The sequence below is a fragment of the Erinaceus europaeus genome, chromosome 1 (assembly GCF_950295315.1).
Source record: "Erinaceus europaeus chromosome 1, mEriEur2.1, whole genome shotgun sequence".
In the NCBI taxonomy this organism is placed as follows: Eukaryota; Metazoa; Chordata; class Mammalia; order Eulipotyphla; family Erinaceidae; genus Erinaceus; species Erinaceus europaeus.
In genome coordinates, this window is record NC_080162.1 from 5183826 (window position 1) to 5328004 (window position 144179).

Sequence of the window (144179 nt, forward strand, 5' to 3'; positions counted from 1 at the left end):
GGAGGCATCACTCACTCAACTTCACTGACATGACTGGGGACTGTGTTATCACCCATATCTTTAAACACACAGCATCCTTTTCTTCCTCCTTATCCAGGCTGTCACCAGATCCTTTTATTTCTTGTTCTGCCTTCTCTTAAGTCCTATCACTGTGGTCTTGTCTACCAAACCCCATACCCTGATTACATTTTCTCTCCTTTGTTTTCTATTTCTTGATTAACCTTCTCCAGTTTGCCATTCCACTCCTAAAATCATCTTTTATTCCTGGAATTTCCCCCACGACACTAGAACCATGTTGTTTGTTGTTTTTCATTTTAAATGAAGTGAAAAAAATTGTCTAACAGATACTTTAATGCTCCTAGGAGTCAAGAAACAAATCATACCATCGATCGAGCACTTGCTTCACTTTTAATTGATTTCCCAGGATTTTACAGATGTAGATTTGTGTCTAAAGCTTCATGATATGAATACTACTTGTACTTCTTGATTATCTGCTATGCATTAATAATCACTGTGACTATTTAATAAATGAGAAGACTAAATGCAAATAATTTAACTCCCTGTACTTAACCCCACCTACATGGCCTTGGATTAGCACTCATTTAACTTTTATCTCTACTTTCCTCACTTCTATGCCTAGCAGTGGGATTGATTTATTTGTACCATATCAGATCTACCCAAGTCATTTGACCTGAGATATGTCTTCCTCTGTCTTTCTCTCTCCCTCTGTCCCTTCCTTTCTTCCTGTCCTCCTTTTTATTAAGAGTTAATGCATTACAGTGAATTTGTTGACATATGCATACAATCTCACTATGTACCAGTTTTCTCCTCCTCCCTCCTCTCCCCTCCTCAGAATCCTTTGCTTTGGTGTGATACACCATGTCCAGTTCATGTTTCACTCCGTGCTCTCCCTCCATACCCCTACTTGATTAAGACTCGCTAATAAGTGAGTTCATTTGATATTCTTCTTTCTCTTTCTTTGGCTTATCTCCCTCAAGATGATGCTCTCAACTTACATCCAAAAGGCTTCAAAGGAGACAACTTCATTATTATTAACAGCTGTGTGCTATTCCATCACATATATATATATATATATATATACATATATATGTATATATATATATACACCATGTGTTTACAGTTTATTTTATTAGTAGTATTTATTAGTGATTTAATGATGATTGACAAGATTACAGGATAAGAGGGGTACAATTCCCACCACCAGAGTTCTGTATCCCAACCCCTCCCTTGAGAGTTTCCCTATTCTTTATCCCTCTGGGAGCATGAATCCAGAATGATGGGGTGCAGAAGGTAAAAAGTCTGGCTTCCATAATTGCTTCTCCACTGGACATGGGTGCTGGCAGGTGGATTGATATTCCCAGCCTGTTTCAATTTTTCCCTACTGGGTCAGGGTTCTACCATGATGCCAACTTGACTTCCCTGGGCAGAAGACCTCCCCAATATACCCTGGAATTCCACTTTTCTGAAATTATTCAGAGAGTGGGGCAGTTTCTACATTTCTTGTTCTATTTTGAGGACAATACAAGGGGTCCACAGTGCTGTCCCGGATGGAGATGGCCAGTGATGGTGGAGAGCTGGATCTGTTAGAGGTCTAGTCCCATCCTATCTACGTGGGAATCCCAAGATTCCCTCACTAGGGTCCCAGATGATGGATTGGCCTGGTAGTGATCAAAAGGACCATTACTCAAGTGTGCTGGTCTCTTGTCCTTATCCAGCTTTTATATTATCTGACAGGGTTAGACTTAAAGCAACTGAGGAAAATGAAACAAAAATTAGGTGAGGAGGGTATCTAGATCTAAGTAGAAACTATTTGATTAAATACTTTATGGTGTCCTCTTAGGCCTTTCTACTTGCTTGCTGTATTTACTGGATCACTGCAAATCACTATGCGCTTTTACTTTCAGGTATATATTTTCCCCTAACTTAAGGATGTTAAGCATGGGTGCCCTACCTCATAGGCCCTGGTCTATATCTAGGTTCTGTAACTTTGTTAGAAAGTGTTAGACACTGATTTTATAGGTAACTAAATGTACCTGAACTTTATTTGTTGACTTCATTATCAAAACACTCTTCAGTTTGTTAGACTGGCCGCTTGCTTTATTTTTAATCAGTTCAATAAACAAAGTGTTGGTTTTTCAAGCCATTCAACTTACCTAGATAAGGAGGCCTTTTTAGTGCTTAAATGTCTTAGTAAGTTACTCTTTTCAGTCACGCATAATTGATTATTTTTTTAAGGATAGTCAGTGTCTCACAATTCCCTGTTTACTTGCTGAAATGAAGGTATTTACCAGAGAAGAATCAGCATATTCTGAAAAAAAAATTTTTTTAAATAATTAGTAGTAGACTAATTATGAAAGCCAAAAGAAAAAAAAAGACCCAATTGGATTCCAATAGATTCCCTAAAAAAGAAAAAAAGAAACGGCTAAGGACGATGGCAAAGAAATCCATCCTACGGTTTTGTTAATGTCTCCTTTCTTAAATAAATAAAGAAAGAAAGAAATCCATCATGTATTAAGCTTAACAGAGTTAAATGAAGAGTGTGGTCTGAAGGACTCCTGCTCCAGAGAAGCCAGAAAGTAAAGCCTCCCCTTTTGGATGTGTATGCTGTAGAGGAAGGCCACCCACGACCACCACAGGGGGTTGAACCAGGAGGGTAGAGAGAGCGTCCATGGTGAGAGTTGTGTTTATGCGTCTTCACATCATATCACTTTACTCAGCCTGGATTTCTTTTGCAATCTGAAAATTATAAAAATGTGACACTTGTATTCAGAACTTTATAATTTCATATATCCAAAGAAGCCAACACCCCTGAAAAGTTGTCCTTGTTATTTCCGTTTTATGAGTTAAAAAAGTAGAAATCAGAAGGGTGCTGAGTGGCTGCACACCAGGGTGAGTGCACGTGCTACCATGCTGCTACATACAAGAACCAGAGTTCTTCATGAATGGTGAAGCAGGTCTGCAGGTCTCTCTCTCTCTCTCTCTCTCTCTCTCTCTCCTTCCTTCTTTTTCTCTTGCCTCCTCTTTCTCTTTCTCTCTGTCCCTCCCCTCTTAATTTCTCTTTGTCCTATTTAACAAAACAAAACAAAGCAAAAACCAAAAAGCAAAAAATAAATAAATAAATAAATTAATTAACTAATTTAAAAAAACCACTGGGAGCAACAGATTTGTCTTGCGTGCACCAAATCCCAGCAGTAACCCTGATGGCCATAAATAAAAGTAAATAAATAAAAATAAAATAGAAATGTCATCAGCAAGTTGCCTAAGGTAACTCAATCAGTGTTAAGAGTCAAGAGTCTATTCTAGGTATGGAGAACATCAAGTTTCCTACCTTCTCTTTGTACTATAATAATAGGAACACTAACCTATGCATTTTCTGATGAAAGTATTGGAATCACAAAGATTCTTTAAAATATATAAATTTGTGACCAAAGTAATGGCTCAGTCAGCAAAGCAAAAATTTTGCAAGTCAGCAGGGCAAAGAATTTGCATGCCTGAGGTCTAAGGTTTGATTCTTCACACAACATATCCTGGAGCCTCAATTTGCTCTCTCTAAGCACACACACACACACACACACACACACACACACACACACACACACACTGTGTTTTTTAAGGAGGCTTGTGACCCTAGTCTATTATTATATTGTTTCCCCTTAGAGTAAAAACCCTACTGTTGATAAAGCTAGTGCTGGTATTTCCATTTCAACTACAACACTTTTTTTGTTTGTTTGTTTTGCCTTGAAGGTGTAAGCAGGGCTAAAGAGAGCATAATGGTCCGGCAAAACACTTTCAGGCCTGAGGCTCTAAGGTCCTAGGATCAATCCCCCAGCCCTGACATCCCGCAGAGTTGCATATTGCTTTGATCTTTTTTCTCTCTTGTGTTTTTTTCTCTGCATCGCTCTCAAAAAAATAATAAGAAGAAGAAGAAGAAGAAGAAGAAGTAAATCTATTTAAAAGTGTAAGCAGTGTAGAAAAAGTCTAGCTAGAACTTGGAAGAAATAACACCAATTTTTAAAATTAATTAATTTATTTATCTTTATTGTTACGAGGGTTCCAGCTGAGGCTTTGTGCCTCAGCCCAGTAAAGTCACCTCTCCCCCCCCCTGCAGCATTCTATTCTTACAATATTTTCTTTTTCTTTTTTTTTTTAATATTTATTTTATTTATTCCCTTTTGTTGCCCTTGTTGTTTTATTGTTGTAGTTATTATTGTTGTCATTGTTGTTGTTGGATAGGACAGAGAGAAATGAAGAGAGAAGTGGAAGACAGAGAGGGGGAGAGAGAGATAGACACCTGCAGACCTGCTTCACCGCCTGTGAAGTGACTCCCCTGCAGGTGGGGAGCCAGAGCTTCAACCAGTATCCTTACATTGGTCCTTGTGCTTTGCGCCACCTGCGCTTAACCTGCTGTGCTACAGCCCAACTCCCCAATATTTTCTTTTATTACTTTTTTTTTGATAGAGACAGAGAGAAATTTAGGTAGAGGGAGAGACACCTGCAGCCCTGCTTCACCACACAGGAAGCTTCCTCCCTTGCATGTGGGAACCAGGGAGTGAACCCTGGTGCTTGTGACTGGTCATGTGTGTGCTTTGCAGGTTGGACCACTGCCTGGCCTCCCATTTAATTATTTTTAAGCTTTAAATTATTTATTTGATCTTTAGAATTTTACATAATAAACCTAGGCTTAAAGAAATCAAATATGCACAGAATCAAACAAGTAAGCTCAAAATGTAAGTGAACCTTGATTCTATAAATGCTTTCACACTAACTTCCCAATTTCATGCTGCGTAGTTCTCATCTTGTTGAAGAGACAGCTATGTGAAATAGATCCTTAAAATACAGCCTCTTTTGACCTCCATCTTTTTCCACATATTTAAAGTTAGTTTAACCATCAACTACCATGAATCAAATTTGAGATAAAAGGGTATAACCTTAATCTGATTTTTAAAAATATTTTACTTATTTATTAATGAGAAAGATAGGAGGAGACACAGAAAGGACCAGACATCACTCAAGGACATGTACTGCCAGGGGTAGAACTCAGGACCTCATGCTTGAGAGCCTAATGCTTTACCCACTGCTCCACCTCTTAGACCATCTTAATCTGTTTTTTTATTTTATTTTATTTTTCTTTATAAAAAGGAAACACTGACAGAGGGGTACAACTCCACATAATTCCCATAACTATAACTCCATATCCCATCACCTCCCCTGATAGCTTTCCTATTCTTTAACTTTCTGGGAGTATGGGCCCAGGGTCATTATGGGATGCAGAAGGTGGGAGGTCTGGCTTCAGTCATTGCTTCCCTGCTGAACATGGGTATTGACAGGTGGATCCATACTCCCAGACTGTCTCTCTCTTTCCCTAGTGGGACAAAGATGTGGGGAAGCGGGGCTCCAGGACACATTGGTGGGGTCATGTGAAGACTGGAATAGTTCAGATAATGAGTTGGAGGGTCTCCATCCCATTTAATTCTTAAACCTGCTGAAGGATGAAGTAATTGATTTCTGTCTCAGTAAGTCACATAACCTCAATTTCACTCATCAATGAATACACCTCAGGTCTTATTTCATTCCCTATTTTAAGCTTTAAAATTTTTTATTATTTATTTATTATTGGATAGAGACAGAAAGAAATTGAGAGGAGGGAGAAGATAGAGAGGGAGAGAGAGACAGAAAGACACCCATAGCTCTGCTTCACTGCTCCTGAAGCTTTCCCCCTGCAGGTGGGGGACCAGGGGCTTGAACCTGGGTTGTTGTGCACTGTAATGTGTACAATTAACCACTATCTGGCCCCCTTGTTTCATCCCTTAATGGAAAAAAAAAAGCATAATAAGATATGGACTATGAAAGCAGGCAGGAGGGGACTGATAGTAATATATGTGTGTGTGTGTGTGTGTGTGTGTGTGTGTGTGTGTGTGTTATATTTTATTTATAAAAAAGGAAACATTGGTAAAACCATAGGCTACAACTCCACACAATTCCCACCACCGTATCCCATCCCCTTCCCCTGATAACATTCCTATTCTTTATCCCTCTGGGAGTATGGAGCCAGGGTCATTGTTGGGTGCCGAAGGTAGAAGGTCTGGCTTCTGTAATTGCTTCCCCACTGAACATGGATGTTGACAGGTCGATGCGTACTCCCAGCCTGCCTCTCTCTTTCCCTAGTGGGGTGGGGCTTTGAGGAAGTGGGGCTCCAGGACACACTGGTAGGGTGTATGCCCAGGGAAGTCTGGTAGACATCATGCTAGCATCTGGCACCTGGCAGCTGAAAAGAGAGTTAACGTATAAAGTCAAACTGATAGTATTCTATGTTAGAAAAAGGGGCCAAGTTGTGGTTGGAAAACTGACACCTATTTGGAGAGATGAGACATTGCACACTATGACAACAGTCTGGTAAATCAACTCTGAAATAGATAAAATCCTCAGAATGGGAGATGAGGGACAGCAGCTTTAGCATGACTTTAGTATTACTTCTGTGTTATGGAGGCATATAGGAGGGGAGGGGAGAAAAGATGGAGGAGGAAAGGGAAGGAGGATTAGAGAGAAATCCAGGCCTAAGCAGCCAATCAGCATGGGTTTCGGTAACTAGTGTTCCCTCAAAAACAGTTCTATGTATAAGTAGTTTTGACTAAACTTCCCCATTTATTTATTTATTTATTTATTTATTTATTTATTTATTTATTTATTTATGAATGAAAGGAGACATTAACAAAATCATAGGATGAGAGGGGTACAACTCCACACAGTTCCTGCCACCCAATCTCCATATCCCCACCCCCTCCCCTGATAGCTTTCCCACTCTCTATCCCTCTGGGAGTATGGACCCAGGGTCCTTATAGGTTGTAGAAGGTGGAAGGTCTGGCTTCTGTAATTGCTTCTCCACTGAACATGGGTGTTGACTGGTCGGTCCATACTCCCAGTCTGTCTCTCTCTTTCCCTAGTAGGGTGGGGCTCTGGGGAAGCGGAGCTCCAGGACACATTGGTGGGGTCTTCAGTCCAGGGAAGCCTGGCCGGCATCCTGATGGCATCTGGAACCTGGTGGCTGAAAAGAGAGTTAACATACAAAGCCAAACAAATTGCTGAAGAATCATGGACCCAAAGGATGGAATAGTGGAGATAAAGTGTTGGGGGGATACTCACTGCAAACTCTAGTGTACTACTTCTTTCAGGTATATATTTGCCCTAGTTTATGGATACCTGTGAACATATGCTCTATCTCCTGGAACCTGGTCTATATCTAGGTTTTGTGACTTTGTTAGGAAGTGAACCACCTGGGATGGAGTTAGAGAATACTATGAAAGGAAAGGTCTCACCTGAGTGATGAAGCTGAAGGGTTGTCGTTCCACACCTGAAGTCTCTGGACACAGTCTGAAGTGAAGCATGGTGGGTGGCACTCGTTGCTTTGATTAGGTTGCGATCAGCGGATGCAATATTATTTGATAAGAACTGGGGGAAGTTCAGGCTCTATAGTAGAAATGTGAGGTTCCTGCTGTCTTTGGGTTCAAGAAGACAATGGACAGTTATTGTTAACATCACATTATTTGGTAATTGGGTCAGCTTTGAAAAGTCCCTTTGTTAGACATACAATCAATTTTCCCCCCTCTCATATTAATTAAATAGTGATTTATATGACTACAATTTAATAGGAGTGTACATAAACACCATTCCCACCACCAAAAGACTGTGTCCCATCCCTCCCACCCACCCCCTACCCCCCAGCAGTCCCAGGAAGCTGCATATCCATCCTCCCCCTCACCACAGGGTTTTTACTTTGGTGCCCTACTTTCTTCCCTTTTTTTTTGACATCTGCAGACCTGCTTCACCGCCTGTGAATCGACTCCCCATGCAGGTGGGGAGCCTGGGCTCGAACCAGGATCCTTAGGTTGGTCCTTGCGCTTTGCACTATGTGTGCTACCACCCAACTCCTGACTAAAACTCCCTTTTCAAGGAAATATTTCTGCCTTGTTGAAGAGAAAAAGATAATATTATTCATTTGAAAAACATTTAAATCACCTAGTCAAATTATAATTATTTTTGTTAAAATACTTTAAGCAATATTATTATTTAGTAACATTTGTAAAAATACTTGTCTTTTAGCATATTCAAAATTATTTTTTTCTTGCAAAAGTAATCTATATTGAGTGAAAATAAATCATATGAAAAGGTAATAGCGCAAACCCTCATCCACCTGATGTCTTTGTTCCAGACAGTAATCACTTGGTGTAACTCTAACTCAAGATAATTTTATTTAGAAGGAAGACTAATAGTATAAGGGACACAATGGAACAGTCTAGATACAAACAAGTGAGCTAAATATTTTTTCACGAAGCATAGGATCTTATAAGATTGTAACAATATTTTACACATATATTTTTCCCCTCCTGGGAGAATGAACTACTTTGTCTAATCTTAAAATTCTGGAACCATTTTTGGTTACTCCTCTAATACTCTTCAAGTAGTCATGTATTCTCTCTAATTCTATTTCCTTGCACACTCTTCTGATTAGGGTCTCTCCCTCCCTCCCCCTCTCTGTCTCTCTCTCCTCCACTGCTGTTTTCCTAAGTCAGATATCCAATCCTCTTACTAGGACAATTATCAAGTCGCAAGACCTTTCTCACAGGATTCCACATGCCTGAGTTTCCTCTAATCCTATCAATGTTGTAAACTTAACATCAGATAATTGTTCCTAGGACACAACTCGGCCTTAATTATTTGTTTTCCTATAACCTTTAAAATTTGTTTATTGGGGTTAGTGTTTATGGTTTACATACCATAAAATCAATCTTCTTTAATTGTATAAATCTATTGCTTTTAGTAATTATGGACTTGTGCAATGATCATCAAGGTGTTAGGACATTCCTATCGTCTCTTCAAGCTCCTATTTAAAATGATTGTAGATTCTATGTCCGTGGGTTAGACACTTCATATAAATGGTATTTTATTCAATAAGACCATTTCATTGTGGTTTCTTTTTCTTTCTTTCTTTCTTTCTTTCTTTCTTTCTTTCTTTCTTTCTTTCTTTCTTCCTTTCCTTTCCTTTCCTTTTTTTTTTTTTTCCAAACCAGAGCACCATTCAGCTCTAGTTTAGGATGGTATTGGGATTGAATCTAGGACCTCTGATGTGAGTTTCAGGCATGAAAGTCTGTTGCATAAACCACAGAACTATGATACTTTATCACCTTTTTATCTTTTCTTTATTGGGGGATTAGTGGTTTACAGTAGACAGTAAAATACAGTAGTTGGTACATGTATAACATTTCTCAGTTTTCCACTTAGCTATATACCCACCCACCCCCAACCAGGTCCTCTTCATCCATCCTGTTCCAGGACCTGAATCCTCCCCACCCACCCCAGAGTCCTTTACTTTGGTGCAATACACCAACTCCAGTCTAAATTCTACTTTGTGTTTTCCCTTCTGTTCTTAATTTTAAACTTCTGTCTATGAGTGAGATCATCCCATATTTGTGCCTCTCTTTCTGACTAGTCTCACTTAATATGATTCCTTCAAGCTCCATCCAAATTGAGGTGAAGAAGGTGAAGTCAACATTTTAAATAGATTAGAAGTATTCCACTGGCTATATAGACCCCACAACCTACTCAGGGCAATGTCATATTACTTTAACTGTATACTCATAACTTTTTTTTATTTCAGGTATCTGTTGATGGACAGTTAGGTTGATTCCATATTTTGGCTAGTGTAACAAGTACAACTGTGAACAAAGGAACCCATATATCTTTTTGAATCACGGGAGATTTTTGTCCTTTGAATAAATGTACAGGAGTGGTGGTGTTGGATCATAAGGTATTTCTGCTTTTGTTTAAGAACTCTCCATACTGCTATCCATAGTGGTTGCGTTTCCACCAACAATCTACCACCTTTGCTTTTTCTCAGCTTCCTCATCAACACGGAGGCTTGAATCTGGGTCTTTGTACACTCTAATGTGTGTTCCTCATCTGATGTGCAACCATCTGACCCCTTTAATTTCTTTATAAATTTTTGACATCAGTCTCTTGTCAGACGTGTAATACACAACTGCTAAGTTGCCTTTTCGTCTTTGTGAATGTTTCTTTCAATGTGCAAAACCTTTTGATTTGATGTAGTCCCATGTGGTTAACTTTTCTTTAGTTTCCTTTTGTAATGGCATTGAGTCTCTAAATATATCTGATGTTAAAATCTGGAAGTGTCTCACCAATGTATTTTATAGGTCAGGTCTACTACCCACATCTTTAATCCATTTTGAGTTCATCTTGGTGTATGGTGCTAGGTGATAGTCCAGTTTTACACCGTTTACTAAAGAGCACCCCCCTCCTTGTATTGTTTTAATTCCTTTATTTTATATTAGCTGTATATATGTGTGTTGAACTTTATACATTTAGCCCTAATACATAGGTGTATCCTGTATTTTGAGCTGATTTTTTTGTATGAGTTGAGGTAAGGATTTAAATCCATCTTGGTGAATGTAGATATCCAATTATTCTAGCACTGTTGAAAAAGTTCTCATTTCCCCACTTACTGAAATTGATCAAAAAGCTCTATTATTTCATAAATTATTTTTTTCTGGGTGCTGGAAATAAATCCAAGAGACCTCAACATTCCAAACGTGTGATGGCTCTATATCATCCTTTGAATCAATTGAAAATTTCCAGGCCAACATTAAGGCTTACTCACCCATAACATCAACGTTTACTCATACAAACTGTCATCTTGAACCATCTCCCCAGTGCTCTCTGCTTTAGTCTAAGTTATTTGATTTTTGACATCAGCTGTGTCAAAGGCAGACATTTGCCCAATTCTCTTCTAATGCCATCCTTAGATATTTAAATGCTACTGAGTCTTTCAAAATCCAGCTTCAATGCCCCTGTGTTGGGAAGTCTTTTCTATTACATGTGACTCTTAACTCTCTGTTTACCAGTGACTCTCACTTTATCTCTCTATTAAGATATGTACCACTTTCTAATTTGCACTATGATTCTGAAAATAGCTTTATTCCCATTGTCATGTTAAAAACTCTTTGAAGAGAGAGTTTGACTAAATTGATCCTCAATCCCTACGTATTGAATGAGTGAATCAACAATGTTATAAATGTCCTTAACGTTTAATGGTCAGCAATTTGCTGATTGTCAAAGAGACCAAACTATCTTAATCCAAATCCCAGGAGCTTTGCTAATTCTTCAAGAAGAGAGTTCAGCCACCTTTTATCAAGAGAGAGTTACAGAGTCTGATTAAAAAGTGTTTCCTTTTATCAGAAGGGTAAGACTCTTATCTTCTGTTTTTCAAGAGATTGGTAACTGGTTTTGAACATAAAGATCAAAGAGTTTTACTCCCCCACCTCAAATCAACACAAGATATTTCAGAAACTTCAATGTGACGAAAATTGTATTTGAATGTGAACTGTTTGAATGTGAACCCTGAACACTTTCACAGTTAGTCATTTGACATTTTTAAACAGTATAAGAACAAATGTCTTAGATTTGCAGGTAGTTGTGAAAGTCTCTATTGATCAGTATTTTTTTCCTTTTCATAGTAACATTTGGAAGCTAGGCACATTAACCTACACCTTTAGAATAATAATTTTTAAAAATCTTTGTTTTTCTCCCTAGAAAAATTTCAATGAACTTTCCAAAGAGCTGGACCTGTCAGAGAGCAACATGAGAACTAAACCCATTACATGCTGAATTAAGGAATTCACCAGCACAGGAGGGTGCTTTTCAAACACTAGGTGGAAATTCAGGATGAAACAGAAAAATTTAAAGTAGTGTGATCTGGAGAATGACAAAAAGATCAGAGTGGGTGGGAAGGATTATGGAAGAAAGAAAAGATGAGGTGGAGTGAAGAAGAGGGTAAAATCTTTCCACAGATTTAAATAAGCTTTAGGCAATTATCTCAACTTTCAAGGGAATTATCTAAACCTCACATCTAAATTTGTTGAGGTTCCCCCATTGTAGCTTGTATCTGGTTAAGGTTTGCATGGTAAACTTGCTTTCTTGTGAGATGAGTGTCTTACAAGTCAAAACGATTCAGTGAAATCTTCAAAGTAAATCTGTTTCCACCAAAGCAATTCACAGACCTGTTTACAACTGTTCCATCTGTCTCCTAGACTGTCTCCAAGGATGCAAACTTCAGACATTGCATTTGTTGTTTAACGTGGAGTTCAGATTGTAAAAGGAGCAAGCATACACTCTGGCCCACAATTTTAATGATTTTAGTCTCCTTTCATGATAAAAATTAACTAAGCGACTCTGGACATGTCTGACTTTGATAGTTGAAAATGTCATTTGAAACACACACACACACACACACACACACACACACACATTGCACACAGTCATAATTCTTGGTTTCCAGAAATATCAGTAGAAGCATAATTTAGTTTCAGAATCTTAAAAACACCCAGAGGGGGTAGTAAAAACTGAAGCACACTGCACACCAGTGATAATCAGAATACAAGCTGAAAAAAGTAATGAGGAAGAAGAATTTGACAGAGATGGGAAGATAATGAATGTGGCATATTCATACAAATAATGTGAATTTTCAAGTTCTCTGCCATAGGCTTGTATATATGGACTGTTGGGTTATTAGCCATGACTGTGTGTTAGAACCAAGCAGAAAGACTTTTAGACCCATTTATCATTCTCAAACAGGTCTTTTCATTCCACAGTCAGATATTTCTGAATCCACAAAATAATGGAATTTACTGGGTGGAAAAGACTTTGTAGTTACCTGGTGAAGCAACAGGAATCACACAACTTTCATTGAACTGCTGGGGGCAAAGTGGATTGCTAGCCTTTAATCTTTTATCTCTGCAATGGCCCCCTCCGTAGTGGCTTTGTCAAATCTGACACATTTTGAATTTGCCCTTTTTTTAAATTGCAAATTTCACAGCTATCAGATTTATCTCTTTGCAATTACATTTCCACATTTAGAAAAGACTATTTTCGATGGGTGTATTACTAAATACCTTTTCAAAAGGTGTGTGCTGAGCAGGTGGACATAAACATCTTGACCCAAACACTTTCTATGATGCACTTACAAAGAGTCCTAAATAAAAGATAAGAGGAATCGACAGGGTTCACTTGTGGGATACAGAGATTATTCTGAAAAGAGAAAGGATTGGGGAAAAAAAGAAAGAGAAGCTTATCCAAAATGAATAAATAAAAACAGCCTGGGTTCAAGTATGTTTATGAATGATTCTTCTGATGAAATATCAATTTTCTCAAGTGTTTTGGCTGACGTGTACTTAGATACAAAGCATGTGATTTGTTGTCTACAGAGGGCCTTTCAGCCTTCTTAGCCATATTGTCTCAGGGGTGACTAACTGTAGAATCTCCAGTACTCTCATTTTCACCTTTTTAATTGTTTTATTTCAGAAGATGAATTGCCAGTCTCAATCAGCTTGAAAATCATTTGTTTTTGCAGAAACTAAATTGACTTTCATGTATTGGTCACATTTCCTTCCACAATTACTAATTACTGAAGATGAATGTTTTCAAATAAGGCCTTTTCTCTGTAATCCATTTCCCCTTCCTGCTTCAATCTAGCAGGAAGCCTGCTGAAAGAGGTCATAATCCTTTTGTTTGCATCTGTAATAAAGTGTATCTCAAGGTGTGTGTTCAGTGCATAACAACTGTCATAACAATCTTCCTGAACTAGTAGAAAATACAGATTATGAAAAACACTTTATTTCCTCTGGTGTGGTGGCCTCTTAATGTACTGAGCATCTGCTTTTCAGATAAAATCCATTGACTTGCAGCTGATAAAAAGGAAACACAAAGCCATACAGTCTGACATAAACACTTCCACTGTAGAAGTTTCTTGATTATCCACATACTGTCCTTAAATTACACCAATCGCATTAAATGTAACACAGAACATAATTCTTCCTGGTATTGGCCACCATGGGAATTGTACATGCTTTGTGACATGCAAGTACTGATCCTTTATTTTCTATTCTACTTGTCAGTGTCTATGCTTCTATAGTTTGGGACATCCACCTTTCCTTTGTAACTCCTAATTTTAAGGCAATTTGGAATTTCATCTGAAATTTACTATGGGGATTCATTTTCAGTTGTCTTCGAATTATTTATATAAGCCCTGAATCAACACTTAGACCTTGGTCACTTGTAAATCTAGGACAGTGTGTTCAAATCTTGAGATATCCTATGCATGAGTAATTTACTTAGAAGATATTTGATATTTTACCAAAATCACAGGTTTTTTTTTCTTTCCAGTATACAATTGGAATGAAGAATTATATAAAATGTCTTACTTGCTTTATTAAATAGGACCATTTTATTGACTCTCATGAAGGAGAAAAAAAATCTCTATGTTTGTAGACCTGTGTTTCAGTTATTTCATGTACTTTATTGAGATACAATGACATATAATGTCATATTAATTTCAGGTATACAATGTGTTGGGGTGGGGGCTGGGTCGTGGCGTTCCCAGCTGGGTTCACATAGAACAATGTGATTCAACATATGTACATGTAACAAAAAGACCCCCCATGCTAAGTTTAGATAATATCTATCACCTCAGAGTTAATGACTTTATTCTTGTGGTGAAAACTTTTGTTATGAACTCTATTACCAACCTCCATCTAAACACCACTGAATCTTCTATTTTGGAATTCAAGCAATTGGAATTGTGAAGTCTTGCAGTATAAATGTAATTTACCCCCACAATGTATGGAAGCATTTATCTTTATTTAAATCATGGAAAAACTATAGAAAACTCCTAAAAACAAATATGGATAACCATTTTCAGAAGGGGAATTAAAAAAAAAACTGCAAAAAAAAAAGTTTACTGCTTCTGTTTCTTCTGGCCACTGCAAAAACAATCAACCTCAGGCTTTTTTTTTTTTTTTTTTTTTGTCATTTGTTCCTTATTTCTTTAATTCCTTTTTTAAAGGGGAAGTGAGGTTAAAAGGGGGGGGGGCAGATTTAGGTCCTAGTATATGAATGGAAAAGGACTTACATTGAGGGTAGTGTTTTTCAGACACCTATCATGGTGACATTGTATCCATACCCATATTCCAACAGTTGCATTGTAAAGCATGCCACTCCCTATTAAAAAAAAGTTCCTAGTGTTAAGAGATATTTTTTTAATGCAGAGATTATAAGTTGTTTGCTCTGAGTTGCCTGTGGATTTCATCTTTTCTCTCTGGATATTGCATCTGCCATGGAAGGTGAATGAGCTATATGGAGCTACTCTAAATGCAAGAAGTAATTAGATGTATAGGGTGTGGTTATCATTATTTATCTAAAATTGAAGAACAATACAGAATAGTTGCCGTGGAAAGTAAACAGGTGTTCAGGGAGGTGGCTCAGTTGTAGCATCTACGTGTGAAGTCCCGGACATGATATGTAGCACTGAACTGTATGAAACGAAAACTAACACACATATATCTGAAGGCAAGAAAAAAATGTGACTTATTTGCAAAGAGTGGAAATTGATGAGTTAATATTGATAATTAATATATAGGCAGCTTCCAATATAAATTATAAAGCAGAGGTATGAGTAAGAATGTTAACCTATATTTGTTAAAAGTGCAGCGGAAGGGGAAAGAGAGAGACAGACAGGCTAGGAGTATGGATCGACCTATCAATGTCCATGTTCAGCAGGGAAGCAATTAATTACAGAAGCCAGACCTTCCACCTTCCGCACCTCATAATGACCCTGAGTACATACTCTGAGAGGGATAAAGAATAGGAAACTATCAGGGGAGGGGGCTGGATATGGAGTTCTTGGTATGGGCATTGTATGGAAATGCACCCTCTTATCCTATAGTCTTATCAATATTTCCGTTTTATAAAAAAAGGAAAAAGTGCAGTAGAGGAGGCCGGATGGTGGCTCACCTGGTTAAGCAAACATAGTACTAAGCTCAAGGACCAACACAAGGATCCGGGCTGAGCCCTGGCTCCCCACCTGCAAAAGTGGTGAAGCGGGTCTGCAGGTATCTCTCTGTCTCTATCCCTCTCTGCCTTCCACTCATCTCTAAGTTTCTCTCTGTCTTATCCAATAAAATGGGAAAAAATGACTGCCAGGAGCAGTGGATTGGTAGTGCTGGCATCAAGCCTCAGGGATAATTCTGGAGGCAATAAATAAATAAAGCAATGGATTTGAAATCTTGTCATTTTATATTGAAAAATGCATTGGGTGTTAATAAGAGTCAAGTTATATGCAAGCTGGTAATTTGATTCACAGATTAATGATTAATTATAAAATGGAAAATAGTGTCTGTGCTATAGGAAAACAGAGCAAAACTGAACAGACCCCAATGTAGACAGACCTCACCAAAGGGTCTCTTGGGCCAAGTGTGACTCCAAATGCAGTTTGAGGATACAATATCGTCTATGTACTATTTCTACAAACACATCAACTGGATATTATCATTGAGTGAACTGAAAATGATTGGCTTGCGCCCATCAAAGATGCCTATGAAGTGAACATAAAAAGTAAACACCGCAATAAGAAAGATGCAGAGGACATCCGTACTAAAGGAAGCTGAGGCATCACACAACGGAATGTAGCACATGGACTACATTGCAGGATGAGGAGAAACTTTTTATTCTTTTTTCTTTATTGGGGAAATTAATGGTTTACACTCAACAGTAAAATACAGTAGTTTGAGCGTGTGAAACATTTCTTAGTTTTCCACGTAACAAACGAACCCCCTCTAGGTCCACCTCTGACATCATGTTCCAAGGAGGAGAAGAAACTTTTAAACACATTATTGTAGAGACTGACAAAATTGAAAAATGTAAAGTATACTAGATTTTAAGTTATTCCATCCCTGAAAATTCTTGTATTTAATAATTGTGGGGTTTTTGTTGTTGTCATACAACGGAAAGATAAGTGCATGTCTTAAGAAAATACATACTATAGTATTAAGCTGTGGAGAAGGCAGCCGGGAAGCATGTATGATATTCTAGTTTTGATCTCTGGTACTGTTTGTGCTATAGTGATACTCTGATTCTCACCTTCTTTCTCATTAAATAAACAAATAAATCTTGAAAAAAAAATACCCTGAAGCCAGTGAAATAGCTGACTTGGATAGGGGGGCTATGAACCAGGTTTGAGCCTGGCAGTCATCACGTTGAAGAAAGCTTCAGTGCTGTGGTGTCTCTCTCTCTCTCTCTCTAAATCTCTTTCTCTATCATATAATAAATACCTGATTTTTTTTTTAAAAAGTGAAACAAAGGGTGAGGGATATAGCTCAGTGTAGAAGGTTGTAGGTTTGAGACCTTGGTTGGATCCATGATCTTCACATTCAAAAAGGAGGAGAAATTAATAAAAAGAAAAGGAAAGGCACCGTGCATTCAGTGCATTCTTTCATGAATCAGGAGGGAGAAATGGTTGCATGTGGAAGACAGCATAACATTTATGCAAAAAGACATTTATGCTTAAGACTCCAAAGTCTTGGGTTCAATTCCTCACACCACCATCAGCCAAAGCTGAGCTCTGTTCTCTTCTTTCTCTTTCATTAAAATAAAATAAATACAATTCATATTCACAAAAGAGTAATTGTGTGATATATATATAACATACATGCATTATATAAACATCTCTACATAATGAATGTCTATATAGTTTAGATATATACTGAAAATAATACATTATATAGTAGTGTATAATAATAAAATGTATAATATACTGTATAAATAAAATATAAATTGTATACTATATAACATATAAAATGCACAATGAAACATCCATTCTGTGAAATGCATATGTATATATGTCTGCATAAAGAAAAATATACATGGATAAACATGTTAATCCATTTATTAATAAATTGCACTTGGGAATTCTCTGCATTATTCTAGAAACAATGTAACTTCAGAGTTATTACAAACTAACAGCTTTTAAAATGTGTCACAGCATGGCAGTATTTTGTTTTATTTTATTTATTTATTTATTTATTTATTTGTTTTTAGTAGGAGAGCAAAAAAGGCAAAGAGAGAGTGAAGGACCATGGTACTGAAGCTTCTTTCAAAGAAGTCAAATCTGAACCTGGCTGGTACCCATGGCAATGTAACATGTTACCCAGGTGAGATATTTTTTCCATTCCATGGCAGTTATTCTTGTATTTAACATTTGGAAAACAAATACAGAGTAGTACATGTTTACAAGCATATATTTGTGGCATAATTGAATCCTGGTCTGTGAAATGATTTTCTTTAAATTGATGAGAAACTTTCAGAGGTTTCTCTCTGGCCTACAATAGGTAAGTATGAAATATTCAAATGCTAGGGCCAGGCAGTGGTGGACTTGGTTGGGCACACATTACATTGTACACAAGGACCAGGGTTCAAACCTCAAACCCCACAAGGGAGAAAACTTCATGAGTGGTGGAGCAGAGCTGCACATGTCTCTCTGTCTCTTTTCCTCTCTATCTCCCTTTCCCTTTCAATTTCTTTCTGTCTTTATCCAATATTAAAAATAAAATAAAAAAACCAAAATATTTAAATGTCTGAATGAATTAATTATAAGGTGAGTTTTCCCTTTTTCTTGTGTAATTTTTCTAATTTTTAAGTAGATTTATATTCATTCATTAGTTTTATCTGGTAAGCATTTTGCAGTGTTCTAACCTCTACTAAACTTTAAAACTAATATTGATTAGAACGAGGCCAAGATAGCCAAATAGGGAAGACCTGTGTTTTCCTCCTTCCACAACATTAGCAAAGCCATATCACTATATGTAAAATTTTAAATGTTAATCTCAAGTTTAGACAGCAAGGAATAGAGGGCTAGAATCTAGGAGGTCGAGCAACAGAAAAATGCCTTCCTTCAAGAGAAAAATTCCTCAGTGCAAGAACTACCAGCAGTTGTTAAAAGTTTGCTAAAGCATAGAAGCTTAACCCACTGAGGAGAGGGTGAGGGCAGTTTGTACTGAACTATTTTCACCTCAAACTTATTACAATTCTGTGTTTACAACTGAACAACAGAAAGTGAGAAATGAAAAGCTGTAAACTGGGTGGGAGTTGAGACACACAGTGATTGACCATGGTGGACACAATATTGGAATCCAGTTTCCATAGTACCACTGTGGGGAGAGAATCCAAGAGAAGCATTCTCTTGACACTGCACAAGCCTGCCCAGTTCTATTCCCTGCCAGGTCCAGAGTGTATTCAGTTTTGGTATTACCTGGATTGAGGTCCTAGTCTCCTGTCAGCTTTGAACTCTCTCCACCAGGGCAACCTAGTGGTTCCTGAGCATTTGTCAAACTTCTAATCACTACTGAATTCCAAACATAAAACTTGGCCCACATTCTCACAATGTATCAAACATAATGAGAAAAGAGAGAAAATTCCCTTCACTGATGAACCAAGACAGTGACTGAAGGAAAACACAACCTTCAACAGAACTAGGCAAACTCCCCAAAGAGGATTTCAAAATCAATAATCCTAAGGATTCTCATTGAAATGAAAAGTTCAATGGAAAGATATTTCACTAGAAAAAGGAAAATAATTCTTATTTGAAGAAATGGTAGCTGAGAATTTTCCAAAATGGATGAGGGAGATAGATTCAGGAACTCTAATAGTTCCAAGCAAAATAAAACCAAATAAACATATAATGACTAAATCAATAAAAATCAGAGAGAATTTTAAAAGCAACAACAAAAAACTCAAGAGTTGCCTACAAGGTTATAAGTTCTATAAGATCATCAATTTATGTCCCAACAAGTTATGTCTAAAGACCAGAAAGAACTAACAGGACATTTTTAAAGTTTTTAATGAAACATAACTCCATTCAGAATATTCTATTGGACTATGTTATCACTCAGATTGGAGGAAAGATAAAGAACTTTTCTTTTTTTATTATTAAATATTTATTTTATTTATTTATTCCGTTTTGTTGCCCTTGTTTTTTTATTGTTGTAGTTATTATTGTTGTTGTCATTGTTGGATAAGACAGAGAGAAATGGAGAGAGGAGGGGAACACAGAGAGGTGGAGAGAAAGATAAACACCAGCAGACGTGCTTCATCACCTGTGAAGCGACAACCCTGCTGGTGGGGTGCCGGGGGCTCGAACCTGGATCTTTACTTTGGTCCTTGTGCTTTGCACCATGTGCGCTTAACCCACTGCACTACTGCCCAGCTCCCTATAAAGAACTTTTCAAATGACAGAGGAATTCACTACCACTGAACAAGCTCTACAAGACATATTACATGGACAGAGAACACTAATAGTGGATGCACATAAAACTATATCCAGTAATATTAACAACTTTGTAATCCACTATTAGTCATAAATTTAAAAAAAATTAAAAAGGGATTTATATACAAGAAAATACTGAATGATCTCACAAATTTGTGATAAGAAGAGTAAACAAAGTCAAATGAAAAGAAAACTTGGATGCAGATGGCAGAACAGAGGTTACCAAAGGAGATCAGTGAGTGGGTGGTGGGATTGGGTTCAAACTCTGCAGAATATATGGTCCAGTAGATTTTGGTGCAAGGATATTAGTCCCTTAATGTTGATGTGGTTTGAGAATATATTTTGAAGAGATGTGAAATTGAATATCTAAAACATCTATAGTCTTATAAGTCAAAGATAACTTCAACAACAAACTAATATTACAAAAATCATTATTTATTATGTACGACAAAACTATGTGATTTGAAGACAAGAAAAGAGGATAGGTCTACATTTTGAAGAATACTAAGACTTCAGATAGAAAGGAAAGCAAAAGTCATCGAGGATGGTCAGGATGATCAAAGCAGAATAGCCAAGAGTCCCAGAATTTCTCTCCTGTAAGCTAGCCCGGCAATAAAGATTGAACTGCATCCCACTCAGCCATGAGTCCCTGGTCGTCTCTCTCCCACCTGCGAAGCTAGCCTGGCATCTGGCATTCTGAACTGGGACAAGCAGTACCCAGTAATTTAGAGTTTTCCAAAATGCAGCCTAGGGTAATATGGGGAACACTGGTTTAAAATATAAATTGGGGATCTTACTTTCCCATCAGCTAAATCAAGCATTTTAAGAAAGACCTTGGAAAGTGTGTTTTAAATGAATAAGTCAGATGTGCTTTATCAAATAAATGATGATAGTGAGTGGAAAGGTGGGTGGTCAGGATATGCTGAGTGAGTGTCAGGGGGGCTTAGAGCTAGATCACCAGGTAGGACCTGTGTCACTTGGATATCCTGGGTGCCAATGCAAAGGTATTGAATGCATGGGATGCTTTGGTGCTACATTCAAAGGGGGAGCTCTGGTGCTGTGGTGTCTCTCCCTCTCTTCACCCGGTCTGTCTACTTGAATGAGAAAGTCAACCCTGGAGCAGTGAAATCATGTCTGTGTAAGACTCTGGTTACACACAATAGTAATAATAATAATTAATAATAGTAATAATAATAAATCTTTGAGCAAATTAAATCTGACGAGTCACCCTCAAAAAGAAGAGTAGGAAATGGAAATACAGAAAAGCAGGCTTTTGTGATATTTATGTACATGAATGGAATCTCTGTAAACAAGTGAGAGGTTTGGAATAATGTTTCAGCTAGACTTAAACATTGTGCTTTCTGTTTACAGTGGTATTGCTAGCTATGTCTTTCAGACCTTTGATCTAACTCTGACGTGTTTGTGTGTGTGTGTGTGTGTGTGTGTGTGTGTGTGTGTGTGTGTGTGTGTGTGTTCTGGAGCCTCACTCATGAGCAGCTCCACTGCTCCTAATAGTGATGTGTTTTTTTCATTTATTTTTATTTATTTGTCATTTATTTTTATTGTTTTTGTTACTTGGGTTATCGCTGGGGTTTGGTGGTCCTGCAAGCTAAATTCACTGCTCCTGCCATTCATTTTTTTCCTCCTTTTTTTTCAGTTTGATAGGATAGAGGGAAATTGAGAGGGACAGAGGAGCTAAGAGAAAGAGAAAGTAGAGCAGCAACCCATTGTCATCATTTGTGAAGCTTCTCCTCTGCAGGTGGGGAGCTGCATTTTGAAACCGGGACCCAGGATTTGGTGATGTGTGCACTCAACTGAATGAGCCACTGCTTTGCTTCACCTGATTTCCTTCATCCTTTCAGTTAACGTATAAAGAAAGGAGAGACACCACAGTACTGCTCCACAAGTCATTACTCTTCCATTACCGCACGCAGGGCATAGTGCTCCCATCTACTTCCAGGGCTTGAACCTGGGTCCTTGCGCATGGTAAAAGTTGTGCTCTGTCAAGTAAACTATTTATTGGCATTGGTCTGCTATTTGAGAGCTTGTCTGACACATCTTTTACTTCATGATCCTCTTCAGAGAGTACATACTACATTTGCTCTTAATCTTTTTTATCTTTTAAAAAAATTTTTTTAAAGGAGACATTATCAAAACCACAGGATAAGAAGGGTACAACTCCACACAATTCCCACCACCAGAACTCTATATCCCATCCCCTCCCCTGGTAGCTTTCCTATTCTTTATCCCTCTGGGAGTATGGACCCAGGGTCATTGTGGGATGCAGAAGGTGGAAGGTCTGGCTTCTGTAATTGCTTCCCCACTGAACATGGGTGTTGACTGGTCAATCCATACTCCCAGCCTGCATCTCTCTTTCCCTAATAGGGTGGGGTTCTGGTGTAGCTGAGATCCAGGACACATTGGTGGGGTCGCCTGTCCAGGGATGTCTGGTCAGCATCATACTGGCATCTGGGACCTGGTGGCTGAAAAGAGAGTCAGCATATAAAGCCAAACAAATTGTTGACCAATCATGGACCTAAAGGCTGGAATAGTGCAGATGAAGTGTTGGGGGGTATGCACTGCAGACTCTTGTGTACTTTTGCTTTCAGGTATATATTTGGCCCTAGTTTATGGATACCTGTGAACATATGCTTTATCTCACGGGACCTGGTCTATATCTAGGTTTTGGGACTTTGTTAGGAAGTGAACATCCTGGAATGGAATTAGAGAATCCTATGAAAGGAAAGGTCTCACCCAAGTAATGAAGTTGAAGGGTTGTCATACTCTTTTTGTTTCTAAAGATACTTTCTATTTATTCAGTAAAGACCGAGAGAAATTGAATGAGAAGAGAGAAGAAAGAGAAAGATACCTGCAGCACTGCTTCACTACTTATGAAGCTTCCTCTCCTGCAGGTGGGGACTAGGAGCTTGAGCTGGAATCCTTATGCACTTCCCTACATTTACTCTATACTGTCACATAGCATGCTTATTCTTGGGGGCCAGGCTGTGACACACCTGGTTAAGTACACACATTACAGTGTGCAAGGACCTGGTTTCAAGTCCCTGGTCCTCATCTGCCGGAGGGAAAGCTTCATGAGTGATGATGTAGGGCTGCAGGTGTCTCTATGCCTCTTACCCTCTCTACCACTCCCTCTCTACTTGATTTCTGACTGTCTCTATCCAATAATAGATTTTTTAAAAATGCCTATTCTTGTGTGATGCAGATTAATATAGTGTTTGGCACCTGTAAATTTTAATTGATGAATCATATAAGATGCTTGCTTTGGAGAAAGAAGTACAAGCACTTCAGTAGCTATTATCATATATTCTCTAGAACTTTGGCAAGTATTCTTAGTTGCAATCTCACATCCAACCAGAAATATTTATTGTGCACCCACAAAGACTTATTCGGGAAGGTAAGAATTTGAAGTATTTCATTGTGAGCAGTGTTCAAAGGGAGTTTGCACATTCTGTGGTTTAGTTTTTAATGGATGTTCTCATCCATGGAAATTCTGTGCAGAGAAAATACCTGTAATCAAATCCTAGTTCTACTATGTACCAGCCATGTGAACTCTTCAGATCCTGGGTAATTTTTTTTTTTTTTTGTCTATAATTTGGGAAACATGTCTTCCTCAAGAGATAACTTGAGAATTATGTCACTCACATAGCATACAAAGGGGTCTCCAGTAAAGCTTCCGCCCCACTCTGAAGAAAGAATATAGATGCATGGAGACAATAGTTTAGACTCCTTTCCCTGTTGCCATCTCTGCAGTCAATTTTCTCTTTTCTGGCTCTAAAACATTTCAAGCAAATCTAAAACATTTCAAGAAAATCTTGTGCTTAAACTTCTGGCCACTCCTTTTCAGAGTGCAGGATACCTTTTGAAGTTCACTTCACTTTTGTTTTGGAAAAAAAAAAAAAAAAAGCAGCAGCTGCTAGAAGGGTGGGCTGAGAACTTGAGGCTTCATGTTTCCTGAATTATGAAAACATTTTGTAACTGTGCACAATGCTTTCATGATCATTGTACCTTGCTTCATTTAAGGGAGGTTCTTAATTTTTTTTTTTGGTTAATCCAAGTAAACAGGAACTCCTTAATAAACTCCCATTAGAGGGTGTCATGTAGTTCAAAGGGCTATTACACGCATTTTTATAACACTTTGTCTCTATAAAGTAGTTTATAATTACTTTTATAATTGATTTATAATTCTCAAAGACTTTCTGAGTTAAACTGGTAATGTTATACCCATCTCATAAAGGTGGAAAAAAGGCAATTACCCAGTCATATAACTTTCTCAGCCTTCAAAAAGGAACATCCTCAGTGCTTTCACTTTTCCCAAAACAAATACAATCCCAAATTCTTTGTCCCAAAGAACAAAATAAATAAATAAATAACAGCTTTACAGGATCATTTTTATTGGTATTTATTTGTTAAGGATAACTGTTTTCTATTTGAATTTTGCTTTTTATGATCATGTTTAATGCCTTTGTTTGACTTGTTTGCCTGCATCAGAAACATTTCTCATAAGGTACAAGTGAACTAAGGAAGCTTCTTTCTAAAAACAAACCTTTTCATCATGCATCCCTTTCCTCTCTGCAATTAGTAGTGCGTTCTGTTCCTCCTAAGCAGTGGTTTAAGGGGTGCGGTAAAGAAAGAGGTACTTCCTGTGGAAGTCTAGAAGGCTCCAAATTGGTCTACAAGCTGTAGTCCCCTCCCCCTCCTGTCACAAATTGGGCTTTCTTTCCTGCATCAAAGTGTAATGGCTAAGGACATTTTCTTTTCTTGAAATTCAACTCAATTATCTACAAAGAGGTTCTCTTCTCTTAATTAGCCTCATTCCATCCCTCAAGCTATCTGCTTCTGTTCCCCAGAACTGAAAAGTGCTGTGTACTCAGATAAAGTGAGACTCTTAACAGGCAACCTACGATACAGTGTTTCAAGAAAAAAATAAGTCAATATTTATCAGAAAATAAAACTGCATTTATTTAACCCTTAAGCGATGCTTTGTGGGTGTTTGTATTGAAAGAAGTTCATATTTTTCATTTTAATGTATTTCCAAACTTCATAAATGTAGTTAAAATATATCTACATACACAATAGATAATACAGTTAGAAAATTGATTTAGACATTGTGTTCCTATACTCATTATATATACCTAATATGAAAATATATTGCATGCAGGCACATATCAGACACATGAATAACATGCTATTGTTTTGCATAATAGTATCCAGTGTGCATTTTGTAGGCACATATCACAGGTAACATACAAGCATATTCTATGCGATGCATATGTATACGTAATATTTAATATACACAAATATTCCTATGAAATAAATATTGTTTATATAGATGCACTAGAAATAAATTTGACATAAAAGATAAATGCATTTATTATTGTTATAATTACTTGAAGCCTTCAGGCATGATAATTATTCACTTTAAATACTTCATTTCCAACATGACATCCATCTCTTAAGAATAAGTGTACTTTTCTAAATAATTATTTCACTCCTAAAAAAACACAATAATAATTCCTAATGTGACCTAACATGCAATTCATGTTGCAATTCCAGGAATTGTGGCAACAGTGTCTTTGGTAACTGTTTCTGCTTCCTTTACTTTGAACCAGGAATCAGGGTAGGTTCAGTTATTATAGATGCATTGGATTTATTTTTTCTTTAGATTTTATTTAATTATTAATGAGAAAGATCAGGGGAGAGAAAGGACCAGGCATCAAGAATTGAACTTGTGGCATGCTTGAATACAATGCTTTATCCACTGTGCCATCTACTGGGCCATGATACATTGGATTTCAAAGTTAGTTGACCAACTAATTTTTCACCATCTCTGGATGACATTTCTTAGACTGCTTAGTGGAATATACCTAGGGAGTCACAGGTATAGAATATGGAAACATTTCTGAATATGACAAATACAGCACAAGTTTGGCACAGAATGTGAATTAAATAGTACATTATCGGACTGGGGAAATAGCATAATCATTATGAAAACATGTTCATGCCTTTACCTCTAAGGTCCCAGGTCCAGTTGTCAGCACTGCTGTAAGCAAGAGCTGGTTGGAGATCTGGTTAAAAAAAGGGGAGGGGGGAGGTTGGGTGGTGATGCACTTGGTTGAGTCCACGTATCACCTGTGTAATGCTCTGGGCCCCCCCTGCAGGAGGAAGTTTCATGAGAGTGAAGCAGTACTTCAGTCTGTCTTTTTCCATCTTTATCTAACCCTTTTGTCTGTCTGTCTCTATCCAATAAACAAATGAAAACAATGAAAGTTAAATAAAAAAAATAAGTAACAAATTAACAATATGTTTGAAGAATTGAAACAAAACCAGTCAAAGAATATGATAAAGACATGGTTTATCAGTCAGGCGATAAAGCAATTTTTTTTCTTCTTAGCAAGTTACCTCTATGAATAAGTCGATATATCAAGATAATACTCCCTTACAGACAATTCTGTAGACCCAAACATACCCACTGACACATAGGCACATGCTCACACGCATATAGTGGGCAAAAGAGAAGTAGGAAATAAATAAAGGAAGGAGAAGTGTATAGGCTAATTAACACAGGATTGAACCTAACTTGTCAGAGGGCATTTGGAAAGTAGAGAAAAGAGAAAACATTGAGTAGATGAACTGCCTAATTGTGATTGTTACTTATATTAAGCATGACCTAAACTGAAAGTCGGTTCTGTAGACACTGGAATCATAGCAGGGAGTGGGGGAAGAGAAAAAGGAAAGGAACAGAGGGGGAGAAGAGGGAGGGAAGAGAGAAAGGTGAGGAGAGAGGGAGAAGGAGAAGGAGAAGAAGGGAGAGGGAGAAAGGAAAGGGAGAGGGGTCAGGGGAGAGGGGAGAGAAAAGGGAAAAGGAGAAAGGAGAGGGAGGGAGGTTGAGGGGAGAGGGGAGAAGAAGGGAGAGGAAGAAGGAGAAGGAAGAGGGCAAGGGAGAGGAGGGGAGGGGGAAGGGAAGGGAAGGGAAGGGAAGAGGAGAGAAGGAAAGAGAGGGAGAACTTTACATATTGTATGTTATTCTTTACTCGAAATACCGTTGCTATTCAAGATCTGGACTTCACGTGGTTATAATCTGTCCTTCTTGCCAAATGTGTGTGGCACTTTTGGGGGTGTGGACAAATCTCCACAGGAACTTGGCCCAGACCTGCAGGTCTATTTTTACCTGAAAAGCAAACAGCAAAGACATTACCTTTCTCTGCCATTTAGCACTTAACATTTGAACCACAGCAGACCAGTCTAGTGTGGTCTTTCAATAACTGAAGTTAGAGTTCTGTCATTCGCTTCCTAGGCTTTGGGTTTTCTGATACTTAAAAAGAAGAAAAATCATACCATTTGGATGAAACTCAGGAGATGTAACTCTTTTGTCTAGTAAAGGATAAAAACTAGATTTAAAGAAAAGAGTGAAGGGTGAAAAGTCTGGGAATTAATTAGCTATGAATTTTTGGGCAACCCAAGTTCCTCATCTGAAAATGATAAACTGACTATATAGTAAGTTCCATATTACTTTCACCAATCTATGATTCTGTGAGTCCAGTGAAGTGGAACATTTCAACAGTTTTGGCAGAATACACATTAACTTAGCAAGATGTAGGCTTTCTAGAAGTGATTAAAAGGGAAAAGAGATCTAACATTCAGTCACCCACTTTTTCTGATTTGATGAGCTAAAGATACTATGATGATCTGATGAGCTAAAGATACCGTGACGATCTGATGAGCTAAAGATACTGTGAAAACCAGAATAAAGCCATTGAGTACTGCCAGTACTTGCCTTCACTTCATCTCACCCAACAACCGGAAGGCGAGTGTTTTCTGGTAGTAACATGCTCATCACCTTTACACAAGCACTGAGTTTCCATATGGTCGTAAAGAATAAGAAGGGTCTAAAAATATCTGCATATATTGGAGGTACGTCACTGATAATTATCTGGACTATTAATATTACAATCGCTAGGCTCATAAAAGCAAAGGAGAGAAGGAAAAGAAGAAAGCAAGGACTCACATTTATTTGACTGAATTTATACTGTTTCAGAGGTGTGCGATGGGAGGTGCATTGTTGGGTTTAATAAAGTTGCAGTTTCCAATGATTAAATGATTTCCTTGCCTATAATTATTTAAAAAGAGAAGTTGAGAAACTGAACTAGACTCTGCTACGTATATAAATCCTTGACTTTCTAAATGTATCTTCTTCACAGTCAATGCTAATCTTTTCCTACTTGCTTGGCTAGTCTGGCAGAGGAGGACATTTCTCTTGATTATGCCAGTTGTCCAGGGTTCTCTCCCTTTGTTCATGTCCAGCAGACTATGTGCTCCTCATTTTGCGCTCTCTCTCTCTCTCTCTCTCTCCTTTTTCTCAGAGTCACGGGTATGCACATGGCCGACATGATCACTCCCAGCTATGTTTTTACATATATGCATAGATCTTGGCGCTCCTGATCTGATAAGATTGGGTCTCCTCTCTCTGTGGTTTGCTCTTTTTTTTTTTTATTTTTTATTTAAGAAAGGATTAATGAACAAAAACATAAGGTAGGGGGGGTACAACTCCACACAATTCCCACCACCCAATCTCCATAACCCACCCCCTCCCATGATAGCTTTCCCATTCTCTAGCCCTCTGGGAGCATGGACCTAGGGTCATTGAGGGTTGCAGAAGGTAGAAGGTCTGGTTTCTGTAATTGCTTCCCCGCTGAACATGGACGTTGACTGGTCAGTCCATACTCCCAGTCTGCCGCTCTCTTTCCCTAGTGGGGTGTGTCTCTGGGGAAGCGGAGCTCCAGAACACATTGGTGGGGTCTTCAATCCAGGGAAGCCTAGCCAGCATCCTGGTGGCATCTGGAACCTGGTGATTGAAAAGAGAGTTAACATACAAAGCCAAACAATTTGTTGAGCAATCATGGATCCCAAGCTTGGAATAGTGGAGAGGGTTTGCTCTTCTAAGCCTTGCAAGCCTATCGTTTGTCTCTCGAGAGGGGACCCTTAAATACTTAGAAGAGGGGGTAGCTCTCATGCTTCTGTCACTGAGTATGCTGCACATTCATCTTTGTACTAACATCTAAAACTTAAGGGACATGTGTTCTGTTTGGCATGGATCAGAGAAGGTTTAAATGTAACTATGGAGGTAACAGAGCATAAGAAGGCATGGATGCCAGACACTATATTCAGTACACATTTTACTTTGTGTTTTCCTTTCTGTCTTTGTTTTAAATTTCAGCTATGAGTAGGATCATGTCTCTTTTTGGCCCGTCTCATTTAGCATGACTCCTTAAATAAAGGACTCTGGGAAAGGAGAGAAAAGGAGGAAATGGAAAAGGCCCTGGGTCCTGGTCCATGATGAACCTAAGTCGGGGGTAAACGTGCTTTGCAAACATGCCACAGGGAGATTAGAAATTGTAACTCTGTGTCAACAGTCATACTGCAAAGCAATAAAATGACCTGGGGGGGGCATGCATGTATGAGATTTCAAGTTCAATTCCTAACTTTCCAGTCTTGAGAGTTGATCTTGTTTCTCTTTTTTTCATGAAAAATATATTCATTTTAAAATGAATCTGATTCTTCCTTCTACCATCTGATTTTTTTCTAGAAAAAGACCCAAAATTTCAAAAATAAACGAGAAGTACTATATCTGTAATATTTAAAAACTCTGCTCTAACTGTAAAATTGACCAGTAGAAGGCCCTTATCTTTTGTCTTTTGAAGGCATAAACACCAAATAAAAAGCAAACACGGGCCATACATATTCATCTATTCTAGTCAATGGTTTAAATAGAAACAGTTAATAGATACAGAAGCAAAAAATGAAGAAAAGCATTGATTAGTGAACCTTGGACATCCTGTTCAAGAGATCAAAGGAGCCAACGAGCAAGGATCAAAGTGGGGGAAAATACAGAATGTAGCACCCTTTCGAAGCGATTGTTTCTCACGATGTGGTATGGTTTACTCAGAACCAGTCTGCTCAGCAGCTGCAAAGGAAAGGAAGACAATCTTGAAAATTATTAATTAGGTAAGCTTAGGTAATAAGAGTCACCTTAGCATCTGGTGCCAACTTTCAAGGGAAAGATAATTTGGGAGAAGTTCGACCTGTGTGGCAGGTAGGTTCCTTTTAGAATGTGCATAAAAGTACAAGGTCACAGCAGGCCTAGGACTATACTTACCTGATTCAAGCCTTCAAACTTTCAATAATATGTATAGTGTGTGGGGGTGGGTGGGGGCGTTTATTCACATCACAGTGACCAAGTTCATCTGTGAAACGGAAAAATAAAAAAGAATACTACATCACAGCACTTGAAAGCTGGACAGCGCTATTCACTTTTCAAAACTTATTTCACTTTCTCTCCGTAAATGTTCACAGTGTTATGTGACTTGCCATCAGGCTACGTAGTCGGTAACCAGCAGCAGAAGAACTTCTGTCCTGGTCTATTGATCCTACATGGTACTAAAGTAGAGAATGTCAGAAATAGTTGGCGATGTTTATGAACACAAACAGTAAGAAGCTTGGAAAGAAGTAACACAGGAAAGGAGATAGAATGCTTCAATGCCCGTGTTCAGCAGGGGAAGCAATTACAGAAGCCAGACCTCCCATCCTCTGCAACCCACAAGGACCCTGGATCCATACTCCCAGAGAGACAGAGAATGGGAAAGCTATCAGGGAAGGGGATGAGATATGGATATCGGGTTGTGGGAATTGTGCAGAACTGTACCCCTCTTATTCTATGGTTTTGTTATAATGTCTCCTTTTTTAAATAAAAAAATAAAAATAAAAATAAAAAAATAAAATAAATGCTCCCACCTGAGCAAGAGACTGGGAAGTGTTGAAGACTACATGATGCCTAAAACTAAAAATTGTAGACTTTGTCTGAATGGTCACCTTCTCCTCATAGCTTGAGTTCTGTAGAGTGCATGCAGTGTTGCGGTTGAAGCTTCTGTTAGAGATAAGCATGTTCCAGGTATACTTTTCTGAAGACACTCAAGTGAGCCATTTCCTTTGGAGATTTATAGTATTTCTTCTCTAAAATGACTGTTCTTATTGATTATTACATTGTCTTACTGTTTCTTGAATATCAGTTGGGAGGGCAGGTTGACATTACTGTACTGTCTGTGACAATCATGGTTCAGTGTTCCCACTCAGGAGTATTTATTATAATATGTCTGATTCTGCTTTCTTCCTCCCCCATGTCTGAAGTTAGTTTTTAAAATTGTTTTGTTCAGATACCTCCCTGATTCCTTCCCCAGGGTATTGCATGAAAACCTTCTAAACTCTTGACCATCTCTTTCCTTTTAGAATGCCAGTATACCCAGCGAGCTTGTATTTTTCTTGAAAGACTTTAAAGCTGACTATGTCCATTTTCACTTCCATTCCTGGTTATGTTTTAAATATATATTTTCAAACCCCCATGTATGCGACAGCAGTATGTCACTTTATAAGTTTCCATGCCTTTCTCATAAAAGAAACAGAAACAGGGGTGCAGAGGTCACGTGAGCTTCTAAGATGAATATGGGCCCCAGACCAGATCAAACTGATGAGGTCTACAGCCAACAATATTTATATACTTTTCCCATATTTGGGAGCTACTCTCTCCCCTAATCCAGCTTTCTGGTCCTTTTGCCAGCCATGACATCACCTCCCCAGACAATAATTAGGATCCACCTGCATATCAGATTTCAGGCTCAGGAAAAAACTAGTATAGTAATGGGATCTTTGGAATATAACTAAAATAGTTAAAATAAAATAACTAAAATAACTTGCTATCTACAAAATGGAGCCCCCCCCCCCGCCCAAATCTTCATTTGCAATATTCCAGTCTTTAAGTTTATGATTAGTTAACAATTTGTTTGGCTTTATATGTTAATTTTGTTTTTAGCCACCAGGTTCCAGATGCTACCAGGAAGCCAACCAGACTTCCCTGGGCAGATGATCCCAACAATGTGTCCTGGAGCTCTGCTTCCCCAGAGCCCCACCCCACTAGGGAAAGAGAGAGGCAGGCTGGGAGTATTGATCAACCTGTCAACGCCCATGTTCAGTGGGGAAGCAATTACAGAAGCCAGACCTTCCACCTTCTGCATCCCACAATGACCCTGGATCCATACTCCCAGAGGGATAGAGAATAGGAAAGCTATCAGGGGAGGGAGATAGGATATGGAGATGTGATGGTGGGAATTGTGTGGAGTTGTACTTCTCTTATCCTATGGTTCTTGTCAGTGCTTCCTTTTTATAAATACAAATTAAAAAGAAAAAAGAAGCAGAAACAAAAGAATTTAGAGTACACTGCTTTCAGCCTAATGTCTCAAGTTAGAGTCTACCACTGATATTGGAGCATTCTTTCATACTTCACTGTGGTGAAATACTGTACTTTGTCTTCATGTAGTCAGTTAGTCTTTATTACTTTTATTATATATTTTCTTCCTAGTCAGTGACCCCCAGTATGCTTTAACTTTCCTGGACACAAATTTCTAATTATGTATCTTCATTTTCTCAGGGGTGATAGAGAACAGCGACCTTCTCAAGTCTATGCTGTGGCCATCATGTTGATAATAGTGAGGTTCTACGGTCCTGGCCGGCAAATTCAGTAGAGGAACTCTGAATGATCCTCTGCTGTGCTGTGGCCCGCACAGAATCCTATGTTCCTAGAGCTCTGTGGCAGATGAGAGTCAAGACTCTATGCCCAGATATGAAGGTGCTAGCATAAGGATAACACATGGGTACTTCCTCCTTTGTTCCCTGCCCTAGAAGAATGCACACCAGCTGTCTCAGCTGGAAACTGTTAATCCAGGAAGTTTGACTGTCCCTGCAAATTCCCTATGGACACACATGGCTTGTCTGCAGCTAAGTTCTGCCTTATTTTTCAGCTCAACATCTTCTATGGTAAGACTTATTTTCTTCTGGATGATTGACTATGTCATTACATTTCTTACTTTCCTTGCTTCTCTATAAAATTGAGTGGCAGAATTTCAGTAGTCTTTTTTTATCTTTTCTCAAAGATTCTCACTTATTTTTCAATTTTGAGTACATTTTGAATGTTCTTTTAGTTTTTTTCCCTTTTTTTAAATGCATATTTTATCTATTTTTAATGAAAGATACTGAGAGAGAGAGAGGGCGGGGAGAGAAGGGGGAAAGAGAGAGAGAGGAGAAAGAGAGAGAGAGGAAGAGAGAGAGGGAGAGAGAGGTCAGAGCACTGCTTTGCTCTGGCTTATGATAACTGAACCTGGGATCTTAGAGTCTTAGGTGCAAAAACCTTTTGCCTCACAACCGTTCTGTCTCCTCAGCTGTAGTCTATTTTTCTTTAGCTGACTTACCTGTTTTTATTTTCCATCTATTTCAGTGTTTTATTTTTCTTTAAGGCTTGATTATTTATAAGCTTACTGAGAAGAGAGGAGTTGAGAGAGAGAGAGAGAGAGAGAGAGAGAGAGAGAGTCCGGAGAGATGACAGCACTGTGCTGTAGCACCCTCAGTGCTAAGAACCAAGTCCATGCCTCAGGCACTGTCATCCAGCTCTGTACCAGTTGAGCTGCCTGCCTTCTCAGACCACTGTTTGCATGTCAAATATAACTTGTTCATTTTATTTACAAAATTTTATTTATTTCATGTGAGAATGAGTTTTCCATGCTAGAGACAGAGAAAGAAGCAGGAGTGACACTTAGAAACCCCAAGTATAAAAATCCTGTGCTCTGCCCACTGAGCTGTCTCCACTCCTGAGAGGAATGAATATTTGGTAGTCATCCGTATGTGTGACTTGTATGTGTCTCTTTATTCCTTGTAGAATTTATCGAGGATAAGAGGAGACTGTCTCTTAGCTATTTGGCACAGATATGCCTCTTTATTTTTCTCCCCACATTATCTTTTGCATTATTTTATATAAGTTCTATTATATCCTATAAATGTATAAGTCAGTTTTTCTTAGTCTGCATTATAAACTCAATGTTCTACGTCATTCATTATGCTTTGACACATGGCCTTAGAGTATCATTATCTGTATTTGTTCAGGTTCCTTCCTAGGTTCATCTTATATGCGTTGCTTAATACTGAAAAAGTTTCCTTAGATTTGCTTCCTATGTTCTTGGTGGTATTGTACAATCTCAGCCTAATCAAAAGGAGTGGACAGTGCTCTTTGGCCTCTTACTCCTTGGATGCATGATTCAGGCATCAGTCCATGTCAGCACACTGGTCCCTCAGTCCGTTGGTCCAGTGAATATGTCAGGCATCTTCTCTATATTTCTTCCCAGATAATACAGATGTTCTAGAATTTACAATAAGTGGTTCCTCCTTATAAAAGTAGCTATTTATTCTTTCAACAAAGATTGCTTGAGACACTTGTGTGTATAGATTTAGTAAAAGAGGTTTTTTTTTTCTTTAAGCATCTAGTTTATTTATTTATTTTTAAGTTAATTTTCTTCTACTTTATTTGATAGAATGGAGAGAAATTGAGAGGGGAGGGGGGAGAGAGAAAGACACCTTCAGAACTGCTTCACTATTCATGAAGTATCCTCCCTACAGGTGGGGAGCAGGGGTGGGTTGTGGGGTGAGGAGGGTGAAGCTTTGAATTCCTGTCCTTGCTCATGGTAACTCAACTGTCTGATGCCTGCTTAGTTCTTTATTAAAGTATTTCATAATCTTCAGTAGAAATATTTCTTTGTTTTTTCTTCTGTACAGAGTTGCAATCGAAAAGTGGGCTTTCTCTTTCTCTTCTTATTTTATATTCTGCTTTCCTATTGAACATTCCTTGTAAACTTTCTAAACCTCAACTATGTGATCAGAGCCATAGCTTCCTTCCTGACTGCCTTTCCTAGTTATCATCAGAACCATCAAGAGGCTGAGGCCTTCAAACAGTATGGTCTCATAGTTTGTACTTGCAGCAGAAGGAAGACAAATGTAACACATTCCCTTAAAGTGTTTGGAACTAGGCCTCTTGGCTTCGATATTTTTTTCTTGGTTGGTGTTGAATCTCAAATGGCATTAGCATGCTTTGTAACTTCTCTTGATAGCTCTTTCTTAGATGACCCTTGAAGTGAACAATTCTCACCTATTTGGTTCAGGCTTTGATCTTCTGTAGTTATAAGAGTTTGTTTTATATATAAACCACTCCCTCTGCCTCTCTCCTGAACCGCTTTCCTCTGCAAGGCAATGCACACTTGGTTGGCAACTGCCAGCAAATGACACCAAGTGCCACCAAATTTGGGGCTCTTTTAGAGCCCCACCACATTGCAAGAAAATTACCCACTTTTCCCAACACTTCAACTTCTGCTGCAAAGATAATCTGCATTGGTTCACTGATAGATTCATGAACTTAAAGTTGCAGTCCTTAGAATGGAGATAATTTTAGACTCTGGATGGCTGAGATTGGATAGGCTCGGTATCCTAGAAAAAGAGAGTTATAGGAAAAAGAAAAAGAATGGATATTATCTTACTATTTGCTCATCAAAATTAAATGTTGTGTGGGAATTTTTCAAAACCACATTACTTTCCAATGAAAAGATGATGCCCTTTATTGAAAGACTTTCTATGTCCTGAGCAAAGCTTATTGGTTTGTTTGAATGAATAATCCACATGTAATATTGTTGATTTGTCCACATATTTCAAATTCAAAAAGATTTTTATAAACTACAACTACAACACTCTCATATGACTTCACATAGTTTAACTGCAGATATTGCTAACTAATATACCAGGTATGTCAGTTTAATTAGTTATTATTATTGACAATAGCTGAAACAATAGAATTTTAATTATAATGTTAATTGCTCTTTTTATTTTCTGTGTTGTTAGCATTCATATGGACACTAGTCTTAACAGGAAATTTTATTTCAAACTGTTGTGTCAAATTACTGTGAGTAATCTCAAAGTAAAAGAAAAACAATTTTCCCTGTGACAGTATTTCCTTAATAGCTATTTAGTTATAGGAAGAGCATTTCCTTAAATTTTTATATTTGGGGAGTTAAGGAGTAATCCTAGGGATGACAGAATAACTCACCTGAACTGTGTGCTGTTCTGCCATGTATGAAGCCCGGGTTCGAGACTGGCACATCCTACATTGGAGGACATTTTAGGGCTATGTATTCACCCTCTCCCTCTCCCTCTCCCTCTCCCTCTCTCTCCCTCTCTCCCTCTCTCCCTCTCTCCCTCTCTCCCTCTCTCCCTCTCTCCCTCTCTCTCTCCCTCTCCCTCTCCCCCTCTCTCCCTCTCTCCCTCTCTCCCTCTCTCCCTCTCTCCCTCTCCCTCTCCCTAACCCTCTCCCTCTCCCTCTCCCTCTCCCTCTCCCTCTCCCTCTCCCTCTCCCTCTCTCCCTCTCTCCCTCTCTCCCTCTCCCTCTCCCTCTCCCTCTCCCTCTCCCTCTCCCTCTTCTCTTCTTTTCTTTTATTTTTTTTAAATAAAACTGTCTAAATGGGGGTTGGGCGGTAGTGCAATGGGTTAAGCCACATGGTGCGAAGCACAAAGGACCAGTATAAGGATCCTGGTTCAAACCCCCAGATCCCCACCTGCAGGGGGGTTGCTTCACAGGCAGTGAAGCAGGTCTGCAGGTGTCTATAGTTCTCTCCCCTTCTCTGTCTTCCCTTCCCTTCTCCATATCTCTCTGTCTGACACCAATAACAACAATAATAATAACCACAACAACATATATATATATATATAGATACATAGATAGATAGATACATACATACATATATACATATGTAGATACATATGTAGATACATAGATAGATACATAGATACATAGCTAGCTAGCTAGCTGGCTAGATACATAGATAGATACATGGATAGACAGACAGACAGATAGATAGATAGATAGATAAGATAGATAGATAAGATAGATATATAGATATGCTTAGCTAACTCTCCTGTTAGTACCCTAAAGATAGTTGAAGGGCCAAGTCATCAAGTGGCTTCTATTATTCCTGTCAAGTGAATCCTAATTTCTACTGTTTTACTCATAAAGGACAATTATGTCATTCAAGCTATTTTAACAACTTTACAACGTAGAAAACAGTTAGGAATCCCCTGGCTGGAGTTGTGACACCACTACAGCACACAAGAATGTCATGAGCAGAAGTCGGGATCAAACCAGGAGCTGCGCAGATATTCAGAACCTGCACCTACAAGACACGGTTTCTGATTGAGGGGCATCTGCTCTGTCATGTGACTCATCCTGTCTTAATACAGGAGACTGACTATTTCCCTGAAATCCCACATCTCTATTGCATGCCTTCTTTCTGGGATATATATATATATATTCATCTTTACTTTATGCCACTCACTATGTGAGTTCCCTGCAAGTATAAAAATAAACATTTTTGGGGGGTGGGTCATGTGGCAGTGGAACGGGTTAAGCACACATGGTGCACAGCGCAAGGACCGGCATAAGGAACCTGGTTGGAGCCCCCGGCTTCCCACCTGCAGGGGAGTCGCTTCATAGGTGATGAAGCAGGTCTGCAGGCATCTATCTTTCTCTTCTCCTTTCTGTCTTCCCCTCCTCTCTCCATTTTTTCTTTGTCCTATCCAACAATAGCATCAGTGGCAACAAGGGCAACAAGGGGAAAAAATAGCCTCCAGGAGTAGAGGGTTCGTAGTGCAGGCACCCAGCTCCAGCAATAACCTTAGAGGCAAAAAACAAACAAACAAAAAACATTTTTTTTCTTATACTAATCTGTCTAATGCTAATTTGAGTATCTAACCAATTTGAGAAGAACCTCAAGGGTTGGGGAATTCCTATCCCCCCCTTTTTTCCACATTTTTTTCTTACTACATAGGACACTAACTAATGAATGGTAAATTTAAACAATTTTTAAATCTTTACTTGTTGGATAGAGATTGTCAGATAGATAGATAGAGAAGGAGAGACAGAGAGACACCTGTAGCACTGCTTCACCACTCACAAAGCTTTCCCCCTGCTGGTGCTGGGATAATTGCTAACTTTTGTGCACCAAACTGATACCAGAATTCTATGAACTAATATGGAACAGCTGTGAAGTACGAATCTTTCATAATAATCTACAAGGCAGTGGCAGATATTAGATGACAGATAATACTTGCATAATACAGCAAAATAAATGATCATTAACAAAACAGGCCTGATTTGTAATTCCCTTTGAAGCCTATGTTTTGTTTTTGCTAGATTTAATGCAGGATGGGGAATTAATTCAGAACCCTCAACATGGCTGACACTACTGAACAGCTTCCTGGATCCAACCTTTTTATTTATGTTTATTAGTGATGCAGTGATAATTAGCAAGACCATAAGATTCCTTCACAGCACACCCACCATCACAGTTCTGTACTCACGACAGTTTTCATAGTCTTAGTTAGGTTACTTTTTTCTTGACAAGCTTATGTGTTTAAGTTCTTCATAGAACACATATATGTGACACTGTCCAGTTACTGTCTTTCAGAGAAATACAGGTTATTTTATAACAGATATAAACCATACAATGTGAGTCCTTGAACATAAATAATTGAAGGATCAAATGCCTTGACTTTCCCTCTGTCACTTTCCTCTATATATTTATTCAAATGTTGAGCCAGTGGGTGTTTGAGGGTCCAGGACTTGAGGTTCAACTTCAGGGACCACCATAAACTGGAGCTGGCAAGTGCTCTAGTGAGAAGAAGGAGGAGGAGCGGGAGGAGGAGGGAGAGAGGAGAAAGGAATGAAAATAAATAGTACAAGAAACAAAGGAAGGAAGGAAGGAAGGAAGGAAAGAAAGAAGGAAGGAGGGAAGGGAAGGGAAGGGAAGGGAAGGGAAGGGAAGGGAAGGGAAGGGAAGGGAAGAGAAGGGAAGGGAAGGGGGAAGGAGGGAGGGAGAGAGGATGGAAGGAAGGAAGGAACAAAATTAAAAAAAAAGTGTTATCCATGTCAGCAGAGAAGCAATTACAGAAGCCAAACCTTCCACCTTTTGCACCCCATAATGATCTTGGGTCCATACTCCCAGAGGGATAAAGAATAGGGAAGCTTCCAATGGAGGGGGTGGGATGTAGAACTTTGGTGGTAGGAATTGTGTAGAATTGTACCCCTCTTACCTAAGGTCTTGTTGATCATTATTAACTCAATAAAAGAAGAAGTTAAAGGAGACAGGTGGTAGCGCAGCTGTTAAGCGCAAGTGGCACAAAGTGCAAGGACCTGAGTAAGGATCCCAGTCGGAGCCCCTGGCTCCCCACCTGCAGGGGAATTGCTTCAAAGGTTGTGAAGCAGGTCTGCAGGTGTCTATCTTTCTCTCCTGCTCTGTCTTCCCCTCCTCTCTCCATTTCTCTCTGTCCTATGCAATAACAATATCAACAACAACAAAAACAACAAGGAGAACAAAAGGGAAAATAAATAAATATAATAAAAAATTTTTTAAAAAAGAGTTAAAAGAAAAAAAAAGAAACAAAGCAACAACAAAAATCAGTGTCAGTGTAAACTCAAAAACTCTTGTATGCAAGCACCACTAAGCCAATTCCTGCCCATCCCCTCTTTTTGCAAAGGTGACAAAGGAGGAAAGGGACAGTGCAGACACTAGGGCACTGCTTCACCATGCAGTGCTGCTGGTGCCTTCTTGGGCGTTCCCTGCAGTGCCAGGGCTCAAGCCTAGGTCTTCACATAAGGTAGACTGAATGCTCTACTAGGTAATCTCTCTCTCTCTCTCTCTCTCTCTCTCTCTCTCTCTCTCCCTCTCTCTCTCTCTCTCTCTCTCTCTCTCTCTCACACACACACACACACACACATATCTCAGGTCATTCTAATAGTTTGCCTTAAGAAAAAAAAAGCTGTCTCATTCAATGTAAGTAATACAAAAGTTGAATATATAGACCTCAAGCAAGACAGTATGCCTAAGAGAAATAGCTATCAGCTTCAATATGTACAGAAAACTAAATAGAAAAAATAAAAGTTGTTGTAAGATGGATAGAATATATTGCACAGTATTGAAAAATGAATTTTAACGCATATAGGAAGAAATATAGCAAATAAAAATATGTATGCTAAAGGAACATACAGCTGTCTGGAGGTGGTTACTAGTCAAATGGAAGGGCAGAGGATAGATAGCATATCGGTTATTTAAAGAGACGCTCATGACTGAGGCTCCTAGGCCCCAGGTTCAGTCCCCTATACCTCCATAATCCAGAGCTGAGCAGTGTTCTGGTAAAAAAAAAAAAAAAAAGGAAAAAAAAGATAAATAAGAACTGGCACTGGCAAAGGACTATAATAAAGGACAAAATAATTATAAGGAAGGAGAGAGAGAGAAACAGAGTGAGAAGAGACACACTTGTCCCACTTGCCCTCTGTATCTCGCTTTCTGTGCCCTCTGTGGCATTTCCATGGTCTTGCTCATTGTAAGGAGTTTGGCCTATGAAGTGATCCTCTCCAGGATAGTTCCCCTTATGGATCAGGCATATTTTACTCCCCTACTGAAAATCCAACACACTTTTCTCCCATTTTTTTTTCTAGTGAGTTCCATGAGAAAATAAACCTCTTCTCACTTATAATTTTTAGGGCCTCTGGCCCTAATATTTGCATGCCACATGAGATCAGCTGTACACACCTAGGCTTAGGATATTCCAAACTTATCTTTTTCTATAGTATTTTGGGCCCATTTGCTAGCCCCTGATCTTTTTATGCATTTACTTATTGTCTGTCTATGAGTAGATGCCTCATGATTTCCTCCTGAAACTTAGCTTTTTGTTTTCCAGGCATTTATATTAATAGATAAATACTGTCAAATTTTCAGAATAGATCTATTTTTAAAAACTTTTTTGAATTGTCACCAGGATTGGAGTTCTGTGTCTGCATGGTGAATCCACTGCTGATGGTGTCCATTTCTCCTTTCCTCTGTCTCTTCCTTCCTTCCTTCCTTCCTTCCTTCCTTCCTTTCTTTCTTTCTTTCTTTCTTTCTTTCTTTCTTTCTTTCTTTTTCTCTTTCTTTATTTCTTTCTCTCTTTCTTTTGTTTATAGAGACAGAAAGAAAATTAGATGGATGGGGAAGATAAACAGAGAAAGAGAGAAATACCTGCAGTTCTGCTCATGAAGATTCTCTTTTGCAGGTGGGGTAGTTTCCTGAACCCAGGCACTTAAAACCCCTTTGTAGAGAATTTACTTACATGTTGATAGAAAACCATTATTTTTGCATTGCTACCTGTTTTCTATAAAAATTAGAGCCACTGTAAACTAGTCCTCATACAGAATGCATCTGTTTCCAGTGAAGTATCATGTTTCCTATGATAATTCCATAAATACAGTAATATCTCCATATGTCCATCCTTTGGGGTTTTCTTTCTGGAAGGAATTTCAAAAAAGTTATAGTAAATTTATTAGCAGCCATTCTACCCATTACTAGGTATGTGACTTTTGAAGTCACAGTAACACAAGTGGAAGTAGAAATATTTTAATTCGTATATATGTTTTCATCTCTTGTATTTACTGAATCATTGTTGGATAGAGACAGAGAAACTGATAGGGGAGTACCACAGAGAGAGGGAAAGTGACAGAGAGACACCTGCAGCCCTGCTTCACCCCTTATGAAGCTTTCCCCCTGCAGGCGGGGATCAAGGGCTTGAACCTGTGTCCTTGCACATTGTAATGTGTGTGCTTAACCAAGTGTGCCACCGCCTGGCCATGAAACATTTTGATTTTGAAAGATACTGTTCCATATCATGAGGTTTAATGGAAGAGAGAGGGAGAGGAAAGGAGAGAGGGGGGGGGGAGAGAGAGAGAGAGAGAGAGAGAGAGAGAGAGAGAGACTGAAGCACTGCTCAGCTTTGGAATATGGTTGTACTAGTGATTGAACTTTGAACTTGTGAGGTCTGAGGCTGCTATAACTTTGAGCTTCTTCACTAACCTACATCAAGAGATACTTTTAAGAACTAGAGAAATTTCAATAAGTGAATTAAAAAGTAATTTTATAAAAGGAGTTTTTTTTTTTTTTTTTGAGAGATTTGTTTGGGCACTGAAAATAACAATGAAGAAAAATAGGAAAAATACTTAGTAGAGATTCTCATTAAAATAGAACTACCCAACAATGACAGAGTTGAAATAATAATGGAAATTCCCTTCTGCCAAATGTTTTTGGCTCCTGCAAGTGGGGAATGCCTGCATATTTGTTAAATATTTAAATTCCCTTTGGGCGCTATTTTCTGATAGAATGATATTGTCTGTTCCTTGTGTTTTTCTGTCTATTGGTTTCTTTTCTTTCCATCCCCAAAGGGCATGTCTGTAAGGATCTCGCCTGTTCTCTGAATGAATAACACATTTTTAAACAATGGTTCTTTGTCATTTTACAATAAAGGCATTGACATTGATATGGTAAAATCTGTGAGCTTTCCAGTGATTTTTCAAATGTCTATATAAATACACAATAGAATTTGACCAAGATGGTCTTGGTCAAATGATGATGCTAGTTGAAACTGTCCATGAAATTGTAAAATATTCTTTCATTTACATCTACCCTCAAGAGTTAACTATTCCCAATAAAGGACAAAAAAAAAAGTCAAATATATTTTATCCCTATGGCCAGAGTTTCATACTCCAAATCCTCAAACTTCCATTTTTCCAGCCATTTATCTCTGTTTTATAATTCTACCCCCACACTCTATCAAAATTTGTTGTTCCTACATTTTTTTTCCCTCTTCAGTCAGAATCTCTGGATCTCCATTCTTGGTGAAGTTCAACGTGACCTGCTGCCTTGTGCCCAGTAATGTTAATAACTGTCAGGAAAAAGGTTCTCCCAGAGCAGGGTGCAAAGGCAGCGGGATGGGGTGGTCCTCCATGCCCTCACTGCCCTCCCCCTGGTTTGTTTGTTTGTTTATTATATCTCAGTGAATGACTATGCAGTGAGAAGGAAGAATGACAGAACCAAGAAGACTTTCCAGACCAAACAGGATGGGAACTTCAGGCCAGCAGGCCATCAAGCTCCTGGAACAGATGGGTTTTCTGTGCTTCTTCACCTAAGCCAGAACTTGCACCAGGGTTTTTTTTTTTTTCTTAAAGATTTATTTTATTTATTTTATAAACCAGAGGAAGGAGCAGTCTGGCTTACAGCATCAGAACTCAAGACCTCATACTCCTAAATCCAGAACTTGTGATGCTGCATCAAGGCTCTTCTTCTTCCCTCCCCCTCCCTTCCTTCCCCATCCACCCCCACTTCCCTCCTCTCCTCTCCAACTCCATTTCTCTTCCTTCCCCTCCACTCCACCTCCCCTCCACTCTACCTCCCCTCTCCTCCCCTTTTGTCTTCCTTTTTTCCCCTCCCTCCCTCTCTGTCTCCCTGCCTCCCTCCTACCTTCTTTCCTTCCTTCCTTCCTTCCTTCCTTCCTTCCTTCCTTCCTTCCTTCCTTCCTTTTTTTCTTTTTTCATTTTTTTGTCTTTTTCTTTTGCCTCCTGCCTCCTGCTTTGTTGCTGGCCTTGGTGCCTGCACCACAAATCCACTGTTCCTGGAGGCCATTTTTTTTTCAGCCCATGTCCTTGTTGTTGTTATTATTACTATTGCTCTTGTTTTTGGATAGGACAGAGAGAAATCGAGAAAGAAGGGGGAGACAGAGAAGGGAGAGAAAGATAGACACATGCAGACCTGCTTCACCACGAGTGAAGAGACCCGCCCTGCATGTGGGGAGTCGGGGGCTCAAACTGGGATCCTTAGCCTGTCCATGTGCTTTGAGCCACATGTGCTTAACCGCTGTGCTACCGCCCGACTCCCAAAAGAAATATTTTTAATCATTTATTTATTTATGAGAAAGATAGGCAGAGAGAGAAAGAACCAGACATCACTCTGGTACATGTGCTGCTGGGGATTGAACTCAAGACCTCATGCTTGAGAATCCAGTGCTTTATCCACTGCACCACCTCCTGGACTACAAAGAAATATTATTTCAAATCCTCTCAAGAGCACTATTCTATTCCTATCTGATATCTGATTAGTATCCCCATTTGGCATGTAGGGAATCACTGAAGATATTAAGTAACTCATTGCAAATCAATTAATTAGCAACTGGAAAACTGAGCCTGGACTCCAAGTTGATTTATCAGTGTACTGAGCAGTTCCGCAGACTCCTTATTCTGCCCCTATAGATTTTCTGGTCCCAATTTGGGAATGTTTCCCTCCAAAACACATACGTGTTTCCCAGTTGAGTGCTGCTCTCTGATCCGAGTCCAAATGAATTCCCACTCAGCCTGTTATATACTTTTGAACTCACCTTCACGTGTGCTTGACTTCCCCATGAATGGCTGTGAACACCCCAACATTCTGTGGTGGGTGATGTTACTTGTTCTTGACAAATGCCACTCTGTGCACAACCTTTTTCCCCATGGGGACTTCTGCTCTTTAGATCAGAGAGCAGCATCTTCTTGGAAGCGTGAAGGAGGGCATACCCAAAATAGGCCACCAGCTCCCCTATTACAATAGCTTTTATTTCTTTTTTCTTTTAAATTCTTTATTAGCTTTATTTGTTTATTGGATAGAGACAGCCAGAAATTGAGAGGGAAGGGGGAACTAGAGAGGGAGAGAGACAGAGAAACACCTGCATCACTACTTCACCACTCATGAAGCTCTCCCCCTGCAGGAGGGGACCAGGGGCTTGAACCTGGGTCCTTGTGTACTATAACATGCGTGCTCAACCAGGTAGGCTACCACCAGGCCCCAGCTTCCATTTCTTTACTTGGATGTGACTACGAATAAAGAATACGCTAGCATAAATACACCGTTACACAGTTTTTAAACTCACTGTTTAAAAACTCTCTCTTTTTTATTATCTTTATTTATTTATTGTATAGACACTGCCATAAATTGAAAGGGAAGGGAGAAAGACAGAGAAAGAGACAGATAGACACCTGCAGCACTACTTCATGACTCATGAAGCTTTCCTCCTGCAGGTGGGGACTGAGGGCTTAAACCTGGGTCCTTGCACATTGTAGCATGTGCATTCAGCCAGGTTCACCAGCACCAGGCCCCAAAGCTCTCTTTTTAAAATTCCTTTCTGCTACATAGTACCAGTCACATGAATGGCTGCAAAAACTACTGACCGTTGCATTAACAGAATTATAACAAATAGAATTGTGAAGTTCAGAAATGTGCTAACAGATCAATTCAATCCTGTTCACTGAATATTCACAGTTGTAACTGGTTTTTTGGCATTAAACAACTTGACTGTTAAGTTGTGTGTTGTCAGTATTCTATTCCTATCTGATGGAAGAGAAGCAATATTATCACTAGAATCTTTGACTACAAACAAGTCCTGTGATTATAGATTCTGGGGGACAACTTATCTCTAGCAACTATTCCTGGGGTTTTCATCTCTATGAATCCATTATGGTCACTATGTGAATTTACAGTAGAAGAAGTCAGGCATCTCAAATAGTCTTCTTCTTCTAGCGTTTGCCCTTCTTCCGTAGCCAGTCAACAGCGTCAGGTTGAGCCTGATGTAAAGTTTCGAGACCTCCTTTGAATCTGGAGAGGTGGCAGTCGTTGACTATGTGGGTCATAGTCTGTCTGTAGCCGCAGGGGCAGTTCGGGTTGTCTCTGGCTCCCCAGCGATGGAACACAGTGGCGCACCGGCCATGGCCTGTTCGATAGCGATTGATTGAGGAGGGCCCAATCATAATGTGCTAGGTCAAAGCCGGGTTGACGCTTGCAGGGGTCTGTGATGAGGTGTTTTTTTCTTTACCTCAGCTGACTGCCAACTCTGTTTCCAAGAGTCTCAAATAATATTAACTCCCAAATCTTTCCTTTTACTTTTTCAAAAGAAGCTGTACTTGTTTTTCTAGAATTGGACCTTTTTAAACTTTTCCTCCTAATCAGTTATTTTTTGATCTAATAGGTTTAGTCCCTGCCTACTTAATACTGAAGTCTTCTTTTTTTTTTTTTTTTTTTTGTATAGAAGTCTACATAGATAAATAGTGGAGAAAATAAGCCAAGTTAGTAAAATGTCAGTGATTACAAAGTATTTTACAAGACCTGGATTTCCCCAAAGAACCTTGAAAAGAAAGAACAGAACTGGAGGCTTCACACTCCCAGATCTCAAATTGTATTATAGGCCTACTGTAATCAAAACTGTTCGCTACTGAAACTTAAGTAGACACAGTGGCAAGTGGAAAAGAACTGAGAGCCCAGAAGTAAGCCCCCACACCTATGGACATCTAATCTTTGACAAAGGGGCCCAGACTATTAAATGGAGAAAAGGAATCTCTTCAGCAAACAGTGTTGAGGGAAAAAAAGATTTGAGACATGCAGAAGAATGAAACTGAACCACTGTGTTTCACCAAACACAAAAGTAAATTCCAAGTGGATCAAGGACTTGGATGTTAAACCAGAAACTATCAAATACTTAGAGGAAAATATTGGCAGAACAAAATCATTTTGTACCAAATAAAGGTAGTAAGTATTCTCAGAAACAGTAGCCAAAATACCCCTACCTTACAATGTTGCAGTCTTGACATTTTAGTACTCAGATAAGATGATAGGAATGCTGTGTCTCATAGTTACATCATGAAGCAGTTTTGCCTTAAATTTCATCATATATATATTTTTGTCACAAATAATTACATTATGTAGCTAGATGATTTTGCTATAAACAATGTATATGTATATGTATATGTATATGTATATGTATATGTATATGTATATGTATATGTATATGTATATGTATATGTATATGTATATTATTTCATTTCTCAGATGCCAGGCTAGCTTCACGGGCAGGAGACAGATGACCAGGGACTCATGGCTGAGCTGGGATGCAGTTCAATCTTTATTGATGAGCGGGGATGCAGTGCAATCAATCAAATCTCTCTTCATTAGAAAATCCTGTCCTTTATATCTCCTTAGGAGGAAGTGTCAGGAAGAGGAAGTACGTGGGATAGGGGGTGGGGAGAAGGAAAAAGCACGTGAGCCAGTGGGGATTAAATGGTGGAAAACAGGCTGTGACTAGGAGAGGGGGCGGAGTGGAAAAAGAGTGTGAACCAGTGGGATTAAACCAGTGTGGGTCTCAAACAAAACAATGATTACGTAAATAGACCACAGCGTTAGGCAATGCAAGCAAACCTTGAAGATCAAAACAGAAGGTCTTAGAAGCAGAATTAGAAGCAGACCAACACTCAGTTGCTCTACCTAGCTGAGTTTCAAGTGTCCAAAGCCACACGCCATCAGTAGCTATATTGAACAGCAGAAATATGGAAAAATTCCACCATCTCAAAAAATTCCATTAAGCAATCTTGCTCTAATATTGCCCTAGACTAATACTTCTTTCATTTTAACAGGTGTCCAAATGTTTTTTTTTTGGGGGGGGCGATATTTTAGAATGAACAGTCTTACTCAGTAAGCCTACAGTGTGGCTTGAGAATTTTTATTTATTTATTTATTTATTTTGTAAAATTATATCATGTTCTAATTCATTTAGCTCACCAATAGTAATTTGACTAGCAAACTTCTATACCATATGACTTCATTTTACTCCCAAATTTACCTTCTAGATTTATTATTCTTTATTTTAATTTTTTTACATTTATTTATTTTCCCTTTTGTTGCCCTTGTTGTCTTTTTTATTGTTGTTGTACTTATTATTGTTGTTATTGATGTTGTCATTGTTGGATAGGACAGAGAAATGGAGAGAGGAGGGGAAGACAGAGAGGTGGAGAGAAAGACACCTACAGACCTGCTTCACCACTTGTAAAGCAATACCCTTGCATGTGGGGAGCCAGGGCTCGAACCGGGATCCTTTTGCTGGTCTTTGCTCTTTGTGCCACATGAGCTTATCCCGCTGCACTACCACCCGACTCCCTTATTATTCTTTTTTAAATTGATTCTTCTTCTTTTTTTTTATTTGCCACCAAGTTTGCCATTGGGGCTTTGTCCCAATACTATGAAGCCACTACTTCTGGTGGTCATTTTTCTATTTTTTTCTATTTTATTTGATTGGACAAAGATAAATTGAGAGGAGAGAGGGAGGTAGAAAGGGAGAGATAAAAATAGACACCTGCAGATATACTTCACCTCTCCTGAAGCATCCCCTCTGCAGATAGGGATCTGGGGTTTGAACCCAGGTCCTTGCACTTGCTAAAGTGTGCACTCAGTTTACTAACTGTACTTTCAAAGTCGTACTATATGAACTATCTTTTGAAGGTCATGGAAAGGGAAAATCTCCCCTCTTTGATTACATATGCATAATAAACTACACACATACACATGAGCAAGCATGAGTATGAAGCCATCCTGAGTCTGAGGAGAGCAATATAACTCACTTGAGTAGTGCTCTCAGTTGTGCTACCCAAATAGCCTAGGTTATTTAGATACATAGCTTGCGAGTCTTTATACCCTTAACTGCAGGTCTGAAGCTATGAATAAGTATTCTGACTGATGTCATCCAAGCTGCAGAAACAGAATTGCTCTAATATTGAGTGAAATTGCATCTCAGCTAGACTTCACATTCTCATTCAAAGTCTTCCTATGAGTGACATTCTGCACAGATAAAAATGTAGCTTATGCTAACAAAAATGCTCAACTCCTTCCCCTACGTTTCCACTCATTCATTTGCCAACTTAAGATATTTGATTTCTCTACTGAACTTTGCTGGGAAATTGTGCAGATGCATTCACATCTGCCATGTGTTCCCCTCAGGCTACTAGTTCCCGTGAGAGTTGGGACATTCTCGGAGTGCCTGTTCCGCCATGTTGTGCCCTCAGGACATTGTCTATATCCCCTATATCTGGAGTGCTTCTGCCTCTGTGACCTCAATAACTCTGATGCTCATCTTTCTGCTGGAGACTTTCATTTCAGAGAGAAATGCTTCATTTTCCTAAACCTTTCCTTTCTAAGAGTGAAATTATGCATGTGCAGCATCTCATTCCTACAAAACAGACAAACAAAAGTAAAAGTTTGGGAGTACAGTGGTAGCGCAGCAGGTTAAGCACACATGGCACTAAGTGCAAGGATCTGCATGAGGATCCTGGTTCGAGCCTCTGGCTCCCCACCTGCAGGGGAGTCGCTTCACAAGCGCTGAAGCAGGTCTGCAGGTGTCTGTCTTTCTCTCCCCCTCTCTGTCTTCCCCTCTTCTCTCCATTTCTGTATGTCCTATCCAACAACAACACTACCAATAATAACAATAATAACTACAACAATAATACAACAAGGGCAACAAAAAGGAATAAATATATATTTTAAAAGAATTACAAAAAAAGTAAAAGTTTTAAAAAAAATGTATTGAAGATCTTGTTATTGAAGTCCTGATAGGTAGCTTGTGAGTCCTAGCAGGTGAGCCACCATATGACACCCAGTATTTCAAAGTTAGAACTACTGACACAGACTGTTTATATATCTATATCTATACCTATACCTATACCTAATCTATCTCTATCTCTATCTAATCTATGTCTATCTACATCTACATATATATACATATATATATTTCTTTCAGAGGCTATCCTTTGATCACTGTAAGATACTTAGCATATCCCTAGTCTCTGTCCATTAGTAACTCCACAGTTCTCTCTCTCTCTCTCACACACACACACAAATTTGAACAACCCAGAATAACTCAGGGAAATAGTATTAGGATGCAATATGTCTAGTTTGTTTTTCAGGTACAGTGGTAATTTGCTGATTATTCAATTCATCCATTTTTGATTATTATTTATTTTTTCTTGGTGAAGAAAAATTCATATTTTATCCTTATGAAGTCAGAATGAATTGATGCTGCTTAAGTACTTTCCAGAAAAATAATATATTGAGTGTGATTGGTGGGTTTCAGTAAGGTAAAGTTACTGCACTGATATTTGTCTGACCACTACAAGTAAATGCTTCCATGGTTTCGGTGCTTATAGTTAAAGGTAATAATAGTAACCTACTAGAAAACTTAAACATCTACAGAATTATTGGTTCTTTTTGAAGAAAATAATGGAATAAAGGTGAATGAGAGAAATTTGAATCTGCTAAGAGTTGATAAAGATAGCTAGTGCTAAATGGGTTCTACCAAGTACAGTATTAAGTACTTAATATAATATATAACTTCATATATAAGTAAAATATTATTTCTTCTACTATATAAAATAGGAAAGCTATGTTAGACATTATTAGTACGTAATGGCTTCCATTTTTTAGCCCCAAATAATCTGAGTTATAATTTCCAGAGATGCGTCTACTTAACAGGAGCCCCTTGAAATCAGTGAGGACAATGTCAACTGTTACTGAATATCTGAAAATTTATGATCAGGTACCTGTGGTCAGGTAGCTGGAAAGCCAGGTTGAGGAAAGCTGATGGTGCTTTAGGATTCCTAGAGGTAGTACTGTTCACTTTTTTTTTCCCTTCACATAAAGGAGTGACCAGTGGGTGGTGAATGGCATTCCACCACGGATGATACTCTAACTTTTGCTTTGTCTCTTCAATCACAGATGCCTCTTGTCTTCCAATCAAGATCTTGCCTGAGCATGGTGTCTAGGGAGTATTCTTACTCTTTCTTGTGTTCCCTCCTGAATCATTTCTTACTGTAAAGCACATTACTACTGCCTGCCAACAGCCCTTTTTCTTTTTATATCACACAATCCTGATTTGATCATCACAGTTCTGATACAGTTCACTCCTTCTATTCTTAGCCATGTGGTTTTGGTAGCCTTGCTCTTTTCTCTAACCCCAGGGATGGGTCCTGATTGATATAAACCAATTAGAATACCCAAATTCCTAGTCAAAATGATTGGTTTGGGATTGGACATTCAAGAGAATGATAGTCCAGGGCATGTGAGATTTCACTGGGGATATTCATGAAACAGAATCTCTCTCTTCTTTCCTACATTGTAGGGTAAGAATACGTGAACTGTGGGGAGTTTATAGACATGTCACTATTGTAAAGTATGATCAGGAAGCTCAAAGTAGCCACTAGTGGATATGTTTTAATTACTGGGTGAGATGGAGACTGAAACTAAAGCTGCATTTGAGCTTGATGGTTAAACCATTTAGTACAACTTGTTTTTACCAGTTTGAGTGGGGTTGTTATTTACATTTAAAGATCTTCTGGTGCATCCACATTTTATTTTTATGATGTCTTGATCTTTCATTATAGAACATATACTTACACTGTGGATGTTTATCTATATGCCCATGCCCTGCACTAATCTCAGGGTAATGTTGACCAGAAAGAATAACTTAGACCACTTTATTCTTTCTCTTTCCCTAGAACATGGTGATATTTTTCACACCCACTAAGTTCCCCAGTAAGGATAAATATTGAGTGAACAAATTAACTAGCATGTAACTATAAGAAGACGTGATGGAATTGCCACTTGGAATAATTCTTAAGATTAGCTAGGCAATGTTATTCACAATCTGCTTTTCAACTCACCCAAACTGACACTTTGGTTGATTATTATCTAATTAATTTATTTCCATTAAAAATAACATGAAAACTAAAAGCAGGATTTGACTAAATTTGGAGTAGGGCACCAAAGTAAGACACCTGGGGTGAGGGTAAGGGTGGATGTACGGCTTCACGGGGTGTGGAGGGGATGGAATGGGACACAGTCTTTTGGTGGTGGGAATGGTGTTTATGTACACTCCTATTAATTTGTAGTCATATAAGTCACATTTAATTAATATGAAAGGGGAAAATTGATTGAATGTCTCAAACGTCTTAAAGCACAGACTGAGTCTTTTTCATACATAGGCTTAGTCTTTGATATGTTGACTCTCTTAACTGCCTAGACCAGGGAGAACAGAAGCAACTGGTGGCACAGCTATATACAAATAATGTCAAAGAACATAACTTATGGGGATGTTGTGTATGATTTGCTGTATGCAAACCCTAACAAAGGGATATTTCAAAGTTAACCAAATTGCCAAATAATGTGATTAAAGCAATAACTATCTATTGTCTTCTTAAGCCCTAAGACAGCAGGAACCTCCCATTTCTTCTATAGAGGCTATATTACCCTCAGTCCTGGAACCTCTAGGGTGAGGTTCACTTTCCTGCATGCTTCTCTCAGTTCATACCAAATGATACTGCATCCGCTGATCACAACCTGATCAACACAACAAGTACCACCTCAGCATGCTTCACTTCAGACTGTGTCCAGAACATCAGGCATGGAATGTCAAACCTTCAGCCATTTTACTTGGGTGAGACCTTTCCTTTCATAGGATTGATTCTCTAATTCCATTCTAGGTGGTTCATTCCTAAAAAAAAAAAGTCCCAAAACATAGGTATAGACCAGGTCCCATGAAATAGGGCATATGTTCACATGTATCCATAAATTAGGGAAAAATATATACTAGAAAGCAAAAGTGCACAATAGTCTGCAGTGAGTTAGTATAAAGTTCCTAATGAAATAGTGTCAACTAAGACTTAGATACCCTCCTCACCTACTTCCTATTACTCTTCCCTCGCTCACTCCAAAGCTAAAGTTATCAAAGCAAGGACTGCAAAAGCTGAATAAGGAAGGGCAAGAGACTGGCATACTTTAACGATGACTCTAGTCACTATCAGGTCACCCCATCAGCTGGGGCCCTAGTTGGGGATTCTCGAGATTCCCACACAGACATAATGGGCCTAGACATCAAATAAATCCCTCTCTCCATTATTACCGGTCATCTCTATCAGGAACAACAAAAGAGACCCCTTTGTGGGCTTTCCATAGGACCTTGCCCTCAACTTGGACCAACAATGGTAGAGAATGTTCGATCCTCCAAAGGGAGGAAGGACAGCATACTCTATGCTACACCTGAGGAAGATGGGTTGATATTGGGGCAGCTTGGAATATTCCTACTCATGACCACAGAATGGGAGCTCAGATCTACAGGGATGCAGAGGCCACATGGCCTCCTAAGCTGAAAATGGGTCCCAGACCACATCAAATCGATGGGGTTTATAGTCAACGATATTTATACTCCTTCCCCATATTAGGGAGCTACTGTCTTCCCTGATCCAGCTTTCTGGTACTTTTCCAGCCATGACATAATCTCCCCAGACAATAACTTGGATCCACCTACATATCAGATTTCAGGCTCAGGGGAAAAAGAAATAAACTAGTATGGACACAGTCCTTTTGGAATATAACTAAAATATATCTACTAGATATGGACAAAATGGAGGACCCCCCCCCCTCCCCATCTCTTCATCTGCACTATTCCAGCCTTTAGGTTCATGATTGTTCAACAATTTGTTTGGCATTGTATGTTAACTCTCTTTTCAGCCACCAGGTTCCAGATGCTAGCATGATGCCAACCAGACTTCCCTGGACAGATGACCTCACCAATGTGTCCTGGAGCTCTGCTTCCCCAGAGATGAACCCCACTAGGGAGAGAGAGAGGCTGTCTGGGAGTATGGATCAACCTGTCAACACCCATGTTCAGCTGGGAACCAATTACAGAAGCCAGACCTTCCACCTTCTGCACCCCATAATGACCCTGGATCCATACTCCCAGAAGGTTAAAGAATAGGTAAGTTATAGGGGGATGGGATGGGATGGGATATGGAGTTCTGGTAGTGGGAATTGTGTGGACTTGTATCCCCCCTCCTATCCTATGGTTTTGTCAATCTTTCCTTTTTATAAATCATAAAAAAGTGTCTTGGAGTTTGCCTCCCCAGAGTCCCACTCTACTAGGGAAAGAGAGAGGCAGACTGGGAGTATGGATCAATCTGTCAACGCCCATGTTCAGTGGGGAGGCAATTATAGAAGCCAGACCTTCCACCTTCTGCAACCCACAATGATCTTAGGTCTATACTCTCAGCGGGATAAAGAATAGGAAAGCTATCAGGGGAGGGGATGGGATACAGAGACCTGGTGGTTGGAATAGTGTGGAGTTGTACCCCTCCTATCCTACAGTTTTGTTAATGTTTCCTTTTTTAAATAAATAAATAAATAAATATTTTAAAATGACAGTTAAAGGGGACTCACAAGTATCAGAACTGCTAATTAGATCCAAGGAAACAAAGAGCTTTGTGAACTCAGTGTAGGTAGAAAACAAAAGAGAGAGGCAAGCTGGAAGTGTGGATCCACCAAGCCCATGTTCAGTGGGGAAGCAATTACAGAAGCCAGACCTTCCACCTTCTGCATCCCACAATGACCCTGGGTCCATACTCCCAGAGGGATAAAGAATAGGAAAGCTATCAGGGAAGGGGATGGGATATGGAATTCTGGTGGTGGGAATTGTGTGGAGTTGTACCGCTCTTATCCTATGGTTTAGTCAATGTTTCTTTTTTATAAATGAATTTAAAAAATAAAAATAAAACAAGCGAATGCATCTGCTACTTTTAGCCATTTTTTTTATTTCTAAGAGAATTATATGTGATAAGGTTACATGTGTCAGTGAATGGTGATCCCATCTATAGATATGCTGGTAATGTCATTCATTCATTAATTAACTGACAGCTGATCCTCGTATTTCCTTAAAAAAGGATAGGGAGTCTACACAGCCACAGAACAACAGGCAGATATCTCAAAGGACATGGTGAGCTCTATCTCATCACAGGTATTGCATTCTAGTACTTTTTTTTTTTTACTTCATCTTATTTTTTCATGACAATAGTTCAATGTCTGTATAAAAATCCAGCTTGGTGGGTGTTCGGAACTAGTCAGTGGTGCGCTCTACAAGAGTGCACATGTTATCACATATGACGACCCAAGTTCAAGGCCCTGACTCCCAAGCAGCAAAGCAGTGCTGCAGGTGTCTGTTCTTTCTCCCTTTCTATCAAGTTCCTCTCAATTTCTCTGTCTCTCTCAAAAATAAAAGTTAACATGTTTTTAACAATCTAGGAGAGCTGTGTTGCTAGAACAAAAAAAAAAAAAAAAAACATTGGCTTATTTGTTTTTTCTTAGTGGTTTAATATTGATTAACAAGATTGTATGATAAGAGGGGTACAATTCCATTCACTTCATTCACTTCCCACCTCCAGAGTTCTGTATCACACTGCCTCCACTGGAAGCTTCCCTATTCTTTTTTTTTTTTAGCAATGAAATTTTTATTTTTTTAAATTTTATTTATTTTATTTATTTATTCCCTTTTGTTGCCCTTGTTGTTTTATTGTTGTAGTTATTATTGTTGTTGTCACTGTTGGATAGGACAGAGAGAAATGGAGAGAGGAGGGGAAGACAGAGAGGAGGAGAGAAAGACAGACACCTGCAGACCTGCTTCACCGCCTGTGAAGCAACTCCCCTACAGGTGGGGGGCCGGGATCCTTATGCCGGTCCTTGTGGCTTCCCTATTCTTTATCCTCCTGGGAGTATGGACCATGATTCTTTATGAAGTACAGAAGGTGGAAGGTCTGGCTTCTGTAATTGTTTCTCAGTAAACATGGTCAGTGGCAGGTCAATCCATACCCCTAGCCTGTTTCTATCTTTCCCTAGTGGGTTACGGCTCCTGGCAGGTGACAGTAAGCCCTTTTTAAAAAGATTGAGCTTGATTAATACTTCCTGAAAATGGCTTGTACTCATGTTACCTCATAAGTGATACAAAATGGGTCAGACAACGCCAGGCTTATGTGATAAGGGAAACAGGGAGATAATCCATATGCCGGTGGGGTAGAACCCAAGTACTTCTTCACATATATGTTTTTGGTGGGGCGAGCAGAAGAGTAGAATGATACTGAGCAAAGAATTTTGAGGGTGGGGATAGATAGCATAATGGTTATGCAAAGAAACTCTCACACCTGACGTTCCACAGTTCCAGGTTCAATCACCCACATCACCATAAGGGCTGAGCAGTGCTCTGGAAAAAAGAAAAGAAGGAGGAGGAGGAGGAGAATAAGAATGAAGAAGGAGCAAGAAGAGGAGGAGGAGGAGGAGAAGGAGAATTTTGCAGGATGTTATATGGAGGCTGAGTGTCTCTTCTGGAAATGGAAAGACTGATCAGAACCATTTTCTGTGCAACTGATGTGATTTGTCCAGCACTGAAATGTTAGCTGAGGTCAGCTGCTTTTATGCAAAGGCCAAAGTGAGGTTTCTCATAATATCATAGCTCAGTTCAACTTCCCTTCAGAGTGTCTGGCATATATATAATGTTCTTTATTGGATGCTTACTTAATACTTTCAAATTGATGGACTCAGTTCCCGAATCTATTCTAAGAGGAGAACCTAGCCCCCTAAGAGACTGTACATCCCTTCTAAAGTGTGTACTATAGTCATCATGGAGAGCTATGTCCAGCTGTCTTTAGATACAATGCAGCAGACAGTGGTACCCTCAAGCTGTTTGCCTCTAAATATGGTTTAGACATTTTTGAAATTTTAAGGAAAGTTACTCATTTTCTCCATGTCTTAATCTCTATCTCGTTTTTTCATTTTATTCTATTATTTTCATAGAGGCAGAGAGAAAGAGGAGAGATAGATAGATAGATAGATAGATAGATAAGGACAGACAGAGAGACCAAAACACTAAAGCATTCTCCAAGATAGATAGATAGATGATAGATAGATAGATAGATAGATAGATAGATAGATAGGGACAGACAGAGAGACCAAAACACTAAAGTATTCTCCAAGATAGATAGATGATAGATAGATAGATAGATAGATAGATAGATAGACAGATAGATAGACAGATAGGAAGGTAGATAGGGACAGACAGAGAGACCAAAACACTAAAGTATTCTCCAAGATAGATAGATAGATAGATAGATAGATAGATAGATAGATAGATAGATGGAGAGACAGAGAGACCAAAACACTAAAGTATTCTTCAAGATAGATAGATAGATAGATAGATGATAGATAGATAGATAGATAGATAGACAGATATATAGGTAGATAGGGACAGACAGAGAGACCAAAACACTAAAGCATTCTCCAAGATAGATAGATAGATAGATAGATAGATAGATAGATAAATAGATAGATAGATAAATAGATAGACAGACAGATATATAGGTAGATAGGGACAGACAGAGAGACCAAAACACTAAAGTATTCTCCAAGATAGATATAGATAGATAGATAGATAGATAGGGACAGAGAGACCAAAACACTAAAGTATTCTCCAAGATAGATAGATAGATAGATAGATGATAGATGATAGATAGATAGATAGATAGATAGATAGATAGATAGACAGACAGAGAGACCAAAACACTAAAACATTCTCCAAGATAGATAGATAGATAGATAGATAGATAGATAGATAGATGATAGATAGACAGACAGATAGGTAGATAGGGACAGACAGAGAGACCAAAACACTAAAGCATTCTCCAAGATAGATAGATAGATAGATAGATAAATAGATAGATAGATAAATAGATAGACAGACAGATATATAGGTAGATAGGGACAGACAGAGAGACCAAAACACTAAAGTATTCTCCAAGATAGATATAGATAGATAGATAGATAGATAGATAGATAGATAGATAGATAGGGACAGAGAGACCAAAACACTAAAGTATTCTCCAAGATAGATAGATGATAGATAGATAGATAGATAGATAGATAGATAGATAGATAGACAGATAGACAGATAGGAAGGTAGATAGGGACAGACAGAGAGACCAAAACACTAAAGTATTCTCCAAGATAGATAGATAGATAGATAGATAGATAGATAGATAGATAGACAGATAAATAGATAGACAGACAGATATATAGGTAGATAGGGACAGACAGAGAGACCAAAACACTAAAGTATTCTCCAAGATAGATATAGATAGATAGATAGATAGATAGATAGATAGATAGATAGATAGGGACAGAGAGACCAAAACACTAAAGTATTCTCCAAGATAGATAGATAGATAGATAGATAGATAGATAGATGATAGATAGATAGATAGATAGATAGATAGATAGACAGACAGAGAGACCAAAACACTAAAACATTCTCCAAGATAGATAGATAGATAGATAGATAGATAGATAGATGATAGATAGACAGACAGATAGGTAGATAGGGACAGACAGAGAGACCAAAACACTAAAGCATTCTCCAGTGAGGTGGAGATTGGGTCAGGCCATTGTTGCAAGTTAATGAAGCAGCAGGCTACTCGAGAGCTCTCTTGCTGACTGTTTGCTTTTCCCCACCTGCAAGGGGGGAAGCTTCACAGGTGGTGGAGCTGTGCTGCAGGTATTATGGGTGTCTCTTGTCTTTCTCCCCCTCCCCTTATCTCTATTTGTTTCTGTCTCTCACCCTCTTCAAGTAGAAAGAAAGAGGGGGGGGGGAATGGTCACCAGTCATGGTGGAGTTACATAGTTTCTCAACCCTCAACCCTGGGATAACCCTAAAATGAAAAAAAAAAAAAATAGAAAAAGAAAAAAGAATGGGGGTGTAGGGTAGATAGCATAATGGTTATGAAAAGTGACACTCAGGCCTGGCAGTCCAAAGTCCCAGGTTCAGTTCCCTATACCACCATAATCCAGAGCTGAGCAGTGCTCTCTCTGTTAAAAAAAGAAAAAGAAGTCAAGTGAACGGGCCTAGTGATCCAAGCTGGTAATTTGTTTTCCTTTGTTCTTCATTCTGTAATGGACAGGTCCCTTCCCCTTTAATTATACACGTAACATGCATTGATGTTGAAAAGGAAACTAGACTGTGGGTGAGAATATTTTGCAAAAAACTGAGAAACTTTGTATGTAGAAAGTATCAACAGTTGTATTTACTGTAAACCATTAATCCAAACCCAATTAAAAGAAAAAAAATACTGATCAATTTAATACAAGTAACTTTATTTTAAGAAAAAAACACAAGTAATTTTCTTTCAAAGTAAAAAGGAAATTTTCCGTTTAACTTCAACCTGATACAACTTAGATGAACTATAGAGAATGTACCCTAAGCATATGTGAGAATATATATTTTCTTACATTTATGTCCTAAAACCATCTTTACTTTTTCTATTTTCTCTTTATTACAGAAATTAGAAGCGTATTATTTTTTAAATTTATAATAAAATCAAACCTCTTTATTGTAGCATGCAAAACACTGTACTCTATTCCCTGCTTTTCAAATACATCTTCCACATTATCTTGTATTTTGTAATACATTCATATTGGCCTTACATTTCTTCTTTTAAAATTATTTATAAAATGGAAACACTGACAAAAACCATAAGATAAGAGGGGTGCAATTCCCACCACCAGAACTCCGTATCCCACCCCCTCCCCTGATAGCTTTCCTATTCTTTATCCCTCTGGGAGTATGGACCCAGGGTCATTGTAGGATGCAGAAGGTGGAAGATCTGGCTTCTGTAATTGCTTCCCTGCTGAACGTGGGTGTATGGGTCGATCCATACTCCCAGCCTTTCTCTCTCTTTCCCTATTGGGTTGGGGTTCTGGGGAAGCTGAGCTCCAGGACACATTGAATCACATTCTAAATCAAACTCTATAGACCAGGCAGGTGGTCATGGGGCACAGGTATGATCTGCATGTGGGTGTGTCATCAACGACCTTTAGAAACCAAAAACCAAAGTATGTAATATTAAGAGAAGTAGCAGAAGTGCATTTAAGTGACTGCTTTGAACCTTTCTGCTCAGTCTGTGTTCCTGTGTTGATTAGTCAGACTTGAGGTTACTAGTCTTTTAGGAAATAAGTGAAGAAAGATTAAACAGAAACTTTATTAGCAATTTGATACTTTAAATTCTATTTTATAAGACCCTTGGTCATTGAGGGGTTGGAAATACTAAAATGTTGGTTTACCTCTATAAGTCACTTGGGAAGGACTGAACTTCAGACTTTGGATTATATAGTTCACCTGTACTGGGGCCCATCCACCCACCTACTCACATCCAAGACACATACATTCACAAAATAATAATTATTCCCAAAAGCCTGCAAATGTATACATCAGAACTGAATTTTTAATAAAAATGAAATCTCTATAATAAAACACACAAGTATATAGTTCCTTACTTAATGATCAAAATAGAGTAAAGCATGCTAAAAAATATTTCCTGCTTTATAATTCACATCCTACATACTGAGGAGTGAACTTTGATCAAAAGTTTACCAAATCAATTTCTAATTTCAGCAGGAATCTTTTTTTAATTATTAAAATGTTTATTCCTTTTTGTTGCCCTTGATTTATTGTTGTTGATGTCATCATTGTTGAATAGGACAGAGAGAAATGGAAAGAGGAGGGGAAGACAGAGAGGGAGGAGAGAAAGACAGACACTGCTTCACTGCCTGTGAAGGAACTCTCCTGCAGGTGGGAAGACAGGGGCATGAGCTGGGATTCTTATGTTGGTCCTTGCGCTTGGCACCACGTGCGCTTAACCCACTGCACTACCGCCCGACTCCCATCATTTATTTATTTATTTTATTTATAAAAAGGAAACATTGACAAAACTATAGGACAAGAGGAGTACAACTCTACACTCTTCCCACCACTAGAACTCATATCCCCTCCCCTCCCCTGATAGCTTTCCTATTCTTTATCCCCTGGGAGCATGGACCCAAGGTCTGTATCGGATGCAGAAGGTGGAAGGTCTGGCTTCTTTAACTGCTTCCCAGCTGAACAAGGGCATTGACAGGTAGGTCCATACTCGCAGTCTGCCTTTCTCTTTCCCCAGTGGGAAAGGACTCTGGGGCAGTGGAGCTCCAGGACACACTGGTGGGGTCTTCAGTCCATTTTGTAGATAGCTAGTAGGCATATTTTAATTGTAAATTAAATTTCCAAAGGGCCTGTGGCTATACTTGTTTTTTTTTTTTTTTTTTTCTTTCTGGAGCATGAAACCTGATATCCATGTGGATTCAAGTTATTGTCTGGGGACATGGTTCCATGGCTGGAAAAGTACCAGAAAGCTGGATCAGGGAAGAGAATAGCTCCCTAATATGGGAAAGGGGTATAAATATTACTGTAAAACCCATCAATTTGATGTGGTCTGTGGCCCATATTCAGCTTAGGAGCCTGTGTGACCTCTGCATCCCTGTAGATCTGAGCTCACATTCTGTGGTTATGAGTAGGAACATTCCAAGATGCCCCAGTATCGACCCATCTTCCTCAGGTGTAACATAAAGTATGTTGTCCATCTTCCCTTTGGAGGATGGAACATTCTCTACTGTTGTTGATGTTGAGGGCAAGGTCCTATGGGGGGCCCACAATGGAGTCTATTTTGTTGTAGAGGTGGGAATTGGGAGCGTGTAATCCAAGAATGACAGAATCAGGTCAATGAATTTTACCAGATGGGAACGCTGACATTTCTAGCAAGTAGTGTATCAATCATGTATGCTGTTGCTATGCCAAATGATCAGCTCATATGTTGGCAAGAGTTGACTCCCAGTGGCAAGCATTCCTTTCTTTATTTTACCGTGACCTGACAGTGTAATATCTATTTCTTGTAGATATTCTCACCTGGCTCTTTCTACCATTAAAAAAAAAAAAGGTGTTGATTCCAAGTATGGAATCTAGAAGCGGAGTCAGAAGAGGGCACCCTCAGAGGCAATGACATGAATGTCTGCATTGGCTATTTTCTTTTCAAGAGGTCCCCTCAGGAAAACTAAGCTAAGTCTACACAGCCAGAAAAGAAGGCCATTCTGTAAGTGACCTAGTAGGCATGTCCTTTTCCCTTTTTAAAATTTATTTATTTATTACTAGATAGACACAGAGAGACATTGAGAGGAGAGGGGGATATAGAGGGAAAGAGACAGAGAAACACCTACTGCTCTGCTTTACTACTCTTGAAGTTTCCCTCCTGCTGGTGGGGACCCTCTGCTTTCAACATGGAACCTTCTGTACTGCAATGTGTGTGATTAACCAGAGGCAATACCGCCTGGTCCTTTCCCTAGTGTACACATTTCTAAATTTTACATTTGAACCAAGAGCTAAGTCATATGTTTTGCCTACTGTGGGCTTATACAGTAGAAGGAAAAGAAAAAAAAAATATATGTAAGAAACTGATTTGCCTGTTTCTCTCAGTTATTCCCAGTTTTATATCCATGGGGAGTCAGGACACCTTGCTTGTGAGGTTTACTGCTTTGCCATGTCCAAACAGGACAGATTTGAGCCTGGCTTCAGAGGCACTGGGGGGAACTTTTAGTAGTGTCTTTCCTTTGCCTTTTTCTCTCTGTCTCTTTGTATCTAAACAGTTGGTCATGAGGTGTGAAGTCATGGTGATGACAGAAAAGAATGGAGTTTTACATTTGCTACAAACTGTTACTTTACTATTTATCCTCTTTTAAAAAAAACATATATATTATTGGGTAGATACAGAGAGATATTGAGACGGGAGGGAGAGACACAGAAGGAAAGAGACAGAGAGACATCTGCAGCCCTGCAGCACCACTCATGAGGCTTTCCAACTACTGGTAGGAACCAGGGGCTTGAACCTGGGTCCTTGCATACTGTAAGGAATGCACTTAACCAGGTGCATCACTGCCTGGCCCTCATTTCTCCTCTTTTGAAAAAAATGTGGATATTGACTTTGTATGCATATAGTCGTAATTCTGATAGAGGAATTTGACTAAAAAGTTATCGGTTCACATTATTGTTTTTAATGTATTTATTATAAAATGGAAATACTGACAAGACCATAGGATAAGAAGGGTACAATTCCCACCACCAGAACTCCATATCCCCTCCCCTGATAGCTTCCCTATTCTCTAACTCCCTGGGAGTATGGACCCAAGGTCATTATGGCGATGCAGAAGATGGGAGGTCTGGCTTCTGTAATTGCTTCCCCATTGAACATAGACATTGACAGGTCTATCCATACTCCCAGCCTGTCTCTCTCTTTCCCTAGTGAGGCAGAGATCTGTGGAGGCATCACTCCGGTACACATTGGTGGGGTCATCTGTCCAGGGAAGTTCAGTTGGCATCATGGTAGCATCTGGAACCTGGTGGCTGAAAAGAGTTAATAAATAAAGCCATACAAATTGCCAATTAATCATGAACCTAAAGGCTGGAATATCGCATATGCTACCACCAAAAAGTCACTGGTTCACTTTATTTTTAACCTGCGATAAGAACTCAAATTCGGGGAGTCGGGCTGTAGCACAGCGGGTTAAGTGCAGGTGGCGCAAAGTACAAGGACCGGCATAAGGATCCCGGTTCGAACCCCGGCTCCCCACCTGCAGGGGAGTCGCTTCACAGGCGGTGAAGCAGGTCTGCAGGTGTCTGTCTTTCTCTCCCCCTCTCTGTCTTCCCCTCCTCTCTCCATTTCTCTCTGTCCTATCCAACAACGACAACAACAATAATAACTACAACAATAAAACAAGGGCAACAAAAGGGAATAAATAAATAAATAATAAATAAATAGATAAATTAAAAAAAATAAAATAAAAAAAAGAACTCAAATTCAGGGCAACCCTACCATTCTGACTGTTCTCCGTTATTCTCAGTTGTGAAGCCTCTTGTTGTCCACACCAGTCTTTATCCAGTAGTCAGATGAAGTTCTTCACATTCAGTTCCACTACAAGGCCAGACATCTGATAGAGATCATCAATCTCACACGTCAAGTAAAGTGATAATTTCAGTGGAAAACTTCCACATTTGGAGTTCTACTTGTTGATTTCTGCAATGCAAACCCTGGTCATTGAGGGCCAAATCTCTATCACTGTTTAATCTAGAAAGTTGATTGTCTTACAGCTACTGTGACTTTTAAGAGATACATACTACTGACTCTTGGTGCTTATAAAAGTAAAAAATAACTGTGTGAAACCCAAATGAATATAGAGTAAGTAGTAAAAGAAAACGATATGAAAGTGGTGGAATTCTAATTTTTTTCAAGTTTTGCTTTGTTTTTTTTTTCTACATTAATTTTTTCCGCCATGCTTATGCGTTTGAGTCAATTCTGCCCATGCAGAGTGCCACAGATGATTTCTCTAATTTAAAGGATAAAAAGGATATTGTGAAAATTATTTTCATTTAGGGGATCAAATACAGACTGTCAAGTTAAATTTAAATTTTATATCCTAAGGAGCAACTTTATTTTTAGAGCTTCTAAAAAATGTAGTACTTCTTTATTTCTTTGCCACTAAGATTATCACTGCAATTCAATGCCTGCATGACTCCAACTTTGCCAGTGGGCATTTTTTTTGACAGAGGTTGAGAGACAGAGTTAGAGGGAGAGATAGAGAGAAGAGAAAACACCTGTAATACACCCTCCCCTCTAGAAGCTGCACCTTTTTAAAATTATTATTATTTTTGCAATTTTCTTCTGGCCTTGCTCTTTTTTTCTTAATTTAAAAAAGGAGACATTGACAAAACCATAGGATAAGAGGGGTTCAACTCCACACAATTCCCAACACCAGACAGAACTCTGTATCCCATCCCCTCCCCTGATAGCTTTCCTATTCTTTTTTTAATTAAAATATTTATTTATTTATTCATTCCCTTTTGTTGCCCTTGTTGTTTTATTGTTGTTATTGATGTCTTCATTGTTGGATAGAACAGAGAGAAATGGAGAGAGGAGGGGAAATAGTGAGGGGGAGAGAAAGATAGACACCTGCAGACCTGCTTCACCGCCTGTGAAGCGACTCCCCTGCAGGTGAGGAGCCGGGGACTTGAACTGGGATCCTGCCGCAGCTGGTGCCCTTCCCCCTCTGACTCAGAGTTCATAATCCCCTTACCTCAGGAGATCTTGATGAAGGAGAGGGGTTTAGAGAGCCCTCTCTTGTCATGCACCATCAATTGTGTGTACAGTACCCTGAAAAAAATATACATATATATTTCATGATGTTAATGAGCGAATACTTCACCTAGTTGTTGCATGTATCATCTTGTGTTTAATTTTTATTAGCAGTTTTTAAGCATTTACCTTTACCACAACTATACAATCTCAAAATTTCCATTTTTCCTTAGAAACCATACCTTGCTTTGAAGCTTGCATAGTTTTATGTATTTGCTTTTAATTTTTCCCTTTTTCTTTAAACTTTTTTTATTATCTTTATTTATTTGATAGACAGAAATTGTGAGGAGGGGAAGATAGAGGCAAGATACAGAGAGACATCTGCAACGCTGCCTCACCACGCGTGAAGCTTTCTTCTTGCATTTGGGGACCGGGGGGGCTTGAACCTAGGTCCTTACACATCATGACATGTGTGCTCAACCAGGCACGCCACCACCCGGCCACAGGGTTTGCACTTAGTATGTTATGTCCTTTTTCCTAATAGTAGGTATATTATGAAATGGAGCCCTCTGTTGTTAATAGAAGGGAAGATTATTTACACTCAGTGAGTATATTTAAATCTATCTTTATGTTTCACATTACCATTCTCTAAAAAGTAAGCAACAAGATTCCTTCTAGTCTCAGGTCCCTAACTTATTTTCCATGCTTTGAGGATGGGGGGGGGGGCATGGAAACTTCCACATCCACTTTTGGATGGCTCCTATTTGACAGGAATGCCTAACAGATTATAAAAATGGGTAGTGAGCCTGATTGCATGGTGCATAGAGGTTCTCTAGTAAATTTGCTAAAAAAAAAAAAACTGACCAAGGGGAGTCAAGCGGTAGCACAGCAGGTTAAGCGCACATGGCACAAAGCCCAAGGATGGGCATAAGGATCCCAGTTTGAGCCCTCAGGCTCCCTACCTGCAGGGAGTCATTTCACAGGCAGTGAAGCAGGTCTGCAGGTGTCTATATTTCTCTCCCCCTCTCTGTCTTCCTCTCCTCTCTCCATTTCTCTCTGTCCTATCTAATAATGACAACATCAAGAACAACAGCAATAATAAGGACAACAATAAAAAAAACAAGGGCAACAAAGTGAAAATAAATAAATAGATACAAAATTTTAAAAAAATTGACCAAGGACCTAGATAGAAAAACTCCATTCCCATGATTTAGCAATACAACCTGCTGAATCTAGTATTCCAGGGGTCAAACACACATTCGAACTTAGGACCTTAAGCTCAGGAAATCACTAGAATCACGATCACATTCAATATGACAAGACACTTATCTCCTCAGTGCTGGTCTTCACTTCACCTCCTTCTTAGAAGTTTTCATTTCTACTGTTACTAATCACTCATTATCTACCTTAACAGGAAGCTGGACAATGTCATATGTTCCAGGAACCAAACAACTAGTTTCATGCCCAACTGTGCAGTTGGACTATGTTTGCCTGGGTTACTAGGATAGTTTATTTCAAAATTGTTACCTATATATAATGCATCTGGAAAGGGGAATTTTGAACTTCAACTTTTTAAAGATTTATTTATTCTTTTTAAAGAGGATTTTATTTATTTATTAAGGAGAAAGATAGGAAGAGAGAGAGAAAGTACCAGCTATCACTGGCACATGTGCTTCTGGGGGACTGAACTCAGGACCTCATGTTTGAGAATCCAGTGCTTTATCCTGGACCACAAAGATTTATTTATTTTATGAGCAAGGAAGGAGAACACCACTCAGAACTAGCTCAAGATAGTTCCTGAAATTGAACCTGCAATCTTTGGGACCTTAGGTGTGAAAGCTGTAGACACTAACTTTAATCAACCTTAGTATTTCTTTTTCTCATTTTGTCTCATTAAAAAAATATTTTTCTGTTTTTCTTCTATCTGTGTGTGTATATGTATATGCATATACATATGCATATGTATATGTATATATGTATTCTGTATATATCTTTTTTCTGGAAAATACCTTAGTTTCTCTTTCCAAGGGGGAAGTGTTCCCCAAATATACAAATAAATATTTACTTAGTAGTATAGAGGCCACAATCAGGTTAAAGTTTAGTCACAACTTAATTGAGTCAGTAGCTTTGGAAACATGACTTTTTTTGTTGCTGTAGCTGTTGTATAAGTATTCTGTGGGGATTTATAGAATAAGTGACATTTGCTATGATTTTAGCATGACTAAAAAAGACTGTATAGTCTCTGTAATGTACACAGCAAATGGACAGTGAGGTAGAGCTCGACTCAATTTAACACTTATGAACAAGATGGAGACTTCGCATTATTTAGAAGAATAAAGTTTAATTGATGAAGTATGGGGGTATGTGAAAACAATATTTTCTTTTAAGTGCTCTCCACCCCCAGGCAAACACCAGTCCAGAAGAAGCGTGTACAAGCACAGAGAAGTTGGCTCTTTGTAAGTGACCACAGGGATATAATTATCTAGATTCCCAGTGGCTAGTAACCTCCTCTGTTGGCAGCCAAATAAATCAACAGACACTCAGGAGAGAGTCCGCTCTTAGTTTGGGAAATGACTTAGACCAAGAAATGAATCACAGTAAAGAGAAGACTGGAGAGAAAGTTATTTACCTTCCTTTCAGCAAGAAAAATGAGTTTTCAGTATTCTGCTAAGGAAAAAAAAAAAAGTTAAAAAGGTTGCATTTATCCAGATGTTCTCATCGCTTTGTCAGTAACTCTGGAAATTCATTATTGAGAAATATCTAAAAGCACACGTACTGCAATTGTATTAACAGAGAATCCTTAGAACCTATAGCAAATAAACATCAGTCAATTTTTAAAAAAAATCTCCTGCTCATTTACTGTCAGGCAGAATTTACTTTTAAAATTTTAGTTAAAATATTGTACATTCTGGAATTAGCAATTTATAACACAGTCCAGAAATGACATACATGTTGATGCTCTTTTATATCCTGTTGACAAAATCTCAATATACAATGGAAAGAATACTGGATATTTATCCTCTCAAGAAAACTAACTAAAAAAGAACTTGACAGAGAAAGAAGTAAAATAGTATTTTGAACACAAGTATCAAACCAGTCTGAGCATCATATTCTTTTTCTTCATGAATAGTATTATTTTTCCATGGATGAATTGTGAAGCTCATTGACAGAAAAGGAAAAGTCAGAAGAATTTAAATGAACCCACCAACGCTTGATCTGTAAAGAATATTTTCTCAAAAGGAAGTAAACAAACAAATAAATAAATAAATAAAAACCAACATGAGTTTTGGTAGCCAAAACATTTTTCAGAGTTTTGTAACAGGTGCTTCTGTAGAATTTGACACTGGAACATGGTCTGCAAGGTTTGTATTCAGGTGTAGGTGTGAGTGAGCACTGGATGCATGCAGGAGTATTCTAGCTTGCTTAATTTTAAAATGGCAACAAAAGTTCTACCTCCTGAAACTTGGACTGTGTATGGCATATTGCGCCAAAGCAAAGGACTTTGGAGAAGGAAACAGAGGGAGAGGATAAAAGGATATCGGGCTCCTGGTTGTCTCCTAGACACCAGTCAAGGGAAGATGAGATGTTGTGCCTACGTGACATAAAGACTGTAGTGTAAACTATTAACCACCTCCCTCATGCCAACAAAATTTAAAAAATAAAAGAAAGAAAGAAAAGAAAGAAGAAGGAAGTTCTACCTTCTTTCTTCTTTCACTGTTAGTGAGGAAAGAGAAATTGCCAGAATTTATATGCCTGATATTTTTCATCAGGGACCAACAGGAGATGTAGCATAAAGTATGGGAACTTAAAAAAACATAAGTGATTTAATAGTGATTAACAAGGTTGTAAGATAACCAGGGTACATTTCTATACAATTCCCACTACCAGAATTCTGTGTCCCATCCTCCCCACTGGAAGCTTCCCTATTCTTTATCCCTCTGGAGAGTATGGAGAGTATGGACCAACATTTTTTATGAGTTGTAGAAGGTGGGAGTTCTGGCTTCTGTAATTGCTTATCTTCTAGACATAGACATTGTCAGGCTGATCCATACTCCCAACCTCTTCCTATCTTTCCCTGGTGGGGCAGTGCTCTGGAGAGGTGAAGTTTCGGGACACACTGGTGAGGTCCTCTGTCCAGGGAAGTCTGGATGGCATCATAGTAGCATCTACAACTTGGTGGCTGAAGGGCAGTGATATGTACAAAAGAAAAAATTGTTTAATAAACAGGAACCCAAAGGTAATAATAGAGCAGATGAAGTTAGGGGGTTCCCTGTGAGTAACTCTACTTTCCTAGTAGCCTTAAAAATTAAAACGAAAGTTTCTCTTTATGACTCATTAACCTCAGAGACATAAACTATGTTGAAGTTGAAGACTAAGGACCTAAAGGTGGCATCTATTTAAAATTTTAACAGCAAGAGCTTTTTTTCAGAAATAGTATCTATGTCTCCACAATCTTTAATGGAACACTTTCAGGTACTTTGAATTCATGTGTCCAATTTCCAAGATAGAAATAAAACTTGGAAGTGGCTGCTGGGGCTAGCACAACCTCTATTTCAAGGAAAGAAAGGTAGAGTGCTGTAGTGAAAGAGAAATGTTCTTCATTCTTGAGAACTTCTTTCTTTATATAGATGAACAAATATGCTTCCCATTTAATTATCCATATGGGATTATTCAGTGCCTTCAGGAGATATTCTTTAAGATCTTCTGACATCAAGCACACCTCTTTCTAAGACAAAAGTTTTATCACTTGGTAGACTCTGTTTCACTGTGCTTATATCTTTATAATAACTGTAACGTAGACAGGCTTGAGTAAATGGGGAGACTGATTGCGTGTTAATTTATTGATTTGTGTCAACTCTGTAGATTGAAAAGCACAAAAGTTGAAATTCGAACCCTATTGGGTCACCTGGCTTCAAATCTATGTTCTTTGCATACCCCTCTCCATGAGAAAAATGCAACGGTCAAAATAATTGATATGTTGTTTGCTTTGCCAATTCAGTTATTATTTTTTTTAACCAAAAGTTAAAGTTTCTCAAGTAGCTAAGCAAAATTTTGAGCGATGTGTGTTGAAACATGATCACAGTGGACATGTCCCCTCTGAGAAGTTACCTTGACATTCATTTAACTTACAGGGTTCCAGAGTTTCTCTTACTCTACCTTCACATCGGAAGCTCACTAGACTAGAGGGGGGCTACCTAGAGTTATCATTATATCAAGGACTACTGGAGATATTTCCTGATTAAAGAGTAATTATTAGAATTCTCCTGGAGTGGTCTCAGTGTTGGTGGTCCCATACCATGTGTTGTAAGTTGAAGTTATCCGTATTCCTAAAATTGAAGAATAATAACATCCTGGAAGTCTTACTCCAAACTTTGCAATTTTCCAGGACACTCACATTTTTTTTTCCGAGCAGTGAGACAGTTTTTGATGAAATTTGTCCATAGCTCCTATCCCTTTTCATTAACTTTTTTTTTGGCAGAAAGAGGATATTTAATGCCTCTCTTAAAAAAATTCCATGGAGGCTGGCTGGCAGTGTACATGTTACCATTCCATTGAGTGTATGTATTACCATGCACACTGACCCTGTTCCTCCACCTGCAGGCAGAGTTGTAGTGCTGCAAGTCTGCCTCTGTTTCTCCCCTACTCTCTCAATTTCTCTCTATAAAATAAATTAAGATAAAATAAAATAACATGGCTATTGGAAGCAACAGATTTGTCATGCAAGTGGTGATGTTTGGTGGCCCTTTAAAAAAATGCGTGTATGTGAGTGAGTGACAGGCATCCCATTTAGAAAATAATGTAGAATTTCACCATTCTAGGAAGTTGCTTTTCAGGGGGACAAACTGCAGTTTTCATTTCTTTAAACTGCTCCACTGTGAGGGTACTCGTAGGACTGGCAATTGAAAGTGTGTTTTCTTTATTTACAGAAAAGTCAAGCCTGCCACTGAGAAATATTTTCTTATATATTTTTTTATAAATAAATTATTTTGTCCTCTACCTTGTGGTTTACCCACTGGATTTCTTCTAGGTAGTATGATTAATATAAAATATAATAGATTTGACTACTAGAGAGGACACAGGTAATGGCATTCTGTAAATAATCTCTGTCATTTTATCTCTCAAAGACTTCAAATTGAAATGCATGTAACATTTCAAAACCTCAAATTAAAAGGAACTCTTTTGAACTGGCTCATGAAACTGGGATGTGCTTCAGTATAAGGAAAATAGCATAATGAAACAGCAAAATCATGGAGTGATACATTCATTTGTAATTTATAGAGGCCAGTCATGCACTACTTTTGTTTAAGATGTACTCTAAGAGAAAAAAAGAGATTTGTTCAGAAAATACTAATTTCCCCATATTTTTTGTTCAAGACTATAGACTTGGTGGTACTTGTTAATTCAAAATCATTTTATGGTTTCAATTTGGTGTTTTATCTAAGCTTAAACTTTGTTTGTTGGTGAGTATGCTTCTTTCTACTGATTTTTTTTTAAATAAGAATTCTACTGGGGTTATAATAGCTGATTCACATATAAAACTAAAATGCAGTATTCTCTTTTCTTCTACATCAAAAAATTAAATAAAAGTCTCCTATCCTTAAAGCTGTAATCATCTAAAAAATAAAAAAAAAAGTATATAATTCCACCATTTGTTCTCCTCAAGAAGATTTGGGCTAGAGAGAGAGTTTAAAACTAGTCTCATTTGCTTGGTCAGTTCTCCAAGTAGGTAATTGCAGAAAGAAAAGACAATTCTTTGATCTCAGCGAGGTGCTAATTTGTAAGATTTCTGAGCTGTTTGGGCCTTAGGGAGCTGTGATCAGTACGTAAACAATGGCAGTTATCTGGCAACCTATTACTGACACATTACTAGCTTGGTACTTATTCATTTACACTGGTGTTTGAAGACAGGGCTATGTGTCAATAAAGGAATTAGACCAGACACCTCAGTCCATCAGCTTTATCTCAGCTTGCTGAAAGGAACAGTAGGCAATATTAAGCAACAGAAAGCACTTCAAAGTTTCCTAGTCTTGGTTTTGCAACGAAGACAAACATCATTTACTGCTTTAGCAGCAACAGACAATGAGGGGTGAGACTGCAGAAAGAAGATGAAAGAACAGGTCAAGTTATCAAGCACAGACTTGCTCAGGCCTTACTCCTACTTCCCTGGATTTCATTAGAGAGATTTCGGTGATAAGTCATGTTCATTTCAGCTTCTTAAATATTTGCCTGAGAAGGTTGACAGAAAACTAGTGGATGAAAAAAAAAATGACTTGTTCATGAGCTACACTTAACTTCAACGTTCAACTTTCTTTCTTTCTTCATAGTTTTACAGAATTTATTTACTTATTAATGAGAAAGATAGGAGTAGAGAAAGAATCAGACATCACTCTGGTATGTGTAATGCCAGGAATTGAACTGGGAACCTCATGCCTGAGAGTTCAATGCTTTATCTACTGCACCACCTCCCAGCCATGCCAAAATGTCAACTTTCATTCACTTCAACGATATTATTATTATTGCAGTAAGAGGCATGACAGATATCCGGAATTCTGAAAAATGAATGGAAGCCATGGCAAAATTCAGAGGACTAAAGAAGGATTTATGCTGAAAATTGTAAAGGTGTGTTAGGCGAATGTTGTTTTAACTGGACTGGCAGAAACAGGAAGGAAAAAAGAAAAAGAAAAGAAACCATGAGAAAGTATATTATAGAACATCCCAGATATAGTTGTAGTAACTTTGAAATTATTTGCTGAGTGTTTAAGGATATAATTTTGTTAGTAATTTGCAACATAGGAGAGTTACTCAATAAGCTACGAAAATACAGAGAACAAAATAGACTATATTCTTACTATATTCTTGAGATAATACCTAATAACCTGGGATTGCCATAAACTCATGTGCATTTAGTTGTACAAAGTGACAGCTTAAACAAAAAAATTAAATAGAAGGAGATTTGAATACTATTGTTGATATTAGTATTTCAGAGCAGGTAGTCATGAAAAGAAATTGTAATGATTTAAAAAAAATGAGCAGAAGCATTATCCTCTATGACAACAGCCAGGCAAAAACATCAAGATAGCTGAAAAAGAGAAAGAAGGGAGATATAGGTGAAATGTAAGGAATATGTGAGAGAGAGAAATCCGCTGAAAGTGGAGAGAGATAGACAAAAGCCAGGACATACTGACAAAGGGTGATGACAGCAGATGAAGTCATTGAGATGAAGGAGCTTAAACTCTGCAGGTGTTTATAAATGTTAGCAAGAGTAGCTTTAGAATATATTCTACCCATGAAATACCCCTAATGTCATTCAGCCCACGTGCAGCACATGACTGGATCTCTCTTCTCCCCAGAAATTATTTCATCACTCTTAGTTTACCTCCATATTTACTGGCAGTTCTTTCTTATTCATCTTTGTCTTCCTTCTCTCCATCTCCCAACTTATATTTTGCTTGACTTGGGCTTCAGGCCTCTTCCACTCTCCCCCATTAAATTTTTTTTTATTATCTTTATTTATTGGGTAGAGACAGCCAGAAATCTAGAGGGAAGGGGGAGATAGAGAGGGAGAGAGACAGAGAGAGACACCTGCAGCCCTGCTTCACCACCTGTGAATCATTCTCCCTGTAGGTGGAGACTGAGAACTTGAACCTGGGTCCTTTCGCAATATAATGTGTGAGCTCAACCAGGTGTGCCCTCAACTTCTTCCCTTTTCTACATTCACTTTGTTGATCACCTTCATCTTTGTATTTTGAAATATGTCTGTCCGTGAATGTCATCAAATTACTATGTTTAGCTTGTGCCTCTTCATTTTTATTTTTAAGTTTCTTTATTGGGGGTTTAAAGGGTTACAGTCAACAGTAAAATACAACAGTTTGTACATGTGTAACATTTCCACATAACAATACAACCTCCACTAAGTTCTCCTCTGCTATCATGTTCCATTACCTGAACCATCCCCTCTACCCCAGAGTCTTTTACTTTGTTGCAATACATCAACTAGGCAAACGCTAGAAGAAGAATACATCAACTTAGTTTTTTTTTTTTTTTAATATAAGTATTGCTCAACTCTGTTTTATTGTAGTGTGTGCAGAGTGGAGAATTTAATCTGGGATCTTGGAGCTTCAGGCATGCAAGGTTGTTTGCATAGATGTAATGCTATTTCCCTGCCCTCTACTATTCAAATGTAAATGTCTCACTAACTACTTGGTGCCTCAGAATTTTAATAAGACATCTCATGCAAAATGAAATGCTTAATAAGTTTAACTTCAAAGTTCATTGTGTTAGGTAACAGCGAATGACTCCAATCTTCCTATGTCTCAAACTGGAAAATATAATAGTCTTCTGGAATTTCTTTCTGCTCAATTTCAATTGAATTTGAGCACAAGTTGCATCAACCAACATCCCCTCTAAAGTATTGTAGAATTGAAACTCACCTCTTCACTTCAGTCTTCATTCCTTTTCTGAAATTCTTGCCACAGAAACCTCTTTCCAGAAGGGCCTTGTTATCTATTTCCCTTAATTAGAAGATAAGTTACAACAGAAAGAAGATTTTATTCATCTTGTTTGTTTGTTTGTTCTTTTGCATTATCCATAGTAATGAGACCAATACCAGAACTCATGTCAAATTTGTGGCTGGGAATATGTGAAAAATTTGAATCATGAACTAACCAAATTTCACTTGTATTTCAAGTTGGCCATTTTACTTCCTCTGTGGAGAATAAAATGGAAGGATGAAGTCAGAACTGAAACTGAACAAGAGCAGTTACAGCTATGGGTCAGTGAAGAGATGGTAGTGACTTAGATTTAAGTATCAGAGGTAATGGAGTGTAGTGTATATGTTCCCCAGAACCCTACCCCACTAGAGAATGAGAGAGGCAGGCTGGGAATATGGATCCACCTGCCAACACCCAAGTTCAGTGGGGAAGCAACTACAGAAGCCAGACCTTCCTCCTTCTGCACACCATAATGACCCTGGGTCCATACTCCCAGAGGAATAAAGAATAGGAAAGCTATAAGGGGAGGTCAGGGGATACGGAGTTCTGGTGGTGGGAACTGTGTGGAGTTGTACCCCTCTTATCCTATAGTTTTTGTCAGTGTTTCCTTTTTATAAATAAAAATTTAAAATAAAATGAAAACAGACTTATTTAGAGGTCGGTAGTCAATTTATACTCACATGACAAGAGCATTTCTTTGTTGGACACAGTCATTTATACACTCAGTTTTGAAGTAATTTATTCAAATTGCCTGTGGGGGAAGATTAGGGGAATTATCTTAGGTGATTTCTAGATGGTATTATTGAATAACTAGTTGACTAAAAATAACACTTACTGAAAAGATGATCAAGTGGGGGACAATTTTAAGAGTTAGTTTTGGGGCGAGCAGGGTCACTTAGTTAAAAGCATACATTATCCTGTGTGATAACTTGGGTTTGAACCCATGTTCCCCCTGCATAGAGGAAGATTCATTAGTGATGAAGCAGATCTAAGAACACGTTCTCTCTCCTTTTTATCTCCACCTCCCCTCTCAAGTTTTACTTGTCCTATCTAATAAAAAAAAAAGTGAGGGGGAGAAACCTGTCACTGGGAGCTGTGGATTCATCCTGTAGTCACAGAGCTACAGTGATAACCCTACTGGAAATAAAAAGAATAAAAATAAATTAATTAATACTTATTTTATTTGAAATACCTTGGGTATCTATAGTGAGGAGATCAATAATAAACATTTGGAAGTCATCATACATAGAATTTGTTAAAATTTTTTTATAAAAAGGAAACATTGACAAAACCATAGGACAAGAGGGGTACAATTCCACACAATTCTCACCACCAGAACTCTGTATCCCATCCTCTCCCCTGATAGCTTTCCTATTCTTTAACCCTCTGGGAGTATGGACCCAGGGTCATTGTGGGATGCAGAAGGTGGAATGTCTGGCTTCTGTAATTGCTTCCCTGCTGAACGTGGGTGTTGACAGGTCGATACATACTCTGAGCCTGCCTCTCTCTTTACCTAGTGGGGAATCAGAGCTCCAAGACACATTGGTGGGGTTGTCTGTCCAGGGTATTCTGGTCAGCATCATGCTAGCATCTGGAACCTGGTGGCTGAAAAGAGAGCTAATATATGAGGCCAAACAAGTTGTTGACTAATCATGGACCTAAAAGCTGGAGTAGTGCAGATGAAGAATGGGGGGGGGGGGTGTGTTCCTGTTTTGTAGATAGCTAGTAGGCATATTTTAGTTATATTCCAAAGGGCCTGTGGCTATACTAGTGTTTTTTTTTCCTGACCCTAGAATCTGATATGCAGGTAGATCCAGGTTATTGTCTGGGGAGATGATGTCATGGCTGTAAAGCTGGATCAGGGAAGATGGCAGCTTCCAAATATGGGAGAGGTGTATAAATATTGTTGACTGTAAACTCCGTAGATTTGATGTGATCTGGGGCCCATATTCAGTTTAGAAGCCTGTGTGACCTCTGCATCCCTGTAGATCTGAGGTCACATTACGTGGTCATGAGTAGGGACATTCCAAGCTGCCCCAATATCAGGATCCATCTTCCTCAGGTGTAGCATAGAGTATGTTGTCCATCCTCCCTTCTGAGGATGGAACATTCTCTACCATTGCTGATCCAAGTTGAGGGCAAGGTCCTATGTGGGGCCCACAAAGGGATCTATTTTTTTTTTGTTCCTGATAGAGATGACCTGTAACAATGGAGAGAGGAATTTATTCGAGGGCTAGGTCCATCATGTCTGTTTGGGAATCTTAGGACTCCCCAACTAGGGCCGCAGCTAATGGGGTGTCCTGATAGTGAATGAAGACTCATTTTTAAAGTCTTCCAGTCTTTTACCCTTATTCAGCTTTTGCAGTTCTTGCTTTGATAAGGATACCTTGGGAGTGAGTGAGGGAAGTATAATAGGAAATATTTGAGGAGAGTCTCTAAGTCTAAGTAGGCACTTTTTCATTATGAACTTCATACAGACTCACTGCCGACTACTGTTTACTTTTGCTTTCAGGTATATATTTTGCCCTAATTTATGGATACATGTGAACATATGCCCTATTTCATGGGGCCTTGTCTCTATCTATGTTTTGGGACTTTGTTAGGAATGAACCATCTGTAATGGAATTAGAGAAGCCTATGAAAGGAAAGGTCTCACTGGAGTAATGAGGGTTGACATTCCATGCCTGATGTCTCTGGACATAGTCTGGAGTTAAGCATACCGAGGTGGTATTAGTTGTGTTGGTTAGGTTGGTATCAGCAAATACAATATCATTTGGTATGAATTGAGAAAAACATGCAGGAATGTGAACCCCAATCTAGAGGTTCCTGGACTGGGGGGAAATATAGGCTCTATAGAGGAAGTGGGAGATTCCTGTTGTCTTAGGGCTTAAGCAGGAAATATATAGTTATTGCTGTAATCAAATTATTTGGTAATTGGGTTAACTTTGAAAAATCCCTTTGTTTCCCTAAGTTATAGGAAAGCAAGAATTTTGGAATATGCCAACATTGAAAAGTGGAGCAAAAATATGAAAACTAACAAAAGAGGGAGTGGGGCAGTAACGCAGCGGGTGAAGCGCAGGTGGCACAAAGCACAAGGACCGGCGTAAGGATCCCGGTTTGAGCCTCTGGCTCCCCACCTGCAGGGGAGTCGCTTCACAGGCTGTGAAGCAGGTCTTCAAGTGTCTTTTTTTCTCTCCCCCTGTCTCCCCTCCTCTTTCCATTTCTCTCTGTCCTAACCAGCTACAATGAGATCAATAACAGCAACAGTAATAGCTACAACAATCAAAAACAACAAGGGCAACAAAAGGGAATAAATAAATAAATAAATAAATAAATAAATATTAAAATAAAACTAACATGAGAGACATGGAAGCAACTTCTTCTTCTAGCGTTTGCCCTTCTTCCGTAGCCAGTCAACAGCGTCAGGTTGAAAGCTGTCAGGAGCTGCTTGTTGCTGGCTTTGAAAGTGACTGGCATCCATGTAGATTCAGTCGGCTAGGAAGGATGGTCAGTTTCCCCAATGAATGGGTACTCACGGGATGCACCACGAGAAGGTCGATCCAATGCATCCCATGGAAGCAACTGTTCCAGGAAATAGCGTCTGTATAGTGGAGAATAACTGGCACTGTCTAGACTGGAGAGCAGGAATGGATAGTCAACTGCAAAGGAAGCCATTCGGGAGTGACTGTCGTTTTGAAGAGTTTGTGATTTATAAGATTATAAGATCACAAGGATATAATTCCACACCACCCCACCACCAAAGTGCTGTGCACCTGATCTCCCCCAATGGTACTAGCCACTAGTGCTCCCAAGGTCATAGATATGTGTTGACTCTCTCTATATATCTTTGCTTCTTCAAGTTCATGTGTTTAAATCCTCTGTATTCCACATCTGAGTGAAATCACCCTTTACTTGTCCTTCACTTCCTTGACTGACTTCAGCAAGTATCGCCACCTCCAGTTTTGTCCACGCTGTCCTCAAGGACACAATATACTCTTTTTTTCTTAACTACTGAGTAGTACTCCTTTGAGTATATGCTCTATTGCCTTTGTTATTGTCGCTTTGCATTTATAAGTCTTAAGTGAGTGATTGTATCTGAGTGTTTCTTAGAGCGTTTTTTTCCACCCTGATATTTCATGCTTTTAATCAGGAAAATGAGAAGACATGCATCAGATAAGCAGGTGGGTCATTTGGGCAGAAATAGATGATCCTATGTGGAAGGTTATTCCCATTTATTTCTTTCTTTCTTTCTTTCTTTTTTTTTTTTTTTTGCCTCCAGGGTTCTTACCAGGGCTCGGTGCCTGCACCACAAATCCACTGCTCCTGGAGACCATTTTTTCCTCTTTTGTTGTCCATGTTGTTTTATCATTGTTGTGGTTATTATTGTTGTTGTTGTCATTGCTGTCATTGGATAGCACAGAGATAAATGGAGAGAGGAGGGGATACAGAGAGGGGGAGAGAAAGACAGACACCTGCAGACCTGCTTCACCGCTTGTGAAGCGACTCCCTTGCAGGTGGGGAGCCGGGGGCTCGAACTGAGATCTTTACGCCGGTCCTTTCACTTTGCACCATGCTACACTACCACCCAACTCCTCATTTTATTTATTTATTTCTAAGGTCCCACCTTGACTTATTTTTCTAAGCCACATCTATGCTTATTACCACTTCCTTTTGTACTACCTTCTTTTCTTCCCTTTCAGGTAAAGTTATTTATTTATTTATTTATTTATTTATTTTTTGGTTCTCTTTCATCTTAGTGATGGAGAAAAACAAATATCTCTGGTCATAAAAGTTCAGGGTACCTGTGGAACTGGGTTCAGAGACCTTTGGTCATTTTCTCCTAACATTTCTCCCTCTGAGAATATGGTCTAAAATTCTTTCTGAGATGCAGAAGGGAGGAATTTTTATTCTATAATTGCTCCTTTACTGGGTATGGATGTTGGTTGATCAGTTCATATCCCCAGCCTGTCTCTATCTTTTCCTGTTATGATAGGGGTCTATCATAACAGGAAAGGTGAGTTCCTAGGACATGTTGTCAAGGTCAGCTGGCCAGTGAGGTCTGGATAAGATTATAGTAGCATCTGTAACATGGTAGTTGAAAGGCAGTTAGATATAAAGCAAAAATTTTGTTTTTTAAATTTTTGTTATTATCTTTATTGGATAGAGACATCCATAAATTGAGAAGGAATGGGGTGATAGGGAGAGAGACAGATAGACACCTGTAGTACTGCTTTACCACTCACAAGGCTTTCCCTCTGTAGGTGGGGACTGAAGATCTCAAACAGGGGTCCTTGTTCATTGTAATATGTGTGCTGAACCAGGTATGCCAACACCTGACCCCAAGTAAGACAGAATGTTTAATTAACAGGGACCAAAAAGTAGGATTAGAGCTACTGAGAATAGAAAGATTCTGATAATGTTTGCTTGAGCTTGACAACTACCATGAATGTGGACTAAAAATATTGTCTGAGAGAATTGTAGGGAATGACATTTTAAAGCTGGGTTAGGCCAGACAGTGGTGCCCAAACTTGAAAAAATATGTATTAATACAACTAACTGCTTACGATATTGATTTGACCCAGGGCTCATGTACATTAACATTTAGATCAGAAGCATGGATTACCTCCTGGCCCGTCAATCCAAGCTCCCACACTATCGTCACAGTTGGGAATGTTCTAGGCTGCACACATTATAGGACTAGTCTTCCTCAAGTGGCAGGGTAGAAAGACCAGCTGCCCTTTGAGAGTGCAGCAGTCTTTACTGTCATTAGTTTGTAGTGAGGGTCAAGTCCTAGAGAGGCCCACAAAAGGACAAATTAGGATGTTCGTAATGGCAGTAACCAGTGATGGCAAAGATAAAGAACTCTTGCAGGCCTAGGTGACATTATCTTTGATTTTACCCAGGGAGTTTTAACAGGTAAATTATTTAAAAATTACAGAACTTAGAGAGAAAGTTGGCCTATCCCTTCTTGAGTTAAATTCTCTCATGTAGATAAGAGATAATCTGAATTGTTAAGATCCTAGCTTATGTTTCAGGGTTAACCAAAGCAAGCACACAACTCAAATTCATGCCTGGACTTCTGATTTCAGCCCTAGTTCAATTTTATTCCCTCATCATATATACCACCTGTTAATAAAGATCTTTATCATAAAATTGAAAAAAAAAAAAAGCTGATGATATTATGGGAATGCTTTGCTAGGAAATATGAAATGCTACAAAGGTTCTCTGGCTCACCATGTTCAGTAAAGACAGATGATAGATCAAAATACTGCTTCCTGTTTATGTGAAACTGAAATAACAGGAAGTCATCCCAGGTTGATTTTTAAATTATTTAGAGGAGTGTAAAGAATTATGACAACTACCTGAATGATTTAAGTTAAATAATACTATAAAACCTTACACTTTTTTTTCTTACTTATGTCCCAAATCTCAGATACAATAATAGATACTTAGATTAAGGGGAAAATTATTCTGGGCTTTGGATTGGTGCCACTTCTCTGATCTACAATCTTTTAAGTGTTTTTTTAATCCGCCACATATTACAATGTTAGGAATCCAACAGAATCACTCTTCTTATTTAGTTAACATCACATTTTTGATGTGGTCAAGTGCTAGCAACATGTACAGCTGAGTAGAGTTCTGTGTGTTTGCTTTGTCATGACACCAGTAGTCAGAATGGCTTTGGTTTATGAAACTGAAACTATATGCCTCACCTACAACTCCCTGTGACAAGGAGAGAGCTCAGTATGAGAGCCCAGACCCATGTTCACTGGATCTGGGCTTTCAGTCACTAACCCCACTACATGACACAGTCGAGTTTTACTTTGGTCTCTTTGAATAAATTGACTTATTAATTGAATAAATTAATTGAAAATTTAATGAGTTAATTTTTAAAACTTCTCATTTTTATTTCTCTTCAGTTACTAAAAGCCAAACTTTCATTTTCTATTATATTAACTATTTTTAAAACACATTTTATTTATTATTGGATGGAGATAGAAACTGAGAGGGAAGGGGAGATAGAGAGGGAAAAAGACAGAGAGACACCTACAACTCTGCTTCAGCACTTGTGACGCTTTCCCCCTTCAGGTAAAGATCAGGGGCTTGAACATGGGTCCCTGTGTACTGTAGTATGTGCACTCAATCAAGTGGCTCTTCTAACTTAACTATTTAAAAAAGTGGCCCCTCTAATTTAACTATTATAATCACCTCCTATAAATGGAATCAGACAGATTTGTCTTTGTGTGGTTGGTTTATTTCTTAGCACAATGTGGGGTTATCTATGAATATATATATATATGTGTGTATATATATAATTTTATTTTAATTGTGGGTAAGAGTAATTTGCAGACACCTATCATAAGAAATTTTACCCATGTGTCAGACTGGGGAGACAAAATAATGGTTCTGCAGAAGACTTTAATGTCTGAGGGTATGAGGTCCCAGCAAAATTATAAGCCAGAGCTCATCAGTGCTCCGGTCTTTCTCTCATGTGTCTCTCTTTTTTTATTAAATCAAAAATAAAATGTTAGAAAAAAAAGAAAGAAATTGTATCCTTGTGTCAAAAACTATACTGTAAAATTAACATTCCAATTAGAAAGAAAAGAAACTATTTTGGAACCATCAGCTGTAGAGATGAAAACTGAACACATGCTTAAAAAAAAAACAAACTAGTATAGCCACAGGCCCTTTGGAATATAAATAAAATATGCCTTACTAGCTAGCTACAAAACGGAGGACCCCCCTCCCCCAACTCTTCATCTACACTATTTCAGCCTTTAGGTCCATGATTGGTCAACAATTTGTTTGGCTTTGTATGTTAACTCTCTTTTCAACCACCAGGTTCCAGATGCCAGCATGATGCCGACCAGACTTCCCTGGACAGACAACTCTTCATCTACACTATTTCAGCCTTTAGGTCCATGATTGGTCAACAATTTGTTTGGCTTTGTATGTTAACTCTCTTTTCAGCCACCAGGTTCCAGATGCCAGCATGATGCCGACCAGACTTCCCTGGACAGACAACCCCACCAATGTGTCCTGGAGTTTTGCTTCCCCAGAGCCCTGCCCCACTAGGGAAAGAGAGAGACAGGATGGGAATATGGATCGACCTATCAATGCCCATGTTCAGTGGGGAAGCAATTACAGAATCCAGACCTTCCACCTTCTGCATCCCACAATGACCCTGGGTCCATACTCCCAGAGGGATAAATAAAGGAAAGCTATCAGGGGAGGGGATGGGATACAGAGTTCTGGTGGTGGGAACTGTGTGAAGTTGTACCCCTCTTATCTTATGGTTTAGTCAATGTTTCCTTTTTATAAATAAAAAATAAAAAAAAAAGTTCGGAAAACAAATGAAAAAAAAAATAATGTGAAGCAATAACTGTCAAGTTAAAAAATAGATATTCTTATGTCAGACACGTTTAAAGGGTAGGTCTATCGAGCTGAACAGTGAGGGTAAATTAAGGCATGCAGAGACAAAGGAAAATATAAGGGGAAGGGGAAACACAAAACAAGGGAAGATATAGTGTCAAATGAATATATACATTTCATAAAGACTAAAGCAATATCAGAAATACAAGAATTTAACGTTGCATGTGGGCTTCATTCTGAATAGTTCATGTTTGAATAGGATAGCCGACTGAATGGGGTAAAATCAGGTTGTGATTCATTGATGAAAGAATGAAAAAATGAAGCAATAAAAAGACAAAGTCTTGGGGGTAGGGCAGTAGCACACCTGGTTAAGCACCCATAGTACCAAGTGCCAGGACCTGGGGCCTCCCGCCTGCAACGGGGGGTCTCTTCATAAGCAGTGAAGCAGGTCTACAGTCGTCTTTCTTATTCTCTCGAGACCTCTCTATCCCTCTCTCCTCTCTCAATTTATGTCTTATCCAAAAAAAAAAAAAAATGGAAAGGAGAAGTAGGTAGCATATTGGTTATGCCAAGGCGAGACTCATGACTGAAGCTCCAAAGCCCCAGGTTCAATCTCTGGTACCACTGAAAGCCCAAGCTGTTGATCAATGTTTTGGTAAAAAGAAAGAAAGAGAGAGAGAGAGAGAGAGAGAGAGAGAGAGAGAGAAAGGAAGAAAAGATGAAAGAAAGAGAAAGCATAGTTTCCATTTCACTTAAAGAAGCAAAACCTTAAAATATGGTGATGGGGGGGGAGAGGGAGGTAGAATTTGAAGGCCTAAGGGACACATGGAACCACATAAGCTTTTAGAGCTTTATAAGTGGGTCCACTAGATAGACCATTTACTTTACTCTCCTTTAAAAAAAAAACAGAACAACTCGGTGTCATATTTTATTAAAGTCTTTACCACATAACGTGGCATTTATGTCCATGTCAATAGTTATACCACATTTTATCTAGTCTTCCATAAATGGACACTTGGGTTGCTTCCATGGCACCAACCTAACCATGGCACCAACCTAACTTCCCTGGGCAGACGACCTCACCAGTTTGTTCTGGAATCCTGCCTCCCCAGCACCCTGTCCTGCTAGGGAAAGATAGAAACAGGCTGGGGGGTTATGGATCAACCTGCCAACGCCCATGTTCATCAGAGAAGCAATTACAGAAGCCAAATAGTCCACCTTCTGCACCCCATAATGATCCTGGGTCCATACTCCCAGAGGGATAAAGAATAGGGAAGCTCCCAAGGAAGGAGATAAGATACAGAACTCTGGTGGTAGAAATTAAGTGGAACTGTTCCCCTCTTATCCCACAATAATTAGTGAATCACTAAGGAAATAAAAAAGAAAAAAGAAATAAAATGGGCAAAAAAAAAAAAAAAAACATTATCTGTGACCTTGGGGCAAATAGAGAGAGAACTATTGCAGTTTCCAGTAGAGGAATGGAAACACAGAATTCTGGTGGTCGAAACTGTATGGAATTATACCCCTATTATCTTATAATTTTGTGAATCAATATTATATCACTAAAAAATAAAATTACTTTTTAAAAAGAATTGTCCTAGAGGAAACAGGTTTGAAAATTTGAGTCTTAGTCTTACTATTTATTAATTGAACGACTCCTTAACAAACCCTTCAGTTACCCTGGTTTCGTTGTTAAATTTCCTCTAATACAGGAATAGTAACACCTACCTTAAAAGTTCACTCTGTGGGAGTCGGGCTGTAGCGCAGCGGGTTAAGCGCAGGTGGCACAAAGCACAAGGACCGGCATAAGGATCCCAGTTCGAACCCCGGGTCCCCACCTGCAGGTGAGTCGCTTCACAGGCGGTGAAGCAGGTCTGCAGGTGTCTATCTTTCTCTCCTCCTCTCTGTCTTCCCCTCCTCTCTCCATTTCTCTCTGTCCTATCCAACAACGACAACAACAATAAAACAACAAGGGCAACAAAAGGGAATAAATAAATAAAATTAAAAAAAAAGTTCCCTCTGTGCATTGAAAAATTGACTGTAGAGGACAATTACAGCAAATGATAGTGCATTTATTTTTGTTGTGGTTTTCATGATTGTTAAAGATAGAAGAATAAGCTACAGAAACTTCTTTTTCACATGGGAGCATACACCTTATCACTGTGCAACAATAAAATAAAAGCTCTGGATTGTTTTTGCTTTTTAATTTTTTTTAGTAAAAAAATATTTTTTCTAGTTTAACATACACACACATGGAATCACAGCTTTGGCAAGATGTCTCCATCGTAACTGTCCTTTCTTAGAAACAAGATGCTAAATATAAGGACTTATGAAAAAAATCCATTTTTCCAGGTTGATGAATAATTCAGTATTTATAAAGCTGGTGTTTAGACATGAGTGCCATTTGAAGAAATCACACTTTTCACTCTGTCTGTGCCTGGATTAATGTTACACACCAGAGTCTAAAAATCCACTAAATAAATACCATATGCCACTGAATGTTGACTTTCTGATTCTGTAGGCAATCTTTTCTAATGAATTTCTTTTTAAAAAATTTATTTATTTATTTTAAAAAGGAAACATTAACAAAATTGTAGGATAGGAGGGGTACAACTCAACACAATTCCCACCACCAGATCTCTATATCCCCTCCCCTCCCCTGATAGCTTTCCTATTCTTTATCCCTCTGGGAGTATGGACCCAAGGTCACTGTGGGATGCAGAAGGTGGAAGGTCTGGCTTCTGTAATTGCTTCCCCGTTGAACATGGGCATTGACAGGTGGATCCATACTCCCAGCCTGCCTCTCTCTGTCCCTAGTAGGGTGGGTCTCTGGGGAAGCGGAGCTCAAGGACACAGGGGTGACGTTGTCTGTCCAGGGAAGTCTGGTTGGCATCCTGCTGGCATCTGGAACCTGGTAGCTGAAAAGAGAGTTAACATACAAAGCCAAACAAATTATTGAACTAATGATTTCAATACACAGTCTGGAGTAAGCATCCTAGTCCTTTAAGGACGAAGGCCAAATGGTGCAGAAGAATGTTTCTCCAAGTGTTGGATATTCCAGTAGATACATACAATCTTCAATTTCACATTTCTTTTCCCTAGGAGTACAAATCACCCAAAGAATTTTTTTTCTTTTTAAGAGAAAGGCAAATACAATTTGGGATTAGATTTTCCTGAATGTACTGCTTATGTCTCCTTTTCTATGTTTCTTTGTCCCAGTCCTCCTAAACCTAGAAGAAGCAGAATGAACTAGAATGACCTCCTTCTCTTTCCTGTCCTCTAAGAATGGAAGTATTCTTGTGGGTTACATTGGGTTATGCACTTGAATTATTATTAATCATTGCCATTTACATCATAAGGGAGGAAAGAAGCCTGAGGAGCTCTACAGGAAACAATTGTCTATTACAGAATCTGGACACTAAGACATTGGAAGGTATAGGACTGAACTTCCTTTCCCCGCTGTTCATTCAGCACGTTTCTTTTGAACACTGGCATGTGTTTGTCACTGTGTTAAGATACAATGAAGACTAGTCTCCAGCTCTATTCCAAGGTTCTGTTGTTATCAGTAGAAAGGAGATTACTCACTGATGACTTACTTTTGTGGAGAAGTGACAAGGGACACTCATGTATCCACTAACTTATTCATAATGTCATAATAAGTCTCTGAAATTGAAACCATTTTTTCCAATCTTCATAATATTAAGAGAGATACCAAAGATTCAAGATCACGTAAGCAGCTTGAATTTAAACCTTAGGAATTTTAGCTTCTGAGAATAAATTATTGCCTTACACACTGAAAACAAACAAACAAACAAAAACTGAAGGAAAAGATGGTGGGAGTGATAGCCTATAAGCAGTCCCATGCCCCTGCTCCTCACCTGTAAGGAGAAATTCCCTGAGTGGTGAAAGAATCTTCACCTCATCTTGGATGGAGCTTGAAGGAAGCATGTTAAGAGAGATGAACCAGAAAGAAAATAATGAATATGGGATGATCTCACTTATGGGCAGCACTTAGGAAGCAAGAACAGGAAAGGAAAACACAAAATAAAACTTCAACTGGTGGTATATTGCACCAAGCCAAGGGATCTGGAGAAGGATAGAGAGGGGACTTGTAGAGGGGTGAAGAGCTTCCTGGTTCTAGTACACAGGGGTGGACCTAGTTTGGGAGTGAGTGTGTTTTGCAGACACCTATCTTTGTAAGACAAGAAACTGTACCCATGTGCCAGCAACTGTCCTTGACCTCTCAATGGGGGGGGGGGGGAGAGAAAAGAAAGGAAGGAAGGAAAGAAGGAAAGGAGAGGAAAGACATCCAGGCTCATAGGGACCCCTAAAAATTAAATAAGATTTGGGTGTTAAAGGCATATGGAGAAACCAAGAAAGGTTAGAAATGAGGACTTGTACTAACTTTAGGGATTTCTCTCTTTTGCTGGGGCATGTAACTCACAAGAGATGATAATTGAGGAAAAGAGAAAGTTATACCAGTTCATGGAGGACTAAAATATAAGATTAGATAGCTTCTGTCTTATAAAAAAGGCAGTGAGCAGTTATATTTCTGAAAGAAACAATGACAGGTCCTTTTAGAAAGATTAAGCTTCAGGTGCTTGTAAATGGAATTGGTTGAGAAGCTAAATCAAATCAAGGGGAAATCAGAGAGAAATTTCTATCATCCCAACAAGGACTCATAAAGACTGAGATTTGAACATGGTCAACAGAGCTAGAGAAAATAAACAGATGTGGGAAAATGCAGATATGAAGTTAATAAGACTGATCAAAAGAGTCACTTGTTTGTTTACTTATTTATTTTTGCTGCCAGGGTCATCTCTGGGACTTGGCGTCTGCTCCATAAATCCATCACTCTCAGCTGCTATTTGTTTTTTAATTTACTGTATATAAATCTCTGAATTTAAGCAGCACATGCACAAACATTACCATATACACAATGGTTTACACGCTAGTCTTTAATACATGGGTACTACCTCTCATCCTTTGTCCTACTCTCTTGAACTTTGGTGGCATTTTTTTAAGATTGCATTACATCTATTTATGATTCCAAGTAGTAAAGTCAATTGACAATGTTAATTATTCCAAGCCATGAGCATGAGATGTCTTTCCTTTCTTTCTTTTTTGTTATATTTACTATTTCTTCTTTAAAAATATTTGTTTGTTGTACCCCTCCTACCTTATGCTTTTGTTCACTAATCCTTTCTTAAATAAAAAATTAAAAAAATATATTTGTTTATTCCCTTTTGCTGCCCTTGTTGTTTTATTGTTGCAGTTATTATTGTTGTCGTCGTTATTGGGTAGGACAGAGAGAAATGGAGAGAGGAGGGGAAGACAGAGAGTGGGAGAGAAAGACACCTGCAGACCTGCTTCACCGCTCGTGAAGCGACTCCCCTGCAGGTATAAGCCCAGGATACTTACGTGGGTCCTTGTGCTCTGTGCCACCCACACTTAACCTGCTGTGCTACAGCCCGATTCCCAAATTTTCTATTTCACTGAGAAGTGACTAATTTTCAGTATAAGGGTCTTTTACCTCTTTTTCTTAAATTTTGTTATCTTTACTTATTGGATACAGTCAGCAAGAAATTGAGAGGGAAAGTAGTGATAGAGACGGACAGAGACAGACTTGCAGGCCTGCTTCACCACGCTCAAAGCTTTTCCCCCTTCAGGTGGTTAGAACCTGGGTCCTTGCACACTGTAGTATGTGCGCTCAATCAAGTGCACCACCAATTGTCCTGGGTATTTTACCCCTTGTGTTAGGTTTATCTTTAGATATATGGTAGTTTTTCTCAATAACTATTTCTATCTTTTCTTCTTTTCTCTTATTTTTTCTCCTCTTCCTCCTTCCTCTTCCTTCTCCTTCTCCTCCTCCTCCTTCTTCTTCCTTTTCCTTCTTTGACAGAGACAGAGAAAAATTGAGAGGGCTGAAAGAGAGAGGGAAAAAGAAAGAGAAACCTGTAACATGGTCCCCCCACTCCATGAAGCTTCTCTGTTGCAGATGAGGACTAGGGGCTTGAACCTAGATCTTTGCATATGGTAACATGTGTGTTCTACAAGTTGTACCTCTACTCAACCCCAAGAGAAGATTTTAAAGGAAGATGAAATCAGTTCCTAAAGGATCTGAGTAAGTCTTGAAAGATGCACTGTTTTGTCATTCATTTTTTTTATATTTATTTATTTCCCCTTATGTCACCTTTGTTATTTTTTATTGTTGTTGTTATTGTTGTGGCCGTTGTTGGATAGGACAGAGAGAAATAGAGAGAAGAGGGGAAGACAGAGAGGGGGAGAGAAAGACAGACACCTGCAGACCTGCTTCACTGCTTGTGAAGCGACTCCCCTGCAGGTGGGGAGCCGGGGGCTCAAACCCAAATCCTTATGCAGGTCTTTGCACTTTGTGCCACTTGTCCTTAATGCCCTGCACTACCCCTGACTCCCCGTTGTTCATTTTTTAATGGAGATAGGACCACTCATATGCAAATTTTTGTCACCCAAGGCCACGTTTTTCCCATTCAGAGAGAAAGAGAGAGGAAGGCAGGCCACAACATTGAAGTTCCCTTCAGTGGTATCATCTCACGGAGGGATTTAAACCTAGATTGTGAAAATGACAAGATGTGTGCTAAACCTTCTGATCCATCCCTCTCTCACCCCTATTCTAGATTTGTGTCCATTAGAAAAGGAGAATACATATTCCTAGTGGGAAAAATAGGCAAATAGTCCTAACGGAAAATAGGTGAATATTTGACTTTTGTATTTCTTCATTCTGAGAACACCTGACTTCAGAATTCTACCCTGACATTGATTTTTAATTCTTTCATGCCAGCTTTGACTTTCCTCAAATATACTCAAATATACAAAGTTACTGCCTGCTGAATTCTTGACGACTTTCAAATGAGTAGAATGAATACAATTGTCAAAATGACTATAATCTCCTACAACACTGAGAATCATATCTTGGTAGAATTAATGTCCCTTCTCTACATTTTCCTTTTTTTTTTAATTAGAAAAACAATTCATCATAAACATTGATTCAGAATTTTTTGGAAGATTCTTTTATTGACACAAGAAAATGTGCTTTGTGGTGGAGTTCAGGATGGATCCTGAAGCCTCAGAGATCTGGAGCCAAACGAACACTGAGCTCCGCCACTTCAAGCTGTCTCAGGTCTCTGATTCAGAAAGTTTAAGGGATTAAAACTTCTAAGTTGTTTTTCCAAGATTAACACTGTTCTGCTGTTAGAAGTTAAAAATTAAGTATTCATCCTACACAGATTATTGAATTATGAATAGAAATACGTAGAAATGGGGAAAATCACACTAGCCCCTACAGTTTCTAATAGACATGTATATAAAAGCTGTTTCATGCATTTTACATTTTTATAGCCTCTGTGGCTTGTGGTTAGTGATCTTTCATTGCCTTTAATTTGTGGATACTCTGTAACCACTTGTGAGTCTACAGGGATCAAACTCCTTCACAGAAACATTTCTTTGCCACCATGAAGACTGTGTGTCTAAAAAGACAATTCAACATTTATTCTGTGTTTAACAGCACCCTTTGAGAGTTGGGCTAGACTTTCAAAATGTAAAAACCAAAGAAGAAAATAATCTTCTAAGCCAGCAGTGTCCTCCACTCCACCCCCCAGAATTCTGTGAAAAGAATAGAGCGAGAAGGGTTGTTTTTAATACATAAAATCTGGGAGATACTTCACAGCATATTTGACATTTGAGAAAATGTAAAACAGGAAAAATAAAATAAACCTCTAAAAACTAAATTAATAAAGACTGGGAGGGGGTAGGCTGTGTTCTTATGTGAAAGAAATGTTTCACTAATCTTTCTACCTTTCCCATGCAAAGATACGGACAGGCTTAGTAACATGGACTTATCCATTTCTTAAAATGCAATTTTAGTAGTGATTTAATAGTGGTACACAGAATTATAAATGGGGTTGGGTAGTGGCTTGTTAGGTTAAGAGCACAGAGTACAAGTATAAGGACCAGCTCAAGGGTCCTGGTTGAAGCCCATGGCTCACCATTTACAGGGGGGTCGTTTCACAAGTGGCAAAGCAGGTCTGCAGGTGTCTTTTTCCCTTTTTATCTTTTCTTTTCTTTTTTTCGTTGTTGTTGTAGTTATTGATGTCATTGCTGTTAGATAGGACAGAGAGAAATGGAGAGAGGAGGGGAAGATAGAGAGGAGAAGAGAAAGATAGACACCTGCAGACCTGCTTCACCACCTGTGAAGCGACTCCCCTGCAGGTGGGGAGCCAGGTGCTCGAACAGGGATCCTCAGACCGGTCCTTGGGCTTTGTGCCATGTGTGCTTAACGCGTTGTGCTACTGCCCAGCTCCCCCTTTTTATCTTTTCTTCCCCTTTCAATTTATCTCTGCCCTCTTCGAAACTGAAAAAAAAAAAAAAGGCCACAGAGCAATAGATTTGTAGTGCAGACACCAAGCCCCAGCGATAACCATGGAGTCAAAAAATAGAGCCATTAATACTTTTTCCCCCCTTTTTATTCTGCAGGGATATGAATAGCTTGGAAAGAAACAGATGCTAGTGAATGATGCCACCATCTCTATTAACTTGTAATTAATTGCACTAGCTCCTAATGATAATTCAGAAATATGCCTCCTTAGGCTCTGATTCTGTGAAAGTGAAGTCAGTTTTGCAAGAGCTGAAGTACTGAAGTGATCTTTTAAAATACTTATATATAACTGAAATCTGGAAATATAATACCTGAGTTAATTAGAAAATCAGCCAAAGTTTGACCTACTTAGGTAATTTTAATTGCAAAAGCCCTTGGTATCTTTCTTCCTTGAAAATCTGACATCTTTTTCTTTTTCATATGATAAACCAAAGCTCAGGCTTTGTTCTGTGAATTTCTTGAAGACATCTTCAAACTATAGCTATTTACTGAATCAGATTCTTAATTTAATTTTTAGTAATGGAGGTAAAGTCTGATTCTATGATATATTCTTTAAAATTATTTTTTCTGTGGCCAAGCCTTAGCGCAGCGGGTTAAGCAAAGTGAAAGGATCGGTGTAAAGATCCTGGTTCTAGCCTCTGGCTCCCCACCTGCAGGGGGGTCGCTTCACAAGTGGTGAAGCAGGTCTGCAGGTGTCTGTCTTTCTCTCCTCCTCTCTGTCACCCCTCCTCTCTCCATTTCTCTCTGTCCTATCCAAAAACAAAAATAACAATAACAACAAGGGCAACAAAAATGGGAAAAATGGCTTCTAGGAGCAGTGGATTCATATAGTACAAACACTAAGCCCCAGCTGGAGGCAAAAAATATATATATATATATATCATACTCACTCCAGCATTAATTCCGTGTCAAGTAAGAGACACAGAACAAAGTAACTTTAAGCCAAGGGGAAAATAATTGCCTTTTCCATATTTTATTTGTTTACTCTTCGCTTCAAGAAAGAGAGCTTAATTATACATTGTGAATTTGGTGGCTTCTTGGGTTTTCAGATCAAGCCAAAGCATAATGTTTCAGTCAGAAATATTTCTCGTTTCTCTCTTGCCTTTTAAGTCAACACATATCTCTATATTGTATGCTGTGCGCATACAGAGGCTGATAGGACTTTTCAGGGAAACAGAATAGCTCAAAATAAATAGATGATATTGCTTCCAACATGTACAGTCAAGGTGAAACATAGTGTTGACTCTGTTGGTGGAACTTCCAGAAGAGACACCAAGGCTAAAGTGCACATATTTTTAGTTATAAAATAACTTCATGGAAACATTTTGCTCAGTGGCCCAGAAGGTAGCTCAGTGGATAAAACACTGGACTCTCAAGCATGAGGTCCCAAGCTCAATATCCGGGATCACATGTACCACAAGAGTGATGTCTAGTTTTTTCTCTGTCTCCTCCTATCTTTCTTATTAATAAATAAATAAAATTGGGGGTTGTGTAGTAGCCCCGTGGGTTAAGCAAATATGGCACAAAGCACAAGGACCAGTGTAAGGATCCCAGTTCAAGTCCCTGACTCCCCTCTAGCAGGGGTGTCACTTCACAGGCAGTGAAGCAGGTCTGCAGGTGTCTTTCTCTCCCCCTCTTTGTCTTCTCCCATGTCTCTCCATTTCTCTCTGTTCTATGCAAAAACAAATGACATCATCAACAACAATAATCACCACAACAAGGCTACAACAACAAGGGCAAAAAAAGGGAAAAAAATGGCCTCCAGGAATAGTGGATTCATGGTGCAGGCACTGAACCCCAGCAATAACCCTGGAGGCAAAATAAATAAATAAAAAAATATAAATAAATAAAATCTTTAAAAAACATTTTGCTCAGAGAGTTTCTTTTTACTGTATCTTTTCTTTCTTTTTTAAATTTTTATTTGTTTATTAGTGGATAGAGGCATTGAGAAATTGGGGGCAAGAGAGAGAGAAAGACAGAACAGAGAGTTAGAGGGACATCTGCAGCTCTGCTTTACCCCTTCTGAAGCTTTCTTCCTGAAGGTGGGGAACAGGGGCTTGAACCCAGACTCTTGCCCTTAGTACTATGCATGCTTAACGGGGTGCACCACTATTCAGCCCCAAGACTCCCTCATTATATAAACTACCAAACAAATAGTAATTGTTTGGCTAAGTTTGCCACATGGTCAGAAATTAATAATGTGAGAATATTTTATATCTGTAACCCTGTCAGTCCTGATTGAAGTCATAGTAAATCTATTTAGTGACTGAAAGATGCCAGGCTAGCCTGAGGGTGCTCTCTGGGTTGGAGAGAATTTGAAGGGAGCCAACCGAGGCTGCTCAGTGACATGGGAGAGGAACCAGGAACTCTTGTGGCTGAGCAGGAATGCAATGCCATGTTTATTGATCAGAAAAGAATCTGCATTTAAACTTTCCAGGAAGGAAGTGGCAGGGTGGAAAAAAGGAAATGACTAGGAGAGGGGATGGAGTGGAAAAAGCGTGCAAACCAGTGGGGATTAAAGCAATGGAGATTAAACCAGTGGGGATTAAACCAATGCCCTGCAGGCAGGGCGGGTCTCAGACAAAACAATGATTACATGAATAGACAACAGTGTTAAGAAATGCAGGGGAACAGAAGCAGAATTAGCCAAAGGAGAAATGATAACCAACAGAAAGATACCAAAGAATTAAGAAATAAAATTCATGTCTAGTCATAGCAATAAAACAAGATACTGGGGGGAACATCACTTGTAGGGGTGAAAGTCATGTCCTCTATCCCTGTCACTTTTCTTTTTAAAAAATGCATTATTTATTGATTATTGGATAGAGACAGAGAGAAATCGAGAGAGGCAAGAGAGATACAGAGGGAGAGAGATGGAAAGACACTTGCAGCCCTGCTTCACCACTTGTGAAGCTTTTCACTTGCAGGTGAGGACCAGGGGCTTGAGTCTGTGCAGTGTGATGTGAGCATTTAGCCAGGTCACCACCACATGGCCACTCCTGTAACTTTTCTATAGACAATAATAACTTTAAATGTTAGAGTGGCCAAGAGTTGGGTCCTTGCCCTCTGCCCTAGGTGTTCATAGTTGAACACCTAGGGAAGGGTACAACAGAAAGGCTTGGAGATCTGAGAACACAGGCAACTCTGCCATCTTGTCTCAGGGAATCATGGGATGCATCTTAGAAGGAGGCTCTGAGCTGCCTTGCTGTTTCCTGCACTTAAACCCAGAAGTAGCAAAATTCTCTTCCATCCAAGAGCAGCAAGGAATTGTAAAGTGTCTTTGAGGAAAAGGTTAACAATGTACCTATAATCTCAGAGTAGAAGAGAAATAGCAACAGAAAAATCCCAGAGTCAGAGTCAGAGTTCAGAGAAAGAGCTGGTGGGTTTTAATAAATCTTTTTATGAGGATAACGACTGGGTATTCCTTATTCTTCTCAAATGCAGGGATGTTATGTGGATCTTCTGGTTCAGGAACAACTTACAACACAAGGGCAGAGACTGACAGAGGTCAGCTTTCCACAACCTGACAGTTTGAGATGTTTCACAGAAAGAAAATGGGTTTGTGTACAGGGTCTGGGTGGTGATGTACTTGGTTGAGCGCACATGTTGCAGTGCACAAGGACCCAGGTTTGAGACCCTGGTCCTCACCTACAGGGGGCAGAGCTGTGCAAGTGGTGAAGCAGCACTACAGATGTTTCTCTCTCTCCCTCTCTAATTTTGCCTTCCCTCTCAATTTCTGGCTGTCTCTATGCAATAAAGACTTTAATAAAAAAAAAAAAAGCTTGTGGGGATTGGGTGGTAGTGCAGCGTGTTAAGTGCTCAGCCCCCGGCTCCCCACCTGCAGGGGAGTCGCTTCACAAACAGTGAAGCAGGTCTGCAGGTGTCTGTCTTTCTCTTCCTCTCTGTCTTCCCCTCCCATCTTGATTTCTCTCTGTCTTATCCAACAACTGCAGCAGTGACAACAACAACGATAATAACAACAACAAGGACAGTAAAAATGGGAAAAAAAAATGGCCTCCAGGAGCAGTGGATTTGTAGTGCAGGCTTCTTTCTGCCAAACAGGACAATCTCCAGTAGCTGGGACACCCTGACGTTGACTGTTTTTCCACAGTGTTAACTGGGTCTGTGCCCAAGCACGAATAGCTGCTTTCAACCATCTGCTTGTCTTTAAGGGGGATGTGGAGTCCTTCCTTTCTTCTGCTGCTCAGAACAACAACCCAGGTTGCCACCTACTTCAGCTCATCAGCCAAGTTTTTTATCATATAATTTCCTTGCGTCAAAACATGAGGTCTTCTTCTTAATTCTGTGCTCATTCCCGCTGTCTGACTAGAAGGAATCTTCTTAGCATCAAGAGAGTAAAAATAAGCTTCCTTCTTTAGTGTGAGTAAGGTACACTGCTTCCTTGAGCTCCCCAACTGCTCTAGTTAATCAAAAGTGACCACTGCCATTTTTTTTCGTGGTCAATTAAAACCACACCCCGTAAAAGGGACTGCGCTCTATAGCTTGGCAGCATTTTGAGAGTGATGCCTATAATTAGACTGTTGTACTGAGTTGACTTGCTGGCATGCAGTCCTCTGTGCACAGTGAATGCATTTCCATAAAGCTGTTTTAGTGAAAGCTCCTTTGGGGCCCATCGTGGGGGGTCTTAGTCTCTGCTCCTGGACTTCATCCACTGCCACTAAGCCTCCGTGAACAGGGGCATATTGTTTAACTCTTCTGAGATATATGAAATGCCTGTCTTTGGTATTTACATGTTAGTTTTTGTGTGTAGGAGACAATCAGGATACCAAAACAATAAAATGGAAATATCAGTGTTATTGGTTTATTAATTTACCAGGGCACTGCTCGGCTCTGGCTTAGGGTGACGCTGGGTACTGAACCTGGGAGCTCAGAGCCTCAGGCATGAAAGTCATTTGCGTGACCACCATATCATCCCAGTCTTCCTGGCTATTGAATCTGACTTCCAGACAGAGTCTTCCTCTGTGGGAAATGATCTGCAGTCATAAATGCTGGGCCATTTAAAAAGGCAACTCTGAAAAAAAAAAAAAAGACCAAAACAAACAAGCAAACAAACAGAAACAATGTTCTCTTTTTAAGTCTGCTATGCCACTACTTTTACCTTATTCAGAGTGGCCACTCTGAATATTACTTTAGAAGAAGGACTGAAAACCTGTCTGTAAAGGATCGTAAAGTAATGCAGAAAATTCCATCTGTGCTGCAAGTGCTCCCGTCTAGATTTTCAGCTTAAAACCCTTGTGGGACAATATAGATAAGCAAGTGAGAGTGGTTGATAAGTCTTAATAAGACTTTATGAAATAGGCGTAGTTACATTCTAACAAAACTTTATTTACAGGCATTTAAAATTTAAATTCCATGTAGTATTCCTGTGTTTCAAAACCTCACTTTTGTTTTTCTCTAATAGGCAAAGAGCAAAACCACTCTGGGCTTGAATGAGGGGGTCAGCTGTGTGTGACTCACAGACTAATTGGTTGACCCCTGCTTTCTGAACATCAAGACAGAGAAGACCTTTGTCGTTTTTTTTCTCAGTGTTGTAAATAAAACAACTGTTTGTTGTATGGTTTCGACTAGGCTACTCCCTCTGGTCACAGCTAAAAGTCATGTATGAGGAGGAGTTTTCATTCATCCTTCAAGTACTTCCATTTCTTAAGCCAGAAGACTCTACAATACAGCAGGAAAAATTCTGAGCTCCTTACAGCCAAGGGTGTCCCAGACACCAAATCTGATTATTACCACATGGCTCCAATGTAATTCACGCAGGCCAATTTGCCTTGGCCATCTAAAAAAAGCTGCCTCCGCCTTTCTGTGGGTAAACTCAGTAGTAGAAATAGGCAGGCCTCTCTGCTCTAGGAGACAAACCCAGAGGGCACTTTGGCCACTGGAGCTCTTGTGGAGAGAGTGCCAAACCACTGCTGTAAAGGGAGTGTGAAGGGAGGAGTCCTCAGCATCCCAGGAAATAGCCCAGCTGGAGAAGGATGTCAGGAAGTGAGACAGCTTAGGAACAGGCCAGACCTTCAAAGACCTGGAGCAGCTGGCATGAATGCCTTCTTCTAACTCAGTAGCATCATGGTAGAAATTTAGGAGTTTCCCAGGACTTTCTTTTCCCTTCTTAGGTTAACTGTTCAACATCTGACTTTTCCAGTACTTTCATATTCTAACAAAGGGAAAGGAATGCTCTAGGTGTCAGGTAGTCTCTTCATTTTGAAGCTAGGAAAGGTAGTTTCTATCTGATCAGGACAAAGAAGAATCTTTGTATGTGTTTTTCTATAATTACCGGTAGCCTTCAACATCACTCCACTCTATTTATTTAGTTATTATCATTCTGGGTTATAATAGGATTTAGGTTTTTATGCCAATCTTCCTTATACTTTTAAAGACCAAGGGATGGAATAATGATTTATATTTGTTGTATCATATACATGCAGTCATTTAGTGCCTTGTTCCCTGTGGATCTTACATTTGTACGGCTTGTTAACTAATTATGGAGAAAAGGCTGGAGAGATAGTATAATGATTATGCAAAAGAAGTATATTTTTGAGGTATGTTCAGTCCCTGGCACCACCATAAACTTGAGCTGACCAGTGCTCTGGTAAAAAGAAAAGAAAGAAAAGTAGAGAGGGAGGGAAAAAAATAGGAAAGTGGAGGTAAGTGTTTCAGGAGCTATCTATGTGGGACAGGCTGTCATTGTTTTCAGTCTTACATTTTCTCTCCCTTTGAGAATTCTCTATTTTCTTTTTTGAAAGATTGATTTTATTTGTTGAATATGAGAGAGAGTTTCCTGTGAGAAAGAAAGAGCAAAAAGTAAAGTTAGATTCCATTCACATATTGTGGTGCTAGGAATGAACTGTGAACCTTAGATGTACAAGTGAAGATGTTGTATTTTGTCATATTTATTTACTTTTTCATATCATTTTTTCCCCATGCAATCTTTGTCGCTAGCGGTGAGAATAGTCTGGTTGCAATACCCATAACCCCACTAACTTCCAACATCTATTTAAAGGATCTGATAATTAAATGGCGGTCAAGCTTCGCGGGTGGGAGAGAAACTACCAGGGACTCATGGCTGAGCTGGGAAGGCAGTTAAATCTTTATTGACGTGTGGGGATGCAGTTCAACAATCTAATCTCTATTCATTAGAAAATACTGTCCTTTATACCTCCTGAGGCAGAAGTGTCAGGAAGAGGAAGTATGTAGGATAGAGGGTGGAGAGAAGGAAAAAGCCAGCAAACCAGTGGGGATTAAACCAGTGAAAACAATGATTATGTAAATAGACCACAGATTTAAGCAATACAAGCGAACCTAATGTGATGATCAAAACAGAAAGTCTTATAAGCAGAATTTAGAAGCATACCAACAATTAAACATGGGCATTTTTCCCTTTTTCTTTTAAGTTCTTTAAAAAATTTTAAAAAATATTTATTTATTCCCTTTTGTTGCCATTGTTATATTGTTGTAGTTATTATTGTTGTTGTTCTTGATGTCATTGTTGTTGGAGAGGACAGAGAGAAATGGAGAGAGGAGGGGAAGACAGAGAGGAGGAGAGAAAGACAGACACCTGCAAACCTGCTTCACCTCCTGTGAAGGGACTCCCCTGCAGGTAGGGAGCCAGGCTTCAACCAGGATTCTTACACTGGTCCTTGCGCTTTGCACCACATGTGCTTAACCCGCTGCGCTACTGTCCAACTCCCTATTTTTCCCTTTTTCTATTATCCATTGTTACTCTCAAGAAGATGTTCTACAAACATAGCATATATCTACTTATGTAAATGGCCTGTTTGGGTTTTACAACCACAAACAAAAATTGAATCATAATTTCATCACTCCAAAGTAGTCTCAACCAACCTTTTAACACCTGGGTGTTATTTGTAATTCTTTTCTCAAAATATTTATTAATGTGATATTTTAGAAATGACCATGGATTCCCATTCATATATAAAATAACTGAGTCCAGATTTCTACTAATAGTGTGTGAAATAATTTTAGCTGAAACAAGGGTGCATTTGTTTTTGGATAATTTCTTTAAGTGTATTGATTCTATTTATACTTTGTTGTTGTTGTTGTTGTTGTTAGCTTTTGGATTTAAGGGCTCTGGGATGACTTTTTCAGATGAAAGAGTACAACACACAAAAATGGGGGTGAGGTCAGAGAGAGAAGAAGAGAGGGAAGGAGAAGAAGAGGGAAAAGGAGGGAGAGAGGGAGAGATGGGGAGAGAGGATGAAAGAGAAGGAAGGAGAGAAATAGGGAGGGAGAAAGGGAGAGAGAGGGAAAGAGAGGGAAAGAAATAGAAGGAGGGAGAGAGAGGCAGAGACAGGGAGAGGGAGGAAGAGACAGGGAAAAGGAGAGGGAGGGAGAGAGGAAAAGAGGGAGGAGAGGGAAGGAGAGGGAGTGAGGGAAGGAGGGAGGGAGGGAGGGAGAGAGAGAGAGAGAGAGAGAGAGAGGTGGAGATATCACGTCAGAGCTGCCTTCAGTGCAGTGAGGAACAGGTTTGAACTGAGCTGGTTCATAAGCAGATCAGTGAACTAGCAAGACTTTCATCGGATATTCCATTAGTGATAGAACATTTTTTATTTAAAGATGATATCTCCAGTACAGAAATGAACTGTCTGTTTTGGACACAACATTGGGTGTATTGCTGTGAATAATTCAGATTTGGGACCCTGCATTTATTTCTACTTATTATGAAGTCACCATGGTAGATGCTATAGAGAGTCAAAGGTAAGTCATGGCTGTATTTTGTAAAGTGCTCCTAAAATTTGTTACTAGGATGTTATGAAATAGGAGACACATTATGCTCTCTGTGGATAGTGTATCATCTCTGTTGTGAATTGTAAACTATAAGCTGGATAGTTCAAAATAATCAGTGAGGCATAAATGTAATAAACTGAATAAATCTCTGAGGTAAATCTTGTGTCCTAATTAAATAAACAAACATGGATTCTACATAACCCACTCTTTATGGGTTTTAAAGAGTTTATAACTCTTGTTATACTATGTGTATATCACCACAATTTTATTTTATTTGTCTTATTTACTTATTGTCTTTATTTATTCATTGGATAGCGACAGTCAGAAATAAAGAAGGAAGAGGGAGATAGAGATAGAGAGACAGACACCTGCAAGCTGTTTCACCACTTGAAAAGCTCTCCCTCTGCCGATGGGGACTGAGGCCTCAAACCCAGGTCCTTGTGTGTTGTAATGTGCGCTCACCAGGTGTGCTACCACCTGGTCACATCACCACAGTTTTTTTTTATTCATTTAATAATGATCAAACAAACTGTAGGATACTAGGGGGTACAATTCCATACAATTCCTACCTCTAGAGTTCTGTATTCCATCCCCTCCATTGGAAGCTTCCCTCTTCTCTATCTCTCTGGGTGTATGGACCAAAGAGGGTAATGGCGAGCAGAAGGCGGAAGGTCTGGTTTCTGTAACTGCTTCTCTAATGGACACGGGTGTTAGCAGGTGGATCCACAATCCCAGCCTGTTTCTGTCTTTCCCTAGTGGGGCAGGGCTCTGGGGAGGCAGGGTTCCAGGACACACTTGTGAGATCCCATCACTATAATTTTATAAAATTTTAAAAATAAGAATCTACTTCTGTGTCGCGTCCACCCTTGCCTGCAAGGATCACGCAAACGCCGAGTTCTTCTTCAAGCAGTTTATTCGGGAACCTTGAACAGCAAAAATCCCTGCTATAACCTAACCTCCAACTTATATACTCATGGGCCAGCCAATCCCAAGGGCACACGTGGCAGCTGCTCATAGGCACACGATCACAGAAGCAAGCACGCTCTCAGTCTCAGACCATTTATGGAGTTGTTTACTTCTCCCTGTGGTCTGGAGGGTAGAAGAGGCTGGTGCCATCTTGGGGCGTGGCACATGGCTCTCCACAGTTCCCCCTTTTTGTTTTAACAACGCAGCAGGTGAGTGTAGAGGTCCAATCCCAGAAAGGAGGGGATATTATCATAGTCCTCGCCTAAGCAATCAAGCTTCGCCAGTGCTAGACCCATCCCGTGCCATTTTGTTCTAGGGCAGGAGATAAGGAAATTATGGGGTTAGGGAGTGGCACAACCTGCATGCATTGGGTGTGCACTCCTTGAGACGGCATTACGCCCTCAAGTGCAGTGCTTTGCCTCGCACCCTGAGCATTTCATATCAGGCTTTTAAGGCCGCCAGCCAAGCCTGGGGGGAGTGGCCATCCTCGATTGCTGTGAAGGCCTGTGCAATCAGCGCGACTTCACACCTCTGTGTGATCCTAATTTTGCAAATACACCACAGGCCCATCAGGGAGGTGAGAACCAAGAGCGCAGTTAAGCATCCCAAGCCCGCCCACTCTTTCAATCTGTCCATTGCTTGATTGATCTAGGAGGTCAACCCCGCCGCCATGGAAGCATCCACCCACATTGAGTTGACTGCCATGATGGCGCTTCGCAGTTGTCGCATCAGGGTATCGAAACTCCCAGACCAGTTTCCTAAGAGCCCGGCATCATGCCGTATCGGCATCAGCCTTGGAAACACGGACAGGATTCCCCAGCGAGGCTCCGTCATCACCGGCATCGTCACCGCAGTCATCAGGAGCATCTGGTGTATTCTTTGGTGGTGGGGCATCTTGGACCTTTCTCACCAGTCGTTAGGGTACCCACACCGGATCTGGTTTGTCCTGTGGAAAAACACAAACAGAGCCTTGTGCCCATGTCAGCACGGGATCAGGCCCATGCCATGTGCCTGTTAATATGTCCTTCCATTTTACCATGCCTCTCTGTGGGCCATGGGGCATATGATGTCTTTCCGCTGCAGAGTGGCCATTAATATCCAAATTAAAAAAATTAAATGTAAATAAGGCTAGGGATAGTCTTTCCTTAGGGGTGCGGCCGTGGCTTATTCCCCCTTTTTGTTTTAACAGACATTCCTTGAGGGTGCGATGAGCACGTTCCACAATGCCTTGACCCTGAGAATTATAGGGCAGGCCATGGGTTAAGCGGACTCCCATTTGCTGGCAGAAGGAGACAAAAGACCGAGCAGTGTAGGCAGGGCCATTGTCTGTTTTCAAAATTTGAGGCATGCCTCATGCAGCCCATGCCTCTAGGCAATGGGTGATCACATTGCGAGCCTTTTCGCCACTCAATGGGGTGGCCATGATAACACCAGAGCAGGTGTCTACAGAGACATGTAGATACTTAAGCGTGCCAAATTCAGAAAAGTGCGTGACATCCATTTGCCATAGGATGCCAGGGCGCAAGCCCCAAGGGTTAATTCCAACGCTTGGTGGATGCTGGAAAGTCACACACTAAGGGCAACCCAGAACCACCTGACGAGCGTCCGCACGGGGCAAATTAAATTTTTTCTGTAGGGTTTTAGCATTTACATGAAAAAGTTCATGAAAACGTCTGGCCCGTTCCATTGCTGGAGCCATCAAGAGGACATCCTGTCTTGCCAATTTATCTACAATGTTATTACCCTCACTCAGGGGGCCAGGCAATCCAGTGTGTGCTTGAATGTGTTGAATATAAAAACGCTGTGTGTGGTGCCAAATCAGATCTTGCAGCCTTTGCAACAGCGCACACACCGTGCTGGATCTCTTTATAGGTCCAGCTGCTTCTAGAACTTTGACTGCATTAACCACATAAGCAGAATCAGATATCAAATTAAAGGAAAAATGGCATCTCTTAAAGACTTCAATTACAATTTGCAACTCCACTATTTGAGGAGAGCCTGGTTGGAAATGACAGCTAACTGGTTCTTGGTGTTCTATCATATAAGCTCCACATCCCGTTTTAGAACCGTCTGTGAAAATGTTAGGCGCTGAAGACAGAGGCCTCACTGCAGTAATCTTAGGGAAAATCACGGGGTGCTCCTTAAAGAAGCTCACGAGAGGATGTTTGGGATAGTGATTATCAATTTCTCCTGGATAGCTACACCTCAAGATGGCCCACTCATCCAAAGCTCCGCACAGGGTCTTTACCTGATAGCTAGAATAAGGGACCACTAATGTGGTTGGTAATATGCCAAAAAACTGCATACACTACTGAATCCCAGTCAGGGCCAGATCTGCCACTGCTGAAGGATAATATTGTATGGATTTAGCAGAAGAAATTCTTGAATGAATCCAAAGCAATGGACCCTCTTGCCACAGCAGCCCCGTGGGTTGTGACAAGGTGGCTAAAATACATAAAGTCAGGGGCTTGTTGGCATCCCAACGTTTCAAGAAGGCTCCCTGAAGGGATCTTTCTACCTTCTCTAGGACCAGCCTAGCCTCTGGCGTCAATACTCTTGGGGAGTTCAGGGAGGAATCCCCTATCAAGACATCATACAGGGGTTTCAGCTCATGATTTGGAAGCTTCAAGTAACTCCTCACCCAATTAATATTCCCTAACAATTTTTGAAAGTCATTCAGAGTACGTAAGCCATCCTTCCTCAATTCCAGCTTCTGGGGCACTACCTCCATAGGTTTAATGCATGCTCCTAAGTAGTTTACCACCTCACCTCTCTGCACCTTTTCAGGGGCAATATACAGCCCTTTTCCTCTTAAAATCTGAACTAATTCCTCATACGCTTGATCAAGTAAGGTTTCAGTTTTTTCAGCAAGTAGAATATCATCCATATAATGAATACATTTTAAGGTAGGATATTTCTTCCTGAGGGGAGCAATCGTCTCACTAACAAACAGCTGGCACATGGTTGGACTATTCACCATACCCTGGGGCATCACAACCCATTCGAATCTCTGGTCGGGTTCTTCATGATTGCAGGATGGTACGGTAAAGGTGAATCTTTCCGTGTCCCTCTCACTTAATGGGATAGAGAAAAAACAATCCTTGATATCTATGACTATTATGGGCCATCTCTCAGGCAGGGCCGTTAGCAATGGAAGCCCCCGCTGTACTGGCCCCATGATCTGCATTTGGTGGTTGATTGCCTGCAGATCATGTAACAGTCTCCATTTTCCTGATTTTTTCTTAATCACAAATATAGGAGTATTCTAGGGGGACACAGAAGGTTTGATATGTTTCAAGGCAAGTTGCTCTGCAACCAGCTCTCTGGTCATGGCTAATTTTTCAGAGGAAAGAGGCCACTGAGGAACCCACACTGGATCCTCTGTTTTCCAAGAGATGGGAATACCTGTGTCCGCAGTGGCCCCTAGGAAAAACCCAGACCTGATCTTCCTGAGTGTGGTCGAGCCGCAACAGGGGACTTACGTCCCTGTAGGTGCTTCCCCAGGCCAAAGCCAGGGACACAACCCATTCTTTTCATCTGAGTTTGAGCTGCCATGGAGTATTCATTACTTAATTTAAAATCCATCTCTTTAAGCAAGTCCCTCCCCCATAACGAGATGGGTAGCTCCAAAACATATGGCTGCATCAAGCCACAATGGCCTTCCTTATCTTTCCATTTTAGCTGTCTAGCACTCATGTCTGGAGTCCTTGCATAACCCAGGCCTTGCAGGGTTTGAGAGGAAGTTTGCACAGGCCATCCAGTTGGCCAGTCTTTGGCGGCCACAATACTTCTGTCAGCCCCAGTATCAAGAAGCCCCTGAATGTTTTTTCCTTCAACTTCTAATACCATCAGTGGTCTTTGTTCTAAATCCAGAGATAGGAATGTCAAGTCTGTGCCGGAGGAGCCAAAACCTCGACCCCCCCCCCCCCCGCCCCGTTCAACTGTCTTAGCTGTGAAGCGATCATGTAGGCTGGGTAAGATAAGCAATTAGGCGATCTTGTCTCCCGGGGAAATGGCTACAATTCCCTGGGGGGAGGACACCATAATCTTAACAACCCCGGTGAAGTCGGAGTCTGTTGTTTTCGATGGGTTAAGTTGTTTTTGCCGGGCTGGCTTCACAGGCGGGTAACAGACGACCAGGGACTCATGGTTGAGCTGTAGGCAGTATCTCTTTATTCATGCAGGACGCAGCACAATCTAAGACGAGCTAAGTTAAACTCAAAGTACAGTACCGTAAAACTCACAATGCTGTCTTTATATATACTTGCCAAGTAAGGTGGAAACAGGATGTGACATAGAGAGGGTGGAGAGAAAAGTGACTGGTGAAAATCAGAGTGTGACAAGGAGAGCATCAGGGTGTGACAAGGAGAGGGGGTGGAGCAGGCGAGAATTCTACCACTAAACCACCAATGGCCTGGAGGGAGGGTGGTGCTTATTAACAGAGGTTATATAAATAGAATGAAGTGGTTATGTAAATAGAATAGTGTTAAGCAGGGGGGATTTAAACCAAATGAAACAGAAGGGGTCTCATGCATACCAACAGGAGTCTATAACCCCAGGGTGAATAAGAAGTCCTCGCAATGCTGAAGAGGATCTGCCCAAAAGTAAGCCTACTGTGCCTGGCCTGAGGGGTCCTGTAAAGTCGGTTGTTACAAGCTGGACCCCCATCTGAGGAGTTAAGACGAGTCGGGAGGTGGAACAGAGGTCCAATCCTGCTGAGCCCGCAGTGGCTCTCTGTGGTTCCCCGGAGGGCGAAAGCTGGGCCACCTTTCCTGACTGATCTCCCTGTCCCGACTCTCTACTGCCCCATATATTTGTGGGCCCTGGGGACGGGGGCCCCTCTGGCTGTTTTTTGGACAGGCTCCTCCATATCCCTGACTCAGGGGTTGTCCGTTAATGTCCTTAATGGAGCGGTATTCATTAGCCCAATGGTTCCCCTTTTTACATCTAGGGCAGAGGCCGGGCTGTCTCATTCTAGCACTTCCTCCTGTTCTGCCTTTCTCAGGGCACTGCTTCTTAATATGTCCCATCTTGCCACATTTGAAACAAGCCCCAGTGTTACTGCTTTTCCTTCCTGCAAGTTGGACAACCACAGCGGCAAGTCCCGCATTGGTCAAAGGGCTTCCAATCTCTCTGCAAACTTTCAGCCACCACTCAATTCCTTTGCCCTTATGTGGTGTGATAGCCACTCTGCATTCTTTGGTACATTGCTCATATACCAGCTGTTTAATAAGAGGCATAGCTATGTCTGGGTCCCCAAAGATTCTGCCCGCCGCCTCAACTATGCGGGCCACAAAATCTGAAAAAGGCTCCGTGGGTCCCTGCAGAATTTTTGTTAAGTTGCCGCTAACTTGTCCCCTATTTGGAAGGGCCTTCCATGCTCTTATGGCGCAGAGATTCACCTGCTCATATACTTGTGGAGGGTACCCAGTCTACTGGCCTACAAACCTGCCTAGTCCTAGGAGCATGTCTCGGTCCCAGGCAGGTTGACCTGTGCATGCATTAACCGCCGCTTGCTCGGTTGCAAAATCAATCCAGAATGCTCTCCAATCTAGATATTGTCCTGGGCTGAGACAAGCATGAACTAAGCCTTGCCAATCAGCCGGTGTCATGCAAAGCCTATTGAGAGATTCTACTTGAGCAAGAGTGAAGGATGCACTAACCCCATAAGCCTTCACAGATTCTGCCAGGGACTTAACTACTTTGAAATCCAAGGGCTCCTCATACCGGTTCCCTTGGAGATCTTGAAACACCGGATAGACAAGTTGCATCTCCGTCCTAACCCGGGCCCATAGCCCCGGGCAAAAGGAACGGCTTGGCCCTCCAGTCCCCAAGGGTTGGACGGTTGTCACGCCTTCTGGATAAGGGGGTGGAGCCGAGGGCAAGGCTGAGGCATAGCCTCCTCCCAGTTCTCCGTCCTCCAGTTTTTTTGGTGCCTTATCCCTCTCTTTCCTTTTCCTTCTTTCTCTTAAAGTAGCCTCTTCCAGTCTCTCCACTAAGGCCTGCACGTCCTCCCCCTCCTCCTCCTCTGATTCCGAGGAGGAGGGGAGTGTTTCCAGCTCCTCTAGATCAGGGTATAAAGATATCCCTTTCTCTCCTCCTTTCTTACTTTCCGCTTTCTCAGAGCGTTCCTCCTGTAGCATTTCCAAGGCATTCTGTCCCTTTTCAACGGCCTCGTAGCACTTCTGATCCTCAAGGCAACTGCGCACTAACTTCCATACGGGCCTTACTCCTGCTTTCAGGTCATCCTGCTCCCAAGCAAAGTCTAGGTCCTTTCCTAACTTCTCCCAGCAAGAGACAGTCAAGCTCCCTGAGGCTGCGAACCAGGGGGTGACTATGTCACACTCACTCAAGAATCTTTCAAGTGTGGACTTCTTGATTTTTAATTTCTTGGATAGAAGTAGCTCCTGCAGAGCCAAAAATATTGGATGGGACTGGGAAGTCCCCATGATAACTTCCTCCCAAAAATTATGTGGCTGCTAGCCCACTTTGTACTCCCCGTTCACTACCCGGGGGGACTTTTACTTTCCGTTTGCTAAACCCACGAACGTTCTCCCGCTCGTCCTTTATCTACAGAGATGAGCCCTGCTAGCCGCCTCACCGCGGGCCTTATTGTCCCACTTTACCCTGGGAACTTATCAGTGCACTGCCCCGACTGCCGAAGTTCTGAACCCCGTTTCGGATGATGTCCCCGTACGGGCCACCACTTGTCGCGTCCACCCTTGCCTGCAAGGATCACGCAATGCCAAGTTCTTCTTCAAGCAGTTTATTCGGGAAACTTGAACAGCAAAAAGCCCCGCTATAACCTAACCTCCAACTTATATACTCATGGGTCAGCCAATCCCAAGGGCACACGTGGCAGCTGCTCATAGGCACACGATCAGCGGAAGCAAGGGAGCTCTCAGTCTCAGACCATTTATGGAGTTGTTTACTTCTCCCTGTGGTCTGGAGGGTAGAGGAGGCTGGTGCCATCTTGGGGCATGACACATGGCTCTCCACACTTCTGTTTGCCATTTTATTAACCCTACAGCAGTTCTCTCTTTCTCTATTTGGGGGGTGGGGTGGGACAGAGAAGGAGAGAGAGAGAGGCAGAGAGAAAAAGAGAACAGCACCAATATTTCCTTCAGTGCAATTGGTGGGGGCTGGACTTGAACCTGGGTCTCGCACACTGTCAAGCCAGTGAACTCTGTTGCCTGCCTTCTTTTGCTTTCTCTGTGTGAGCACCATCTCTCTTAGTGACCCACATTGTGTAGCAGACCAGATGCAATACATCTGTTTGGGGAAGGGTGACTGTTCCAGATTGTTTCTGTTTCATTTGAGAGAAACCCCATGGCAAGCCCTTCAGGCACAGGCAGTCTGAATTCTGCTGGACTCTACTTCCTTGAAATGGAAAGTTCTACCACAAAACTAGTAGCATGTTTTGAAATGTCATAGACCACAGTTTACTAGCAAACAGTTGTAGAGTTTGAAGAAATTATTTTTTGGGCAAAAGGTCTCCTGAGTAGTATATTTCAATCCCTCCCTTCCTTTCTTTCCCTTTCCTTTCCTTTCCTTTCCTTTCCTTTCCTTTCCTTTCCTTTCCTTTCCTTTCCTTTCCTTTCCTTTCTTTCCCTTTCCTTTTCCTTCTTCTCTCTCTCTCTCTCATTTCTTTATTGGGGATTAATATTTTGCAGTCAACAGGAAAATACAATAGTTTGTACATGTGTAACATTTCTCAGTTTTCCAAATAACAGTTCAACCCCTCACTAGGGCCTCCTCTGCCATTATGTTCCAGGACCTGAACCCATCCCCACCCCTCCGAACCCAGAGTCTTTTACTTTGGTGCAATACATCAACTCCAATCCAAGTTCTGCTTTGTGTTTCCCCTTCTGTTCTTGTTTTTCAACTTCTGTCTATGAGTGAGATTATCCCATATTCTTCCTTTTCTTTCTGACTTATCTCACTTAACATGATTCTTTCAAGCTCCGTCCAAGATGGGTTGACAAAGGTGAATTCACTGTTGTTAATAGCTGAGTGTATTTGGACCTCTTTCTGCTGTCATTGCTTCCTATGGATCTTGCAATGGGCTAAACATTTATTGGGGTTCAGATTGGGAGGGCATCTTATAACACTGGACTTAAACGAATAAGAGGTATTTAGTCAAAGCAATTCACTGAGCAGGGATGATATGTTTTTTTTTTGTTATTTTTTTATTATTTTTTAAATTTATTTCTTTATTGGGGAATTAATGTTTTACATTCAACAGTAAATACAATAGTTTGTACATGCATAACATTCCCCAGTTTCCCATTTAACAATACAACCCTCACTATGTCATTTATCATCCTTCATGGACCTGTATTCTCCCCACCCATCCACCCCAAAGTCTTTTACTTTGGTGCAATATGCCAATTCCATTTCAGGTTCTACTTTTGTTTTCTTTTCTGATCTTGTTTTTCAACTTCTGCCTGAGAGTGAGAGGGATGATACATTTTTTTACTCTTCTTTCTTCCTTCCTTCCTTTCTTTCTTTCTTTCTTTCTTTCTTTCTTTCTTTGTTTCTTTCTTTTTACCTCCAGGGTTATCACTGGGGCTCAGTGCCTGCACTACAAATCCATTGCTTCTGGAGTCCATTTTTTCTGTTGTTGCCCTTGTTATTGCTATTATTGTTGTTGTTATTGCTGTTGTTGTTGGATAGGACAGAGAGAAATTGAGAGAAGAAGGGAAGAAGGGGGAGAGAAAGATAGACACCTGCAGACCTGCTTCACAGCTTGTGAATTGACCACCCTGCAGGTAGGGAGCCGGAGGCTCGAACCTAGATCCTTATGCTGGCCCTTGTGCTTTGCACCACATGCACTTAACCTTTTCACTCTTAATAGCTCCCCCACCACTTTATTGAGGAGATTGATTGTTTATAGTTTATTCTTCTGCACATAGGTACAACCTGTCATCTATGCAGGACAAATGTCTACAAGACACACTCTCTCCCCAGTCTAAATATTTCATTATCATACCCCAAGACCCCAGTGCTGGGCTAGACTTGTGGGTGGGAGAGAGACGACCAGGGACTCATGGCTTTGTGGGATGCAGTTCAATCTTTATTAATGAGGAATGCAGTGCAAGCTATCTAATCTAATCTCTCTTCATTAGAAAGCCCTGTCCTTTATATCTCCTGAGGAGGAAGTGCCAGGTTGGAAGAGGAAGTACATAGGACAGGGGGTGGGGAGAAGGAAAAATTGAACCAGTGGGGATTAAACTATGGAAAACAGGATGTGACTAGGAAAGGGGGTGGAGTGGAAAAAGAGTGTGAACCAGTGAGATTAAACCAGTGCAGGCAAAACAATGATTATGCAAATATACCACAGAGTCAAGCAATGCAACAGAAGGGGTCTAAGAAGCAGAATTTAGAAGCAGACCAACACCCCAGCACCATTAAGACTTAGCTAGGACAGGGAGCCAAGTGGTGGCACACCTGGTTACAAAGACCTGGACTCAAGCGCCCGGTCCCCACCTTCAGGAGGAAAGCTTTCCTAATGGTGAAGGAGGGTTGCAAGTGTCTCTCTATCTCTCCCCATCTTTCTCTTTCCCTTTCCCTTGATTTATGGCTCTCTCACCCCAAAAAAATATTAAAGAACTAAAGACTTATCTGGAACCAAAAGAGACCAATACCTCCACCTGTGAACAGAAATGATAAAGGGAGGGGCTGGCATCCAGGAGTGGTGGATTCATCCTACAGGCACAAGAACAGTGATACCCTGCTGGGGCAAGTGAAAGGCAGCAACCACAGCACTAACTTTTCTCTTGTATGGCACTCCCACCCAGTGTCAAGACTCAAGCCTGATCTCTCCATGGCGAAGCACGTGCCCTGCCCAGTGAATATCTCTTTCTCGCCATAGCTTTCTTACTTATAAACTAGAAATCTATTTTATTATTTTATTTTTTATTATCTTTATTTATTTCTTGGGTAGAGATAGCCAAAATTGAGAGGAGAGACACACACACACACACACACACACACAGAGAGAGAGAGAGAGAAAGAGAGACCTGTAACACTTCTTTACCATTCACAAATCTTCCCCCTGCAGATGGGGACCAGGGACTTGAACCCAGGATCTTAGGCTTTGTAACATGTGCACTCAACTAGATGTGTCACTATCCAGCCCCCTATTTTATAAGATTATAAAGGATTCATTGATCTTTAATATTGTATTTTAGAAATTTAAAGCATTCCTTGCAAACTGGCACAGCTTTTTTTTTTTTTTTTTGAAGATGCGTGGATGGATAGTCCTTAAACAAATGAACAAGGAAGTACCTTAGGATCCAACAATACCACTAATACCACTCATAAACATTTATGCAAAGAACATTAATTCAAAGGGAAACATACTCCCTAAGGTTCACAGCTGTAATAGTCACAGTAGAGAACGTGTGGAAGCCCCTTAAGTTCTCATCAGCAGAGGATGGGATAAAGAAGTTATGGGATATATACTTTACGGAATACTACTCTGTAATTATAAAAAAAGATGATATTGTGCTTTGGGGAGCAAAGTGAATGGAACTGGAGGCGATTCTGTTTAGTGAAGTAAAGAGAGGAAAGACAAGTACCTGGTGGTTGCATACACATGTGGAATCTGGAGAAACGGAATGCATGAACTGACAAGCAAGCAAACAAACAGAACAACCCAAAGCAGAATCCAGAAGCAAACAAACTGTCTCTAGGTGAGAACTGTGATGGGAGGGTAGGTACTACCAAACCTTGGATGGTAGGTAGAAATATACACTATACTCTTACAATCTTGTAAACCGCAAATAATTTTTAAAACTGTATATAAGGAAGAACATAAATTTAAAGCAATCCTGGTAATGGAAATTGACAAGACACCAAATAATAACTCTTCTCACCTTCTCTAAAATGGTCTGTCTGGTAGTGGCTAATGAAAAATCTTCATATCCTCTCCACAGTTCATTCCTGCTTGATTGTGTGAGTGACCCTATTTCAAGCAAGCCTCCACTACACTGGGAATACCTTATTCTTATATTCTACCCCCCCAAGCCCCACTCTACCATAGCTTTCTTTCTAAAAGAGCTAAGATGGAGCAGTGAAGACTCTGTGAACACACACACACACACACACACACACACTAAACAAAGAAAAGAAAGGGGGGAGAGAAAAGAAGATAACAAAAGAGAAGAAAACAAATGCTGAAAGTCAGTCATGTCCCTTCACTGAGTCATAGAGGAAGAGAAAGTAGAGATTGGAAACATGGGAGAAGCCAGTTAAGGCCACAGATGGGCTTAACAGTAAATAATTGACCTAAACAACTGTCATTTTCTGGTCAGCAGCAGTTGGAAACTTGTGAGATGGAGATTTCTTTAACTCAAATGCAAAAATGTTTGATTGTTGATAGACATTCTGATAAATGTCTGAGAACCTTACTCAAGAATCCTGCTTTTCATGTCCCAAACCATCTCCTAGAAGCCCCTGCTCAGTTCAGTTGGAACACTTAGGTCAAACAAACATAACACTAAAGAAACATTCCAACAACTGCTGGGTGGCAGAGCAGTTGGAAGGATTGGTAAGAGTTCAGTATTTGCTCTGTTTCCTTTGAGCTCATTATGTACGATGAGTAGGTTAGACAGGAAGGCAAGACAAACACTCTTTAGTTAATAAGTCCTGTTAAGACTCCCACAGAATGTCTTTTTTGGCTTACCATTGTGTAGTTGGAAGAAGGGTAGCATCCTTTTGGCTCTTCCCTTTTTTCCTTTTTGAAGTCAGTGGATAATCAAGAGCCTGGGTGACTGGAATGAACTTACTTTTTATTTTTATTTCTTTCTTCATCGTTCTCACATTAAGAATGTGAAATGTGTGTGAGACACATACAGGTAAGGGGAACAGTGTCTGGGTCTCATCTCCTAATGCAATTTTAAACCAAATAAAAATGTTTCCGGACTCAATATTGGCAGCCGAAAATTGATTTCCTTATTTCTAGTGTGGGAAGTGACAAGCCAAGAAGGAGTGTGTCCAAGTTTTTCTTTTTTTTTTGGGGGGGGGGGTTTCTGTTATGCCCCAACTTTGGTTAATACCAAACAAATAAAATCCAACAAAGTGCTGGTTAAATAGAGTGTCTGCATGAAGTGACTCTCTGCCGGGATAGCCTGAGGGTACTTCTTCCCGAGCTAGTGCTCTCTGGGTTGGAGAGAACTCAACTGGAGCCGATCTAGGCTGCTGCGTGGGAGAGGGATCAGGAACTCGTGCCACACTAACTTCGCTGGAGATACACTCTGGAACTTTCGGAGCTGGAAAGCAATTTCCAAGTGTCTTTAATCAGAAGAGCAGCTGTTTTTATACTCTCCAAGTAGGGTGGAAACAGGATGTGATATAGAGAGGGTGGAGAGAAAAATGACTGGTGACAATCAGAGTGTGACAAGGAGAGGATCAGGGCGTGACAAGGAGAGGGGGTGGAGCAAAAACATATCATGAAACAGTGGGGATTGAACCAATGCCCTGGAGGGAGTGTGGTGCTTTATGTAAATGTAAAAGTGATTTATGTAAATAGATCAAAGCTTTGAATGGGATTAAATCTATCCCTATATAGGCATATGGTTAAGCAGAAGCCAGGGGGAGCTGGCATACTATCCAACATCTCCCCCTTTCTTTTTAACTATTTGCCATAGTATCAGGAGTGTGGGGCACTTTGTGAGGCAGGGAGACTGATAAGAGGCACACCTTTTTGGGGGTTCTACTGTCCCTCCTTGCTCAACCTCTCCATGGAGAGAGAGACTAACAGGATTGACACACCCCTCAGGCTCAAGCCCTTCCAAGCTCAACCATATCCTCACAATTCCCCAACATCTCCCTCTTACTTAATGGCCATATATAACTGGGTCAATGTCTGTAAAAGGCTTCATCTCTGTCAGGGGAATAGCAGTGTAGGGGTGAACAGAAACCTGTTGGGAAGAAAGCAGAATGATAGCGTGTAAGTGTTTTCAAAAAGAACTATCACAAGACAGGGAGGGATAAGTAAGAATAGCAAGAGACAGAGTGAGCTTGATGGGTGTAGGAGTGGGGGCCTGATAAGCTGAGGTGCTAGAGGGGTGATCTGGCATTGCAAAATCCCGAGTCAGCTGGCGGAAAGTTCTATGAACTGCTACAGTCATTCTTCAAGAAGTCCAGCAGTATAAAGGGAGTGTCCAGCAAGTTCTATAGAAGCATCAGTCCAATGTCAACGGCCAGGAAATAAATGCCACACCTCTATCTTGATGGAGGAGGACAGCCACTGGAACTTTTCTTCTCTGTAGAGAGTGACCTGGAACTGCCAAAACATGATGGGCGAAACAGAAGCAGGAAGAGCAGACACCGATGGTTGAGAGAAAGGCAGTAGGAAAGTCTTGTCCTTTGGAGTCTGTGAATCAGGTTCTCCAGATCATGTCAGGTTACATCATGGGTTTCAGGGGATGACTGTAATTGTGGATGATGTCAGAGGTCAGGGGTCCAAGATGGATTTCTGGGGATTCTATATGAGCAGATGTTTCTTTATGCGAAGGCTTGTCATAGCTGTAGTCAATTACTTATGAAAAAACTTTGTAACAAATTAGAAGTTTACTACAATTGATAACTCAATGATTATAATTAGTTTAGGTATCTTTATAATTTCGTGTAAAGGTCATTTTATGTGACCTCATGTAGCAGTCTCTATATAGCAAAATTTTCATACCGAATTTAAGTCACATATATTGATTCTTAACTATTTTTACATTGGGTTTTTAAGCAAACTCAGGTTACTAGAGTTAACACATTTTAGTGACAATTCTTTTTGGTACATTTACAATATCAGATTGATGCCAAATTTGTTGTGGATTAATTTCCACAAGATAGCTTACAGGACATTCTTGGGGGCCCTCCAAAAATGTCCTGTATAGAGGATTTGTATTTTAACTTAGGAGATGATGAATTGTCACATTGAATATTTAGAGTTTTACCTTAAACACTCAGTTACTTTAATGAATTGATTTTACCTCTTCTCGTAAGAATGTAGCTTCGAAGTTACAATTTAACCGTTAAGTTAATGTTTACCAAACTTGAAACTCGCATATTAAACATATAGTTTATAACACACAGGAGGAGAAAAACTTGTAAATAAGACATATCATTTCAAATGCGAATTTAGATCTACTGTCATAGTTGAACCATCTTTACTCACATAGTTTAAGACTAAACATTTCATATTTATATCAAGACTTAAAAAAGAAATCAAAAAGGGGAATGAACAATTTTTGGACTGTTTCTGGACGTCTCCAGAAACCATGGCTGCGTCCAGCCATTTTATATAAAGTCAGTTAACTTTCAGAGTACTCTGAGCACAATGGGTCGTACAAAAATTTTGCTCACTCAACTCACTCAATTTTTTTTTTCACTCACTCACAAAACACAACTGGCCAGTCATAGCATAAGACATTCGGGGGTGGGGGTAGAGTTCTGTGAATCTGATTTTTTTTTATTCTGCCATGCTGTATTATGGATCCTGGGGTGCAACCTGCAGACAGTCCTCTTGCAGCCAGTCTTCTTGCAGTGTTTCTTGTTCTTCAGGGATATCAGCGCCATCATGTGGGTATTGCCGGACATGGCAGGCAGGAACCCAAACAGGCTTGGAGTCATTTTGTGGAAAAATGCATGCGAAACCCCTCCCCATAGTCAACAGGGGGTCACGTCATTTCCAAATTTTATCAAGTGGGTCTTTCCATTTGACTTTAATAGCTGGGAGGGTGGGTGGTGTTTGCCAATGAGGAATAATAGGAGGTTGGTCTGAGTTTTTGTAAATATTAAAGAGATTTAATGTAGTTAAGGCTTTTACCAGCTGGATATTGGGGGGGTACATTTCCCCTTTTTCTTTATTTAATTGAGCCTTAAGAGTTTGATGGGCCCTCTCAACAATGCCTTGTCCCTGTGGATTATACGGAATGCCTGTAGTATGAGTAATGTTCCAGAGGGAACAAAAATCTTTAAATTGTTTGCTGGTAAAAGCATGTCAATTATCCGTTTTAAGTTGAAGAGGTGAGCCCATTACAACAAAACAGGAGAGCATATGGCTTATAAGATTTTTTGAGTTTTCTCTAGTCTGAGCTGTAGCCCACATAAACTTAGAGAAGGTATCAATTGAGACAAACACATATTTTTGTTTGCCAAAGTTGGGTATGTGGGTAACATCAATTTGCCAAAGAGCATTGGCTTTTAAACCTCAAGGATTAACCCCCAGAGTTTGAATAGCAGGTGTTTTGATTAGAACTGCACAGGAGGAACATGTAGCAAGAATACGTTTTAACTGTGGCAGAGGAATATCAGGAAATCGAGCTCGAAGACCTTTAAGATTAACATGGGTTAGGGAATGAAAGTCAGCAGGATTAGAGACAGAGGCTAGGAGAATTCCTGTGGAGGCAAGGTGGTCAGCTGCAGCATTCCCTTCTGACAGGGGACCAGGAAGAGGGCTGTGGGAACGTGGGTGCTGAACATACAGTGGTTGGGTTTGAGAACAGAGCATAGAGGCAATTTGAATTAAAAGAGGAGATAGTGGGTTGTCATCAATTCTTACATAAGATCGAGCAAGCCATGGAAGTAAGTTAACAGTATACACACTGTCAGAAAAAAGGTTGAAGGATTCTGGTACAAATTTTAATGCAAGGAAAACAGCATAAAGTTCTTTGTACTGAGGGGAATTATCAGGAAGTTCAGTAAAGAGAGGTTTGGGATATTGCTGGTCTGGATAATATATAAGGGCAGCAGCTCCCTTTTTTCCACCATCAGTGAACACTGTAGGAGCAGAGGGGATGGGATCTTGAGAGAAAAGTTTAGGTACTAGTAGAGGCAACAGAGGTAAAGAAGCTATCAAATTATTAGAGGGAAAATGATTATCTAATTGTCCTGGAAAACCCATTAAACTTATGGCAAAACGAGAATGGTGGTGTATGAGCCATTCTGTATCTGTGAGAGAAAAGGGAAGAATGATTGAATCTGGTTCCCTTCCTAAGACCTGAACCGATCTGTTTCTTCCTTGGTGAACCATAAATGCTAAGGCATCAATCTCGGTAAGGAGTCTTGGAGCTCCACCTACTGGCGTATGAAGCCATTCGAGAATGCCATGTTTCTGCCACAATGCCCCCACTACCGTGGGGGTGGAGTTAAAGATTAGAAGATTTACTGGAGAGGAGGGGGAGAACCAAATGAGGTGCATGTCCTGGAGAGCCTGGTTAACTTTTTCCAGTGCCAAGGAGGCTTCGGGGGTTAACATACACTTTGAGGAGGGCTGTTTGTTTCCTTTTAACAGATCGAACAGAAGTTGCAGGCAGCTCGTAGGCAGATAAAGATACTGCCTAAGCCAATTCAAATTTCCAAGAAAACTTTGTAAAGAAGCAAGAGTGAGATTAGAAGGGAAAGTAACACAAGGTTTTAAAGGACGAATCTGCATTAGGTAAATCTCTGAGCCTACGAAAAATATTGGAGGGATTAGCTGTATCTTCTCAGGAGCTACATTAAGTTCACTTCTCTTTAAGGCAGGGATTAGAAAATCATGTAGGGCAGAGAGATCTGTAGCTAATTCTCCCCATATTAACACGTCATCCATATAATGAAAAACCTTAAGGCCCTTATGAATATATGGAAAAAGGGCAGATTTAACAGCCTCTTGACAAATAGTAGGACTATTAGCCATGCCCTGGGGCAGTACCACCCATTCAAATCTATCAGCAGGGCTGGCATTATTAATAGAAGGAACAGAGAAAGCAAAACGTTTACAATCTTGTGGGTGTAAGGGAATAGAGAAAAAACAATCCTGTATATCAATAGCTATGATTGATTCCTGTAGGAATCACAGAAGCAAAAGGCAAACCCCTTTGGGGGGAGCCCCAAACCTGCATGGTTTTATTAACCGCACGAAGATCTTGGAGGAGTCACCATTTTCCTGAGCACTTTTTAATTGCAAAGACTGGAGTATTCCATGGGCTCCGAGAATGACGAATGTGTCCCAAAGATAACTGCTCTTGAACGAGTTCTTTTAAAATTTCTAGCTTCTCCCTAGGCAAAGGCCACTGTTCCACCCAGACAGGCTCATTAGAAAGCCAATCTAAGCAGGGAGTTCTGTTACGAACAGTGGCAGTTAGTATTGGGGGTACTGGTTGGGTCTAGCAGTCTCACAGGAGTGAGTGTGGTGTCCTGCAGAGGTGTCTGAGGATATCACTACATCTAAAGATTCCAGCAAGTCTCTTCCCAATAAATTGGTGCTTATATCAGCTATTAAAGGCTGAAAGCGTCTGGTAGTCCCTTCTGGATCTTCCCACACAAGGGAATCTCGTGTGCAGAATGCCTGAGTCAATCCTCCAACACCATGTAAGCACGGTCCTGGGAGGAGTTCCCAACTCTGGAGAACCTCTGCTTGTCTTAATATTGTCTTATCTGCTCCCATGTCAATCAAACACTTAAAAGGAATATTACCAATCTTTACTGTCATAGTTGGGTGACCCCTTTCTAAAACAGGGGTAGCCCATAAAATCTCAGGCTCCGAATTTGAGCTGTTCTCTTGCTCCAGCCGGTTATTTCTATGCTGGAAGTTCCCACATACCGCGGGTTTCTCCTTCTGCTCACCCTCTGTTATTGTTACTTGGCATGGTGGGTGTAGCGATGGATTGGGTCCCAAGCTGGGCTTCTGTTTGTGGAAGAAGGGCACAGCACCAAGCGGGCGACCTGCTTCCTTCCCTCTTGGGGGCGGGGCTAAGGGAAGCTCCACACCTAGTTTAAATCCCTGTTTACATTTGGCAGAGGCGTGCCTTTCCTATGGAACCTTGACCAACAATCTCTCCTCCAGTGAAATCCTTTCTGGCATCTGGGACAAGGTATTCGTGGTCTATGATTTCCTGTCTGGAGGCGGGGTTGCCCTGACTGGAGACGGGGTTTCCCTGACTGGAGGCGGGGTTGCCCTGACTGGAGGCAGGGTCGCGGTCTATTTTCTGGACATTGGTTACGCCAATGCCCTTGGCGACTGCACTGAAAGCAAGCCCCTTTTTGCTTATGTAAGGTAGCTGCATAGGCCTGTAACATAGGTCCTTGGAAAGAGCTTGATTGGAGATCCTGTGTAGCTATAATCCAAGTATCTGGGTGTTCGTTTTTAAGAGTGATACTGGCCTGTCGAAAATGCGGAAGCATTCCATCCCAGAATATGGATCGCTGGAGGAGAAAACGAGCGTCAGGATTATAAATCTTCCTTTCCAAACCCGACTGGACCCTAGCAATGAATTTAGCGAGGGATTCATCATGTTCTTGTTGAAGGGAGAGAATGGGGGCTGAGGCCGCTCCCATGGGTGGTGTTAATGGCTCCCATGCTTTTAATGCACACAGGCGTACCTGATCAAAATACCCCGGTGGAAAATTCCCCTCTGGCTGATTTTGAATATTTTTCTGCGATTGTTGTAAACATTCGTCATGAAAAAATGCCTCCCATTGCAGGAAGAGGGGGCCTGGGAGCATAGCACGAGTTACATCCCTCCAATCTTGGGGGGTATTAAGGTTCTGAAGCAGGCCTTGTAAAATGGACCTGGTCCATGGGGCATGAGTACCGTCATCCTTGATAGCCTGGCGTAGTTCCTTCAGGTCTGTGGTGGAATATGGATACCAGGCCTGAGGTTTTTATCTCTTGGGGGTGACATTGACCGGAAATGTGTGGACTTGCTCTGATAAGTGTGTAGCAGTAGGAGGAGTCACCGAAGTGGAAGCTTCTGGACAAGCCGCCGAAGAAGTGGTTTTGGAGGCTACAGGAGAATTCGGACATGTGTCTGTCAAAACAGGGGTGGGTGAAGAAGCAGCCGTGGAGGCAGCAGGAGGTTCCGGACATGTGTCTGCCAAAATGGGGGTGGCCAAAGAAGTGGCTGTGGAGTCCAAAGGAGAATTCGGACATGTGTCTGCCAAAATAGGGGCCTCAGGGCAAGATGCCAAAATAGGGGCCTCAGGGCAACATGCAGAGGAATTAGAGTGGGTCAAGATCACGACAGGCCTTTGCTTCTTCTTGTTTTTAAGGTGCTGGTTAAGTTCTATGATCACTTCCTTTATCTCTTGGACCTCAGCCTCTAGGTCCTTAAGCCTTTTGAGAGGTTGCCTTATATATCCCTTAAAAGCTGCTATGATGATCAACAGGATATAAGGTGCAGCCCCTAGAAAAATTTCCCAGATATATAAAAATTGTATACTGGAAAAAGAATGCAGAATTTGGAAAAGATTTTCCATGGTGGAGAGATCTCAGGAAAACAATAAGAAAGAAAAAAAATCACAGTGCCTTAACACAATATTGCAGATACCCAAAAGGTGTGTACTTATCTAGGATGTCTTCTTGTAAATCTGCTGCTTACATGTCCCTGTTCTGGGCGCCAGATGCTGGGATAGCCTGAGGGTACTTCTTCCCGAGCTAGTGCTCTCTGGGTTGGAGAGAACTCAACTGGAGCCGATCTAGGCTGCTGCGTGGGAAAGGGATCAGGAACTCGTGCCACACTAACTTCGCAGGAGATACACTCTGGAACTCTCAGAGCCGGAAAGCAATTTCCAAGTGTCTTTAATCAGAAGAGCAGCTGTTTTTATACTCTCCAAGTAGGGTGGAAACAGGATGTGATATAGAGAGGGTGGAGAGAAAAATGACTGGTGACAATCAGAGTGTGACAAGGAGAGGATCAGGGTGTGACAAGGAGAGGGGGTGGAGCAAAAACATATCATGAAACAGTGGGGATTGAACCAATGCCCTGGAGGGAGTGTGGTGCTTTATGTAAATGTAAAAGTGATTTATGTAAATAGATCAAAGCTTTGAATGGGATTAAATCTATCCCTATATAGGCATAAGGTTAAGCAGAAGCCAGGGGGAGCTGGCATACTATCCAACAACTCTCTTGGCCAAATAATGGGGCATCCTGAGGATATATACACTTGGGCCAAATGCCAATATTTTGACTAATCCTAAAACACGTATAGGGATGAGGGTGATACAGAAGACAAAATAAAGCTGTGATTCAAGAGGATATTAGAGAGTTTCATTTATAATTAACATGCAAGTTAAGGGTACTGGATGGTGGCACACTGGCTTAAGCACACATAGTACAAAGCACGAGGACCTGAACAAGGATCTTGGTTCAAGCTCCCAGGCTCCCCACCTGCAGGGGGAATGCTTCACAAGCAGTGAAGCAGGTCTGCAGATGTCTTTCTCCCTCTCTATTCCCCCCTCCTCTCTCAATTTTCTGTCTTATCCAATTAAATGGAAAAAAATATCCTCTAGGAGCAATAGATTTGTAGTGCAGGCACTGAGCCCCACGCATAACTCTGGAGGAAAAAGAAAAAAGTAAACAAGTGAAAAAGTACAAAAACAGTGATGCATAAGTGATAAAACTAAAACAACTTTGGTGTTATCATTCCAAAAGATGCTGGTTGCATTCCTGTTCAAGAAGAATCTTAATCTCCTCACTGATGACGTCTGTGTGAGTCATCTTCTCTTTCCCCCACTGTGCTTGATCACGTAGATTGCTTTAAAAAATAAGAATACCAAATGTTAGGGAAGCTAGAATAAAATTTACCTGTATAAGAAGGGCCAGGGCAAGTGGTGGTAGGTATGGTAAAAGGCACAAACCACCAGCCTTTAGGATATTAGTGTAAGCTCCCAGCCCCTCCCTGCTTGGGGAAAACTTCCTAAGCAGTGGGATTGTCCTGCACATCTCTCTCTCCCACCGTCCCTTCTCATCATCTTCTTGTTTTTATAAAGTTGTGATATAAAGACATCAGGATTCAGACTTACTTCCTCTAGGTAGTTTTGATAATCAATATCCAGACTGCAAAAATGTGCCAAATGGTGACATAAGAATAAAGCCTCGTGAATATGTTCAAATTTCAACTCTGAGCACGTTTGATAGTAGTGAAGACAATACAGAAATATGAAAGGGGAGCCAGGCAGTGATTCTCCTGGTTGGCCATGCATGTTGCCATATGCAGGATCTGGGGTTCAAGCCCTTGGTTCTCTACCTGCAGGAGAAAGCTTCACAACTGATAAAACTGGGGTGCAGATGTGTCTCTTTTGATCTCATTCTCTATCTCTTCCACCCTCAATTTCTCTCTGTTCTATCAAATAAAAGAAAGAAAAAAAGATAGAAAGAATGAAAAGAAAATAAAGAATGACCACCCTGATGACATTATCCGAGTACCAGGGATAACCATGATGACAACTGTTAAAAGACTTTAACTGAAATTTTAGGTTTTCAGAATATACAGACCAGTAGAACAGGAACTGGCATCAAATGTTCTCTTGACAGGATTCATATTATTCTGTGTGTGGTATTTTAAATTCCAGAGTGATAGAATATAGAAGGAAGAGAGAGAAGGAAAGAGGGAGGGAAGGAAAGGAGGAAGAAAGATAAGGACAAAGAAAAAAGAGGAAGGAAGAAAGAGAAGGATGGAGGGAAGGATAGAAAGGAGGAAGGAAGGAAGGAAGGAAGGAAGGAAGGAAGGAAGGAAGGAAGGAGAAAATAAGGGGAAATGACCTATCAGGAACAACACAATAGACCCCTTTGTGGGCCCCAATAGGACCTTGCCCTCAACTTGGATCAACAATGGTAGACAATATTCCATCTTCTGAAGGGAGGATGGACAACATACTCTATGCTGCACCTGAGGAAGATGGGTCAATATTGGGGCAGCTTGGAATTTTCTTACTCATGACCACAGAATGTGAGCTCATATCTACAGGGATGCAGAAGTCACATAGGCTCCTAAGCTGAATATGGGCCTCAGATCACATCAAATCTATGGGATTTGCAGTCAACAATATTTATACACCTTTCCCATATTTGAAAGCTACTCTCTTCCCTGATCCAGCTTTCTGGTCCTTCTGCTAGCCATGACATCACCTCACACGACAACAATTAGGATCCACCTGCATATCAGATTTCAGGATCAGGAAAAGAAAAAAAAAAACAAAAAAACAGTAGTATAGCCACAGGCCCTTTGGAATATAACTAAAATATGCCTACTAGCTATCTACAAAATGGAAGGCCCCTCAGCTCTTCATCTGCACTATTCCAACCTTTAGGTACATGATTGGTTGACAATTTGTTTGGATTTGTATGTTAACTTTCTCTTCAACCATCAGTTCCAGATGCTAGCAGAATTCAGACCAGACTGCCCTGAACAGACAACCCCACCAATGTGTCCTGGAGCTCTGCTTCCCCAGAGCCCTTACACACTAGGGAAAGTGAAAGACAGTCTGGGAGTATGGACCGACCAGTCAATGCCCATGTTCAGTGGAGAAGCAATTACAGAAGCCAGACCTTCCACCTCCTGCAACACACAATGATTCTGGGTCCATGCTCCCAGAGGGATATAGAATGGGAAAGCTATCAGGGGAGGGGATGGGATATGGAGTTCTGGTGGTGGGAATTGTTTGGAGTTGTACCCCTCTTATTCTATGGTTTAGTCAATGCTTCCTTTTTATAAATAAAAAAGTTAAATAGAAAAGGAGGGGGAATGAAAATAAAAGAAGAAATATGAAAATAAAAGAAGGGTGTGGGATAGATAGCATAATGGTTATCAGCGACTCTCACATCTGAGATTCCAAAGCCCCCCCACCTCCACCCACCCACCACCATAAGCCAGAGCTGAGTGGCTGGGGTCATAGCATAATGATTAGGCAAAAAACTTTTATGTCTGAGGCTACAAGGCTCCAGGTGCAATTCCCAGCACCACCATAAGCCAGAGCTGAGCAGAGCTCTGTTCTTTCTCTCTGTATCTTTCTCATTAAAATAAATAAAATACAGATGAAAAATTAAGATTCCCCAGAGGCTCTTTGAGAGATCACTTACATAATATGTTTGTTTTTTTTACATAGAGGACCTAGGTTCAAGCCTAGATCCCACTGCAATGGGAATGCTTCAGTGATGTGCTGTCTTTTCTTGTCTTTATCTAAAAAAGCAGTCCAAACTGAAGCCCCAGAGACAACCACAAAAGAAAATATTAAAAAGGAAAAAGAATTAAGTTTCTACCCTAAGCAAAAGTGAGTGGTGGTTACTCCCTTCCTTTCTAGTTAGTAGCTTTTTTTTTTCTTTCCCCAACAGAGCACTGTTCAACTCTAGTTTATGGTGGTGCTGGGGATTGAACATAGGAGTTTGCAGCCTCAGGCATGAGAGACTCTTTAAATAACTATTATGCTATCTACCCTTAGCCTAGTAGCTTTTACTTTTTTCCTGTCTACAGGAAATCCACCTAACTCAACAAGACAAACACGGACTCAAAGTGAAAAGATGTCTAACTATCATACAGGTCAATGGCCCACAAAAAAGGGCAGGAACAGCTATTCTCATATCTGACACGATAGACTTTACCAAGTTTAATGTCCATAAGTTCTTCTCTACCATTTAATTTCAACTATATTTCTTCTATTAAGAAGATTTATATTTAATCTCATCTCTACTTGTGTAATGAAAGAACTTTCTCCTTCTTTCTAAGATTCTAGGTCTCCATCAAGAAAGGTATCTTTCACAATACAAGAGGAAGTATGTACTCATTAAAAGTGAGAGTGGGGCCAGAGGCAACGGTTGGTTCAACTGGTAGAGATTAGACTTGCCTGCCTGAGGCCCCTGGTCTGATTACAGGTCCTGCAGCTATCCAGTGGTCTAGCTTATTTCTATCTCTTTCTGTCTAGAGTAAAACTTTAACTCATATGTAATAAATAAAATTCAACTTAAGCAAAATCAGAGTATTTTGACCTATTCAACTGAATAGATCAATAGGCAACTAACTTCTAGTTTTTGTTTGTTTGTTTTGATAATTCTAGATCTAAATTATAAATGTAAGGATCCTATTTGTACATTGAACTGTTTCTAAGCTGTCCAGAAAGTGTAGAAAGTGAAGATTGTAACCTGTGGAGGTTCTCATCTGAAACTGGAGTAATTAACAGACTGTTTTGAACCTAAATTTCAATATATTCTTGTATTTTCCTTTCATCTTTAGGTATGTAGCTATTCTAGGGAAATTTTGTCCTGTGGAAAAATTGTCATCTAGTGGAAAGCAAAACAAATATAAAATTTTATAGGGTATCTCTCTATTGAGCCCACCTAAATTAAGCTTCCTTTGTTTCCTGACAGAGGCTTCATCTTGTGTTCACTGAAATCTCATTACATATCATTTCCTATTCACAAATGTTTGTTAAGATTCTAAAGCATGACTTTACACTGCAGGAAACTAAGACTGAGATAATAGGCACCTTTGTACATTTTCTATTATTTCTCTAGAATTTAAATTGGATTGGATTTAAATCCATATAATATGACTGCAGAATCTCTTATTTTTATGTATTAATTTTATTATTATTATTTTTTACACCACCAATGTCATCAAAGGAACTTGGGGCCTACACAACAAATCCACCACTCCTAGTGACATTTCTTATTTTTTCTTTGAATTTGTTGATAGAGACAGAATGAGTAGGAAGGAAGAGATTGAGAGGGAGAGAGAAAGAGAGACACCTACAACACTGCTTCACTGCTCCTGAAACTTTCCCCCTGCAGGTGGAGACTAGGGGCTTGAACCTGGATCCTTGTGCATGGGAATGTGTGCTATCAAGCCCAGCCCCCTTTCAACTTTGAGGAACTAAATTAAGTGGCATCTCACACTGTTACATCTTTTTTTTTTTTTTTGCCTCCAGGGTTATTGCTGGGACTCGGTGCCTGCACCACGAATCCACTGCTCCTGGAGGCCATTTTTTTTTTCCATTTTGTTGCCCTTGTTGTTTATCATTGTTGTTGTTATTGCTATCATTGTTGTTGGATAGGACAGAGAGAAATGGAGAGAGGAGGGGAAGACAGAGAGGGGAAGAGAAAGATAGACACCTGCAGACCTGCTTCACTACCTGTGAAGCCATGAAGTGACTCCCCTGCAGGTGGGGAGCTGGGGGCTCAAACCAGGATCCCTATACTGGTCCTTGTACTTTGCACCACCATGCATGCTCAACCTGCTATGCAACCGCCCGGCCCCTGTTATATCTATTTTTAAGTGAAAAGTGAAGGCATTGAATCAGAAAAGTGTAAAACATGCTTTTATGTAATAACTTCAAAACTTTTAGTAGACTGCAATTACAAATATTTCATATTTTTTTGCCAATCCCTGTTCAGCGCACCATTATGCCAGGCTAGCTTCGCAGGCAGGAGAGAGAGACGACCAGGGACTCATGGCTGAGTGGCACGCAGTTCAGTCTTTATTCATGTGGAACACAGCGCAATCTAAGCTATCTCTAATCACAATCCTGTCCTTATATATCTTGAGGTGGAAGAGTCAGGTCTGAAGAGGATGTACGTAGGATAGGGGGTGAGGAGAAGGAAAAAAACATGCAAAACAGTGAGGATTAAACCAATGCCCTGGAGGCAGGGCGGTGCTTAGTTAACAGTGGTTATGTAAACAGAATACAGTGTTAAGCAGGGGGATTAAACCAATGAAACAGAAGGGGTCTTAGAAGCAGACCAACATTTTTTATACGCATTTCTTGCAGGGTGGCTGACATTTTACTCAGTATTTTACTCACCTTAGATTCTCGACTGACAGATCAAGTTTATCTTTGAAACATTGATTACTCCAGTCTTTGCTAATGAAGGAAAAGATATATACACAGTGGATCACTACTCAGCTATTAAGAATGGTGAAGTTATCTGCTTTGCTTCCTCCTGCATGGAGCTTGAAAGACTCTGGTTAAGTGACATAAGTCAAAAAGAGAAGGCTGAATAGGAAATGAGCTCCCTGGTAGGTGGAACCTAAGAAACTAGAACAAAAAGGGAAAATGCAAAGTAAAGCCCGGGCTGAATTTTGTGTGTTACATCAAAGTGAAAGACTCGGAGGAGGGCAGGGAGGAAAGGAAAAAAAAATAAATAAAGGGAAGGAGGGTGGGAGCTGCTTTGTGGTCCTGGTACATCATGGTGGGACAGAACCAAGTTTGGGCATGAGAATGCTTTTGCAGACACCTATCACACGCCTTGTGTCAACAATGAATGGCAGAGTGAGCCATTAATTCCTTAATAAAAGTATTTTACAGAGAGATACAGTCGGCTGTATGTGACTATTTAACATTCTTCTAATATTTATTCCACTTTCTTCCACATTTTATTAGCCAAAACATGACATAGGACCAAGCATGCCATCAATAAAACTTGAGGACTGATATCAAAGATTCATGAGGGGCCAGGTGGTGGAACACCTAGTGAAGTGCATGTAGTTAACTAAATGTTAAGGACCTGCACAAGGATCTGGGTTCAAATCCCGCCTCCCCTCATGCAGGAAAGATGTTTCATGTGAAGCCGGGCTGTAGGTATCTCTCTTCCTCCCTCTCTATCTTCCTCACCTGTCTCAGTTTTTCTCTATCCTATACAGTAAAGTGGAAAAAAAAAAGTCTGTCTGGCAGGATTCATAGTGCAGGCACTGAGCCCCAGCAATAACCTAGAGGCAAAAAAAAAAAAAAAATGTGAGCAATCTATCCCAGTTTCAATGGTATCACAATATAGTGCTGTGTTTATTATTATTAATTATCTCCTTGCTTTGACTTTAAGCTCCCTGGTTCGTTATTTGCCATGCCATATTCAATGTGTCATACTATTTGACACCAAGGTGATTCATTCTTTTTAATTCTTATGAATTATGTAAAGTAAAGAATAAACACACACACACACACGCAGGGGAGAAAGAGAGAAGAGATAGAGAGATAATAACTCCAGAGAAGACCCTAATGTTGTAACACTCCATGAGGTGCCAGAACTTGAACCCAAGCCTCAAGCAAAGCGGGGTACACAATCAACAGCTTAAGCTAACTTCTAGTTCTCGGACTTCTTTTTTATTCTTTAGAAGATAGAAGGATCAAGAGAGATCTTTGAGTTCCCTTTTATTCGACATTTATGAAGGTTCCGTTCTCACTTAAACCAGGCAAAATGCTGAGGTTTTGTTAATACCTTCAATTCTAGTCCAATACCACAGAGTTGATCCTAGCTTTCTCCCCTGCACAACTTTATCTCCCTTTTCTGACAGGGAGGAATCTGGCTCTCATTACCTCCAGCCTCTAAATGCAACCAATTCTTTGACACCACCCACTGGCACAGTCTTTTCACACTGGTTGCAACCTTCATTGAATTTGACAAGACTGGGCCACCTACTTCATTGGGTTTTCCTAATGGCTTTTTTGATGAAAGAAAGAACAAAAGACAATAAATATTTATTTAAAGACATTAAGAGAAAGGAGCCAATGGAAAAAGAAAAGGGAAGGGAGGATGAAGAGAAACTTTACCCATATGATTGCATTTAAGCCTTTGGAGAGTCCTGTGAGGAAATAATGATTGCTATCTTCATTTCAAAGAGGTAGAAGAGACTGGCTTCTTCAAGGTCACAGCTAGTCATTGATGAAGCTGGGATCAAACCCAGCCATGGGCCCCTGCTACACAGACTCCAAGGTGACAGTCTGCAGCCTTTTATCTCCTCACCCTTATCCGTGGCATCCTGCACTTAGAACATTTCATTAGTCTATGTGTCTACTCGGACTGCAATTGCTTAGCCCCTAGCGCAAGAAGAGTTTACTCCAAGGGCTAGAACGAATGTAAACAGAGAATGGGGTCGATCGCAGCTCCATGTGGTGCTATAATGACATCAGAATGCAGCTCAGTCAAGTCACTGGAGCCTCTATGAGCCACACTGTCTCCATGTTTGCACATGTTCAGTCTTATTTTTATTAACCATGACAATGCCCAGCAGGATCCATTTTGTCTGATTATCCTCAAATGGAGAAGAATATTAAAAGGCAGGATAATTAAAAATATATGCCCAAACAAAGGATGTGTCTACAATTCCTTTTTTAGTGCTTTGAAATAGTTCGAATTTCTCAGCTGGCTCTCGTGTATAGATCACTAAAAGGATGTCTTAAATTTAGACATATGTCTTCGTTCTGTTTAATATGCCAGAACAAAAACATAGCTTGAGACCACCATGAATTGATGTCTAAGTGCTGGAACGCTAGAGAACACTCGGATTTCCACGGGGCTAGATGTCATCATAGAGTTTTTGATTGCACTTTCTCCTATGAGAACGTAGCCTTCTATTTTTAAGATCTGTCTCTTACAGTTCTTTTCCCATATTCCTCCTTCAGTCTTCATAATAGCTTGCTTTTTTATTTGATGCAACTTCAGAGAATTTAAGTAATACTCCATTTAGAAATGCTGATATTATTGAGAACAGAGGGAAACTCCCAAAGTCTAACACACATTTTTAAACAGACAAAAAGTGTCCAGTACACTTGTTAGGATATTTCCAGGTTTGAATGCATTTGAAAAAGTCTTTCAGGTAACTAGATGCAAAGGGTTTTATCATGTAGATTGAGTTTTACAACATATGGCAGGCCAGATAATTCTGGAGGGTCAGGATTAGGAATTTGAAATCCTGTTTTTCAAATTATGTGGCAATAAGAACATTGAAAAAACAAAACATTGAAAAAGAAATCCCACCCTTTCGCCTCCCAAACTTGGGTTTGTAGCAACCATCTGTTTTGTGAATGTTGGACTGTAAGATTCTCACACTTTAGGAAGGTTTATTTTGGGGTTGCAGCCAACTAGAATACCTTTAGAAGAAAAGAAATTTGAAATAATGTGATATGAATAATTGTTGAAGTAATTTAGTGAATTTACTTCCTATGAAGAATAAAATAAGTGGGGGCATGATCTTAACTGTCATGTATATGGAAGAAAGTAAAGTAAGAAAAAGAGTAAATTTGAGACCAGACCAAACTAGCATTTAGACCTAAAGATGAAGATCACGGAGCTAGAAAATTGATTTCAACGTCAGGAAGATCATATTCTACATCTTGTGACCTATCAAAGATAGAATGAGCTTCCTGATAAAATGGAAAGTCTGCACCATTAAAGACATTCATGTTTCTTTGTCTCTCTTCCTCTTTCTCTATCTCCCCTCCCCACCTCAATTTCTCTCTGTCCTATCCACCAAAATGGGGAAAAAAAAAAAAAAAGGATGCCAGTTGGCCAGTTGCAGTGGATTCAGGAGCCCAGTGATAACCCTCCCCCCAAAAAAATGACATTATCATTCATTTTTAGAGATAACTGTGATGAGCATTTTTAGAGATAATTCAGAGCATTGTGTCCCACAATGTGATGAGCATATTTATCTCCCATGGGGTTTTTTGAGTTGCAAATTCTTGTTCTGGAAGTTTCTCCCAGGTGAGGTATATATCATTAGTGCATAGGTTTGCCGGATTAATAAGTTAATAAGGGAAATGAAAAGAATGAGGCATTCCCAAGACACCAGGTATCAAAGAATTAGTATACTATTGTAGAAAGGTACTGTAATGGGCCAGGAGGCAGAACACCTGGTTAAGCGCTCATATTACAGTGGACAAGTTGGGATGCATTGGATCGACCTTCTCGTGGTGCATCCCGTGAGTACCCATTTATTGGGGAAACTGACGATCCTTCCTAGCAGACTGAATCCACATGGATCCCAGTCACTTTCAAAGCCAGCAACAAGCAGACATCAGGCTCAACCTGACGCTGTTGACTGGCTACGGAAGAAGGGCAAACGCTAGAAGAAGAAGAACAGTGGACAAGGACCCAGGTTCAAGCCCCTGGTCTCCACCTACAGGGGCAAAGGTTCAAAAAGTGCTGAAGCAGGGCTGCAGGTGTCTCTCGGTCTCTCTCCCTCTCTACCTCTCCCTTCACTCTCAATTTCTCTGCCTCTATCCAATAATAAATAAATAAACATCTATAAAAAATTAAAAGGAAAAAAAAAGGTACTGTAAAATTGATTGCTCACCTAGTAGTGACTGATGACCTCAGAGGAACAAAGGATGTGGACTCTCTTCTCAAAGAACAACTGCGATGTTTTCAGAAAACACTTATCCCCTTGGTAGGAAGTATCTTTTCCTTTTCAGCAGTGTTAGAATAGAGAAGCCATAGGAACACATATGCCTTTGCTTAGCTGAGGTGTCTTGGATGATTTAATTATGAAACCTCCTAAGATCTCACTTAGACATGGCCATAATGTATCAGATCATGTCCTAACCCTGGTACTCTAGCTCCTTTCCAGATTGGGGGTGTCTGTCTCCATCATGTATGTATTTTTCTGTATTGAGGATTCCAATTTCACATTTTCTTATGGGCTTCCACAGAAATGTGTGTGGACTTTTACAGGATGGCAGAATGACTCATCGTGCTAGGGTTTTTCACAGATCCCTGTTGTCTACTTGAGGTTGAACTTGGCTGTCTGGTGCATCCAAACTGGAGCCTCAAATCTCTTGGCATTCGCTCAAGTTTCCAATATTTCTTTTAAAGTGGTATTTCAAATTTAAATGTTCAAATAAAATTTACTGAGCTTTTTATTAGAAGAAAGTGATAATAAAGTGTAAAGAAAAGCTGTATTTCCATAAACCATCTTCTCTTCAGAGAAGTAGCATATTGGCAAATTTGGTACCATTCTACTCTTAACAAGGAGATTAGATTTGACAGTGACACTGGCTATTTGATGCTGTGATTTAAAATGCTGAAATAGTCACAAAGATAGCAACTAGCACCAGATTTATCTTGCAAACTTATATTTAGTTTATATGGACAGATGTGTGTTAGATTTGGAAAGAGCTCAAGGCACAGGCATAAAGATGCCTGGAGCTGAAAAATCAGACTTAAAGAAAGCCCTTGAGGAAATCAGCTGTAAGATAAAAGAGTGAGAAAAATTTTAAAAATATTTAACACTATTCTCTGTATAACTATGTGATATATATTTTTTTTTTCCTGAAAAAAATACAAATGCAAAAATCCCATTCAAAATTAATCTAATCTGGGAGTTGGACTGTGGGGCAGCATGTTAAGTGCATGTGGCACAAAGCGCAAGGACCCAGGTAAGGATCCCAGTTCGAGCCCCCGGCTCCCCATCTACAGGGGAGTCGCTTCACAGGCAGTGAAGCAGGTCTGCAGGTGTCTGTCTTTCTCTCCCCCTCTCTATCTTCCTCTCCTCTCTCTATTTCTCTCTGTCCTATCCAACAACAATGATGTCAATAATAACTACAACAATAAAACAAAAGGGAATAAATAAATAAATATTTAAAAAGTGATCTCATCTCGTAAAAATTTTAAGTTGGAGGGGGACGCTGAGTTACAAGATAGTTTTTGTAGGAGATGTTCAGTTTCCTGTCTGCCCATGAGAAGGAGCACAACCCAACATGGCCTCCACCAACTGATCATCTGTTTTCATCTTAGAAGACTAAGTCCCCGCTCCCCCATTTCCAGCCCCTACAAAGCTGTCCTTCCCCTGCACTGAGAGGTCTTGCATCTGCTACAATCCACAAGAGGAATAGAAAGTTTTGCCCTATATCTTTCCTCATTCAGGTGATTGTTTAAATGAGGACCCTGAAGGCCCGACAGGACATTGAAGGCAGCTCATCTGTTTGGGCGTGTGACGTGCTATACGTTTGTCTTGGGTTCAATTCCTAGAACCAAATGGCAGTCCTCTGGCACAAGAGGAAGCCTGGGTGTTACGGTCTGTCTTCTCTCTCTGTGTGTGTGTGTCTGTCTGTCTGTCTCTCTCTGAATTAAAAATCATAGGAGTGCTGTCTTGGGAGCATGAACAAGACCCTAGCACCAACCAAAAACCAAAAGGCTCCTGAAAGTGTCCTTGTATAATGCTGCCAAGACAAAATAATTGGGGCTGTTCAGCAGGGGTTTTACAGATTATTTATAAACTGAATAATCCTTGTATTCAATATTTCCATTTGTTTGTCTTTTTAACATTAAGATCCTATAAAATTATTTTTAAATATGGTGGTAAGTAGAATGAGCTCTACTAGCCTGAAATTATAAGAACAACTGAGTAATTTTATAAGTTATGTATTTTAGAATTCCCATTATTAGCAGTGTGGTTAGAGGAAGAACATGTGTTTGGAGTCTTTTCACCAAATCATGTATTTCCAGTCTGGTATGGGAATAGGAATGATAAGATTATAATTCTCTTTCTTTTCCTCCTTCTCTCCCTTCTAATCCTCCCTTCACACCCCTTCATCTCCTATTTGATTTCCTTTTTTACATAAGATCTCAAAGTTCTTTACTTAAGATCATCAGTAAAGTTTTAAGGATGTTTACACATAGTTTTCCTTTGAATGATCTGTGGCTATTTTCTCTTTAACAGAAGGAGCCCAGAAACTGAAAGAGGCAGGTGATTTTATTAAGATGAAATGAAAAATGGGTAAGAAAATTCTTAATTCACCTGTTTATTAACAACAACGAAAGGTCCCACATTCAATCTTGTACACCACCAAAAAAAAAAAAAAAGTACTTTTTTTTTTCTCAGGCAAAATAGGTTTCCTCTGGAGATGTCCCTAAGTCTAGGAAATATATGTTCTTGATGGTTAGGGTAACTATTTATCCCACAGGATCCACCAGGGCCTCACATGGTCTGAGAGCTACATACCAAACTAACACCTATTACAAAAGCTTACTTGGCGCAACATTGGAAGAGCTTGTCTGAATAGTGTGGGGAGAGAAATCCTAGATTAAGTGAGCACGTACCTCCTTAAGATATTCGATGCCAAGACCCTACTACCCAAGAAATTATTAGGGCTGTTTTGCTTTATCTGAAAGCTGGATTTTGTTACATTCCTATCATGTGACACTCTCACCCCAATCCACAGCTAATCAAATCATGGATCAGCAGCTTTTAAATCCACCAGGTTTGGAATAAAATACATTCCCTAGAAATACGTGCTGATAGCAATGTCCAGTGCTGGAAGGGGGGAAAGATGCTCATTTATTGTGAGTCAGTTTTATAGTTTAACAAGCAGACTAAGTCTTGAATAGACTGTATGGTCGCTGCAGGGATAACTACTTTCATGTTACAAAAACATGAATCCGGTTACTTCGAGTTGTCTAGGGCATGTTATCTTCTAACTCGGCTGTTTATCAGCAAACCTGGAGGGGTTGCCGAAATACTGATGTTCAGGCTCGTCTGCAGACTTTTGGATTCTGTGCCGGGGGTAAAGCTGTGCTCTCTCTGTACATTCCAGCTGGGAGTCCTGCTGTTTAGTCAAAGGAACTACATGTTGCAAACTGCTATGGATATCCCAGACTACCTTTCACTCCCCCAAAGCCCTGTGAGATAGAAAGAATTACTTTCCCCAGTTAGCAGATAAGAAAATAGGTGTCTAGATGTCAGAAGAAACTGGTTCTAACAGGCCCAACTTGAAAGGAGGAGAGGCAGAGCTTATCGGAATCTATAAACCAAGTTTCCTTCCAGATTTCTGATGGAATCTGACTCATCATTAAGCACTGTCTTAGAATGACACACTACTTAAGCATCAACGGATGCTGGTCCTCAGAGAGCTGGTCATACTCTTGTTTATATATATATATATATATATATAATTTTATTTTATTTTATTTTTTGCCTCCAGGGTTATTGCTGGGGCTCAGTATCAGCTCCACAATTCCACTGCTCCTGGAGGCCACTTTCCCCCCCTTTGTTGCACTTTTTCATCGTTGTTGTTGCTATTATTATTGTTGTCCTTGTTGCTGGATAGGACAGAAAGACGTTGAGGGAGGAAGGGAAGACAGAGAGGGGAGAAAAAGATAGACACCTGCAGACCTGCTTCACCCTGCAGGTGGGGAAGGAGAGCTCGAATTTCAATCCTTACACTGGTCCTTGTGCTTCTTACCCTGTGAGCTTAACCTGCCAGGCTGCCACCTGCCCTCCCCCCTTTTTTTTTCTTAAAAAATAGTAAGGGTGAGGGACTGGGCAGTGGCACAGCTCATTCTATGCACAAGGACCCAGGTTCTAACTTAGAGTCCCCACCTGGAGGCTGTCTCTCTTTCTCCCCCCTACCCTCTCCATTCCTCTCTGTATCTATCCAATAAATAAATAGTAACAAAAAAAAGAAAGTATTTATTTATTTATTCCCTTTTGTTGCCCTTGTTGTAGTTATTGTTGTCGTCATTGTTGGATAGGACAGAGAGAAATGGAGAGAGGAGGGGAAGACAGAGAGGGGGAGAGAAAGACAGACACCTGCAGACCTGCTTCACTCCCTGTGAAGCGACTCCCCTGAAGATGGGGAGCCAGGGGCTCGAACCAGGATCCTTATGCCGGTCCTTGTGCTTTTGCACCATGTGTGCTGCACTACCGCCCGACTCCCCCAAAATACATTTTATGACATTTCTATTTAAAGAAAAGAGTTGTCATTTGTAGTGCTGTAGAAGAAATCCTGAGCCTCACTTATAAAAGGAATGTGCTCAAATTGCTGTGCCATGTCCCCGGCTGTCTAACTCATTGTATGACCTCACAATCCCTTGCTGTCAACTTTTAGTACCTATATCACGTTTCATTCCAATACCATCCTGGGACACTTGCATTAGGATGTTTTAGCTGCCATCACCAAGGCTACCTCACAACCTGACATTTTTCCTTTGGTACTCACTTTTCTTTTGACCCTGCAGTTCTTTCTCCCTGAAGAGTTATTCTGTTTTGATCTGGTTTCCCTGGAATAATGAAACACATCCTTCTGTCCTCTTTAACACATCACAGGTGAATATGAGAGAAAGATGAGGGTGTAAATATATATAAATCGCTCTTTGTCCTGTTAAAAATAAAATAAAACAGGGACTCAGGCAGTGGTAGTGCGGTGGGTTAAGCACAGGTAGCACAAAGTGCAAGGACTGGCGTAAGGATCCCGGTTCGAGCCCCCAGCTCCCCACCTGCAAGGGAGTCACTTCACAGGCGGTGAAGCAGGTCAGCAGGTGTCTGTCTTTCTCTCCCCCCTCTGTCTTCCCCTCCTCTCTCCATTTCTCTCTGTCCTATCCAACAACGACAAAAAAGGGCAACAAAAGGAAATAAATAAATAAACATTAAAAAAAACAAATACAAATTATTTTTTAACTTTATATAAGGAATAAAGTGGTTGGCTGACCATTTTTGGTATCTAAATTGTGTTTTAACAAGAAGTGACCCATGAAACTGTCAAACTCTTGAAAAACATTTATTAGTTCCTTATTTAATTTATTTTTTTTTGTCTCCAGGGTTGTCACTGGGGCTTGGTTCCTGCACTACAAATTCACTTCTATTGCAGGCTGTTTTTTCCTTTTTGTTGGCTTTGTTGTTTATTGTTGTTGCTATCATTGCCCTTGCTGGATAGGACAGAGAGAAATGGCGAGAGGAAGGGAAGACAGAGAGGGGGAGAGAAAGACAGACACCTGCAGACCTGCTTCACCATCTGTGAAGCGACCCCTCCCCCTGCAGGTGGAGAGCTGGGGGCTCAAACCCAGATGCTAATTCTGGTCCTTGCACTTTGTGTCATGTGGGCTTAATCTGCTGCATTACGGCCCCAAAGCCTAGTTCTTTATTTTTAAACTGCATTAAATTATCTAAGTTGAAAATCTGCATTGTTTTTTTTCTAGCTTCCAACATTTTTGTTTCTTTTAACTTGTGAATGAATTAGCAAATGACATCTACTTGGGGGAGATTTATATGGCTAACGGAGCTGGTGTGACCCACTTCAGAGTTTCTTTTTCCCAAAGTAAATTAGCTTATGAATATTATAATTCGTAAATGACAATCCTCTGATTATACTTTTGTCAAACTCTTTTCTAGGGCCTAATCTAAGTTATAATTATAAATCTATGAAATTGAGGATTAGATTATCTTGCTTTTGATAATACCTTCCAACCACTTGCAATGCCCATGTTCAGTGGGGAAGCAATGACAGAAGCCAGACCTTCCACCTTCTGCATCCCACAATGACCCTGTGTCCATGCTCCCAGAGGGATAAAGAATAGGAAAGCTATCAGGGGAGGGGCTGGGATAGGGAGTTCTGGTGGTAGGAATTGTGTGGAGCTGTAGCCATCTTATCCTATGGTTTTGTCAGTGTTTCATTTTTATATATATATAAAAAAAGTTTGTCGATGCAGTTTGTACATGAGAGCTACTAGTGCAGTTTAAAAAAAGAAATGTGTGTGCCTGGGCTTCATTCTTGGACATTCTGCTTCAGTTGGTCAGAAAATTCCCTTGGGTGATTCTAATGTTGACCCAAGCTGGAGAATCAGCAATGGCCACTGTCCTCCCTTGCCGGAAGTAGCACTTATAGGTAGTAAAGATGCTAGTCAAGCTTTGACTAGAGATGATGTAAGCAATTTTTGTTTGTCACTGTTTTTTTTTTCTCTATAGAGGGCTTGACTGTGGTATGTTTTTCATGATAAAACAACTCAACTGTTTTATGCTGATAGAATTAACTTATTTTTCACCTACCCCAGGCCTGAAAATAATAGGCAAACAACTGTGACTCTCTATCTCCACCTAGTGGCAGAAATGACTGCAGTCGCCAGAAGAATACAGAGACAGTTTTAAATTTCAAGATCCCAACAAAATAACAACACCGGCCACAATGATTTTGATTGACAGGTGTCCTCTCAGCTTGAAGTGAAAAGAAATCATAATTCGAGCAGCGTTTTTATCAATCTCTTTCCTGATCCTATTCCAAATCTCTAATTTTTATTTCCCTAGGAGACTCAAAGCTGCCCACAGAGAAAAGTATGAAGTGATTTCTTCCAGAGTTTGTAGGCTCCCTTCCTCATGAAGACTTATTTGAAGTCAGTTGGCAGTGAGCTGGAAGGATTCCGACTGGGTAAGAGAGGCACAGTCTTTTCTAGTCTTCTTCAGCTACTGGAAACTGAGTGTAATCAATCAAAACATGCCTCCACAGGCAATGAATATGCAGCAGATATTCATCCTTGAGCAGTGAGTTCCTATGTTGAATCCCTGGCGCCACTGTTAACCAGCACTGAGCAGCGCTTTGGAGTCTCTCTGTATCTTTCAGCATCATTTTCTCTCATTACAATAAAACAGATAAAATCTTTATAAAAATGCATTAACTGGCTGTCGGGGGCAGCACAGTAGGTTAAGCACATGTGGTGAGAAGCGCAGGGATCAGCTTAAGGATCCCGGTTCCAGTCCCATGGTTCCCCACCTGCAGGGGAGTCGCTTCACAAGCAGTGAAGCAGGTCTGCAGGTGTCTGTCTCTCTCTCTCCCCCTCCTCTCTCCATTTCTCTCTGTCCTCTCCAGCAATGACGACATCAGTCACAACGATAACTACAGCAATAAAACAAGGGCAACAAAAGGGAATGAATAAATAAATAAATATTTAAAAAAGTGTTATCTTAAAAAAATACTTTAACTGGGAGTTGGCGATAGCTCAGCGGGTTAAGCGCACATGGCACTAAGTGCAAGGATCCTCATGAGGATCTGGGTTAGAGCCCCTGGCTCCCCATCTGCAGGGGAGTCGCTTCACAAGCAGTGAAGCAGGTCTACAGGTGTCTGTCACTCTCTCCACCCTCTGTCTTCCCCGCCTCTCTCCATTTCTCTCTGTCCTATCCAACAACAAGGACATCAATAATAACTACAACAATAAAACAACAAGGACAACAAAAGGGAATAAACAAATAAATATTTTTTTAAAAAGCTTAAAAATGCATTGACTATAACTCATTTCAAAATAATTTGCCTCTAATTGCTTTCTGCTTGCAAATTGAAACATTACCAACTGAAAATGTGACAGTCGTCTCATAGTCACAGGAGAGGAAATATTAGAAAGACAGAAATAAACATCTTTACTTTTTGCTTGTTTGTTTTCTATTTTATTGAAGAACACAAATAGAAATTGAAAGGAGACAGGGAGGTAGAAAATGAGAAAGCCAGAGACCCACAGACTCCATGCAAATTGGAGAATGGGGGTCTTGATCCTGGGTCTTACCCATGGTGTGTGTGAGGTGAAGCAGGTGAGCTACCACCAGACCCGGGAAATGGACATCTTGGCACGGTGAATACTCAGTTCACCAGCCGTATGGCTTTAATTAGATATTTTAAACTCTCTGAATGTCAGTTTCTCTGAATGTCCAATTGGCAATACTTGCATAAATTACATAAGCCACTGCCTAGTCAGTGCTAAATACACAGTGATTTAATTGGCATTAATAACAAGTAGTAGAAATTACCTAAAATTGACAGGTCCCTGGGACAAGTAACAAGAGTTTCTAAACAATTTATATTTTGTTGAGACTTACTCTGTATTAGCCACCTAAAAGCATGATTCTGAAACTTTGCTTCTCTATTCAAATCTGTCTAATCTTCTAAGCAAATGTGTGGTCTTATTTATTTATTTATTTGGGACAGAGATTGAGAGAAATTGAGAGGAAAGGAGGAAATAGAGAAAGGGTAAGAAAGAGAGAAAGAGAGAGAGAGAGGGAGAGAGAGAAAGAGAGAGAGAGAGGGAGAGAGAGAGGGGAAGAGAGGGAGAGAGAGAGAGGGAGAGAGAGAAAGAGAGAGAGACGGAGAGAGGGGGGAGAGAGGGGGAGAGAGAGAGAGGGAGAGAGAGGGGGGAGAGAGAGGGAGAGAGAGAGGAAGAGAGGGAGAGAGAGAGAGGGAGAGAGAGAGGGAGAGAGAGAAGGAGAGAGAGAGGGAGAGAGAGGGGGGGAGAGAGAGGGAGAGAGAGAGGAAGAGAGGGAGAGAGAGAGAGAGGGAGAGAGAGAGGGAGAGAGAGAAGGAGAGAGAGGGGGAGAGAGGTAGAGAGGGGGAGAGAGGGAGAGAGAGAGAGAGGGAGAGAGGGGGAGAGAGGAGGAGAGAGGGGGGGAGAGAGAGAGAGGGAGAAGGGGAGAGAGGGAGAGAGGAGGAGAGAGAGAGGGGGGGAGAGAGAGGGAGAGAGGGGGGGAGAGAGGGGGAGAGAGAGAGGGAGAGAGAGAGGGAGAGAGAGAGAGAGGGAGAGAGAGAGGGAAAGAGGGGGGAGAGAGAGAGGGAGAGAGGGGGAGAGAGGTAGAGAGGAGGAGAGAGAGAGGGGGAGAGAGAGAGGGAGAGAGAGGGAGAGAGGGGGGAGAGAGGGGGAGAGAGAGAGGGAGAGAGAGAGAGGGAGAGAGAGAGAGAGGGAGAGAGAGAGGGAGAGAGAGAGAGAGGGAGAGAGAGAGGGAGAGAGAGAGGGAGAGAGAGAGGGAGAGAGAGAGAGGGAGAGAGAGAGAGAGGGAGAGAGAGAGGGAGGAGAGAGAGAGAGAGAGGGAGAGAGAGAGAGAGAAAGAGGGAGAGAGGGAGAGAGGGAGAGAGAGAGGAGAGAGAGAGAGAGAGAGAGAGAGAGGCTTAATTGTTCATGAAGTTTCCACCCTGCAAATGAAGATCAGAGACTTGAACCCAGGACCTTACACACTGTAACATGATCACTCTACCACAGTGCCACCGACCAGCCTCTTAACCTTGTGACCTTGGGTACAGTTCTTTTTCTTTCACCTGTAAAATGGGGATGGTGTTTTTACTTTCTTCATTGTTTAAGTGTGAGGATTGCATGTTTTCATATATAAATTTGCTCATAACGTGGTCTGATACATGGGACATTTTCAGTACATGCTAGTTATAATTGATTTTGTTACTATTGTTTCTAGTGTTTACCAAATATGGCACAAGGTTCCAAAACACTAAGGTTATGGGAATTCTTGAACAGTTCAGTCATGCATTCAAAAGGAAACGTACTGGTACATTTAAATGTACCAACAAAAACCAACAAGATTTTTAACTGCGTTCCAATATAACTTCATTTAGTCATATTAGGAAGTCTTTCACACACTTGCTGCCTCCTAATCCCACCTATGTGATGTGGGCCTGAAATTGAATTGAGTTTTGGGATTTTTGCCTGACACTTTTCTCCATTATCTAAATAAAAGCAAAACACAGGGTGGGTAAGGCTGATAGCATTCTGAAGGAAAGAGGGCTTTTTGGGCCTTGAGAGTCACCTGATTACATTTCTATGATCTCTCCTTTTCAAGGTTGATAGGGAATTTACATCAGCTATTAATCTAGGAAACCACTTAATATTTTATTTCAATTGACTAGTTATACTGTTGGTTTTGTTGTTGTTGTTGTTTCTTTGTTTGTTGTTGTTGATATACCAGTCTACTTTTTGAACTTGGTATTTCTGGTGGGATCCATTTCAAATATGTGACCCTTATTTTTGTGGGCTTTCTTAATTAAAACAAAATATGCATATAATTATGTGTCTCAGATTTCAATTTTAAAATCTGGATAGAGTGAATAAAAGACAGAAATTTCCAATAAAGTTGTTAACACACCATTTTGTAATAATCTTCACATGTTCTAGGGCACAGGGAAAGCAAAAATCAAAGATCCAGTAAGTGAATAAGGAATGCTGTTATTTAATGCATTTCATTACCTTTGATCAAAATATCACTCAAAGTTTCTGGGATCAACTCGTTCTTTCTACTAAGAGTTGTTATGAATCATTCCAGCAGTTTGGTAAGTTCAGGACCTTGAGGATTCAGTTACTCTTCTAAAGAGCTCATTTTCATGAGCTCTTCTTAGTCTGAAGTAGTAACAGTTACTTCATTTTTCACTTGCACAACTCAAGAAGAGAAATTTGTATCTATTCAGAAATAAAGAAATATTTGTTTTCTTATCTTGGACAGGAAGATATTAAAACATAAAACTGTACTTAAAACTTATAAATGGCCATTTTACAATATTAAACTACATGAAGTGATTGGACCCTTGTCCAATGGTAATAACTATTATTATTTCAAAGTACTTTTTATAAATAACTCTTTTTTATTATCTTTATTTATTTATTGGATAGAGACAGCCAGAAATCAAGAAGGAAAGGGGTGACAGAGAGGGAGAGGGAGAGATACACCTGCAGCCCTGCTTCACCACTTGCAAAGCTTTCTTCCTGTAGGTGGGGACGGGAGGCTGGAACCCAGCCACCACCCAGCCCAGACCCTCAAAGTGACTTCATACCTATAAAATTTGATCTTTACAATCATGTCAACAGGCTTAGCCAAAAATCTGCATTCTGTAGTCTTCTGTAATGTATTCAAAGAGCAATGGCTGTGTGGTGACCCATCTGGTTGAGTGCACGTGTTAGAATGCACAAGGACCCATTTTTGAGCCCTGATCCCCACTTGCACAAAGCAGGGCTGTGGGTGTCTCTCGGTCTCTCTTCCTCTCTACTTTCCCAACCCTCTCGATTTCTGGCTGTCTCTATCCGATCAAGAAAGATAATAAAAATTAAAAAAACAAAGAACAATGTCACAGCTGCATTATAATAGTATCATAACTATATTCATTATGCATAATTGTTTTCAATACTTTAAATATTATTATACTACACAAACTGTAACAACATAATCCTTAGTACATTGCTTACTTCTTATCGACGTTTAAATTTGCTACTTCCAAGGGAGTCGGGTGGTAGCACAGAGGGTTAAGCACACGTAGCACGAAGCTCAAGGACCAGCATAAGGATCCCAGTTCGAGCCCCCGGCTCCCCATCTGCAGGGGAGTCGCTTCACAGGCAGTGAAGCAGGTCTGCAGGTGTCTGTCTTTCTTTCGCCTTCTCTGTCTTCCTCTCTTCCCTCTGTCCTATCCAACAATGATGACATCAATAACAACAACAATAATGAAAAAAAAGGGCAACAAAAGTGAATATAAATAAATAAATATAAATACTTCCTAATAATAAATAAAAATAAATACTTCCTAATATCTGATGTTATGTATTTTATTTCATACCACTGACTAAATATATATACTATATACTAAATATATTACTCAGAGTATGGGTATATTTACTATAAAGTGATTTGTTAAGGGCCCAGGTGATGGCACACCTGATTGATTCCACACATTACAATGCCCAAGGAGCCAGGTTTGAGCCCCTGGTCCCCACCTGCAGGGCTATATCTTTGTGAGTGGTGACGCAGGGCTGCAGGTGTTTCTCTGCTTCTCTCCTTCTCTGCCTCCCCTTCTTCTTGATTCCTGGATGTCTCTATCCTCTAAATAAATAATACAGTGGGTCAATAATTTAATACTTTGAGGATAATAAAAATTGAATGAAAATAAAACCATTTAAGTACAATTTTAATTTGTATTTTTGTGGTTTTGACTTCTACCTCTTCTTCAGAGTCTTTCATTCTTTCTGATAATAGAGATATATAATAAAATGAAAGGATTGCTGTCTAGAGGAGTCAAAGTGGCCCTTAGTATAACATGCCTCTTAAAAAATGCTTATGTGGTACGTATTTACACATGCAACAAATTCTTGCCAAGAGATTGAATTGTAAAGCGGAAAAAAGGGTCTTAAGACAAGTTTCCTATTCCAACCAGAAAAATTATTTGACTTGTCATTGCAGAAGAGGACCGACAAGTTCTCTCACTTGGATGATGCCCTTAGTGCCTTAGTGGTCTGTGTGTGACGCACACCGAAGAATCTGTGTGTGTGTGTGTGTGTGTGTGTGTGTGTGTGTACATGTGTGTATGTGTTTCTGTCTATCCTGTAATGTATGTTCTATCTGAAAAATGTCTACTCTGAACAATGACCGTGTATGTAAATATATCTTTTTAAATGTTTTTTTTAATTGGGTGAAGGGTCCAAATTCATGGGGAAGTCTGCCAAAAATTGCTGTATGCTCCAATGAATGTTTTGTTCCGTTCCATTCCATCTCCTAGTCGGTTCCAAGGTTCCTTGCCTAGAGTGTTTCATTTTCCTTCCCCTCCTCCTGCAAAAGATAAATGCTTCTTTATTATTTATATACCATTGTGGTAATAAAGAAATATACTTAGGGAGATAACATAATAATTATGCAAAAAGATTTTCATGCCTGAGGTCCCAAAGGCCCCAAGCTTAATCCCTGTCCAATCATAAGCCAGAGCTGAGGAGTTCTCTAGAGAGAAAAGAAAAGAGAAGAAAAGATATTTTATTTAATAAAATATTCCCTTGATCTCTCTGGTACACTTAATATTGATGAACCAAAATGATGACAAGATCCATCCACATATTTTGACACAAATATCAACTATTAGTACCCTTCTGGATATCATTTTATCTGATAAATGAAATGTTCTGCATATGAATATCTTTAATTTTATTTATTAGTATTTTAAGTTTTAAATTTTGTATTTATAAAATGGAAACACTGAATAAAAACCATAGGATAAGAGGTGTACAACTCCACATAATTGTAATGGCTTCCCCCCTGAACATGGGCATTGACAGGTCAACCCCTACTCCCAGCCTGATTCTCTCTTTCCCTAGTGGGGTGGGGCTCTGGGGAAGCAGAGCTCCAGGACACATTGGTGGGTTTGTCTGTCCAGGGAAGTCTGGTTGGCATCATGGTAACATCTGGAACCTGGTTGCTGAAAAGAGAGTTAACATATAAAGCCAAACAAATTGTTGACTAGTCATGAACCTAAAAGCTGGAAAAGTGCAGATGAAGATTTTGGGGGGTCTCCTTTTTGTAGATAGTTAGTAGACTTACTTTGGTTATATTCCAAAGGACTCATGACAATACTAGTGTTTTTATTTTTTTATTATCTTTTTTCTGAACCTGACATCTGATACACAGGTGGACCCAAGTTGTTATCTTGGGAGATGATATCATGGGTGAAAAAAGGACCAGAAAACTGGATCCGGGAAGAGAGTAGCTCCCAAATATGGGCCTGAGTATCTCCAGGTATAAAATAGAGCGTATGGT